Source organism: Delphinapterus leucas, chromosome 12 (genome assembly GCF_059928025.1).
Source record: "Delphinapterus leucas isolate spDelLeu-1000000601 "Yukka" chromosome 12, BTC_Dleu_Yukka2, whole genome shotgun sequence".
Classification (NCBI taxonomy): Eukaryota; Metazoa; Chordata; class Mammalia; order Artiodactyla; family Monodontidae; genus Delphinapterus; species Delphinapterus leucas.
This window is the reverse complement of record NC_143140.1, coordinates 61,669,343-61,813,521: the sequence shown is the minus strand read 5'-3', so window position 1 is coordinate 61,813,521 and position 144,179 is coordinate 61,669,343.

The window sequence follows — 144,179 nt, the reverse complement described above, 5'->3', positions numbered from 1 at the left end:
TCTTAAGCATCTTTATATATTTTTTTAATAAGTGTTGTAAGGAAGGTATGTTTCTGAACCTTTGCCTATCTTCAGTTACCTTCACAGGTGAATACTAACTTGGCTGAATATTAAATTATTGGGACAAAAAGTTTTCCCTCAACTCTTTTTGCCAGTTATTATTACAGAAAAGATCTATGTCAGCTATTCTTTTTCTTTGTAGTCATCACGTAAATTTCTTGTCTAGGTTATGTTTATCTTTATGGATAATAAATCCATAATGTAACTTTTTAAATCCCTTATCAGTTAAATTCTCTTTTTTATGTGACTGTTTTTTTCCCTGGATATTATAGCATAGCAATGAATAAACAGCAGACTTTGATGCCAGATGTCCTTAGTTGTAAGTCTCTCCTTACTAGCTTTGTGACCATGGGCTAGTCATTTCCTCTCAATTTCGAAATCTGTAAATATGGGGATGGATTGTTGAGAGAACTGAGTGGATGGAATGCATGTAAAGTGCTTTGAAAGCTGCTCTGTAAGTGTTAACTTTCGTTGGTTGTTTAGATGTTTGTTACCTTGCTTACATACCCACCATTTAGGTTTTTTCTTTTTTCATAGTATTTTGGAAGACTGCTTCAAGGATGTCCACTACATTACTGGTTTTATTTCTCACAGTGTTAATATCATAATTTGTGTCTTCCAATGCAAATTTTAATTCTGTTTTTGCATTTTAGTTTAAGAAAGCAATCCTCTCTTATCTTACCTATATCTTTGTTTTTGTGATTCTTACTCTGCTGGTTTTCATCTCACCCTTATGGCTTTCTCCTCTATTTCATAAATGTTCTAATTTCTTGTATCTTAATTTAAAATTCCAAATATACACATTTTAAATTTATTCTTTCAAAATTCTCTTTCTTTCATTGGGCGTTAAATTTGATGTAACTTCTCTCAGGTTACCATTACTTTTTATTGTTTTTTCCTGAAGTCCAGCTTTCTTTATTTTTGTTTTAGTTTTCTGTCTATTTACTCTTGGTGTTTGCTAACACACTGGGTATGTGCATTCCCCTTGTACTTCAGAGTCTGTTTACTTTAGTGATGGTTAAGTCTACTTCTTAGACTTCTGGCCATAATGTCTGGTTGGTACAGAGAGTTCTTGCCTAGTTTTCACTATGCAACTGTTTATCTAGTGTCATTATCTAAGATCTAATCTACCTTTACATTCCACTGTCTGCTATATGTCATTTTGAGCACATAAGCACATTAAAAACTACAATCTTCAATATACTCTGCTTCCACAAATCTTGTCTCTGCCTATGTCTATAATGATTCACTTGTAAGAAGTATCCGTTCTAGAAATAAATGTGCTGTCAACACCGTGCTCACACTCTATTTCCTACCCAGTTTCCTAGATTTTCAGGATTAGACCAGATGTAGAAAGGGAGGTCCCAATGGTTGATTGGGCAGTAGAAGTGGAAAGAAGCCCCCTGCCTGCTTCGAAAACATGCACCTACCACCAGGGATATATAGGTGTTCCCTCTGGAGAGTACACATTGGATCCAGTGAGTTGCGATGAATTGGATTCCTGTCTAAAGCCCCCACTAGATGACTTGACCCATGGTAGGTACTCAACAAATGTATATTCTTTCCTCCTCCTTATGGTGGGCAGTGCCACTGACTTTCCTTTTAGTGAGGATTCTTCTCAAATGCTTCCTAAATTCTGGTGTTAGTTCGCTGTTGGTCTTAAGTTCCAGTGTATGTCATCTTTTCATTTCTTTTAGATGGTGAAGGGTGGGAAGATTTGTCAGAGACTTCCAGCCTTTTCATGCTGAATTACCCATGTATGTTTTAGAAATATTGCTCTGGCATCACCATGGCAGGTGCATTGATGGGGAGTGGGGTTGAGGAAGCAAGAGTTGTTAGTTGGATACTTTCATGATTCTGACCCAAAATGACAAAACTTGAACATTAGTAAGAGGATTACAGAGAAGAGAATAGATTCAAAAAGTATTTGAGAGGTTTAGTAACAATGCTTAGCAGTAAATTATATGTGATGTCTGGGGGAGACTAGTAAATGAGAGGAAGGGGCCTACAATGAGTAACAGATTCTAACTTGCACTAGTGTTTCAATACCTTAGTGCAGGGGAGAGTAGGTTACAGGGTGGGAATTTAAAAGTTTGTTTTTGACATGTTAAGCATGTGAAATCTGCTGAATGTCCCCTTGGAGATATTCAGAAGGTAGTTGTAACTATGGATCTGCAGTTTAGAAGATCATTCAGGACAGGATATATGGGTTTGGGAGTTACCAGCATATGGAAAAAGGATTCGAGTGAAAATATGTTGTATATAAGGGGGCAGATGCTAGGGAAAGGCAAGACTGCGGGCAGGGAGAGCAGTTAGAAAGTTGCATTAGTCCAGGAAAGAAATGATCACTGATTTCTTCAGAATAGCAACAAAGTAAATGGAAGGAAAGGAAGCTCACCGTGAATGTGCAGTTAAGAATAAGGTGGGGCGGTAGTTAGGAAGAAACCATGTGCTGGGGCTGGGGCGAGTGGGATGAAGCATAAAGGCTAAGGAAAGATGTGAAAATTTGGATGCCTAACACGAGCAACCAGGAGGGAGAGGCAAAGGACAGGGTCAAGTGAAACGTCGCAGGCCCAGATGAGGCCAGAAACCAGAAATAGGTAGAGGCCACAGTTTTCACAGTAAGTGACTTTCTTCTTATTTCCTGGGTGTTAAGAAATAAGAAGGTGTATTTGTTGCCAAGAAATAAGAAGGGGGATTTGTTGCCTTGATACAAGTTTGGAGGTTTTCCAGCTAGGAACCACAGGAGGACCAGGGACCATGAATGGGCGAAAACAAAAGGGTGAGGCCATGGGTGCATAGGCTGTGTTCAGAAGCAACTGAAATAATGCTCACGCTGGAGGTAGGGAGAGGGAGTTAATATTGTAGGAGAGAAAAGATGGGTAAAGGGAACAGAGACCGAATTTGAAGATGAGACCGGTTGAAGACCGGTTGAAGATGAGGTATCTTCGCTTTTGTAAAATAAGTGTAGAGGAGGTAAGAGTCACAATGACTGGTGAGAATTAGAGGCTTGTATTTAGATTTCATGTACTGATTCTCTTCTCCTCTAGGGCTGCTCCAGATATTAAGTGCAGACCATATATGAATGAACGTAAGGTGGCTTTACTGTCTGAAGCAGAGGGTGATGGGATAGAGGTACATTCGAGGATATGATCTTTGAATTTTTGTCCGTGTCTCCTAACAGATCTGATACAGATTTCTCAATTGCAGTTTGTCTACAGCCTGCAATGTCACTGTAATAATTATCCCGTGGGCAACAACAGAGGGTGGCTGTCGAAAGGATAAACCCCAACAATAAATTTATTAGATGGCTGTGTAATGCTGTTTGATGGCTGTAGGATGGGTCTTCAGCACCTATATTATCTCTATCCTGACCAAGCTGTCTGAAACCTTCCTTGGATTATTTTCCTTGGATTCACTTTTTTAAAAATGCAAACCTCATGATGGCAGTAAATTCACAATAAGATAAGAATGACTTAGCTGCTCCTTTATACAGGCAGAAAAGAGTGACCAAGTGCTGGATGCATGACTGGAGAATGGGGTTTATAGTGGTTATAGAAAAACCACAAGCTATTATTGTTATTATTTGTTTAATCCAAGCTAGTTTTTGTATTTATAGTACCTTTATATTTCTAGTTTAATAAAAATGAATGACAAGAATGAGCCTAGCCACTTGTGATTCTATATCACTTTCAACTTTGCAAAAGCATAGTAACAATTTTTTATATATGTATATGTATGTAATATTTATAAAATGTCTTTCATTCTGGTAGGTGAAATCACTTAATAAATGTGGCAAGTTAAACCAACTAACAACCTAAATATTTTTGTTGGCGTGGCAATATGTGTTTGTTTCTATGATGGTCTGTTTCCAAAGATAACTGCCCCCTTTAAGTTCCTTTAAGGCAAAGGTTTTGTTTTATTCATCATTTGGTACTCTGTGCTGTGTAAAATGCTTTAAATATAGTAGGTGATCAATGACTTTTATTGCATAAATAGCAGAAAGTGAAAAATTAGAAACTAAAAGAAAAATTATAGTTTAAAATGTATATTCTAGGGGAAAACTTCCATTGATAGAAATAAGAGCCCTGCTTACTCAGGGCCCTGTCATGCATTCCTAGAAAAAACCAAAACCATGAATTCCAATGTGCAGTTATTGAAATAAACAGTTCCTCTTTTTTGTGACACCAAGTCGAGGAAGCACAAAAATCTGGTTTTGGACAATTTGGTGTGGCCAGAAAGATGACTTGATTCATAACACGGATTAGTTGGGTGGGTGTGATATTTCCCATCATCTAGGAAACGTCTCAGTCCTTCTGTCCCCTCGTCAACAGCCTTTTCAGCGATAATGCCTTTGCTTTTGAGTGGGAGGGCTTGTTAGACCACAAACTTCCAGACTCAATTTTTGTATATCCTGATGAAAATTCTCAAATTTCTCTGCTGAATGGAAACATCTGTGTGATGTGTTTAAACTAAAACTTACTGAGTGTTGGCAAGATTTGCTGAAGTGAATAGGGTAGTGCATTTGTATTGATGGAGTTGTTTGGGACAGTAAAATGATAAAATAGAATAACCTAAGTTTGGGGTGTACTAGCATGTCTGCCTCAGGCCACCACCTGCCCTGTCACCTCTGCTCCTTCTATTTCCTCCCATCATGGACTCCTCTTGAATTTACTGACCTCTTTGCTTAAAATTAAATGTAAGACCCTACATTTTGTTTCTACTTTCATGTCTGTATTTTATGATCCTTCTTCCTCCCCTTCTGCATCTTTCTCAAACTGTATTCCAGGATGACATCCCCAATCCAGCTATAATGCCAATAACATTAAAAAAATGAATTTAACAAATTACAAGGGACCTCTGTAAAGAGTACCATGTAGATGTGGCTCATGTTTCCTCCAGTTTTTAATGAAAGGCTTACAGTACTGACTCGGACAAATAAGTGCTGTAGATGTGATAACTGAAAAACAATAGGTTGGTATGCTTCAATTATAAATGGTTACCATTTGAGACTTGCAAATGTACTGAATATCTTAAGGACATAAATAAAAATTCATTGCAAATTGGAGTAGAGATCAAGGATAACTGAGGTGAAACTCAAAGCCAAAGGGGAAAGTTTATGAGATTTCTAAATCCAAGTTTTATCAGTTAAGAGGAAATCTCATTTAGGGTAGAGATAATGTATTCAATGTATCTATAGGTATGAATGGGTTTCTTTTCAGTAGGTATGCCTATGCTTCTGAAGTAAGGTTATATAAAGCCAATATTTTTGGGGTATAAAATATAATAGATAAACATCACATGAAATTCAAGCTTTTAAATTCTTCAGAGCCTATGGTAAAGTATCACTTTTCACATGGAAGCAGTTAACAGAGATGAGTCTCTCTTAAGATACTTCTTTTACAAGCAAGTTATTTTAAATTAATCTTTATTCTGTTTGAGATTTTATACTCCTTGCAAGCTAAGTTAACCTGCCACAGTTTCATAGATGCTGGCAGAAGATACAGGACTCCTGCTTCAGAGACAAAGGACCTTATTGGCAGTAACAGCAACAGCCAGAGTATCAAGCATTTACTTGCAGTGGTTCCCCATACCCCATTCTCATAAGACAGTGCAAATATTAGGTAATACCTGTCCATGCAGTGGGCTGTATTAAAGGAGAGAGGTCCTGAAATGAGGAGACCCAAATCTTTTATAATGGACAGTAACCATTCCTGCCTTTTACTCTGAAAATGGACACAATTTTTGTTACAGGAGACAATAGGCAAACCTGACCTTTGCTCTGGTGTGTAACCTGTCTTTATCTTCCAAAGCCTCTTTGTTTTACAAATATCCTTGAAAAGACAGTCTGGAACAATAATAGAAAGTGCCTCAGCTCATAAGATGTGGAAAAATGGAAGAGGCTCATGGAGAATTGTCTCCTAAAACAAAATTTGACAAAAACATGCTTCTCCTCTCAATATTCTACACTTAAATTATTGAGTGATCTGAGAGGCCTATTGTGATTACTTTGCCAAAGCAATGGGGCTAAGGTGGCCTCAGAGGATACAGAACATCTAAAGAGGGTTTGACACTTTTGTCTTTTCTACTGGATAGCTGTGGTGGTATATATCCAACCTAATGCTCCTTTAAGCTCACTAATCTATGTACCATTCAACATCCCCTCCCCACCCCTGAAAAAAAGGTCCTGGCAGCGTTGCCTCACTCATTCATGGACCAGATAGCAATATCATAAACATTTCACTACATGCCACCATCCACACTGATTTCTGACCTGCTCATGATCTCTGTAGCTCCTGAGTTTTTGCCTTATTTCCTGTCTACGTCTTTACATTTTTCTCTTGGATCTTCTGTTTAATAATACTCTTCAGATAGTGACTGGTAATCCCTGTGATAAAACTAGTGCTTGCTCCTTGGTTTATATCTGCTGTCTAGTGCTCTGCAAAACAAATTTGATCTAACCAGGCCTCTGGGATTCTGTCTCATTCCTGAGAACCGGTCCATAGGGTTGAAGTCCACACCCAGTTTTCACCAGCTTTTATGAAAAAAAAGCCAGACTCTGCCCAAAACATGAACACCCTCTGTAAGATCCCCACAAGATGGCCATCAAGCTTTTACTCGATTTGTGTTTTCTGGGTTGACAGTGGGGTCAAAAGAATCAAAAAGTAGTATATAACTGGGAGATATATCTTAAAAACCATTTCAATAAAGATCCAGACCTTGGATTTAAAACCTATTTAAGTATGGATCAGATATATATGCATTAAAAAGCATAGAGAATACATTATTTTCATAAGACATGTAGAATTGCCCAATCCTGAGTGCTTCAGATATGATCTGGGACTTAGGAAATCTGGTGTGAGACAGGGCTTTTCCTGAATAAGGTAGATATTTTGTAAGAAAAGACCACAAATATTTAAAAATATTTGACTTTGAAAATAATAAACATAACTTCACTGCCCCATACAAAAGTTTGTGATATTTAAGCATGGGGAAAACATAATGTGAGGACTGACATGAAGATCAACGTTAATAACAGTAAAGAACCTTGTCAATCTAAACAAGTCTTTGTTCTGTCTACCTTTATGGTCTTGGTCTTCTATTTGACTCGCAATTTCCTTATTTTAATTTTTGATATATTAATTTTTCCATATTATTTTATATATATTTTAAATTGCACATTAAAGCAAGATATGAACAAATACATAACATCTTAACTGCTTTTGTATCTGCTCATTTAACTCACCTGGACGGAAATACTTTGGAATAAAATGTGACCTTAGCTATATGTGCTGTAGCCTATAGATTCTTTTACTCTCCTACCAGAGTGCGAGGAGAGTGTATTTTACTTAGAAATACTACCTCAGTGTTTGGCAACATAGGAATTCCTGTGGATTGTTTGGAAGTCATAAATTTGTAGAACTATAGAAGATATTAAAGCCTTAGAAATTAGAAATAAACATTTTTTTTTCTGAATGAAGGAGAAAACTGAGCTCCTCAGGGGTAAAAATGGCTTGATACAATTAAGCTTGATACAGTCATACAATTAATGACGAAGCCAGGACCTCAATTCAAGTCTCCCTATATTAAATTCAACATTTTTTTCACTATAACTTGCTGTGATTATTTTAGCTTGATATTGAAAAATGAATTGGAATTGAAGAATGAAAAATGAAAACCAATGCTAGTTAACAAAAGACAAGATAATACCCTCAGGGAATGTGGAGGTGATGCATACTGAATTACTTGGGAAAAATGGAACTAATAACCAGTATGTAGAGACAGGTCACCAGGTTAAAAAATGAGTCAGAGATCTTAAAAATGCAGGGTATTTGGTGACCAATAGCGTTTGAAGTTATAAAAATCAGATAAAGATATTTTATATCTTTATAAAGATAAAGATAATTTATGTGCTCATATCACAGCACATAAATTGATTGCTCCAGGGATCCAGCACCTCCTTCTCTATCTCCTTCCCTCTCCCTTATGAAGTAATTTCTTGGCCCTTAAAACTGTTTTCACGATTTATTCAAAATTTTGCTGCCAGAGTCCCGTCCCATTTGGCAGAAGGAAGGGAACAAAGCCCCCAACAGCTCCACTGCTTTCTACAAAGGACTTGACTCCCACTGTCTCTTTATTTCTTGGCTTTGGGCAATGACAGATTACAGAATCAAATGTTGCACAGAAGTCTTGATAACAATTTAGAAAGATGACCGTTGCTTGCTTGCTTGTTCTGTTAGGTTTCTTTTTTCCACTGGAAAGTTTACTGTGTATGTTTCCAGGCTTTAAAGAAAGATTCTGAGTTTTATCTTCACAGGTATCTAATTCTCTCTGGCAGGAGTACAACTAGTAATGCTCCAGAAAACCAGATTAATATTTCTGTCTGAATAAGACTAACTTATTTTGTAAGATGCTAGTGCCTTGCAGTTACTCTAAGAACTCACTTGGCAACTCCTTTGTACTTGAACCTGGTCTGGAAATAAAAATCTCGTTTTGACAGTCTTGTAAATAATTGCCTGTATACGTAAGAAGTCAAGCTAAGGGGAGAGTGCTTTCTAGCTGGAAGGGCACATTTATACTTGGGGACAGAATTTCTGGGTTTCAGTGCAGACTCAGCTGCTTGCCAACTGGGTCGCCTTAAGCAAGTCACTCCTTAGCTTCACTGTCCTCACCTATAAAATGAGATAATGAGAATCAAACAGGAAGATGTGAGTTGAAAACTTTTCCAAAAACTATAGCTCTATGCAAATGAGAGTTATCATTACTACCATCTGAAGAATGTGGGAGGATTAGAGAACAGTTGCGCCACAAACAGCCAGACTGATGAAAAATGTCAACTTCAATTTGTCTTCGAGTGATTGTGTATTGAATTATCTCCGCTCTGTAATATTGCTATTTGCACTTGTGATGAAGAGTTAGTATTGCTTTTTATCGGGACATTCATCCTAATTGACTGTGGTCTGGGTCGGGTTGTGGAAACTACATATATAGTGACGTTTACTGAAACAGAGTTACCAGTGTTGAGAGAGGTACCCAAGAAGAAGGCGCTTTTTAAAGAATTTTGTGCAGTATTATTAACTTAAAATTCCGTGGAGAACTTTGGAACTAAAGTGAAAGAATACTGAGTAGGACTCATGAGACCTGGGTTCGAGTTTTGCCTCTGACTAATCCTGAATAACAAGGCTGATGTTGCTGATACTGACGATGCTGTTGATGATGAAAATGATAGTAGTGATAACAATAACTGTTTTTTACTGTAAACATTTTAATCAAAATAATACATGCAGAAAACTATATAACTTTAAGTATACAGCTGAATGAATTATCAGAGTGACATACGTGTAATCACCGCACAAGTCTAAAACCAGAATGTTTCCAGTATCTCTCCATCTCTACCTTTTTCCGTCACATCCCATTTTTAATCTCTACTCACTTTTTCCTCTCCAAAGGAAATAGCTTTCCTGACTTATAACCAGGGGTTATTTTTGCTTGCTTTTGAATGAAAATAAATGAGTTATACAGTATGTTTTTAACAATAACTTTTTATTGAGCAGTTATTCTGGGTCAGGCACTATGGTAAGTGCTTTATATAGATTAAATTATTTAATCATCTCAGCTACTCTATTATGTAGATACTATAATTATCCTCATTTTACAGATAATTATCTGAGAATCAGACCAAGAATGATTCCTAGAAACCATTGCTCCTGAGCCAAGATTTAGTCTTGGCAGTCTCATTCCAAAGCCCGTGTGTTTACTGAATACTCTGTTGCCTTCATGTTTCTGTGCCTGGGTTATTTCATCTACGAAGTGAAAGGATTAGGGTAGAGTCTTATCAATTTTATTCAAACTCCATCATTTTGTAGATATTTTTAAAATTTGGTTGCAGAATACAGAATTCTTAAAGCACACTTGGAGTATTCGACACCTCTGGAGTAAATAAAAGAGGAAGTAATATCACCTGAACATATATTCATTACCATCTGGTTCATTTCCCATTTAATGTCTAACTTCTACTAGTACTTTTCAAAGAATAGGCAAAGATTCAGACAGGGATTTTCTTTTTTTCAAAATTAAATATGACATATTTACTAAATTAAGGATGCATTTTTAAATGAAAGAAACGCAACTTGGGGAAGATCAGGCAGTCATAGTACCAGTCCAAGGGCTCATTTTAAAACCCTGCTTTGCCAGCAGTGAAAGAATAAGGTGAGTTGTCCAGTGAAGTGGTTATACCATGGAGATGCAGAGAATGTTAGAATTGGAAGAGAATGTTAGAATTGGAAGAGTTAGAGAGTATCTAGTCTGATAATTTCATTTTACAGATAAGGAAAGAGTCGGATAAAGAAAGATCACAAGTTTTGTAGTCAGACATATCTACATTTAAATCCCTGTGATTGTTACTTGCTAGATATTTGACTTTTGGCAAATTAACTCCTGTGAGGCTATTCAAAGAATGCGAATAGCACACTGTAGCTCGAGGTGCCATTGTGAAAAAATAAGCATTACTTAGTAAGAAAGAGAGAAAGGAAAAGGAAATATTTATATCATAAACAAAATGAAAAAAGAATTGATCTCATCTTTCAGTCCCTCAGGAACTTCTTAAATTTCCTGTTTTCCCTTTGTCTACAAACACACCCAACACCGTTACAATTTGTTGTCCCAATACCTTTAAAGATTCACTCAAGGGCTTCTTTTTAATTAATTATTAATATTTTAATAATTTTAATATTAAAAATTTTTAATTGCTAAAATAACTAAAAGAGTAGTAATCTTTACTTGTTGTCCCTTGTTTCTCATCCTTCATTTATTTCTTAAGCATTCTCATTTTTACCAACTCCCTTATTTATGGGCATATCCTACACCCTTCTCCCTCATACATATAAATCAAATTTCTTAGCATTTCCATTATCAACTCTATACTCATGACTTCAGTATTTTACCCAAATTTTCCATTCATTTTTTTCAAAGTATCTCAACGTGATTAAAACAAACTTTGTTATTTTGGCAGTTCCCTGCCTCTCTGGTTCTCTACTCCCATAAACATTTAAACTGATTTTATTTTCCTGTATTCCATTTCTATTCATGGCCCAACAACAATATAAATCTTGGGTATCCTTTTGGAATATCTCACATTAGCAACAAGTCAGCTACTCTGACAAGTTGTTTCTGTCATTACACAGCCCTTCCTTTCCATTATCATAGACAATATTCTAGCACAGATTGCTAGGAAGTCATTTCTAAAATGCTACAGTTTTTCACTATTTGATATGTTCTCCCTCTTTTGAGCCATCTACATAGCTTTGGCAGAAAATAAGTCAGCTTTGACTTGCCCCCTTTCCCCTCAACTGCAAGAGCTTAGAGTGCTTTTATATTGATTACTAAAATGACTCCAAACAGCTTCTCAAGATTGCAAACAAAATCGTTTGACCCTAATTATGTCTATTTAACTTGACTTTACATTACTCCCAGTAAGTCTTCCACTTCAGCTAAGTTGGCTTTCTTACTGTCGACATTCCTTCTTCTACACACCAGGCTCACTGGGCCTCTGGATCTTCCAGTCACATCATTTCCCCAGCTCAAAGCATCCGAAGCATATTCAGGGCTCTTTGCATCTTCCAGAGCACTTCTGCAGGTACTATTTTATTTGATCCTTCCTATATGATAAGAGGTAGGTAGATATTATTATTTTCCCCATTTCTCAGGTGAGAAACCTGAGTTTCAGAAAGGTTAACTGGCTTTCAAAAATTACATGACTCTCAATGGAACCAAAGTCTTGTGATTGCAAATATGGTGTTTATTACTTCAGAACACTGCTTATAATGCTTTCCGATGCCTGATTATCTTTTCATTTATTATTCAAGCCCAACTAAATTTTCTCTCTTCCTTAAAGTTCCCTATGGTTAGAAAAGCCCATGGAGAACTCATCCCATATTAGATGACTATGCAATAGATGCTTAATAAATATGTTCATTGTTTATCTCTTAATATTTTTGGCTTCTCTGTTAGACCATGAATCCAAAGGGCTGGAGTGGCTGCTTTTTCTTTCTTTTTTTTTTTTTGGCTTCTGAGTGTCTACTACAATCGTTTGATGCTCAAATTATTTTTGTTGAATGAATGACTTCTATCTTTATAGGTCAGAGTTTCCTGTGTCTAGCACAAATGAAGCAAGGTTTTTCTCTTGTCTTTATTATTATTATTAATTGCTATTTATTTGGCCACATCGGGTCTTAGTTGCAGCACACGGGATCTTCATTGCAGCACGTGGGCTCTTCTCTATTTGTGGCGCACGGGCTCAGTAGTTGTGGCAGGCAGGCTGTCTAGTTGTGGTGCATGGGCTCTAGAGTGTGCAGGCTCAGTAGTTGTGGTGCACAGGCTTAGTTGCCCCGCGGCATGTGAGATATTAGTTCCCTGACCAGGGATCGAACCCACGTCCCCTGCATTGGAAGGCGGATTCTGAACCACTGGCCCTCCAGGGAAGTCCCTATTCATTGCTATTTAAATAAAAATATAGTTTCAGTATTTAAAACAGCTCTCCTTTTCCCCACAGCAATTCAGTAGGTAGAATTAGCAGAAGAACTTAGATTAGTTGACTCAACAACGTCCAGTGTTTCTGCTCCTAGTCTAATGCTTTTAATTTTAATATGAGAAATACAACTTGACATTTCAATCTCACTTCAGTTCTCAGTTATTAAATCTTTTCTGAGAACAAGGTGTGGTGCTCAGTTTTCTCTGAAAATAGAGGAGATGTTGATTAGCTAAGTAAAAGTTAGTGTTATCCCACTGTGATTAACGCCACGAATCACAAACAGAAATTACAATTGGCTATCTTAAGTAATCATAAATAATCTTTCCTAGCTGTCATGTTACTGTTACATTGCTAAATTATGTCTACTTGGCTTGGACCTGTCCATATGACACAATTATACATGACAAGCCAAGAACAGACAATATCAAATACATGCTAACAGTGCCTAGTCTTTTTGTATTCAGCAAATCTCCAGAAAAACACTAAATTGGAAATTCTTTTTTCATATGCCAAAATTGGGTTATGAATATTATATAAATCTATTTTAAATGAAGTAGAGCCACATTAAATTTTCCACATTTAAAGTATTTACTTGTAATTATCACTGACCTGCAGATTTATTCAATTATTCTGCCTCAATTTTATTTCCTAAATGCCTATTCAATGCACAGATTACAAACACTCATATTTTAAAAAATATGTTATATATAATTACTTTGGATGGAGTACAGAAGTTATATTTACTGGTAGGAAATGGAACCAGCTCTCAGCCATGTTTCCTACAAGAGGTGTTTCCAAAATTGTCTCATCCCCAGATCGTTAAGTTATTTGGATGGCTGGTTTCACTTGCTGAGATTTTAATTAGTATGTCTGGGATGGGGCTTAGGTATTTACATTTTTTATAATATTCTGCAGATGATTCTTACGACTGGTCAAGTTTTTGAATTACAGTTTTAGAGAATTGTCACCACTTTTACTCAGGATTATTTTTTTCTTGCAAGACTTTTGCAGGTTGTTTGCCTCTTGCAAGGGTCTGTCTTGCTTCAGATGTATTGGGCATAGGAAACCATGACCTAAAAAAACAGAACAATTCATTCATTCAACAAAAATTATTTGAATATAAAAGCACTGTTTTAGGCAATCAGAATCTGAAAAAGATGCTACTTTAGCCCTTTGCCTGACTCCATATTCTTTATGGGAACCAGCAGTCTATTGAGATGAAAAAAAAATTTTAAATTATTAACTATAATTAAGAAGCAATAATTCTCCAATTAAACGAGGATTCTTTAGTATATATTTAGGAAAATGTCTGTATTAGATCCATCAAGTAATGCCACCATTGGTAAGAAGTAGTTCCTGCTATCTAAGGGCTTACCATAAAATAAACACCTGTGTAAGACTAGACAGATAAGGCAAGAATGCAAAAGGGTATAATTAAAAACTAACTTTAATAAAAGTGACACAAGATTTTAAGAAAGGAGAATTCAGAGCCAAATTAAATGATCAAGAGAAGCTGCATGAAGAAAATGTTATTAAGGGTAGGCAATGAATGAGGAGTAGAAATTTGTTAGGTAGAAATGAAAAAGGATGGTGCTCTATAACAGAAAAAAGAGCTTAAGCAAATATTCTGAGGCTGGAAAACACAGTGTATATTTGGGAAACATTACATAGTTTAGCTTGTTTCAAGGTTATGATATAAGAACAGCATAGAATGAGTGGGAGGTCAATGAACCAAGTCACCAAGTGTTGGATAGATATTGAAATCCCCATAATACAGAGCTGGTGGTAAAGAGAAAGGTGATAAAATATTCAGTGAAGGAGCGGGAGCAACCTGGATGATGATAGGCATCAGCAATAAGGAAGGGTTATCACATATCAGAGTCTGATAGCATGTACTTGGAAGTAACCAGAACTTTTTTTGGAAGTTGGAAGTGGCAATAAAAGGCAGAGAGAATATCTGCCTCATCCCTGGGTGTGGAAGAAAAAACCATCAACTGAGGGATATGCAAGGTACAGTGAATCTGATGATGAAGAGATCTGGTGGAGAAGAGGTTGAGAATATTGGGTTTATTGATGATGACAAACCGTGAGTTCCAGGGGGCACAGTGCAAGATGTTGACAAGATGTGGAAGCTTGAGTTAGACTAAAGGATATAAAGATCTAAATTGGGAGATAAGTCTAGTTGATGCACACGGAGTGGTGATATTGAGTTAAACCAGAATGTAGGGCATGGTGATTTTCAACCTAGTCATGTCATAGGGGATGTAGATAATCAGTTGTATTACCTATTTAACACTCACAAGAATTCTATCAGATACATATTTTTAGTATAAATATACAGATGAAGAAAATTAAAAACAAAGTAATAACTGGTATAAGGCCTTGTACCAAGCAATGGAGTCTTATTTGAAAGTGGGTTTTCTGATTCAGATACTTTTTCTTCCCTCTTCCTTCCCCTTCTCCCCCTCTCTCCTCCTTCAAATCATGATCCTTTCAGAGGAGATCAAGAAAGTACCATGATGAAGGAAAGAAGTAGAAATGAGATGATGCATTCTTTTAAAAAACACAGGAGGTTGTGTCAGGAAGAAGTTGATCAACAGAGTAAAATGTTTCAGCCAAATCAAGAATAATGAAGACAAAGGAAAAACCTTTCCATTTAACTATGATGTGTTTCATTAGACTAGATTAGATCAGATATAGCAGGATTGTATAACCCTTACAGACTGCAGAGTGCTCTCTATATGATATCCTCTTATGTTAATAACAGGCTTGTGAAGAAGATATTTCTCTATCTTGCATGAGGAAACTCAGATTCATAGAATAACTACAGCTAGAAAGTGGTAGAGCAAGGCTTCCAAACATGTCTTCTGAATTCAAGTCCTGTTCCCTTTCCAAAATCCCTGAAAATAAAAACAAATAAAGAAAAATCTTTCAAGATTTCAGTTATACTAGCACATCTAATGCCTGCAGAATCCCATGTAATATTGGGTTGGCCAAAAACTTAGTCGGGGTTTTTTCCATAAGATGGCTCTAGTAATGCTTAGTTGTCTTTAACTTCATTCAAAACGATTTTGCTAGATTGTATTGTGACAGCTGTCATATCAGTGTGCATTTTAAAAAAAACATCAAAATTGGTAAATTTTTGTGTAGCCATTTTAATATTGAAGATGCAAGAAAAAAGCAACATTTTTTATTATACTTTTTATTTTACTTATTATTTTAAGTAATATTATATTACTTTATTACTTCAAGAAAAGTAAAAATGCAACTGAAACGCAAAAAAAGATTTGTGCAGTGTATGGAGAAGGTGCTGTGACTGATCAAACATATCAAAAGTGGTTCGTTAAGTTTCATGCTGGAACTTTCTCACTGGCCGATGCTCCAAGGTCAGGTAGACCAGTTGAAGTTGATAGTGATCAAATTGAGACATTAATTGAGAACAATCAATGGTATACCACGTGGAAGGTAGCTGACATACTCAAAATATCCAAATCAAGCACTGAAAATCATTTGCACCAGCTTGGTTATATTCATTGCTTTGATGTTTGGGCTCCTCATAAGTTAAGTGAAAAAAACTTTCTTGACTGTATTTCTGCATGTGATTCTCTACTTAAAAGTAACAAAAACGTTCCGTTTTAAAACAAATTGTGATGGGTGATGAAAAGTGGATACTGTACAATAATGTGGAATGGAAGAGATCATGGGGCAAGTGAAATGAACCACCACTGACCGCACCAAAGGCTGGTCTTCATCCAAAGAAGGTGATGTTGTGTATATGGTGGGACTGGAAAGGAGTCCTCTATTGTGATCTCCTTCTGGAAAACCAAACGATTAATTCCAACAAGTACTGATCCCTATTAGACCAACTGAAACAGCAGTAGATGAAAAGCATCCTGAATTAGTCAACAGAAAACACGATCTTCCATCAGAATAACACAAGACCGCATGTTTCTTTGATGACAAGGCAAAAACTGTTACAGCTTGGCTGGGAAGTTCTGATTCACCAGACATTGCACCTTCAGGTTTCCATATATTTTTCTCTTTACAAATTCTCTTAATTCAAACTCACCTCAAGAAACAAGAAAAATCTCAAATAAACAATCTAACCTTACACCTAAAGCAACTAGAAAAAGAAGAACAAAGTAAACCCAAAATTAGTAGAAGGAAAGAAATCATAAAGATCAGAGCAGAAATAAATGAAATAGAAACAAAGAAAACAGCAAAGATCAATAAAACTAAACGCTGGTTCTTTGAGAAGATAAAATTGATAAACCTTTAGCCAGACTTATCAAGAAAAAAAGGGAGAGGACGCAAATCAATAAAATTAGAAATGAAAAAGGAGAGATTACAACTGACACCGCAGAAATACAAAAGATCATAAGAGACTACTACAAGCAACTATATGCCAATAAAAAGGACAACCTGAAAGAAATGGAAAAATTCTTGGAAAAGTACAACCTTCCAAGACTGAACCAGAAAGAATTAGAAGATATAAACAGATCAATCACAGGTAATGAAATTGAAACTGTAATTAAAAATCTTCCAACAAACAAAAGCCCAGGACCACACTGGCTTCACAGGCGAATTCTATCAAACATTTAGAGAAGAGTTAACACCCATCCTTCTCAAACTCTTCCAAACAATTGCAGAGGGGGGAGCACTCCCAAACTCGTTCTATGAGGCCACCATCACCCTGATACCAAAACCAGACAAAGATATCACAAAAAAAGAAAATAATATACCACTATCACTGATGAACATGGACGCAAAAATCCTCAACAAAATACTAGTAAACAGAATCCAACAACACATTAAAAGGATCATACACCATGATCAAGTGGGATTTATCCCAGGGATGCAAAGATTCTTCAATATATGCAAAACAATCAATGTGATACACCATATTAACACATTGAAGAATAAAAACCATATGATCATCTCAACAGATGCAGAAAAAGCTTTTGACAAAATTCAACACCCATTTATGATAAAAACCCTCCAGAAAGTGGGCAGAGAGGGAACCTACCTCAACATAATAAAAGCCATATACAACAAACCCACAGCAAACATCATTATCAATGGTGAAAAACTGAAAGCATTTCCTCTAAGATCAGGAACAAGACAAGAATGTCCACTCTCACCACTATTATTCAACATAGTATTGGAAGTTTTAGCCACAGCAATCAGAGAAAAAAAGAAATAAAAGGAATACAAATTGGAAAAGAAGAAGTAAAACTGTCACTGTTTGCCAATGACATGGTAATATATATAGAAAATCCTAAAGACGCCACCAGAAAACTGCAAGGACTAATCAGTGAATTTGGTAAGGTTGCAAGATACAAAATTAATGCACAGAAATCTCTTGCATTCCTATACACTAATGATGAAAAACCTGAAAGAGAAATTAAAGAAACACTCCCATTTGCCATTGCAACAAAAAGAATAAAATACCTGGGAATCAGCCTACCTAAGGAGACAATAGATCTGTACTCAGAAAACTATAAAACACTGATGAAAGACATCAAAGATAACATAAACAGATGGAGAGATATACCATGCTCCTGGATTGGAAGAATCAATATTGTGAAAATGACTATACTACCCAAAGCAATCTACAGATTCAATGCAATCCCTGTCAAACTACCAGTGGCATTTTTCACAGAACTAGAACAAGAAATTTTACAATTTGTATGGAAACGCAAAAGACCCCAAAGAGCCAAAGCAATCTTGAGAAAGAAAAACAGAGCTGGAGGAATCAGACTCCCTGACTTCAGACTATACTACAAAGCTACAGTAATCAAGACAGTATGGTACTGGCACAAAAACAGAAATGTAGATCAATGGAACAGGACAGAAAGCCCAGAGACAAACTCACGTACATAATGGTCACCTTATCTTTGATAAAGGAGGCAAGAATATACAATGGAGAAAAGACAGCCTCTTCAATAAGTGGTGCTGGGAAAAATGGACAGCTACATGCAAAAGAATGAAACTAGAACAGACCCCAACACCATACACAAAAATAAACTCAAAATTGATTAAAGACCTCAATGTAAGGCCAGACACTATAAAATTCTTAGAGGAAAACATAGGCAGAACACTCTATGACGTAAATCACAGCAAGACCCTTTTTGACCTACGTCCTAGAGTAAGGGAAATAAAAACAAATGGAGCCTAATGAAACTTCAAAGCTTTTGCACAGCAAAGGAAACCCTAAACAAGACGAAAATACAACCCTCAGAATAGGAGAAAATATTTGCAAACGAAGCAACTGACAAAGGATTAATCTCCAAAATATACAAACAGCTCATGCAGCTCAATATCACAAAAACAAACAATCCAGAAACTAACACAGCATTGTAAAAAATTGTAAAGCAATTATACTCCAATAAAGATGTTAAAAAAGTAAAATAAAGAAGCAGCTGTGGAAATTAAAGCAGAAAACAAAAACAAACAACAAAAAACAAACAACCCAGTCCCAAAATGGGCGGAAGACCTAAATAGACATTTCTCCAAAGAAGACATATAGATGGCCAACAAATGCATGAAAATATGCTCAACATCACTAATCATTAGAGAAATGCCAATCAAAACCACAATGAGGTATCGCCTCACACCAGTCAGAATGGCCATCATCAAAAAATCTACAAACAATAAACACTGGAGAGGGTGTGGAGAAAAGGGAACCCTCCTGCCCTGTTGGTGGGAATGTAAATTGATACAGCTACTATGGAGAACAGTATGGAGGTTCCTTAAAAATAGAACTACCATATGACGCAGCAATCCCACTACTGGGCATATATTCTGAGAAAACCATAATTCAAGAAGAGACATGTACCACAATATTCATTGCAGCACCATTTACAATAGCCAGGACATGGAAGCAACATAAATGTCCATCAACAGATGACTGCATAAAGAAGGTGTGGCACATATATACAATGGAATATTACTCAGCCATAAAAAGGAACGAAATTGAGTTATTTGTAGTGAGGTGGATGGACCTAGAATCTGTCATACAGAAGGAAGTAAGTCAGAAAGAGAAAAACGAATACCATATGCTAACGCATATATATATAGAATTTTAAAAAGCGGTACTGATGAACCTAGTGGCAGGGCTGGAATAAAGATGCAGACATAGAGAACAGACTTGAGGGCACGGAGTGGGGAAGGGGAAGCTGGGATGAAGTGAGAGAGTAGCATTGATGTATGTATATTACCAAATGTAAAATGGATGGCTAGTGGGAAGCTGCTGCATAGCACAGGGAGATCAGCTCTGTGCTTTGTGACCACCTAGAGGGATGGGACAGGGAGGGTGGGAGGGAGACTCAAGAGGGAGGGCATATGGGGATATATGTATACATATAGCTGATTCACTTTGTTGTACAGCAGAAACTAACACAACATTGTAAAGCATTTATACTCCAATAAAGGTGTGAAAAGAAACAAAAAAACCCAAATTCTCTTAATGGAAAAATTCAATTGCCTGCAAGAGTGTAAAAGACACCTGGAACAGTTCTTTGCTCAAAAAAGTAAGAAGTTTTGGGAAGATGGAATTATGAAGTTGCCTGAAAAATGGCAGAAGGTAGTGGAACGAAACGGTGAATACGTTGTTCAATAAAGTTCTTGGTGAAAATGGGCTCCAACTTTTGCTTAGAAAGGTCCCCTCTGTCATGCTGTCCAATAAAGGGGAGTGTCCAGAAGCACAGGAGGAGTTATATACATGTTCTCTTTGATTCCTTAGAAACTTCCCGAACGTATATATCCAAAATGAATCAGTGATTAGCAGCATGGAGACATGTAGCTATTTTATGTGATCTTTTAGATCGACTATATCTAGCAAGTCAGCTCTGTGGAATAGCATAAGCTTTACATTCGAAAGTCTCTTCCAAAGCTTGTATTGCACACTTTGACTATACATAGTTGATTCTTATTATTTGTGGTAGTTATGTTCTAGAAGGTTACTGCAAACACTGATTTAGTGAATACTGAACATTGCTCCTAAAAGAAATGCTCCTAAAAATATTGCTCCTAACACTAGTTAAGTTCCTCTGGTCACAATATTTCTGACAATTTATCGATACGTAATCTTGATTTATGCATGTTTCTGTTTAAAGGCACCTTATTTAATATATATTATTGATGAATAACATTGAATTCACACCCAACAGCACTGTAACTTATGATAACTCATGCCTGGGATGAGGCTATCCAGTGCACATATTTTCTTTATAATGCACATCACAGTCTCTTGCACTTAGGGAGACTATACAGCACGTCAACACTATATTTGGTGGCCTTTTCAATAGCAGAATCACCAACCAAACAAAAATGCAACAAATTTGGTATCAAATAGACTGTGAAAAAGACACTTGTTTACACTCTGAGAGCTGAAACAAGAAGGCAGAGCATCTCCTTATTCCACTGTAGCTGGGAAACATGCCAGACAGGGACTCAAATTTTTCGCTGTTCTGTATATGTATGTGAATGACAGGGAAAGCAATGTAGATATTGATTTTGGGGTTACAAATAAATGTTAGTGAGTAGGCAAATTTACAAATACACTATGAATTATGAGAATGTGCTGTATGAGAAAATTAAAGGTCTGATACTACCCTAATCAGCCTACAGATTCAATGAAATTCCGATCAAAATTCTAATGGCATTTTTCACAGAAACAGAAACAAAAAGTATTTGAAATTCATATGGAACCACAAAAGACTCCAAATATCCACAACGATCTTGAGAAAGAACAACAAAGCTAGAGGCACCAGTTCCTCACTTCAAACTGTATTACAAAGCTATAGTAGCCAAGAGTATGGTACTGGCATAACAATAGGCACAACAGAATAGAACAGAGAATCAGAAATAAATCCACACATATACACAGTCAACTAATCTTGGACAAGCGTGCCAAGAACACACAACGGAGAAAGGATATATAGGTTGGTGTGGTAAGAAGAGAGGGAGTGGGGGGACAGTCCTCAGAGATGAGTAGATATCAGAGGTGAACAGCAACTGGGCAGGTCACATGGGGCTCATTAGGGTATTTTATTCCAAGTGAGATGGTGCCATTGAAGAGTGCTGAGCAAAAAGTATTATTCTGATTGCTCTTTTGAGAAAGGACTGTAGGGGAGCAAGTGTAAAAACAGAAATGCTTTGGGAAGATTTTACAATAATCCAAGAAAGACAATGTTGACTTAGGACAAGGTGTAGGGGTGAGGGTGGTGATAACTCTTCAGATTCTGGATCTACTTAGAAGGCAGAGCCAACAAGATTTTCTGAAAGATTGGATGTGGGATATAAGAAAAGAGAAGTGTTAAGAATGGAGGGTCAAGAACATTTTGTCTTGAGCAACTGGATGGATGGAGTTGTTATTACCACAGATAATGAAGACTATTGGAGGAGCAGGGTTTGAGGGAGAATATCAGGGGTTCATTTTGGATATATATGTTCAGGAAGTTAATTGGACATCTAAGTGGAAATTCCAAGTAGGCAGTTGGATATATAAATCTATAGATGAGTAATTCAGAGAAGAGTCATGCGCAGAAATACAAATCGGTGAGCTGTCTGTATAAATAGTAAAAGACGAGGAAAGATGAGCATTATTTTCCCCTTTTTTGATGCTCTTCCCCAAGAACAATACTTCCAAATATAAAGATGTGGCCTCTACCAAATCCCCTTTATCAAGAACTGATTTTAGACTGAGTGAGATCAGTGGCAAGATAAGAATTAATTTCTCTCCCCCGTTTTGCAATAATGTGATATGTTCAACAAAAAGTAGTTTCAAAGTTCCTTTGAAAGGCAGAGTATACGTTCTAAATGAAGAAGAATCAGGTACTTTGTTGTTAAGACAGATTTAGTGATAACACTTAAAAACTTCTCATCAGTAGGCAGAAGCCCAAAGATTTTCGCTCGTTGGTTTATTGATTCATTCATTTACGAAAAACATTTGTTAAGCACCTTCTATGTGGAGTGGAATTCATAGAATTTGATGAGTGATTATATAAAAAGTGAGGTACAAGGAAGATTCTTGCAAGTCTCTTCTGAAGTATTTAGCTTGGGTGAATGGTGGTGCCATTAACCAAGACAGAAACAGCCTGGAGGAGAAGCAACTGGATTTATGTGGAAATTAGAGAGTTCATTTACATACATCTTAAAATCAAAGAAGTTATATATTCCAATGTTTGTCTATTGGGTAATTTTTGGAGCATGTTCAGAGCTCAGACAGAATCAGGATATGAGGGGTTCCATGCCAGAAACTCAGGAATAGTTTCCTCCTTGATCTTTGCTAGACTGGATATTCTTATTCTATAGATCTCAACTTAATTGTGACTTCCTTATGACTTTCCCTCCTCCTACCTTATTCTCTTACTTTTTGTCCTGTTTTTTTCCTTCCTGGTATTATTGTTATTTGATCACATTTTGGTGGTTATTTACATATTTAATAAATTGCTCTTGTACTTTACTTTAAGTTGCAAGATGGTGATGACTATTTTGTCCCAACTAAATAACACGACTTTCTGGGATATATAAGCAATCAACAAATATATGTACCATAAATGAATAAGATATATATTTGGGAGTTTAGAGCTATTAATGACAATTGAATCCTGAGATAGTATTGAAATTGCTAGGGACAGCAAAGAAGAGGACCAATAAAATAATCTGGGGAAGCTCTAACATCAGAGTTAGAAAAGAGAAGAATCGTTATAGATTTTCGAGAACAGGAAGAGAGCAGGGTCCTGAAACCAAATGTGGAATGTATTTCAAGAACAACACCTTTTGTTTTTGCTGTTCAAAGGAAAGCAAAAGTCACACTCCAATTCTTGCTCTTTGTTTTGTAAAGAAACAAAACAAAACAAAAAATGAAAAAACCCACAAATCAAACAGAAGTAGTCTCTTATAATTTATTATTTTTGCCTTCTTCTCTATGATCAATTTTATTTATGAACTAAAGGTATTGAGTATATTTTCTTGTACATTTCTAATTTTTTCTTTGCATTTGGGACTGTCATTTACTTAGTTCACAGTAGCTGTTTTAATTTTCAAAAACCAATATCGAATATAGTTACACTATAAAGAATATATATTTGTGTAGCTTTGTATATGTGCTTGTATGTGTAAGTATGTATGAAAGAGAGCATATGTATATGCTCATGTGTGTTCTTTTAGGTTAAGTGAGGGTTTGAGTCAAGAATATTTCTTGAGTTCTATGTAGGTCCACATAAGAGAGCTCTGAAAATACAAAGTACGTAGGGCCTAAATCTACTGATTAGATGATCTAAATGTCACCAGGAATGACCCATGGAGTGAATAATTTGTTTCCCTAGGAACATATGGAATCCACTGACTTCAGGAAATATTTTCAGAGTGCACACATACTTCTTCAAGACGTTAACATCCCAGGGGAGGAGGAGGAATAAAAACATGACAGGGAGTAATTTAAAATGGCAGGTACTGCAGTTTTCTTTTCCTGTGCTGGAAACCTGATATTGATATGAATGTAGATGATTTTCTTATGATTGCTATAAAAAGTTGATACTGTTCTTTCTGAAATTCTCTAAGATTTATTTTTTCCTCCTCCTTTGCGGAATTTTGTTGTTTTTGAATGGCTTAGATTGTGGGTACAAAGAAATCAAAACACTGCACATTATTTCTTATAATGTAACCACAAGAAAACGCAAATGCTGAGGCTCTGATTCACAAAAGAATATTACCTATTAGTTATGGTATGGTTCAGTGGGAAAATGGAGTCCAAAATTAAATTATATTTCACTAGACTGTAACACAATCAAACCTTGATTGTGTTATAACTGTGCATCAGTTATATTATTTCCCTTTTTAATTTGAATTTTTCAGCATTTTTATAAGATTATAACACCTCAGGAGACTTAAATGCTGGACTTTGACACAGACAGCCTAGTCCCAGGTCTCATTTTGCCACTAATAAGGTATGTGACTGGGAAAATTACTTAAATGCTCAGAGTTTCACCTTCCCCACTTATAAAAGAGAGACGTAATATTCCCTTGAGAGATTACTGTGATGATTAAATCACATAATTAAAATGAATAAATGTGTTTTTTCTTTCTTTACTTCCAAATGCCCAGTCTTCGATGGATGCTGCAAATGTTAGAATTGCTGGGTACATTGTCTATGAATCTTCGAGAACATAATCATCTACAAAAATCTAAGCTTGGAAAGGCAACATTTTGTAGGAAGTAATTTTCAGGTTGTCTTATATGAACTTGCTTTTCCTTTTCTGATATTAAGTTAATTATAATATAGAAAAATGGTTTGCGAGTTTAAAAACCATAGACTTTATCTGAGGACACAGATTTTTAGGACAGTGGCTTTTTTAATGATGACCCACAGTAAGAAATAATCTTATTTTGCAACCTATACTTTCATTCATATATATATAATATGTATTATACTTACATGTATATATGAAACAGTTTCATAAAATTATACATATATTTGCCGTATGTGCAGCCATCTACTCTTTTCTACTCCTGTCTAGTCTATTTCATTATTTTAAGAAATAGTGGTTATAACCTAGTAATTTGATCTTAAGATCCACTGATGGAGTGCCATCCCATTTTTTACTTCAGATATGAAGCACCTCTGTAACAGAGCCTTTGTCTGATTGTACTCCCACAAATAGCATCTATATAAGTTTAAATTTCATGAGATTTTTGGCAATCACCTTATTAGCTTTCCTCTCCTCAGTCTAAAAGATAACATTATTTTTTAACGCAAACTAATCAACTATCCAAATCTTCAAGTTCCAACTTACAGCAAAACTTCAATCACTTGCCTTCTGATGCTAGTGACATTTATAGGCCAATTCTGATGGTTGAGTTGTTGTCTAAAGGGCAAGAAGGGCCCCAGATAGGGCTGGCCTCATGGGCTTATGACCTGTGCAGGTCACACGAGGCTTTGCCCTCAGAAATGCCCTGTGTTTGGTTTAATGCCCTCTTGTGCGCCTTCAATTCCTACTACTTTTATCTTAGGACTTGTGTTTGTAAGTGGAGTTTGATGGGAAAATAGAGCATGCACATGAGTAGAGAAGATACGAGCAGTATGTATGTCCACCGTTCCTCGCCATACCATTTGCCTGTAGCCTTCGTGATGTCCCATCCATGCAGAATTCCACTGGATTCGCAATGTGTTGGAGTTCAGAAAGATTCAAAGCAAATACAAGACAAGCATGTTATGGAAGCTCTTGTATTATAGAAGGAAAAGGAAAGGTAGGGCAACCCATAGTTCCTTTTCCTTTCAGTCCTCCCTTACTCATCGGTAAGCCACAAATAGTGTGGGTAGAGAATGTATAAGAAGTGAAATGAAACAGTTGAATTAGTTTTGTGCAGAGCATCTTTTGTGCTAACAACATCAAAATACATATGCATGTACAAGCTACAAAATAGGAATTGTGTAATTTCAATGATTCTGCAAGAGTTAGATTTTTTATATTTGCCTTTAATACTGGCATTGAACAATATAAAATTAACAGTAACACTTATGATAATAATTTAATTTCAAATTTTTCTTTACTTAGAATGGCATTAAATAGGAAATAAAAATGCCATGACAATTTAAGAGAGAAACTTCAAAAGAAAGGAAAAAGTTTTATATTTGACTAATTTTATGGAAATTTTTTCCTGCTTTATGAACAAAGGACTCCACATTGACATTTTGTGCTGAGCCCTACAAATTATGTCATTGGCTCAGGCTACATAATGTAATTTTTATATATGTAAATCTATCAGAGTTAATTAAGAGAAACCAGCAGGTAGTTTAAAAAATTATATGAATTCACCTCTTCATTCATACCTTTATTCATAATTTCCCACATTTATTGTGCTCCTATTAAGTTGTCCTAGAAACTAGAGATTCACAACAATGGATGTGACAGATCACATCGCTGCTCCCATGCATCTTAATATATGGGGACGGCAGTCATTAAAAATTGTTTGCATTGGTAATTATTTTATGACAACTGTTTTAAGGGATAAGAAGAAAAAGTTCAAAATGCTACAAAGGAAGATAATAAACTCTATCCAAACAGCTAATATTAGTTTTAAGGAAAACTTTAACTTCTACTTTTCTTTATTAACAGTTTTTTACATCCCTAGTAGATGCCAGGCACTGTGTGAGGCAATAGTGATATAATGAACATTGGTCCCAAGGAGCTCCCCGTCTGTTACAAGTGTTGTTTGTTGTTTGTTAATATGTGATAATGGGTAATAATGTTATGACAGAGATAGATTCAAGGTGGAGCAAAGATGAAATAATTATTCTTTTAGATGTCGGATGATGATGGGGATCAAATGTCCTCAAAGAAGCCTTCTACAAAAAGGGAAGATGGGAATAACAACTTCTGTTGAGAAATCAAGATTTTAAATAGTGGCACTTTAAATCAAATGGATCAAAGCCAGAATTAGGGAACTTTCCTGTGATACGTTGCCTTTCCCTTGTCTCTAATGAGAACGTCTCCTCTGGATGTTTATATCACTTCCTATTGAAACAGAGTTTTTACTAGCTTCTGTTCTGGAAAACTCTTTGATTCCCAAGTAATTTTTCCATCAGCTCTTTAGAAGAAATTTATTGTTAAGTTAGTCAATTAATACTACCCCGCTCACAAAAGTGATGGCAGTGTGCTTCATCCTGGTAGGAGTTCTGTTTGTTTGATTGATTACTGCTCTTTATTGGCCAAAAGCCTCATTTTCTCCCTTAACTTTCACAATGTCTTAACATATTTCTCTCACATTTAGTCTTAATGTCTTAATGTTTAATCTCCAGGATTAAATATTTGTGTCTAAGTTTTTTTAGTATTAGATTTTAACATATTAAAGAACCCTCATAGTGAAGAATCCTACCTAAACCTTTCAGAACATTCAACAGATGAAAACTTCTTTACATTCTATTGTTTAGAGTAACCTACAACATTCCAAGTAATGAAATATTTTCTCTCTTGAATTGTAAAGAAAACATCTCTAGTTACTCTGAGACCAGTGATAATTTTCCTGAAGAACTTGATTCTGAGGGACTCCGTATTAATTAATGGAATTTTACCTTAACTACTCTTTCATCCTTGTCTTGCATGTAACATGGTGGTTTTGTATTTCACTCCCTAGTTGCACTGTCATACAATTCATGACCTCCTTTTCTTAGATTCCCTTTCCCAGAGTCCTTAAAGTCTCACATGGTCCAGTGTTGACCTGGATACCACTTAACTGTCCTTCTATAGTTTGTTTTCTGAAAATGAATACTGTGTTCAGATTACTGCTTTATATTATCTTATTCTTACATCTGTGTTGATTTATAATTGTCTGGTTACATTACATGTTTTTGCATTATTTCCCTTCCTGTGAGTGAGACAGCCTACTTTTAAAACTTGCACAGTTTGACAGACATTTAGAAAAAAGTGCTTTAAATAAATGCATATGTCATGAGTGCATGAATTTGAATATTTCTAAAGCAGGTGTAAATTTAGTGGGAATTTTTTTCCAAGAGTAATGAGAGGTGTCCAGGTAAATGAACTCATTTCCTTTTGTAATTTTAGGAAAGAAGAACAATTTTTTAAAAATCTTCAAATTCTAGGCAGTAAATGAATAGGACCTGGTAAAACCTGGAGAACCTAGTACTAGCACCTCAGAAGAGACCCCTTGCTTTAGATATTAATAGAAGTGTTATTAAAGTGTCAATTTCCTTCTTTCATTTCTACAGTATGGGACCTTGGGTGCAAAATTCTGACACTTAAAAATTATCTAACATCAGAGAAACCTTGTGACTAAACTCATTTCTAATAGCCATGATGTATAACATAAGGATTCTAGTTCCAGCATTGAGGATTTCTTTCCTTTCATGATTTTAATGATTTATCTAGGATCACAGAATAAATAAACCTAAATCACAAAATAAAAATTTTCAAACTCCATATTATATTCAAAAGTAAGAGCCACAAGCCAAGAACACTGCACTGTAGGTAGCTATGTTTTACCTATTGTGATCTGAGCAGACCTCTGGCTGATTGCTCTGTGTCTCCTCTGGGACCACTTGCCAGTGCATTTTGAGAGGACCAAGTGAAGATGCGGAAACCACAACAGAGCAAAATCAGAAGGAAAGGGGACTGGCGTCTATTCTCTCACCTTTTTACATGACTTGTAGGAGAATGTTCAGTTTGAGAATGGAACCAACTGAATAAGGCCTTATATCTGTCCAGCTGCAGTTATCAAAAGAGACAGATTGCCCCTTCATCCAAATGTTTGAGAACAAATTATCTTACCTGAGTGAGGGTAACAAACCAGGAAATACCCAGAGTCTGACCTGTTACTGAGACATATAATATCACCACGAGTGATGTTTCCAGTGCCCAACATACTGTGAACAGCCCAAACAAAAGACTGTCATCACTAAGTAATATATTTAGGATATATTCGATGGAATCTGAGTGAAAAGTATCTGATTGTGCTGTTCTGATTATTCTAAATTTCAAAGCATAGTTGTTTCACCAAGGAAAGGAAAAAAAAACAACTAGTATCAAATTACTCAATAACTTAGATAACAGGAGGGCATGCTAAGCAGAATAATTCAGCTTGGATATCATATTCATTCTTCTTCTATTCAGCTCTTAACTTAGAAATGAATTGTGTACCATAAGTTCATTTGGCCTACATTATACTATGATAACAATATTTATGGTGGTGGTTAGGTTTCCAGGATTGGTACAAATGCCCACTTTATAAAATAAAACATATGCTTGAAGTATAAACATTTACAGAAGATGTTTTCAGTTTTTCACAATAAAATATAAGAAATGTTTAAAAATATTTCTTCATAGATTGGTGCTTGAAGAAAAGTTATTTCAATCATACGAGAAGCTAGAAAATGGCAAGTTTGTGCAGGTTTTTAGGTGGATTTATGGGCATTTTCAAGATATTTAAAGATTAACAGCATTCATATAATTTAGGCCTAATTTTATTTTTAAATTTTAACTTTCCTCTTTCCTTGGTTCCTGTAATATTCCACAGACCCACACCTGTGTTATTAGTTATGACAATACAACAGAAGAAAAGAGTAGGAGAAAGAGGTGATTTCTTTTTTCTGAAGAAACAGAGAGTGCAATGAGAGATATATAAGAAGGGATAAAGTGGTCAAAGTGGTCTATTTATAAATGAGGAAAATTATCTAAGATGGAATTATGTCTATTGCCACAGAAATGAAAATATGGGAATTTCACTGCAGGCAGAAATCTTCTCAGAAAAGAAGTAGATTGTGGGGAGGAGATGATGAGTCAAGCATCGGACTTACAAAGGGACAAGGCCATGGTAGGCCAGAAGCAGGTACCAGTGCAGACAAAGAAGAAAATAGAAACCAGGACCTGAACTGGAGAAAGATTGCCTGAGTATAATGAGTATAATCAAGGGTGGTTTCAAACCCAGCCAGGAAGATGAACTAGCTCAACATAGAAACCATACCCAATTATTGAGTTCTAATTAAGTGCCAGGCACTGTGTTAATTTCTCCACATGAGTTATTGTAGTTATTCCTCACAAGAACCTCAATGTGGATAGTACCATCATGAAGGCCCATATAGTAATATTATTATCCCAATTTTATAGATAAAAAAACGATGACATAAGGAGATTAAATAACTTGTCTAAGATCATTCAGAGGGTAAATGGGAGATACGAGACTTGAACCTGGGAAGTCTGGTATTGGGTCCCTCACTGCTGTATGCAGACATCTTAAAAGAGGATTAAATGATCTAAACCTAGGACAGGGGAGTCTAGGAACAAGACTATCCAGAGCCTTGATCAGATTCTGCTGGGGTTTACTTGCTGCTTCTGATGTCATTGGTAACCTCTATTTCCAACTATTTGGACCTCCCAAATTCCTTAAAGGTGCCAGGTAACATATATCAAATCATATAGTTCCCCATCCTAGCCACTAGGTGGTGGTTAGTGCTGTCAACTTAAAATGAGTATTTGCTAATATGAATAGGGTGAAAAAGGACAAAAGATTTGCAGTTTTCAGTGGTTAGATTAGGCACTCATTTTGCACTGAGGTGGTAAGTTACTAGTGAAGAGATGGTCAATTATTTAAAAAAAAATAATGTAGAAGAGACAGATTCTCTCATTCTCTAAGTATTTACCATCTATTGTGTGTCAGACACTGAGGTAGAAGACACTGGGAACACAAAGATAAGCAGCATAAAGTAGCATGTGGGATGTAAACACCTAATTAGGTTTATGTATCAGTGTAGTGATCGGCTAGGTAGAGTTATATACCAGATATGAAATTGAAGCAAAATATCCCAAAATGAAGTACGTGCATTGTGTGTGTGTGTGTGTGTGTGTGTGTGCGCATAGTCAAGGAAAGTTTATACAAAGTTTAGGTATGAAAATACCAAGATGTAAAGACTTTGCCAACTAGGCTGTAGGATGCGGTAGCATTTATAGAACAGATTAGGGGTCTATCGAAGATACCCGTATTATCAGAGTATGAATTATGGTTTCTTTATTTTGAATGACAATGACTCAAATTTTAATCAGTTGTATCTGATCACACCCTGACTATTGAACTATATGTGTTTGAAGATCTTGTCGACCAAACCTTATTTAAATAATGCGTAGTTCCTCACTTTGTATAAGTTAAAGACATCAAACTTCTAGAAGTTCTGGTCAGATGACATAACCAGCATTATTAGACCCATTTAATAATAAACAGAATGCAGCAAATTATGTGAATATGAAATGATTTTTTTTGTGTGATATATAGCAAAGACATCAACATGGAAAACAATTTAGAATTTCAAGTTTGAATAAGCTTGATTTTCCCATCTGTCATTTTTGTGTTTCAGAAAGCCTACACTTGGGAAGCTGAGATCAGATAGAATTTTTGTTCTTAGAATGCCAGTTAGTGTTAATATTGATGTCACGTTTGTGTCTCAAGAAAACACGAGGGTTGATATTATCATCTCTGTTGGCCAAACTGAGAGAACAGAAGCGTCTGAGCTAGCTGTAGGTTCCGTATCACCAGAATGAACCCATGCCTGTTTAGCCAAACTGCCACAGGCCCATGGGAGTGGTTAGGGTAAAACTTAACCTTTTCTAAAGCTTGGATGCCTAAATTGTGATTTCTATAACATCTGGAAGAGTCAGCTGTGAACATGGCAGTAAAGGTATTTACACTGTAGATGAAGACATAGGCCTTCTTGCTAGACCCTCTAAAAGAATGACACTAAAACCTATTTTGTAAGGTAGACCATCTAATATCACATAAAACATGTAGAATATGGAAAATAGCAATATTCTTAATTATTAATTTAAACTACTACTGAAAATAAGCAAATTAAAATTTTCACTCTACCTCTATCAGTGTGTGTGTGTCTGTAATCTTCTTGACAAAACTTGAGTGTGTGTCTCTTACTAGAAAGCACGCTATAGCAAAAACAGGGCTTCATCAATTTATACTGTAAAGGATAATCATAACCACATAGAATGATTAAGTGCCTACTTAAGTATGAAAATTACCCTGTCACTCTGAGAGTTACTCAGAATTTCTTTAAATATTAGATTTTATTTGATTCTACAATTTGAAGGCTTTTGGAGGATGTGTCATTTGAGCTATTATCTGCAATCTAGATAGATAGATTTTTGGCATAAAATGATGAGAATAAATACTTTCCAGGAAGAGAGAACACAGGACCAAAGTCACCAAGTTGTGAAAATTTCAAGTTCTCAGAAGATGCAGTAAGTCTTCCAATTTGGCTAGAACGATGAGTTATTAATTGAAAAAACTGGGAAAGTAAGATAGGAAACATAGTTTAGTAGCAAATTCTGAGGAGCCTTGGATGTACAATTCATCATTTTGGGCTTTATTCTGCAGGTAATACGGACTTATTGAAAAAAATCTGAGAGCAACAATAATAACCTAAGAGAAACAATTCCAGACAGAATAGACTGGCATCTGTGTGTAAAAAAAAACTCAGTCTGTTGCTACTGAAGAGAACAGATAAGGTATCAGTATTCTACTAAGACTTCATTGGAACTCCCCCAAATATATAACAAAAAAGGCAAACTTAAACATATTCCAAGGTAGACTTAGACATAGAGATTAATAAAAAATGATTACGTATTAGGCTACTAGATTAAAAACTACCTAAATTACACAATATCAACTTCAGTTTTTTACCAGATTATATTTGACGTTTTGAATGGGTGTGTGTGTGTGTGTGTGGAATTAAAGTATATCATTGAATTAATTTTATCTTTTATTGTTTCTATACTAAAGACAACTGCTGTGTGAGATTTTCCATGCTGAAAGACAATTTGTTTAACATTTTCAATATATAATTATTTGACTGTTAAAGACCACATTAGAAAAACTAATTTACTCATGAAGCAGCTTATTATGCCCCCTGATCATTCCTTTTGAAAAACTCTTATACTCAGCATCAAAAACATTTACCCATTTCAGAGAAATCAATCTCAACACACATGATTCTATACCATATTGATGGTATTGATCATATCATATGTAATACTGCTTCAGTTATTTTACCTATTTCAAAAACTTAATTTGAATCTCATCAGTACTGCCTTTGCTCTTATTAAATAATAGTGCTTTAAAGCTTAAGAAAGATGACACTCAAAACAGAACCATCCTTCTTTATCTTTACTGGTCCTGTCCATAGCCTTCCTACCTACCAGTAATACCTTGCCAGTGTCAAACACTTAGAAATGCTTAATGGAGTAAAAAAAGAAAAAACCTTATAAGGATGTCTCTGAACTCTCTGAGGAAGTGGTACAGGGAAAGGAGATCCTAATCTAAATTTACACCACTCTTAGTTTTGAAGACTCTAAAAAGAATATTCTAGTTTGAGGACAGGCCTGAGGTTTTGATTAGTTTGTGCTAAAGTAATTCACTACATTAACAAACAAAAGAGGGAAAGAAATATGATCATGTCAGGGGTACAGAAAAAGTATTTGATAAAGTTCAACATCCATTCCTGATAATGCACTTAAAAATTTGGAATTGAACAGAACTTCAATTTGATAAAGATTATCTGTGAAAAACTTACAGCTAACATTATGCTTAATGGTGAAATACTGAATCTTTTCTGACAAAGATAAAGATAAGGAATAAGCAACAGTTGTCTGTTCTCACTAGCTCTATTCAACACTGTATTGGAGGTTATAGCCAGTGCATTCAGGCAAGAAAAAAAAAGAAGGAATTCAAACTGGAAAGGAAGAAGTAAACTTGTAACTATTCTCAGTTGATATAATTGTCTATGTAGTAAATCTGACAGCATCTACAAAAATGCTCATAGAACTAATTAGTGAGTATGTTAAGGCTGTGGGATATACAATCAATACACAAGATCGATTGTATTTCTATACTCTAGTGATAAACGATTAGAAATTGAAATCAAACATACCACTTGATGGAAGCAACCTGTGTCCATCAATGATGAATGGATAAAGAAAACGTGGTATATATGATGAATATTATTTAGCCGTTAAGAAGGAGATCTTGCAATTTGTGACAACTTAAGTCTCAAAAAATTGTAAGAATTTAAAATGTACAGATATGTTCTTTGACCACAATAAAATTAAAACAGAAATCAACAGCAAAAAGACCACAGGTAAATATCTAAAGAGTTGGAAATTAAGCAATGCTTCCAAATGCTTACTGGGTCAAGAGGAAGTCTCACAGGAGATTTTAAAATGTATGTAGAACTGGATGAAAATGAAATATAATAAAAAATGTAGTATAGAGCTAAAGCTGTACAGAAAGGGAGATGTATAGCATTAAATAGTTACGTTAGAAAAGAGGAAAGTCCTCATCAATAATCTGAATTCTTACCCAAAAAGAGTAGAAGAAGAAGAGCCAAACAAAACCAAAGAAAGCAGAAGGAAGGACATAATAAAGAAAAGAACAGAAATCATTGACATTGAAAATAGGAAAATAAAAAAGTCAATAAAACAGAAAGCTCACTGTGAAAAATAGCAACATAATCGATAAACCTCTAGGAAGACTGACAAAGATAGGAAGAGAGAAGATGGAAATAAACAATATCAGGAATGACATGGGAGTTATTTACTATAGAGCCTGCAGCCATTACAATGATAATAAGGGAATACACTCATAAATTCAAGAACTTAGAGGAAAAGGACCGATTCCTTGAAAACTATAAGCTACCAAAACCTAACCAAGGTAAAGTAGACAATGTATGTAAATAATCGTGTAACCATTAAATATATTGAAGTCATAATTTACAGCTCCCAAAAACGAAATTTCCAGGTCAAGCCAGTCCCACTGGAGAATTCTACCAAACATTTAAGATTTAGAACAAGACAGGGATGTCTGTTTAAGCCACTTTTATTCAACATAGTAGTAGATGTTCTATCCAGTGGAACAGGCAATACAAAGAATAAAAAAAAAGCACAGATAGAAAAAAAATAATTAGAACTTCATTTTGAAGATTTATTCTTGCAGATTTGCAGATGATATAGTTGCTTAAGTACAAAAAGAATCCCCAGAAATCTACAAAAAACATGAAGAGCTAATATGTGAATGCAGCAAAATTGCAGGATACAAAATAATCACAGATAAAATAAGCTCATTTCTATATATTAACAATGAAATGTAGTTACAAAAATTCAACACAATACCATTACAATGGCTCCAAAGAAAATGAAATGCATAGGTATAAACTTATCTAAACATGTATAGGATATGTATGCTAAAAATAATATACTAATGAAGGAAATCAAAGAAAGCCTAAATAAATTGAAAGACAGAGGTGGCATGACAAATCAGTAGTCAAAAGACATTGCTCATTAACTTATGACAGAAAAAATTGGTATTAATAAGAAAAAAATAAAATTAGATCCCTATTACACATCATATACAAAAATTAACTCCAGATGAATTAATCACATACATGTTAAAAACAAAACTGTCAGCCTCATATCAAAACATACAGATGAACGTCTTGTAAATTGGTGGTAGAAAAATATTTAAATAAGAGATAAAAAGTATTGAATATATTTTAAAATTGGTAATTTTGACTATATATAAACAATTAAAAACTTTTGTTCATCAAAAAGACCTTAAAAAGGGAAAATACAAGGTACAAACTGGCATATTTGTAGGTTGCAATGCACATAATTGGGAAATGATTAGTATCGAGAATATATAAAGAACTCTTACAAACCAATAAGAAAAAACAAGTAAAAGGTATGAGAAATATTTCTCAGGAGTGGAAACACATGAGACCATAAATCTAAGAGTTGTCCAACATCATTAACAATTAGTAAAATCAAGACCTCCTCATGATTTATATGCATTTAGTTGGCAAAAATCTAAAAGTCTCAGAATGTCAAACGTTGAAGAGGATGTAGAAAACACAGCCTCTCTTACACATTGTTGGTGCCAATGAGAATAGTTTGGACTACTCTGGAAAACTATTTGCTGTTATATCCTGAAAATGTTTTCACTTACACTGTGATCTAGGTATATACTACTTCTAAGTCTACACCAAAAAGAAACTCTTGCATGTGCACAACTGGACACATGTCTTAGTGGCACTATTCACAATAGCAAAAACTTGGAAACAGTTCACATGTTTATCAACAGGAGAATGGATTAAAAGATGGGGCATAGTCAGACAATGAAATATTTTAAGACAGCAGCAAAATAAAGGAATTAAGCTACACTCAACAATAAGAATGAACCATAGCTTAATAATATCAAATAGGGACTTCCCTGGCAGTCCAGTGGTTAAGACTCCACACTTCCACTGCAGGGGGCATGGGTTCAATCCCTGGTTGGGGAACTAAGATCCCGCATGCTGCGCCGTGTGGTTCAAATAATAATAATAATATTAATATCAAATAAAATATTTAAGTAATTAAGTCTAGAACATTACAGGGTACAATGTTCTATTTACAAAGTGAAAAAGTTAAAAAATATGTTATATAAAGATGTATAGTTTTAAGGAATATATATGTGTATATATATTCCCTATAAATTGTATACACGTATACATATGTATATGCAAATCAAAGGAATAATGAACCCAGATTTTGGATGATGGTTACTTCTAGCTGAGGGAAAAGGAGGATGGACGGAGTACATATGACTAGATGTCAGTTGTCAAGATCTGAGTTTTTGTACTGGGTTGTGGCTTTATAGATGTTTATTACCTTATTAAAAATAACGAGCTAACAGACTGAAAAGAGATTCTGAATGGATCAGTGGCAAGAGTGTGTCATAAACCAAGGATTATGTATAATACAATTCTGTATACCTGAATGCTTTTAAAAAAAGTTTATGTCTTTGTATTATACAAAATTTTGTCTATTTAAGGAAAATGTTAAATTTAATGTAAAGTACTTATTCAGGCTGTGTTTATACATTAACTTAGATGTATATAAAAACATTATATAAAATATTTTTAAAATCCTAAATTAAGTTGTTTTTGTATTTATGAGAACTGTTTGAAAGCATTATCTATTTTACTCCATTTTCACCCCAGCAAGTTTTCAACCGACTTTGCTTTGCCTTCATCCACATATAAACTGTTTCTGCCAAGGTCATAATGACCTAGTCATTTGAAAATCCAGCATCATTTTTCAGTTATTTTACATGATTTCTGATCTCACTTGACACTGTTGAAACTTCTTCCTTTTCAAAGAACTCCCCATTTGTTTTCCTTGATACCATGCTGTCATGGATTTCAGCCCCATTCAGTTTCATTCTTAGTTTCCTTTGTAGGCTATTTATTTTCTTGATCTTCCTATATGTTTCCTTCATAGTTCTATCCTGGTATTCTTACCTCCAAAGGCCTTGGATTACCTCCTGTTTTATGCTAAGGACTTTTAATCAACTCACCTGTTTTGCACAAGCCATCACAGAATCCATGTTTCAGTCAACTGGCTCCAGGTGTCAAATTTGCTCCAGAGTTTCCGCTTAGTACACTACATCAATGTATTCAGCATGATATAAAGATATGTTCTTCCATCTTTGTTTAAGCTCAATTCCCATGATTCTGTTATTTTTTAAAAATATAACTTAAAAGCTCTGCAAGTTTTCTTCTCTAGTCTTGACTTGTTATTGGCTCACTAAATTTTCTTTTAAAAAGATGAGCACCCAAATATCTCTTTAGTGAAAGTAATTTTCTAGGATTAGTATTTATAGGACACAATAAGTGCCTTGTTCTAATAGAAACTTCAATGTTGCCATCATAACATGATGCATGGTACTATTCAGAGATACACATATGTCTAAACCTATTTGGCAATAATTTTATGTTGTAAGTTTATACCAATATCTTAAAGATAGTATGTGTGGCTGTATAGAAATTAGGCATGAATACAGAATGAGGCTAAGCAGAAATGAGAATTGCTGAGAGGTAGAGAGGGAGAAGGGCCAATCTAATCTCCTGGATTGAATTGTTCATTCATACAAAAACTATTTATTGAGCACCTACGTTATTCTAGACACTGTTCTGGGTTCTAAGATTACAACAATGAACACAACAGATTTTTTTAAAAGGAAGAATGATCAAGGAAAGCAATATTGCAAAGGAAAACTTAGAGCAGAAATTTCAGTGAAATGAGGCTGGAGGTCATTTAGATATCTGAGGGAAGAAATCTTGGCAGAGGAAACAGCAACTTCAAAGGTCCTGAGGTGGAGCAAGGTGTTCTTTATGGCTAAAGCTGAATGAGTGTGGGGAGGCAGTGGTGGGTAAGAAAGAGGGGAGCGTTGGCTATGGAGGGCTTGTGGGCTCATTATTTTATTCTGAGTGACATGGAAAACATTTAGAGTATTTGGTCCAATGTGTTAAATAATCTGAATATTTTGAGAAACAAAACCAAAAACAATTTTCTGTACCAGTGTCCAGGCAGACAAGCAAAGAAAGGGATTCAAGCTATAGTGAATGATGGTGACAAATGGTGCTGATTAGTGACATAAAGCCTAAAATTTGTCATTGGTTTGCAATGTGAAGGTCATCTGTGACCTTGATAGAGTGATATATGTAGAGTAATGGACATCCAAGAGAGACTGAAAGAGAAACTTGAAGACAGTCCCATCTCTGAATTTTCTGGTTAAGAAAAGATTCCTTTTTAATGAAGCTATTTTGAATTGGGTTTCTATCTTGTTATAGCAAAAGTGGCTCGATTAATTTTAAAAGCAAGACATTAAGCTGATTTCCAGGGTAACAGTTACAATGATGCTGTGCTCATAGAAAAAAATCTTTACAGGTCTACAACATAGACAAAACTCTGCTCACAGAAAGAATTGCTTTTTCATCAAAATTCCTTGGCCTGATTACTAGTGCCATTATTAAGAGCTATGCAACTGGATATTTGAAAAATTTGCCTCCAATATACAACTTGTTAATGCTGTACTATAAACGTCTCAGACTTGTCACAATCTTTTCTGTACTTAGTTCAGTAATATGTGGTTTAGCTTCTGCTGTTCTGTGTGTATTAAGCTAATCACTGATTGCAAATGTGCATAACTTTGTTTTATGCTATTTTATGTTTCACAACAATATCCCTGTTAACATCTGTCAAGAAAGTTGCCATGGAAACTGAAGCATAACATACCATATTATACATACAGATTTAACATTTTGTTTTATATCCTTTCTAGTGGAAGTTTTGTGCATATGATCAGTTTTATATTACTTTGTATTTCAATGTCTTAGCTTTCTTTTCAATAAAAGCAGAAGTTATTTGATATGCTAATACTACACTGTCATGCATAGGGAATTTCTTTAAGCCTTTAAAACTATTTTGGCAGTAAGGTTTTAGAAAATAGAGTATATGGGAAAAGACAGCTAAAGCAAATCATGCTTTAGAGCATACTTTCACATATCTAGAAATTAGGAAAAAACTTTAAATATTGAAAATTAATAATTATCTAGAAAATATTTGGATTATTAAGAAGATTATGTCATTCAGAAAAGGATTGCGAGGTTGTTTAATAAAGATGATCTTTAACCTTTAGGCTTTTATTAAAAATACTTTATGGTAATATAGGAATCAGGGTAACAACCTTTGATATTTCACTTCAAAATAAGAAGCAGGTAGAACAGAGTAAACGAATTATACTTATGAAACAATCACTTAAAATTATTTAACTGGGTACATTAAGTTATTTAACTCAAAGATATTTACTGAGTTGAGTTGTTAGTGGATTAGTGTTAACATTGCACTTTTCAGCATAGGTTAAAACTGCGGCCTTGCAGGTCAGTTCAACCAGTTTTTAGTCTTTGTGGAGGACAAGAAACTGAAGCTGGGGAGGTGATCTGGATTGGATTACCCATCCTGCGCGTCACAAAGCATTCCACATTGACTGTTTATTGTATAGTTGTGCAGTATATTTAAAATAAATAACATTACAATTTTGCTTCAAAAATATTGAAACACAATTGTTTAAACATTAACTCCTGATTTTAAGAAAAGAAAAATCTATCTTATTACACTGCAGCTAAATTTTAGTTTAAACTTCTTGATGCCTTAGTTTATTTTTCCTGAGTTTTTTCTTACCGATTTTTGTTAAAGACTCAATTCCTGTTCTTCAGATCAGAAACCTTGTCTCCTCTGCATTCATCTGATACACAGAGGGCAACTGGCCGTGCTTTTGATACTATATTAAAAATCTCCCTGTAACCATAGTGTGGTAGGCAGAATCCTAAGATGGCCCCCCAATTTCTTCCTGTTGGTGTACACGACCTGCACGAACTGGAGAGTGGACAAGACCTAAGAATATGAGGGGCTATTACTCCCTTGATTAGGTTGTGCTGTATCGAGGGAGATTCTCCTGCTGGCTTTAAAGAAGCTGCCGTATTGTGATAGGGCCACGTGGCTAGGACCTGAGGGTTGCCTCTAGAAGCTGAGATCAGTCCCTGGGGACCTCAGTCCTACAGCTGCAAGAGACTGAGTTCTGCCAACAACCTGAATAAGCTTGGAAGAGGACCCTGAGCCCCAGATGGGAACGCAGCCTAGGCCAAAATCTTGGTTACATCCGTGTTAGACCCCAGCAGAGACCCCAGCTGCACTGTGCCTGGACTTCTGACCTACAGATACTGTGAGACAATAAGTGAATGTTGTCTTAAAGCACTGTTTGTGGTAATTTGTTATGTAGCAATAGAAAACTAATACAATCTGACTTCCTTTTCTGTATTCCTTTCACTCCTCTTCTGCAATAGATGTAACCAACAGCAGAAACCTTACATGATTAATCTCAAGATGGCCTATTAAGACAGTAATTGTAATGGAAACGTGGCTAACCAATGGTGACTTACCTTGCGTTAAGGCAGCATTCTATAAGTGCTGTTACCTGTGCCACTTCAACATTTATACTTGTGTGTTTTCTTAATTCAGATATAATATTTTTAAAAATTCCTAAAAGAGTTCTTTATTCCAAGAATTTCTAGTGAAAATAAAACAATCCTTATAAATGACTGATTTTATAAAATGAATTATTAGCCATTAATTAAGCAATTCCCAAATGCATTCGCATATTTTCTTGACTATAATATGTTATTTTATCTTTGTTTCTGAAATTGGGATGCAATGCTTCAAATTGATGTCAAAGAACCTTGCTCCCAGAAGGCAGAGGACTGAATTATTTTGTAGCTGTCATTGCCTGCACTTGTGCAGACTTAACCTTGTAGGTATTTTATGTTTATACAATTGTCAATTCATTTGAGTTGTTTGCCTCAGGATCACACAAGCCATTGCTTTATAAATGAAACATATATCCTTAATTGTTGCTTAAAATGTCTTCATAAAGTTAGTATTATGAAACAGCATTGATATGAAAAGTCATTGTCTATGTGGAAGGTTACCTGTCATGGGCCATGATCATGTTTGCTCACTAAGTGTGGCCAGCACTTTGTGTCTTAAGGCAGAATTAGATTTCATGTCATGTCAAAAGGCAAAAGTTACATGTTGATATTACCTTTGAAAACTTACTTAAACCAATCTGTCTTAGATTAGATTGATGTTACTAACACTGAGTAATAGTTGGACTCATTTCAAGTTCCTGCTTTAACTATGCTTTTTACTTTATTCACACATTATTATCTCACCTCAGATAACCAACAAGTTCTTCATTGTAAATGGATTTCTATACATATAAAATCAGTCACTTATAGAGGTTAAAAATTAAAAATGAATAAATTGATATCAAATAGATGCAATAAAAATGATGCTCCAGGTCTCAATATTGGTATTAGATAAGAAAGAATTTAAAGAAAAAGAAAAGCATTAAAGTGAACAAAATGGTTATTTTTTAGTAGGTGAAAAATACCAAATACAATGAAATTCTAAAAAAATGAAATTTTTGTAAAGTAAATAGAACATCAAAACTGATGAAAAAAATTATAAATCAAGGAGAGAATGAAAAAAACACCTCCACAACTGTTGAAGAAGACTTTAATACAATACTCTCTTATCTTTTAAAAGCAAGTAGGTATCAATAAAAGGAAAAAGAATATAGATAATCAAAGTAATATAATTAATCACACTATTTTAGACATATCTATATATCAAATTTTAGAAACTGCAAAGAAGGGCTAAGTCTTAAATATTTATGTCAGTTGGTGGTTCAGTTAGGAAATAGAGATCATTCTGGCTATTTTAAGCAAAAGATATTTGCCCCAGATAACTTAGTTCATACAAAATGCCTGAAAAGGCAAGAGAACTGAACTGTAGGATGATCCCTAGGAATGATTCCCAGAATCACACTGCTCCACAGGCCTGCAGGGTTGCTGCCACCTTTGCCATAATTAGAAAAGTGGGTAATCATGTGAACACCACCTGAACTGTCAAGTTCAAGAGCACACCCCTGGAGCTATGATACAGGCATCAGGAAACTGTTGCCAATGTCTCCACTGCAAGTGCTTGTAAAGTTAGTGACTGGGCACTGGGACAATACCGTCTCTGTCCTTATTTGCCAGCTGCAAAAAGCAAAGCGAGAAGTAGTCCCCTGCCTCAGCCTCACCTGCACTTTCCCAATCTCAAGGTTTGGAGTGGGGCATTTTCAGTGTGATCTGTTTCACATCTACATTTTGAATTGCCAATTAATCTTGGAAATATGAGTTTTAGCTTTCCAGCCTCTGTAGTACTAAAAAACTCTTTAGAAAATAGACAGAATGAATACTCAGTACCAGATTTACCAAGTCTACCACATCCATGAGACTGAAACAAAACTTTTAAAATAATGGGTGTTTATTTGTATGCAAATTATATATTTTAATGCTAATAAATGGAATTATGCAAATTGGTCTCAGACCATGAATTAATAAAACTAGTAATCAATAATACATATGCAAGCAAATATTAAAAAGAAACTCAAAGACTAGAATTAAAAATTATCCTGTGAAATTTTTGGATCAAATATGAACTTGAATCCATAGGGACCTCATAAAATAATGACAATGAAATATCTCATAATAGCATTTTCAGAATGAGACAAAAGATATAGAGAGTCAAGTATATAGCATTAAATGCTTCCATTCTTAAAAGAACTGAATTCCTGGTCTTCTCCCTGAAATCAGCTACTCCTAATAACTGCCTTCAAATTAAAATGAGAATTGAGAGAGCTTTTATATACCAAATTTTCAATTTTAGAAACTGTAATTCTCAGGGCCATCAAAGGTAGAGTGACAATGATATATTACACACTCAGAAAAATTGTAAGTTCATAAAAAATCTTTGAAGGGTAATTTGGCAATGGGTATCAAAAGCCTTTAAAATATGAATAAACTTTGATGCAGAATTTCATTGTGGAAATGTTATCCCAGAAAAGTAATCAGAAATATACACAAAGAACATGGAATAGGTTAGCTAGTATAGCACTATTTAGCAAAATTGTCCAATATTAGTGAAAGGTTAGATAAAATATGGTACAATGTTAATTCAATGGTCTGTAACTATTGAAAATAGTGTTTTGGAAAAAATATTTAATGGCTTGGGAAAATGTTCATTATGTATTATTTAGTAAAGGATAGTTTACAAAATAACATGTACAACATGATCTAAATTTTTATATATCTATAAATAGAAAATAATACTGGAAAGCTAAATACAAATATATTAACAGGTTTTTAACTATGGTTGATATATCAGTCAAGATAGGTTACATTATAATTTGGAAACAAACAATACCAAAATCCCAGTGGCTTAATATACAACAGTTTATTTATTTGCTCTCTCAAGGTCTGCTGAGGGTACAGGCAGCTTTCCAGGGCAGCTGTCTTCCATGTGGGAGCTCAGAACCCCAGGCTAACTTGATCATGTGGCACTTCCATAACAAGTCCTTCCGTGATTGCCATGGCAGTGGAGGAGAAAGTCTGGTCAGTCCTACAGGTACTTTTCTCCCTTGAATTTATATTTCAACCATAAGCGAGTATAAACGATGAAAAGCCTAAGTATCTCAAACTAGAATTCAAAACTTCACTCATCCCAAATGGTTGAGTATCTCAAATCATTCTAGTGCCTGGAAATTAGCTTCCAATTCATTTCATTCCTTGAGAGTAATGCACTGGCTGGTCTGAACACATCATTTATTCCATCAGAGTCTCAATTATACTAGCTAAAATGAGGAAGAAATATTTACATCAAAGCCTTGATGAAAATTCTAGACTATCTCATCAATAAATAACAGTGAACTGAGATGTGATCCACAGCGTTTATTTGTCTCTTAGACTTCTTTGAACACATTCTGCTTTCTCCTTTAGATAATGCTCATAAATGTTAAATGCAATGGACTCTGGGGTGATTTTATAGATAGAAATCATATTGTTTATTCCAAGCAACCTGCCTTTATTTTCCCCAATGCCATTACTTTGTTTTTGTTGTTCTCTTAAGTTTTGCCAGGGATTTTATGGGCTGTAACTTTCAAGCAGTTTGTACTGCTCGACATCAATAGCGGGGCAGGGTAATATTTTAGTCATGTTTCTCATCTTGTGTATAACCTTGTGTTAGCCCTTCTGTGTTCTGGTGTGAACTAAAGTTGATTTTTTTTCTTAAAGAAGGGAACTTACTTCTATAGTGAACTTCAAGAACAGAATCATGCCCTTTTGTTAAAATTGGATTAACAGCAACTGGGCACCAGAGAAGACCACTGTAGTTGGTATATAAACATAATAAATAATAGAAAATAGTCTGACATTGAGCAATATCCCAAATTACTGGATCTGCATGAGGGATAGATTTAGATTTCTTCCATTAGGGTTGTTCCATCTCCAAGGTGAGAATGATGTGGTGCAGCAAGGATTTTTAAAGTGTGTTATACAACTCTAATTAAACTGCTCACGTATAGATACTAGAAATGAGTGACTTATTCGGAACAGGTGAGATGGGATAAATGGTGGAAAAAGAAAGACAAATTCTTTGAAAGGAAAATCATCTATAGTATTAAATATATAAGGTACATGTGATTTCTTGGTTCCTTCTGCATGTGGTTATAATCAAATCCAACTTTTCCTATTTCACATACAAAATGAAGCTAGGAATTGGGCTGGGAAGGGAATTTCAATTGGCTTTGACAGGTTGGAGTAATTTTCAACATGGCTTTGAGATAGTGGTTTTGCTTGGCTAATACATATTTTTCAATTTTGTCAATTGAGACAGAAACCCCAAACATTAGAAAAGTGTTTGAATACTGGCTGTTTTGTGCCAGGAAGGCACATTGACTTTGGTGTACAATGTTAAGATCATGAATTTTGCTAAATACAATTGCAAACACATGTTCTACTGCAAAGCAGGCAATGAAGAGCAAATTGAAAAATAAACAACACAAATGGGTTTCACTAAGAAGCACTGAATAACACCAAGGATGTTTTAAAAAATTATAAAATTGTGCAACTACTAAAACCACTTTTTACATTGCTAATATTTTAATGAACCATATTGGTTGTGCTATTTTTTCCTACTTTTTAAATAACTGAATTAAGGGGATTGAATTATGAAAGCTTGTATCATACAACTTCAGTCTTCTTTTTATTAGTGAAGGCATTTTAAATACATAAGGAACTAATTTGAGGATGATTTAAATTTTAATTTAATTATTAAAAATGGTATTTTCTGAAATTTTGTTCTGGTCAGATCAGAATAGTATGGATTTTGGATGAAGACTATTACAAGACTCAAAGAAAAACACATAATTACAAGGTGATCTCTAAAATAATGTATAAATAGAATAATTCTGAAAGGGGAAATAGGTGGCAATTTTAAAGTTTATTTCATAAATGAAATTATAGTTTATTCTCTATCCATCATTTTCATTTCATTACTTCTTTCTTAGAAATAGTCCAGAGATGTTCCATCATGTGAAAATATGGGACCACGATATATGGAATCCTTATTCAAGAATCCATCTGCGGGCAAAGCAGTGCTTCCTAATTCTAGATTCAGAATGTCCAATGTTCTAGCTTTCGAATCTTTCAGTAAGTTCAGATCATTTTCTACACTGCAACAGTACATCCCCAAAGTCATTCCTGTGAGACCAACTGGTGGTTAAACTCCAAATCCAGGAATGTGTCATTCCCCTTTTTCTCAACTTATAAACAATAGGAAGGATTCAGTTTATTTATTCTTTCATTCACTTAATTTATAGGTTTCTCTGAGGTGCGTATACTTGTCGATACTTCTCTTACATTTGTCTTCGTAATGTAGCCTGTCTTAAATCATAAATTCCTATCAGACAGGGACCATGACTATTTAATTTGCTTTTAACACATCTAAACCAATGCAATAAAAATATGTGAACTTAACACATGAATCTTGATGATGATGATGATGATTATAATTTATGTTGTTTCTCTTTTGCTTCTCAGTGGCATTTACAGTAATTCACTCTTACTGACAGCAAAGGTTTGTGTATTTTTTGTATACATTTTCATATTTCTTTCAGCAAAAACATAACATAAAGACATAATGCATAAAATTTAACTGCAATATTCCTTTAATTTTATCCCACTTCTCTGGCTCTTTTCCATTTATCTGCCAGAATTACAGATGAGGCCAAATCTTTAAATTCTTTGCAATTTTCTCTTTGGATTTACAGCACAAATCTGTTGATTATTTCATATCAGTCACTATTAATATAAGGCAAACATTAAAGAAATGGGAAAGGGATAGTTAAAAGAAAAATTCTACAGAACAATGCGTGGTATTTCTCTTCCCACATTCTAATGTAATCCATCATGGCCAAGACTTTAACAATTTGCTGGGTTCCCAGAGAATTATGAGCACTTTTTTCTTTTCTGAGATTTTTCTTTTTTCTGCACAGTTAAGAAACTCCATGCTCTCTCTCTCTTTTTTTTTTAATCTCAAAGAGAGGATCTACTGTACTTGAAAAACTAACTTACAGAGAGTAACATTTCAATATAAATATGTAACTACTAACAAATGCATTTGCTAACACTAAGCTTTCTCATTGGAAAATCATACCAATACTGTTATTAGCTGGCATTTGTAGGCTCTCCTACATTGCTTCTCATGGCTATCCCTAAAAAGATTTGGATTTTAAAAAGCAGGTTTCATGTTACGTACATCTTTTAAATACTTATATCACCACCTTGTATACTATAGCATACAATGGATTCCAATAATAAATATATTTAGGTACATTTTAAATACAGTTGTTATTATTAGTTAGTATGGTATTCTTTTTTTTTTAATTTAACATTTTTATTGGACTATAATTGCTTTAAAATGTTGTGTTAGTTTCTGCTGTATAACAAAGAGAATCAGCTACACATTTACATATATCCCCATATCTCCTCCTGCTCACCTCTCCCTCCCACCCTCACTATCCCACCCCTCTAGGTGGATACAAAGCACTGAGCTGATCACCCTGTGCTATACAGCTGCTTCCCACTAGCTATTTTACATTTGGTAGTGTATATATGTCCATGCCACTATCTCACGTCGTCCCAGCTTACCCTTCCCCCTCCCCTTGTCCTCAAGTCCATTCTCTATGTCTGCATCTTTATTCCTGTCCTGCCCCTAGGTTCTTCAGTACCATTTATTTATTTATTTAGATTCCATATATATGTGTTAGCATACGGTATTTGTTTTTCTCTTTCTGACTTACCTCACTCTGTATAACAGCCTATAGGTCCATCCACCTCACTACAAATAACTCAGTTTTGTTCCTTTTTATGGCTGAGTAACATTCCATTGTGTATATGTGCCACATCTTCTTTATCCATTCATCTGTCGATGGAAATTTAGGTTGCTTCCATGTCCTGGCTATTGTAAATAGAGCTGCAATGAACATTGTGGTACATGACTTTTTTGAATTACGGTTTTTCAGGATATATGCCCAGCAGTGGGATTGCTGGGCCATATGGTAGTTCTATTTTTAGTTTTTTAAGGAACCTCCATACTGTTCTCCATAGTGGCTGTATCAATTTACATTCCCACAAACAGTGCAAGAGGGTTCCGTTTTCTCCACAGCCTCTCTAACATTTATTGTTTGTAAATTTTTTGATGATGGCCATTCTGACCGGTGTGAGGTGATACGCATTGTGGTTTTGATTTGCATTTCTCTAACGATTAGTGATGTTGAGTATCCTTTCATGTGTTTATTGGCAATCTGTATATCTTCTTTGGAGAAATGTCTATTTAGGTCTTCTGCCCATTTTTGGATTGGGCTGTTTGTTTTTTTGATATTGAGCTGCTTGTATATTTTGGAGATTAATGCTTTGTCAGTTGCTTCGTTTGCAAATATTTTCACCCATTCTGAGGGTTGTCTTTTCGTCTTGTTTATGGTTTCCTTTACTTTGCAGAAGCTTTTAAGTTTCATTAGGTCCCATTTGTTTATTTTCGTTTTTATTTCCATTTCTCTAGGAGTTGGGTCAAAAAGGATCTTGCTGTGATTTATGTCATAGACTGTTCTGCCTATGTTTTTCTCTAAGAGTTTTATAGTGTCTGGCCTTACATTTAGGTCTTTAATCCATTTTGAGTTTATTTTTGTGTAGGGTGTTAGGGAGTGTTCTAATTTCATTCATTTACATGTAGCAGTCCAGTTTTCTAAGCACGACTTATTGAAGAGGCTGTATTTTCTCCATTGTATATTCTTGTCTCTTTTATCAAAGATAAGGTGACCATATGTGCGTGGGTTTAACCCTGGGTTTCATATCCTTTTGCATTGATCTGTATTTCTATTTTTGTGCCAATACCATGCAGTCTTGATTACTGTAGCTTTGTAGTATAGTCTGAAGGTAGGGAGCCTGATTCCTCCAGCTCAGTTTTTCTTTTGCAAGATTGCTTTGGCTATTCAGGGTCTTTTGTGTTTCCAAACAAATTGTTAAATTTTTTGTTCTAGTTCTGTGAAAAATGCCAGTGGTAGTTTGATAGAGATTGCATTTTGTCTGTAGATTGCCTAGGATAGTATAGTCATTTTCTCAATGTTGATTCTTCCAATACAAGAACATGGTATATCTCTCCATCTGTTCGTGTCATCTTTAATTTCTTTCATCAGTGTCTTACAGTTTTCTGCATACAGGTCTTTTGCCTCCTTAGGTAGGTTTATTCCTAGGTATTTTATCCTTTTTGTTGCAATGGTAAATGGGAGTGCTTCCTTAATTTCTCTTTCAGAGTTTTTATCATTAGTGTATAGGAATGCAAGAGATTTCTGTGCATTAATTTTATATCCTGCTACTTTACCAAATTCATTGTTTAGCTCTAGTAGTTTTCTGGTGGCATCTTTAGGATTCTCTACGTATAGTATCATGTCATCTGCAAACAGTGACAGCTTTACTTCTTCTCTTCCGATTTGCATTCCCTTTCTTTCTTTTTCTTCTCTGATTACTGTGGCTAAAACTTCCAAAACTATGTTGAACAATAGTGGTGAGAGTGGGCAACCTTGTCTTGTTCCTGATCTTAGTGGAAATGCTTTCATTTTTTCACCATTGAGAACGATGTTGGCTGTGGGTTTATCACATATGGCCTTTATTATGTTGAGGTAAGTTCCCTCTATGCCTACTTTCTGGAAGATTTTTATCATAAATTGGTGTTGAATTTTGTCAAAAGCTTTTTCTGCATCTATTGAGATAATCATATGGTTTTTCTCCTTCAATTTGTTAAAATGGTTTATCACATTGATTGATTTGCGTATATTGAAAAATCCTTGCATTCCTGGGATAAACCTCCTTGATCATATTGTATGATCCTTTTAATGTGCTGTTGGATTCTGTTTGCTAGTATTTTGTTGAGGATTTTTGCATCTCTGTTCATCAGTGATATTAGCCTGTACTTTTCTTTCTTTGTGACAGCTTTTTCTGGTTTTGGTATCAGGGTGATGGTGGCCTCATAGAATGAGTTCAGGAGTGTTCCACCCTCTGCTATATTTTGGGAGAGTTTGAGAAGGATGGGTGTTAGCTCTTCTCTAAATGTTTGATAGAATTTGCCTGTGAAGCCATCTGGTCCTGGGCTTTTGTTTGTTGGAAAGTTCTTAATCACAGTTTCAATTTCACTGCTTGTGATTGGCCTGTTTATATTTTCTATTTCTTCCTGGTTCAGTCTCGGAAGGTTGTGCTTTTCTAAGACTTTGTCCATTTCTTCTAGGTTGTCCATTTTATTGGCATATAGTTGCTTGTAGTAATTGCTCATGATCCTTTGCATTTCTGCAGTTTCAGTTGTTACTTCTTTTTCATTTCTAATTCTATTGATTTGAGTCTTCTCCCTTTTTTTCTTGATGAGTCTGGCTAATGGTTTATCAATTTTGTTTATCTTCTCAAAGAACCAGCTTTTAGTTTTATTGACCTTTGCTATTGTTTCCTTCAATTCTTTTTCATTTATTTATGATCTGAGCTTTATGATTTCTTTCCTTCTGCTAACTTTGGGTTTTTTGTTCTTCTTTCTCTAATTGGTTTAGGTATAAGGTTAGCTTGTTTATTTGAGATGTTTCTTGTTTCTTGAGGTAGGATTGTACTGCTATAAACTTCTCTCTTAGAACTGCTTTTGCTGCATCCTATAGGTTTTGGGTCTGTGTGTTTTCATTGTCATTTGTTTCTAGGTATTTTTTGATTTCTTCAGTGATCTCTTGGATATTTAGTAGTATATTGTTTAGCCTCCATGTGTTTGTATTTTTTACATATTTTTTTCCTGTAATTGATATCTAGTCTCATAGCACTGTGGTTGGAAAAGTTACTTGATATGATTTCAATTTCCTTAATTTACCAAGGCTTGATTTGTGACCCAAGATATGATCTATCCTGGAGAATGTTCCATGAGCACCTGAGAAGAAAGTGTATTCAGTTGTTTTTGGATGGAATGTCCTATAAATATCAATTAAGTCTATCTTGTTTAATGTATAATTTAAAGCTTGTGTTTCCTTATTTATTTTCATTTTGGTTGATCTGTCGATTGGTGAAAGTGGGGTGTGAAAGTCCCCTACTATGATTATGTTACTGTCTATTTCCCCTTTTATGGCTGTTAGCATTTGCCTTATGTATTGAGGTGCTCCTATATTGGGTGCATAAATATTTACAATTGTTATATCTTCTTCTTGGATTGATCCCTTGATCATTATGTAGTGTCTTTCTTTGTCTCCTGTAATAGTCTTTATTTTAAAGTTTATTTTGTCTGATATGAGAATTGCTACTCCAGCTTTCTTTTGATTTCCATTTACATGGTATATCTTTTTCCATCCCCTCACTTTCAGTCTGTATGTGTCCCTAGGTCTGAAGTGGGTCTCTTGTAGACAGCATATATATGGGTCTTGTTTTTGTATCCATTCAGCCAGTCTATGTCTTTTGGTTGGAGCATTTAATCCATTTATATTTAAGATAGTTATTAATACGTATATTCCTTTTACCATTTTCTTAATTGTTTTGTGTTTGTTATTGTAGGTCTTTTCCTTCTCTTGTGTTTCCTGCCTAGAGAAGTTCCTCTAGCATTTGTTGTAAAGCTGATTTGGTGGTGCTGAACTCTTTCAGCTTTTGCTAGTCTGTAAAGGTTTTAATTTCTCCGTTGAATCTGAATGAGATCCTTGCTGGCTAGACTAATCTTGGTGTAGGTTTTTCCCTTTCATCACTTTAAATATGTCCTGCCACTCCCTTCTGGCTTGCAGAGTTTCTGCTGAAAGATCAGTTGTTAACCTTATGGGGATTCCCTTGTATATTATTTGTTGCTTTTCCCTTGCTGCTTTTATTATTTTTTCTTTATATTTAATTTTTGATAGTTTGATTAATATTCATCTTGGTGTGTTTCTTCTTGGACTATCATATATGGGACTCTCTGCACTTCCCGGACCTGATTGACTATTTTCTTTCCTATATTAGGGAAGTTTTTAACTATAATCTCTTCAAGTATTTTATCAGTCCCTTTTTTTTAACTCTTCTTCTTCTGGGACCCCTATAATTAGAATGTTGGTGCGTTTAATGTTGTCCCCGAGGTCTCTGAGACTGTCCTCAATTCTTTTCATTCTTTTTTCTTTATTCTGCTCTGCGGTAGTTATTTCCACTATTTTATCTTCCAGGTCACTTATCCGTTCTTCTGCCTCTGTTATTCTGCTATTGCTTCCTTCTGGAGAATTTTTCATTTCATTCATTGTGTTTTTCATCATTGTTTGTTTGCTCTTTAGTTCTTCTAGGTCCTTGTTAAAGGTTTCTTGCATTTTCTCTATTCTGTTTCCAAGATTTTGGATCATCTTTACTATCATTACTCTGAATTCTTTTTCAGGTAGACTGCCTATTTCCTCTTCATTTGTTTGGTCTGGTGGGTTTTTACCTAGCTCCTTCATCTGCTGTGTATTTCTCTCTCTTCTCATTTTGCTTAATTTACTGTGTTTGAGGTCTCCTTTTCACAGGCTGCAGGTTTGTAGTTCCCGTTATTTTTGGTGTCTGCCCCCAGTGGGTAAGGTTGGTTAAGTGTGTTGTGTAGGCTTCCTGGTGGAGGGGACTGGTGCCTGTGTTCTGGTGGTTGAGGCTGGATCTTGTCTTTCTGGTGGGTAGGGCCATGTCCAGTGGTGTGTTTTGGGGTGTCTGTGAATTTAATATGATTTTAGGTAGCCTCTCTGCTAATGGGTGGGGTTGTATTCCTTTCTTGCTAGTTGTGTGGCATAGGGTGTCCAGCACTGTAGCTTGCTGGTCGTTGAGTGGAGCTGGGTCTTAGCATTGAGATGGAGATCTCTGGGAGAGCTTTTAACATTTGATATTACATGGGGCCAGGAGGTCTCTGGTGGACCAATATCTGGAACTCGGCTCTCCCACCTCAGAGGCTCAGGCCTGACACCCGGCTGGAGCACCTAGACCCTGTTAGCCACACAGCTCAGAAGAAAAGGGAGAAAAAAAAGGAAATAACATAAAATAACATAAAATAATTAAAATAAAAAATAAAAATTATTTAAATAAAGTAGTAAAAAAAAGAAAGAAGAGAGCATCCAAACCAAACGAACAAATCTGCCAATGATAACAAGTGCTAATAACTATACCAAAAAAAAAAAAAAATCGATAGCCTTTAGGACAAATGTTAAAAGCAAAGCTATACAGACAAAATTACACAAAGAAGCATGCACATACACAGTCACAAAAAGAGAAAAAGGAAAAATATATATATATTTATAAGAAAACGAAAGGAAGAGAGCAACCATATCAATACACAAATCTACTAGTGATAATAAGCTCTAAATACTAAACTATGATATGCATAAAACCAGAATCAAAGTAGATGCAGAAAGCAAATCCCAAGTCTACAGTTGCTCCCGAAGTCCACCTCCTCAATTTTGGGTTGATTTGTTGCCTATTCAGGTATTCCAGAGACGCAGGGTACATCAATTTGATTGTGGAGATTTAATCTGCTGCTCCTGAGGCTGCTGGGAGAAATTTCCCTTTCTCTACTTTGTTTGCACAGCTCCTGGGTTTTAGCTTTGGATTTGACCCTGCCTCTGAGTGTAGGTCACCTGAAGGCGTCTGTTCCCTGCCCGCACAAGACAGGGTTAAAGTAGCAGCTGATCAGGGGGCTCTGGCTCACTCAGGCCAGCAGGGAGGGAGGGGTATGGAATGCAGGGCAAGCTTGCAGTGGCAGAGGCTGGCATGACGTTGCAACAGCCTGAAGTGTGGTGTGTGTTCTGGGGAAGTTGTCCCTGCATCATGGGACCCTCGCAGTGGCTGGCTGCACAGGCTCCTGGGAGGGGAGGTGTGGATAGTGACCTCTGCTTGCACACAGGCTTCTTGGTGGCTGCAGCTGCAGGCTTAGCATTTCATGCACATCTCTGGTGTCCGTTCTGATAGCTGCATCTCAAGCCCATCTCTGAAGCTCATTTAGGCGGTGCTCTGAATCCCCTCTCCTTGTGCACCCCAAAACAACGGTCTCTTGTCTCTTAGGCAGTTCCAGACTTTTTCCCGGACTCCCTCCCAGCTAGCTGTGGTGCACTAGCCCCCTTCAGTCTGTGTTCATGCAGCCAACACCAGTCCTCTCCCTGGGATCTGACCTCCAAAGCCCGAGCCTCAGCTCCCAGCCCCTTCAGGTGAGCAGAGAAGCCTCTTGGGCTGGTGAGTGCTAGTCGGCACTGATCCTCTGTGTGGGAATCACTCCACTTTGCCCTCTGCACCCTGTTGCTGCGCTCTTGTCCATGGCTCTGAAGCTTCCCCCTTGCCACCTCCACCCCCCGTCTCCACCAGTGAAGGGGCTTTCTAGTGTGTGGAAACTTTTCCTCCTCCACAGCTACCTCCCGGAGGTGCAGGTTCTGTCCCTATTCTTTTGTCTCTGTTTTTTATTTTGCCCTACCCAGGTACATGGGGAGTTTCTTGCCTTTTGGGAAGTCTGAGGTCTTCTGCCAGCGTTCACTAGGTGTTCCGTAGGAGTTGTTCCACATGTAGATGTATTTCTGATGTATTTGTGGGGAGGAAGGTGATCTCCACGTCTTACTCCTCCACCATCTTGAAGGTCCCCCTCCTAGTATGGTATTCTTATACATTAGCTTATGGAGTTAACCACAAGTCTTAAACAAAAGTTAAATTATAAATTCCTAAAGAGAAAACCCCTTAGATCATGGATCTTTATTTACTTGCATGTTTTATACATCAATAATGAGTCTGAGGGAATTCACTGTCTTATCTTTTCTTATCTCAATGTCATTTTCTCTATTCTCCCACTGTTGAAATTTAATAGTAGCTCAACTTTGAGTAGATCTGAAGTCTAATACTCTGGCCTGTGTGAAACAAAGGAGGCAAGTATGTTAAAGAGCTATTACTGGCTGAAATAGTTGTGGTAAAATCCATACATTTCATTCATAAAAGAGCACTATGTTTACTCAGATCTTATTTAGTCATTGTTTATACAATATGAAAAAATTGTATCTGCAGCAAATTCAAACTAGAGGAAGTATACATACTCTAAAACCAAAAGTGAGGCCTGTCAGCTTTGTATCAAAAGATTAAAAATGAATCTATATAAAACAGACAAAACTCAAAAAAGCAGCATGATTTTTGTTTATTTTGTATAGGTAAAACAACCTGTACCTTTCAGTAGTTCCCAAGATAACCCTGTGGTACATCATAGTTAAATAATTAAAATTTGCAATAATGGCTTTGAGTCTTCTAGAATAAGTTAAATAATTATAATTTATATTTCTTTAGTGATATTTTGGGATACTTTTCCAGACAATCATTACCATCTGTGTGGTCAAAGAATTCATGAAATTTGACACAAAAGTATTTAAAACAAATATAAGTGATACCAAAACAACTGAAGAAATCTGTGTTCCACAATAAACGTTTACTGAAAGATGGTCCATCCACCCAATAGAATATTACATAGTCATTTAAACGATAATTATGAGAACTATATAAAAATATGGAATAACGTTAACAGTGTTAAGTGAAAAAAGTGATCATAGAATTACATAGACATCTGACAGATCACTGCTATTTAAAAGAAGGTTATTTGTCGATAAAGACTGGAATGAAATAACACAAATGGAAAGGCAATGGCAGAATATAGAGGCCATGTGCATAAACTTGGAACCAGGCTTCCTGCATTTGGTTTCCAGATTTGCCACTTTTTAGTTGCCTTACTTTGAGCAAATTGTGAAACCTATGTGGCTTAGTTTACTCATCTGATAAACAAGGACAGATTATCTTCTCCATATGCTCTTATAAGGATTAAACTGATATAATGTATATGTTAAATACTAAGAACAATGCCTAGAACATACTATTACTATATAAGTTGATAAATTTTTTAAAAGTAGTTATATTATATTGGTGAGATTAAAGGAGAATTTTATGTTGTTTCTAGGTAAGGTGAATTAAAATAAAAGATTTCATCATGTAAGTTAATTCCACTTAAAAAGTCAAGGAATTACATACATAATTTGGAAAAAACAATGATTTAAGTGAAATATTTTTGGATTTTGAAAGAAATGCACTCAGCTATCTGGAAAGTTCAACTAATAGGTAATTTTCTAAAACATATGGATTAGTCCAGACTTTACTACTCTTAATATTTCACTCTTGTTTACAAATTGCCACCATATTGTTCTCTAAATTTATTGTTAGTTATGTCATGTGTGTTTGGCCTTCATAGCCACATTGTATCTCCATCCTAAGGAAGCTTGGTGGGTTGAGTAGAATAACCTTTCCTTTGCTTGCCTTACCTTGGGTTAAATATCCTATGTTAAGAGATAGAAGTATACCTTGGCAGTAGTAGAAAGGCACAGAGAAAGCTGGAGTCCTGGTTTTAGGCCTATGGTTTGACATGTAGTTCCATGTAGTTCAGCCTAACTCACAAGCTAAGTTAGGGCTCCATGTGGGCATTTGGGGCCAAAGGCAGCAGGTGATAATAAGTCATTCCTTTAACTGGTGTTATTGTGTTTATATGTTTTGGCACTAGATGTGCACCAAAACTTAAGCCAGACTGAAGCTCCAGGACAAGCAAAGAAGCCTCCTTCACAAAAAGATTAGGTAGTGTACCTCAGTCACTGTCTGCACAAGGCCCTGGAGATGGCAGCCTGCCAAGAGTCACCTTTCTGATTGCCACAGTCCCATGGGACTCAACAATGCAAGCTCCCTTCACCACAAGAGCCAGGCAATCAAGGGGGTATCCCTTGGGTTGTAGCTGTAAAACTGGGACACCAGATGTGAAAACCAGGGCACCAGCTACATATAAAGCTCTTTTTTAGTAGACACTGGTGGTCTGGGTGCAGCAGAGGGAGAATGTGAAGATAGTGCCTACCCTCTATGATCTCTGAAAAGGAGTGCAGTCAACTCCCAGATGTGCTTAATTAGAAACCTGACCTTCAGACTGCAGCTCTGATGATTAGCTAGTAGACCTCTTTCATAGAAAGGTGGAGATCCTGGGCCCTTTGCCTCTTGCTGTGCCCTGGGGGTGGAAGCTGTTTAAGAATTCTTTTTCCATTGATTATGGTCTTGTGGGAACCACAAGTGTAAGTCCTACTGGCCACCAGAGCCACAAAAATCAGGGTGCCAGACAGGGGTATGAACTCCTTTGTGGGTGACCCCAGTTATTACAGTCCTATGGGACCAAGAACACAAGCTCCCCTGGCCTCCAGAACCAGGCAGCCAAGAAATGTCCTCTGGGCAACAGCAGCAGAGATCAGAGCACGAGACATATATAAAAGTTTCCTTCTGTGAGATACTTGTGCTCTAAAGCATGGCAAAGGGAGAGAGAAGAGATAGTACATTTCAGTCTCTGTTCCTGGAGAGTGTTCTAACATGCTCCTAGAGTGTGTGTTAAATTAGATGCCTGACCTTAAGGGAAATGCTTTAATATAAGCAAATGAGCCTCCTCTACTTTAAGTGTGGGAGAAATTGGCTGCCTCTGAGCTGGACTCTGGAGTGGGTAAGTCCAAGCATGGGTCCTTTAAGAGCTGTCTCTCAGTTTGCTACAATATTATGGCTCTCAGGACACAAGTCCTGTTGATTTTCAAAGTTAGATGTTTTGGGGGTTTTCTCTCTGGTTCAAGTCCTACAAGTTGAGGTGCCTGATGTGGGGTTCAAACTATTTGCTCCTTAGGGAGAAGCTCAGGCCTTGGAGTTTTCTCCTGGTTGTGGGGGTGGCGTTTATGGTGAGATTGTGTGCCAGCCTCGTCTACCCATTTCAGTGTGGTTATCTTCTTGTTTTCCCAATGTGTAGTCATCTCTCAGCCGGCCTTTAGGTTTTCTTTAAGAAGAACTTGTTCCATATGTAGCTGTAGACTTAGTGTATCCATGGGAAAAGGTGATTTCCAGGTATTCCTATGTTACCATCTTGAACCTGAAGCAAATAGGAGTCACAGAGCTGAAGAATATAGTAACTAAACTGAAAAATGCACTAGTGGGGTTCAACAGCAGACCAAGTAAAGCAGAAGAAAGGAATTGGTCAACTCAAAGAAAAGGCAGTGTAATTCACCCAATCAGAGCAGCAAAAAGAAAAAAGAATGAAAAAAAAAAGTGAAAATAACTTACCGTGCCTATGGGACAACATCAAACTGACTAACATTCACATTACAGGGGTCCCAAAAAGAGAAGAGAGAGAGAAATGGGCAGAAATCTTGTTTGAAGAAATAATGGCTTAAAATTTATTAACCTGGAGAAGGAAAGAGACATCCAGATCTAGTAAGCCCAGAGAATTACAAATAAGATGAATCCAAAGAGACCCTCATCAAGACACATTGTACTTAAAATACCAAAAGTTAAAGACAAGGACAGAGTATTATAAGCAACAAGAGAAAAACAACTTGTTATGTACAAGGGAACCCCCATAAGACTATTAGCAGATTTTTTTCAGCAGAATCTTTGCAGGCCAAAAGGAAGTGGCACAATATATTCAAAATACTGAAAGAAAAAACCTTCCAAACAAGAACACTCTACCCAGTAAAGTTAACATTCAGAGTTGAAGGAGAGATAAAGAGGTTTCCAGGCAAGCAAAAGCTAAAGGAGTTCATTACCACTAAAGCAGCCTTATGAGAAATGATAAAGGGACTTCTTTAATTTGAAAAGAAAGGGTACTAATTAGTAAAAAGAAAACAACAAAAGAGTAAATCTCACTGAAAAGGTAAATATATGGTAAAGTTAGTGGATTAACCACTTATAAAGCTAATAAAAGGTTAAAATACAAAAGTAGTAACAATAACTATGATTACAATAATTATTTAAGGAATACACAAGATAAAAAAATGTAAAATGTGTCACGAAAAACATAAAATATAGGGGAGAGAGTAAAAATGTTGAACTTTAAAATGAGATCAAACTTACATTGTTATCAACTGAAATAAACTGTTATAGATACAAGTTGTTATATGTAAGTCTCATCATAACCACAAAGTTAAAACTTATGGTAAATACACAAAAAATAAAGAGAGAGGAGTATAAGCATACCACTAAAGAAAGTCTTAAAATCACAAAGGAAAAGAGCAAGAGAAGAAAAAAGGAACAGAAAGGAATTACAAAAGCAGCCTTAAAAAAATGAACAAAATGGCAGTAAGTACTTACCTATCAATCATTACTTTAAATGTAAATGGACTAAATTCAATGATCCAAAGACACAGAGTGGCTGAATGAACCCACCAATATGTTGCCTACAAGGGACTGTCTTTAGATGTAAGGACAGGCACAGACTGAAAGTGAAAGGATGGAAAAAGATATTCCATGCAAATGGAAACCAAAAGAAAGCTGAAGTAGCTATAAGTATATCAGACAATATAGACTTTAAGACAAAGACTGTAATAAGAGACAAAGATGGTCATTACATAATGATAAAGGATCCTTTTCAACAATACATGAAAAGGATCACACACCATGAACAAGTGAGATGTATTCCAAGGATGCAAGGATGGCTCAACATCTGCAAATCAGTCCATGTGATACACCACATTAACAAAATGAAGCATAAAAATCACATGATCATCTCAATAGATGCAGATAAAGCATGTGACAAAATTCAACATCCATTTATGATACAAACTCTCAACAAAGTGGGTATAGAGGGAATCTATCTGAACATAATAAAAGCCATATATGACAAGCCCACAGCTAACATCATACTCAACAATGAAAAGCTGAAAGCATTTCCTCTAAGAGCAAGAACAAGACAAAGATGTGTACTCTTGCCACTTTTATTCAACATAGTTTCAGAAGTCCTAGCCAGACCAATTAGGCAAGAGAAAGAAATTAATAGCATCCAAGTTATAAAGGAAGAAGTAGAACTGTCACTATTTGCAGATAACATGATACTGCATATAGAAAAATCCTAAATATTCCATTAAAACACTTAGAACTAATAAACAAATTCAGTAAAGTTGAAAGATGCAAAATCAATATATAAAAATCTGTTGCATTTCTATACACTAATAATGAACTATCAGAAAGAGAAAGGAAACCGTCCTGTTTACAATTGCATCAAGAAAAGGAAATACCTAGGAAAAAATTTAACCAAGGAAAGCCCCGTATATTGAAAAATATGACATTAATGAACAAAATTGAAGGAGACACAAATAAATGGAAAGATAGTGCATGCTCATGGATTGGAAGAATCAATACTGTTAAGATGTCCACATTACCCCAAACAATCTACAGATTCAGTGCAATCTCTATCAAAATTCCAATGGCATTTTTCACAAAACCGGGACAAATAACCACAAATTTCTATGGAACCACAAAAAATCCTGAATAGCCAAAGCAGTCTTGAGAAAGAAGAACAAAACTGGAGGTATCATGTTCCCTGATTTCAAACTGTATTACAAAGCTATAGTAATCAAAATAGTATGATAATGGCATAAAAACAGACACAGATTAATGGAACAGAATAGAGAGCCCAGAAATAAACATATGCATATATGGTGAATTAATTTATAACAAAGCAGCCAAGAATATACAACAGGGAAAGGACAGTCCCTTCAATAAATGGTATTGGGAAAACTGAACAGCTAGATGTAAAAAAATGAAAATCTACCACTATCTTACACCATATACAAAAATAACACAAAATGTATTAAAGACTTGAATATAAGATTTGAAACCATAAAACTCCTAGAAGAAAACATAGTTGATAAGGTTCTTGACATAGGTCTTGGTGGTGGTTTTTTTGAAGCTCACACCAAAAGTAAAAGAAACAAAAGCAAAAATAAATAAATGGGACTGCATTATACCAAAAAGCTTCTGCATAGCAAAGGAAACCATTAACAAAATGAAAAGGTAACTTACTGTATGAGAAAAAATGTTTGCAAATCATCTGATAAGGAGCTAATATCCAAAATATGTAAAGAATTCCTGAAAGTCAATAGTAGACAAACCAATTAAAGGATGGGTTGAAGATCTGAAGAGACATTTTTCCGTAGAAGACATACAGATAGCCAAATGAAAATATGCTCAATATCATTAATCATTAGAGAAATGAAGATCAAAATCACAATGAAATATCACCTCACATCTTTTAAAATGGCTATGAAGAAGAAGAAGAGAGCTAACAAGTGTTAGCTAGGATGTGGAGGAAAGGAAAACCTTGTGCACTGTTTGTGGGAATGTAAGTTGGTTCAGCCACTATGGAAAACAGTATGGAGGCTCCTCAGAAAATTAAAAGTAGAACTACCATAAGATCTAAGATCAAGCAATTCTACTTTTGGGTATTTATGTAAAGAAAATGAAAACACTAACTCAAAAAGATATATGCACACCCATATTAACTGCTGTGTTATTTACAATAGCCAAGATATAGAAACAGTCTAAGTGTGATTGATGAATGAATGGATAAAGAAATTGTGATATATATGTGTATATATATATAATTTATATCATTCAGCCATAAAAAATGAAATCTTGCCATTTGTGACAACATGTATGGACTTTGGGGGCATTATACTAAGTGAAATAAGTCAGAGAATGACAAATACTGTATGATCTATCTTATCTGTGGAATCTAAAAAAAAACCAAAAAACCCAAAACAAAAAACCAAGCTCAGAGATACAGAGAACAAATTGATGATTGCCAGAAGTGGGGGGTGGGATGTAAGAGAAATGGGTGAAGGGGTTCAAAAAATAGAGGGAAAAAAAGGCAAATACTATAGATATCTGTTAAATGTTAGCTCAGCTGCACTGTCTGTGTATGTTTTATAATAAGTGCTAACGAGAAAGATTATCTCATCTACTTTGTACTACATTGAGTGTAGCAAGATATATATAGATAATTTATAAACTTCTAATTGTGATGATGCCTTGAGAAAGGGAAAAAAAATTAAAACATTTTTAGCTCTTACATGAATCATATATTTCTATCTTTCATTAAATTTTTTTTTCCAAAACTTCTTCAATAAGGTTATGTTTTTCTGTTGCTTCTTTCTCTGTTATTGAAATTTCCTGAATCAATAAGTCATAGTACTGTCGTTTTCAGTAATTTTCAAGATTAGGCACCATGGCAATGGGCAATGTACTAATTTAGAAATAGAGAAGATTTTTAGGAATGTAGTAATTCAGCTTTATGGAAAACAGGAAAGTGACTCAATAAAACCATCTGGTCACTAGAAAACAAAACAAAACAAAACCTGTATGCCATACTTATGGGTCCCTGCTGTGTGAGTGGCCTAGCATGGTATGGGGGCCTGCTTAAACTCACCACTAACAGCTGGTTACCATTCAGTTGCTAGTGTTGGTGCCCAGTTATTTTCAGTTTGTCTTGGCACCGGCAGCGGCTAACATCTGCTAAGTGATGGCTCAATTTGTGGGCCCAGGTCTTTAGGATTTAAACACCCCTGAATTCACTGTAAGGCATAATCTAGGCCTCTGTGGGAGCTTCTTCAAAGTCGACCTGAATGCTTGCAAGAGGTTGCAAGGCATCATGGTTTCCTGGCTTTTATGCAGCCTGGACCTTCCTTATGAGATGGTTGCTGCCCACCCAGGCCTCCTAGGACTTGGCTGTCTCCTTCTCTATGTAGCAACAGGAGGATATTGTTAATGAGATAACTGTTTTCCATAGTTTCTAGATTTTTGCCATACGAATCTGTCTTTGGTGAGAATTATGTTTACATACATATATGTGCATCTGGGGCTGTGGAGCACAGACATTTGCTGTGCATTTATTTCACGCGTCTACCAGGAATCAGCTAGACATTGGAAGTTGGCTTTTGGAATTTGTTATATCTACTGCCAGGTCACAAAGTTGTGTTGGAAAGTTCAGGAATTAAAAGACCCAAATAGTAGTGAAAACAAAGAAAATATCATTTATTCAGGTTGAGGAACTGGCCAATCTCAAGTAATTACTGCTTCTTGTTTGTTCATATTGATTTTTTCCCTATTTACAGTTCCTAGAAGTTAGAAAATGCTTGCTTGTATCCTATTGCCTTTTTTTTTCCTTTTAAGACAAAGAACTTATTTATTTTAGAAACCTAGTGGTCTTTAGCATCATTTTAATGTATGTTTGAGTAAATTTTAGAGTTGGAAGAGTAAAAGAAATGCAGTATTTACATTTTGCTAATTTTCTTCTCTTCTTAGAAAGCTGTTATTTTGCAGAAAGAGAAATATGTTTAAAATGTATGTATTTTAACTATAAAAATCAATTGTCATAAATTGTATATATAGCAAATCACATGGGAAGTCTTTATTTCCTAATTTAAAAAAGCTGCCTCAAAGAAATGTTTCAGCACACAGAGGCACATGGGCCACTTGGCAGACAGCCTAATTGAAACCAAGGGCCCGGGAGAAGAGCTGAACTCTGCATCTGCCATCCAGAACTGGCTGCGCTACACTTTGAACCAGTGCTGATGGCTTTGTACACAAAGATCAAAATGAGTTTGTTTTATTCAGCTGGGTTGTGGAGGTGCACATATTTTGGCTTCTGGATGCAATAAAGCATTGAGCTCTCAGATAAACAAACTATAAATCTAATCAAGCCTAGGCACAGTGATAAGTAGATTGCTTGAGAGAAGGGGGAGAGACAGACAAACAGAGACAGACAGACAGAGACTCATGAGATAAAATGGCCCAATTCCATTTTATGCAATGGAGTACAGAACATGAGTCTTGGTATGTTGCCAGTCTTAACAACTATTTCTTCTTCTTCCTTTTCCTCTTCCTCTTCTCATCTTCCTTCTTGTCATATTGCAGTAAGACTGCAGATATATTCTCTATTAAAGAATTGTCTTGGGAGCTACATCAGACTCCTTGAATGGAAGCAGGTGAATTATTGTAAAATGTTTCTTCTTAAGGTTGTGTCTGAGGACTTTGAAATATTTTCCTCTCTGTTTCTCAAAGCAGTATAGGCAAATAATATTTAGGTAGTGTGTTCCTTGTGTGCTATTTGTAGCCATCAGTGTCATTATCATGTAACCTTTATTTGTCCCCAGTTATGTGCTTGGAAGTAAAACAAAAGAACAATGAATGCTCCATCTTAAACATGTTTAGATGTAACCACTCCGAAGCATAGTTGAGTGTTTCAGCTATGACGAAGAAATAGAAAGTTGTCATTGATTTATTCATGTGCTTTGGATGCTTTGACCCACCACACAACTTCAAATATTGTTGGAATCAATCCATCTCCTTACTTTACTAAGTAGCTGCCAGATAAATCTCCAGATATAATAAAATATGTGCCCATTAGGAATGACTGAATTCCACAACTAGATTCCACCTGAAATCTGAATGATGAAGTTTTCATTTAAAGTGAATATATAAGTTGACAGGTTTAAAAACTGCCCAAGAGGGCTTCCCTGGTGGCGCAGTGGTTGAGAGTCCGCCTGCCAATGCAGGGGACATGGGTTCGTGCCCCGGTCCGGGAAGATCCCACATGCCACGGAGCGCCTGGGCCCGTGAGCCATGGCTGCTGAGCCTGTGCGTCCGGAGCCTGTGCTCCACAACGGGAGAGGCCACAACAGTGAAAGGCCTGCGTACGGCAAAAAAAAGAAATAAATAACAGTGATTTAGAAATTTCCTCCAGTAATACAGGAATCCTGGCTGTGCAATAAATAATGAACTTCTAAAAAATAGACACCTATAATCTAAATCACTAATCAGATATTTACAGCATGATTAATTGCTTAAAATTTTTTTATTGAGATATAATTCACTTACCACAAAATTTATGCTTTCAAAGTATACAATTTAAGTAGTTTTTAGTATATTCACAAAGCATGCAACCATCATTTCTATCTAATTCCAGAGCATTTTCATCACCTTAAAAAGAAATGCTGTACCCGTTAGCAGCCTTTTGTGGGATTTGTTGATGGTTTCAGAGTACTGGTACCTTCTTTCTAACTTCCAATTTGAATAAAGGTTCATTTGTAGCTCTGAAAAATCAACTTTGATATTTTTTTCATCTCCAATTTCCACGCTATTAAGATTCTTTTCTGTAGATAACCAAAATATTTCAAGCATGTAGTAAAATGTAGCAGAGTTTAGAGAGTTCAGCACTGGACTGGACAGCTTATTGTATGAACTATCTAAGTTCCTTAGCAACTCAAAAGTTTAGTCTTATTGTGTATGAGCCAACCAGGCTAATGAATTGAGCTGGGTACTACATTGTCCAGAGTGTTATGCTAGGAGTCATATTTCTTGTTCAAAACATATATAGAAAGTTCAATAATAATTATTTTAATAATGTTAATAATAATTAGGAAGAATAGGAAGAAGAAAATGAAGTTGAAGAAAAACATATTAACATAATTTATTGATCACCCCACTATGCTAGGAATTTGTTCAATATACTTTTCATTTAGTAATGCATTTATCCTCAGTACAACTCATGAACATAAGTAGCATGATATAGTATTAAGTGTAACTTGGTTCTAAGCAGCAGAAACCAATCCTGTTTATCTACAGTAAACAGTGAGTTTATTGGAATTATCTAGAGGCTCCAGACTCAATGGAGGACACATGACTAGGATTATTGACTAGAAGAAACCAAGGAAGCTACAGAAGACTGGGCAGCAGAAACAGAGTGTTAGTCATGCCACTACAATCTGATGGCATGCCACTGCTCTTACTGCTGCTGTAATGAATATGACCACCTGCTTTCCTGATACCATTGTGTTAATGGCTTAGATTCAACAACCAAGAAAGAGCATCTGATGTACTGAACTTATATTACGTGCCCACTCTGTGGAGAAGCAAGGGAGGAACAAGTCTGTTTGGCTTACGTGATGGTTAATTTTATGTGTCAACTTGGCTGGGCCACAGTTCCCAGATATTTGGACAAATGTTATTCTGTATGTTTTTATGAAGGTGCTTTTTGGGTGAGATGAACATTTAAATCAGTGAACTCTGAGTATTGCAGACTACCCTCCATAAAATGGAGAGCCTTATGCAATTCAGTGAAGACCTTAATAGAATGAAGTCTGATCTCCTCCCAGCAAGAAGGAATTCTGTCAGCAGACAGCCTTTGGACTTGAACTGAACTTTTTCCTGTGTCTCCAGCCTGCCGGCCTACTCCATTAGATTTTGGACTCACCATACCACACAATAGTGTGAGCCAATTCCTTAAAATAAATCTCTCTCTCTCTCACTCTCACATACACACATTCACACACCCTGTTGGTTCTAATTCTCTGGAGAACCCTGACTAATACAGCTTATTTTGTAGGAAGTGGCTAAAACCTCCATAGAGTTCTACAAAATGAGTCATTACTCAAATGAATTTGGATTACTAATAAGAAGGGAGGGGCTCAGTAATGAACAGCCCCAAAGCAAGAAATGTCTATTACACATAATATATGAAGATGGTGTCTAAGTTCTGAGGGAAAGGAACTCAGAGATATGGAGTTAATCTGGAAAGAAATCACGGGAGAATCTTTTCTAAAGGAAGAGAGAGACATGAATTGGAAGAGCGAAAGAAGGAAGGTATTCTAAGTCAGGGGAATAAAAATGGGCACATGATCTCCCATTGAGGTGGCAATACAATGGTATATGGAGGAAGCAATGCTGTGCCAGACCTTTGAATAGCCTGGAAGCCTGTTGGAAGCCAACTGCCATGTCAGAACTGCAACTACCTGGAAACCATCATGCTATGAGAAGTCAAAACCATCTGCAGAGGCCCTAAGAGAAGGAGAGAGAAAGATAACGCACACACGGCGCACCTAGGTGCAAAATGTAAGCGAAGAAACCTTTGAGGAAGTGTATTCTCCAGTTACCCTAGGTATCAAGCTGATATCAAGAATATCAAAGATGAAACATCAAACTGAGTCCTTCTTGGGCACCTTTGCTCCATATCACTAGTTAAATAAAATGGTTATTTTATGCCATTATGTAGTTTTGGGTAGTTTGACAATGCAGTGGTAGATTCCTGTCACAGATACTATCCACTTGATGTGGTACTCTGAAAGTTTGGAGATGTAGAACCAAATCAGGAGAACAAATGAGGTTCCTGAGCGTGAAGTTTAGAGAGTACGAAAGTCAAGGACTGAGGCTGAGAGATACCAGTATTAATGGTCAAGGGGAAAATACCCCAGATGTTAGTGAAGGAAATAGATGATCAGAACAATCAGAATTAAATTAGGAAACACTGCCACTGAAGACCAAGATGTTGACAGGGGCAGTGAGGAACAATATATGTAGCCAGAGAACATGGGCTCAATGAAGACAATTTATTTTATTAAGGTCCATATTGATCTTGTATAGAGCAATTTTAATAGAGTGAATAATGAAACTAAAATGGATAAAGAATGAGATTTGGTTTTGGTAAATGTTTAATAGTATTATGTTACTTTAGATTATTAACAACTATAAGTAAGTTCTCTTAAAAGGAAAAGAAATAAAAATCTAATGTGCATTTTACTAGTACAAGTGTATTTTATAAATGATAAAATTTGTAAATAAAATGTGTTTAAATTTATTTTATAAGTGCTAAAATATGTCTATAAATTTATTTTATAAATTTAAATTTATAGAACTTACTTATAAAGAAAATGCACGAGAAGAATAAGGCCATTTTAAAGATAGTAAAAATTTGAAATTTGGACTTGTGGTCCAAATTAATGGCTACTGTCTTCTTTCAAGTTGGCAACCCATTTATTGGAATACCATTTTGGTTTTGCACAATATTGAGGTGCTCTGTGATGCTCCCTTCACTCTTTCAATCCTACAGAAGTGGACATGCATAGGGCTGGCACTTAAAAAGACCAGTGAAGGGCTTCCCTGGTGGCGCAGTGGTTGAGAGTCCGCCTGCCGATGCAGGGGACACGGGTTTGTGCCCCGGTCTGGGAAGATCCCACATGCCGCGGAGCGGCTGGGCCCGCGAGCTGTGGCCGCTGAGCCTGTGCGTCCGGAGCCTGTGCTCCACAACGGGAGTAAGCCACAACAGTGAGAGGCCCGCGTACCGCAAAAAAAAAAAAAAAAAAAAAGAAAAAACAGTGAAAAGTTAAAACTTCCTCATGAATTGCTCATTTGTAAGAAGGTCAAATATATATGGAGATGGCAAAAGAAGCTTTATTCCAAAATCTGCATAGAAACAATTTAACTTAGGAGTCAAGATGAGCTCCACAGATTCTTGTGTGTTAAAATATGCTATATATTGTCTTATGCATTTTTCTAGTTTTGAAATTAGTTAAAAATGTTTAGAAATTATATTTCTATGAAACATTCGTGTGACTCTTGAAGCTTCTCCAAAGGCTTCTATGGAAAACTACTAGTTTAGGTTAAACAAAGGGAAATCTTCAAGGCACTTTGCCTTCAACAGAACTACTTTGGATGTAAAGCAATTTCATTTGAGTATAAAAATTATATTCTCCATGCTCTAGTCTGTGCTTATTTTATCTTTAATTACTTGTGGTTTCACCAAATTTCAAATAAATGTGTTCTTTATTTTTTTTTATAAAACTTCTCATGAAAATTGGGTAATTTCTTTCTGTATTATTTACTTTCTAGAACTTTCCCCTGCTTTTTGGAAAAAGACTTTTATGGCCAGCTGTATGGCTCACTAAATTCTGCTCAATACCATGCAAGGACAATGGGATAGTCTTTCAGTTTGCTTATATTATTAGCTATTATGTCAGTATTAAAGATATCAGAAGGCATTTTAGCCTCATAGATGAAGCAGACAGTCACTAAATAAGTACTGTGACACCTGTTAGTCTCAATCAAGACTTTAGGTATCATTAGCAAAGAAGCATGTTGGGGCTTGAGTGGAGGCTCGGTCATCTTTACTTCAAGGTTGGAATTGCCCTAACTCCACTAATAGCTGTGTAATATGGACACCTCTGTTTTGGATACAAGAGGAAGGTAACTGTTCTGATGCTACAGTTTGTGAAATGTAACACCATTGTTTGATTCTGTTATTAAGTGCAGTTGTTCACACCTAACCACATATTTATCATCTTGCATTGTTATCTCAGGATATTTATTCTCTAACGGGACTCTAATAGCTTTGTGTGGAAGGTCTCATCTTTCCTATTTAGCTGTAAGCTTTTCAAAGACAATGGGAAATAACTCAAAATTTTTGTTGCCACTCTGTACAGAATAGTTTCAGGCACAGACTAGGAATGCAATAGAGTTTAGCGAATTAATGTAATATTTATTGAGTTCCTATGTCATGTCTGTGGCTATGCTAAGTGCTATGTGCACAATAGTAATATGGCACAGGTTCTACCTCCTTAATAAATTGAAAAAATTAAAAGTGTGTATAAATACACATATACAAACGCACTCATATATACATATATATATATGCGATGATTCACTTTTTCTATCACTGGTTCAAAATAGTGAGTTTTAGAACTTACTTGAATTTCAAACTTGTAATATTATTGATTTTATTGTAGATAATCCAGTATTTTTTGCTAATTTACCAAAGAACATTCCATATTAATAATGTTATAAAATATGGAGAATTTCTTTTTATTAGGAAAATTTTCAATTATTATTTTTATTCTTACTTTTTTTTTTTTTTTTTGCGGTACGCGGGCCTCTCACTGTTGTGGCCTCTCCCATTGCGGAGCACAGGCTTCCGGACGCGCAGGCTCAGCGGCCATGGCTCACGGGCTCAGCTGCTCCGCAGCATGTGGGATCTTCCCGGACCGGGGCACGAACCCGTGTACCCTGCATCAGCAGGCGGACTCTCAACCACTAGCGCCACCAGGGAAGCTCCCTATTCTTACTTTTTAAGGTAGGAATAATAACTTAGCAAGATACTTGTGAAAACTCTGTGTCTTAGTTCTTAATTATATTCTCTGTGTTGAAGCCTGATGAAGTTTTGTGTTTTCTGAGAAAACAAGTAAGGAAATGTTTCATGTTGGAGATTTCTATTCAGTGTGCTTTTCATGTTGGAGGTTTCTCTTCAAGACCTGCATGATCTTGAATCCTTTGGACTTTGAGCTTTCCCTTAGGCCTCTACAACAGGAGTATCTTTTCTTAGCACAAGCTCTGGCCCAGGATTTCCCATTAGCACAGAACAAAGATCATTACTTAAGGCTGGATGGAAAATTAAAGAAGAGAAAATCTGGGAGGTATGGTAAAATAAACTTGGAATGTATGGTGAACCTTGTTTCACCATTCCCTTTTTCCCTAGAACCTCTCAGTTTCTGGCATGAAACAGACGGTCTTCCAGGGTTTAAGCTCTGAACTTCTAATAAATGGTAAATCCCCCTCAGAATGAAACTAATGAGATAATTCTTAAGGGAGTTCTCAAAATTACTGAAACACAGACAATTTGGAAAGAAGGGCAATTTCTCTTTCTGTGAAAAACTTGAATATACTGTTCAAAGGGATAGATAAATGCCTTACTTTTGGCAAATGCAAGTTCCCAGGCAGGACTTAGGGCTGCCCTGGCTGTACTCTGAGTAGTCAGAGGGTGCTATAGGTTTCAGAGAGCTATGGTAGAGTGTGGAGTGGATTACTGTGAATTCTAGTTGCTGGCATCTGAATTATTGTGGCTGATGGTTCTTTGATCTAGAACCCTGAAATAAATCTGGAAGTGGAAGGATATGCTAGTGTTGAGAGAAAGAAAGAAGGGAAAGGAAAGAATTGTTACATCTATTTTCACTAGTGAATATTGGCTTGCTGAAGAGTATTGATTTTTAATGGAAATTTTCTCTTATAGTGAAATAAATAAGAATTAGCTGTGATTTAGATATATAAGTTGTATGGGCTTTCCAGTGGAATTTAAATTTCGTGATGCAAAAAAGACAGCATTTTGTATAACTGACATGAATAAAATAAGTCTTATAGAGATACTGAAGAGATACTGATAAAGAGAAATTTATTTTAAACAGAGAATCAGAAATAACATGGAATGTTAATTTAATAAACTAATTACTCCTTTCCTCAAAGTCATAAAAAGCAGCATATATAATTTTTTTAACATCTTTATTGGAGTATAATTGCTTTACAATGGTGTGTTAGTTTCTGCTTTATAACAAAGTGAATCAGTTATACATATATATATGTTCCCATATGTCTTCCTTCTTCTGTCTCCTCCCTCCCACCCTCCCTATCCCACCCCTCTAGGTGGTCACAAACCACCTAGCTGATCTCCCTGTGCCATGCGGCTGCTTCCCACTAGCTATCCACCCTACGTTTGGTAGTGTATATATGTCCATGCCACTCTGTCACTTTGTCACAGCTTACTCTTCCCCCTCCTCATATCCTCAAGTCCATTCTCTAGTAGGTCTGTGTCTTTATTCCCATCTTACCCCTAGGTTCTTCATGACCTTTTTTTTTTTTCTCAGATTCCATATATATGTGTTAGCATACGGTATTTGTTTTTCTCTTTCTGACATACTTCACTCTGTATGACAGACTCTAGGTCCAACCACCTCACTACAAATAACTCAATTTTGTTTCTTATATGGCTGAGTAATATTCCATTGTATATATGTGCCACATCTTCTTTATCCATTCATCTGTTGATGGACACTTAGGTTGCTTTCATGTCCTGGCTATTGTAAATAGAGCTGCAATGAACATTTTGGTGCATGACTCTTTTCGAATTATGGTTTTCTCAGGGTATATGCCCAGTAGTGGGATTGCTGGGTCATATGGTAATTGTATCTTTAGTTTTTTAAGGAACCTCCATACTGCTCTCCATAGTGCCTGTATCAATTTACATTCCCACCAACACTGCAAGAGTGCTCCCTTTTTTGGGCTCCCCTGGTGGCGCAGTGGTTGAGAGTCTGCCTGCCAATGCAGGGGACACGGGTTAGTGCCCCAGTCCGGGAAGATCCCACATGCCGCGGAGTGGCTGGGCCCGTGAGCCATGGCCACTGAGTCTGCGCATCCGGAGCCTGTGCTCCACAACGGGAGAGGCCACAACAGTGAGAGGCCCGCGTACCGCAAAAAAAAAAAAAAAAAAAGAGTGCTCCCTTTTCTCCACACCCTCTCCGGCACTTTGTAGATTTTTTCATGATGGCCATTCTGACAGGTATGAGATGATATCTCATTGTAGTTTTGAGTTGCATTTCTCTAATGATTAATGATGTTGAGCATTCTTTCATGTGTTTGTTGGTAATCCGTATATCTTCTTTGGAGAAATGTCTATTTAGGTCTTCTGCCCATTTTTGGATTGGGTTGTTTGTTTTTTTGTTATTGAGCTGCATGAGCTGCTTGTAAATTTTGGAGATTAATCCTTTGTCAGTTGCTTCATTTGCAAATATTTCCTCCCATTCTGAGGGTTGTCTTTTGGTCTTGTTTATGGTTTCCTTTGCTGTGCAAAAGCTTTTAAGTTTCATTAGGTCCCATTTGTTTATTTCTGTTTTTATTACCATTTCTCTAAGAGGTGGGTCAAAAAGGTTCTTGCTGTGATTTATGTCATAGACTGTTCTGCCTATGTTTTCCTCTAAGAGTTTGATAGTGTCTGGCCTTACATTTAGGTCTTTAATCCATTTTGAGTTTATTTTTGTGTATGGTGTTACGGAGTGTTCTAATTTCATACTTTTACATGTACCTGTCCAGTTTTCCCAGCACCACTTATTGAAGAGGCTGTCTTTTCTCCACTGTATATTCTTGCCTACTTTATCAAAGAAAAGGTGACCATATGTGCGTGAGTTTACCTCTGGGCTTTCTATCCTGTCCCATTGATCTATATTTCTGTTTTTGTGCCAGTACTATACTGTCTTGATTACTGTAGCTTTGTAGTATAGTCTGAAGTCAGGGAGCCTGATTCCTCTAGCTCCATTTATCAATCTCAGGATTGCTTTGGCTATTCAGGGTCTTTTGTGTTTCCATACAAATTGTGAAATTTTTTGTTCTACTTCTGTGAAAAATGCCAGTGGTAGTTTCATAGGGATTGCATTGAATCTGTAGATTGCTTTGGGTAGTAGAGTCATTTTCACAATGTTGATTCTTCCAATCCAAGAACATGGTATATCTCTCCATCTATTTGTATCATCTTTAATTTCTTTCATCAGTGTCTTATAGTTTTCTGCATACAGGTCTTTTGTCTCCTTAGGTATGTTTATTCCTAGATATTTTATTCTTTTTGTTGCAATGGTAAATGAGAGTGTTTTCTTGATTTCACTTTCAGATTGTTCATCATTAGTGTATAGGAATGCCAGAGATATCTGTGCATTAATTTTGTATCCTGCTACTTTACCAGATTCATTGATTAGATCTAGTAGTTCTCTGGTAGCATCTTTAGGATTCTCTATGTATAGTATCATGTCATCTGCAAACAGTGACAGCTTTACTTCTTCTTTTCCAATTTGGATTCCTTTTATTTCTTTTTCTTCTCTGATTTTAGCTGTGGCTAAAACTTCCGAAACTATGTTGAATAATAGTGGTGAGAGTGTGCAACCTTGTCTTGTTCCTGATCTTAGTGGAAATGGTTTCAGTTTTTCACCATTGAGGACGATGTTGGCTGTGGGTCTGTCATATATGGCCTTTATTATGTTGAGGAAAGTTCCCTCTATGCCTACTTTCTGCAGGGTTTTTATCATAAATGAGTGTTGAATTTTGTCGAAAGCTTTCTCTGCATCTATGGAGATGATCATATGCTTTTTCTCCTTCAATTTGTTACTATGGTGTATCACGTTGATTGATTTGTGTATATTGAAGAATCCTTGCATTCCTGGAATAAACCCCACTTGATCATGGTGTATGATCCTTTTAATGTGCTGTTGGATTCTGTTTGCTAATATTTTGTTGAGGATTTTTGCATCTATGTTCATCAGTGATATTGGCCTGTAGTTTTCTTTCTTTGAGACATCTTTGTCTGGTTTTGGTATCAGGGTGATGGTGGCCTCGTAGAATGAGTTTGGGAGTGTTCCTCCCTCTGCTATATTTTGGAAGAGTTTGAGAAGGATAGGTGTTAGCTCTTCTCTAAATGTTTGATAGAATTCGCCTGTGAAGCCATCTGTCCTGGGCTTTTGTTTGTTGGAAGATTTTTAATCACGGTTTCAGTTTCAGTACTTGTGATTGGTCTGTTCATGTTTTCTATTTCTTCCTGGTTCAGTCTCGGCAGGTTGTGCATTTCAAAGAATTTGTCCATTTCTTCCAGGTTGTCCATTTTATTGGCATAGAGTTGCTTGTATAATCTCTCAGGATCCTTTGTATTTCTGCAGTGTCAGTTGTTACTTCTCCTTTTTCATTTCTAATTCTATTGATTTGAGTCTTCTCCCTTATTTTCTTGATGAGTCTGGCTAATGGTTTATCAATTGTGTTTATCTTCTCAAAGAACCAGCTTTTAGTTTTATTGATCATTTTATCGTTTCCTTCATTTCTTTTTCATTTATTTCTGACCTGATCTTTATGATTTCTTTCATTCTACTAACTTTGGGTTTTTTTTTGTTCTTCTTTCTCTAATTGCTTAAGGTGCAAGTTTAGGTTGTTTATTTGAGACGTTTCCCGTTTCTTTTTTTTTTTTTTTTTTTGTGGTACTCGGGCCTCTCACTGCTGTGGCCTTTCCCGTTGTGGAGCACAGGCTCCGAACGTGCAGGCTCAGTGGCCATGCCTCACGGGCCCAGCCCCTCCACAGCATGTGGGATCCTCCTGCACCGGGGCATGAACCCCTGTCCCCTGCATTGGCAGGCGGACTCTCAACCACTGCGCCACCAGGGAAGCCCTCCTATTTCTTAAGGTAGGATTGGATTGCTATAAACTTCCCTCTTAGAACTGCTTTTGCTGCATCCCACAGGTTTTGGGTTGTCATGTTTACATTGTCCTTTGTTTCTAGGTATTTTTGATTTCCTCTTTGATTTATTCAGTGATCTCTTGGTTATTAAGTAGTGTATTGTTTAGCCTCCTTGTGTTTGTATTTTTTACAGATCTTTTCCTGTAATTGATATCTAGTCTTATAGTGTTGTGGTTGGAAAAGATACTTGATATGATTTCAATTTTCTTAAATTTACCAAGGCTTGATTTCAGCATATATAATTTTTGACTTGGGTTACATTGTACTATGATATCTCAGTGAAAAGTGATTCAACATTTTTGCATCTGTATTTTTTGTGGACATTATGGACATTACTGGTTGATTATTTTTCTTCTGGATTGTTTGCATTAATATAGATATAGTCTTTGTAATTCAAAAAATGGAAATATAATAGATTGACCTTAACTATTACACATGAATCTGAACTTGCAAGGCAATAGTACAAATTACAAAAATATCCCTTTCTCTATAAGGAAGATCAAGATTAAGTTTACAAACTGAAAAACATTTCATTGTTTTGGAGTTGTCTTTCCCTGGTCAAAATATCTTTTTCATGCTTAGAAATGCTGACTACACTTTTAAAATGAGGATTTTATGCTTTAAACTTCAAGTCAATAAATTCTCATATAGGGTAAGAGTTTTTGTATGGAAATTGAAGAGAAGTTGGTGATTATTACATCATTATTAGCAATATATAGTTAGTCATGAGAAAATGTCACTTATGTTTTCAAAATTTGATACCCAGGTAAAACTTAACAGATGGGGTTACTTTCACACCCTCTCTAAAATGTCTGTTTTTTAAGGAAAATCTCCATCTCCATCAGAGGCCAGCAAAACTTGAACACATGTCTTAGAAGACACATTTTGGTAAAGACAATTTTACATTTCTGGAATGTTTTAATCATTGCTTCTTCCCTCCTCATGCTCTTTACTTTCTTCCTTTTATTCTGAATAGGAAGCTGTTGAGTTTCTCCTTGAGGACAACATGGCACAAATGGTTAGCATCATTTTTCTCTTTTCCTCTGCTTTTACCCTGTTTCTGTACTAACCTACTCCTAAATATGTCACTGATGGTTAATATTAAAAGGCTTATAAAATTTCAGAATTCTACATGTTGGTTCACAAAGATCAATTCAAATACTTAACAGTACATAGGGCTCAGAGAGAAGCTTGGTATCATCTATTCTCAGCGTCAAAGAGGGCATGTCCATCCTATTCTCTATTCTAAGTTTTGGTCTTCGTTGTTATGGAATTGGTTCTGGTCCCTGTCCAGCAAGGACTGATGAGAAAAGTCTCTTCTTAGTATCAAAATCTGCCTTGCCACTTCTCATCCTTAATAAGCTGTGAGTACATAATTAATAAATTGGATGGGCTACTGGGGATGGGTGGATGAGTCACCACTTTCCCACCCAAAGGAAGAGGCGGGCTTAAGTAGCAGTTGATACTCCTTGAACTGCCTTCTGTTTGTGTAGTTTTTGCTTGTTCAGTGGAATATTCAATCCGAGGTGATTCCCTTCCATAGGGGATAAAGGGAGGAAAGAGAAGGGAGATGAAATGCCTGGTTCTGGGGGAAGTGATTTTAGAGAAAGAAGAGCCTGAAGAGGATTTTATGCAATTTTTCAAGGTAAATATTCTTCTGTAGCATGAATTCTTCAATAAAAACTCTCTTTGTGCTAATTCATTATGAGTGAGGTGTGTTTCTGGGGTGAGCAGGGTTGAAGTGAGGGCAGAGGCTGCACCATAGGAGGCCACCATATTTGAGCAAAGGGCTACAGCCCACTTCTCTCTTAGTCTCCTCACTAAGACTCCCATCCTTGCTGAAAATTTGTTGCTTTTAAGATCTTAGCAAATTTGGGGGAAGAATCATTTTGAAAACCTAGCCTCTGTAGGCCTCATTTTTCTCATCTGTGAATGGGGGTAGTAAAAATACCTGTCTCATAAGATCATTGGGTATATTAATGCAAGTAACCTCTTTAGCACAGTACCTTACATGGGGCACTCAGTGTCTGTTAGATATTTTTCTAATATCAACAATTTGTTAAAGACAGCAGTTGCTTCAATAGAAAAGTGGAGTCAGCAGATCTGGATGACTTCCTTGCAGTTTAATAAAACAACTCGCTCAAATCAGCCCAGGCACACCAGTTATTATGAGATCACATAAAAGATCAGAATGTTCCTAAAAAGGGAGAAAACTTAGGCTAAAGTGTCATATATATTCATATATATATGAATGATATTGAAAATTACAGGGAATAAAAGAGAAAGATTAATACTAAAGTCAATTTGAAGACCCCTTGAAAAGAAAATGGTTTTATATTTGTAAAGAATAAATCCTTTATTACTCTCATCCAAGTTACTGAAACACTGAAGACTGATAGATCTGCAGTTGAATTTAAAAAAGAGATCTACATCATGATTCCAGAAAAATCTTAAAAAATTTTCCAGAATAATAGATTCCAAATTCTTTATGCTCTTATTCTAGGCCAGGTATATCTAACACCTTTAACATTTTTATTTCATTAATATTCACAATCTCTCTATGTTAGTAGATATTATTAGCTCCACTCTGCAGATTAGAAAACTATCCAAGTGAAAAATAAATATCATTTTGTTAATGTAAATTTTAAATCTTTTCTTCTCTAATAAGTCCATTTTGAACCTATATACTAACCTTTCTCATTTTCCATCAAAACAAAATAAAATTAAAAGTACTACTTAAATTCTATGGCTCTCTTTAGCTATATCTTACGTCTCACCCTTTTCATTATAAAGACGTAAGGTTGGATTTTGCCTAGACAAAACAATCAGAGAAGATGCTAGATTTTATGTGAAATACATAACCAAAGTTGCATTACTTGATTTTTGAACCCCTCACATATTAAGAATATAAAATTAATCCAGGGTTAGAAATAAAGGAGAATATTATTTTTGAGACAGATATTTGAGGAGAACTTCTGGAGTGCTGTGAGTCTATCTCCCCCTTTCCTTCTGCCCACAGGAATGAGGGGTACAACTTCTTAACTCTACATCTTTTAAGAGGGACTTCAAGGGGGTCACTTAAGGAATCTGATATATATGTAGCTAGATATGTATATATATGTGTGTGTGTGTGTGCATATATATGTATATTATGTATATGATAACATATATATGAATGATTCATAATATGCATGCATATATAATATAAATGTGTATTTGTATGTATATATTTGTGTATTCTCTGCAGTTGGAGGAAATTGTAAGCTTGTGCTTGATTTACACCTGAGAAAGTGTGACCTGCTGGTGGTGGTGTCCAGCAGTAAGAGGCTGTGAGTTGTGTTATTAGAGACCGTAGTGGGAAATTTGCAATAAGCAGCCGAAAAAGAGGCACTGCCTGGGTCAAGGGAGTTGTTTTCAGAGGATCCACCCAAGCGTCTCTACAAGATGCCCAGGGAAAGAAAGAATCAGTGTTAACAGAGTATAGAGCCATATAGAGTGTAACAGTACCAGTCAAGACCTGTTCTCAAGGCATTAGGAAAAAAAAACTGCTGTCAAGTGGAAAGGAGAGAAGGCAACCACGTCTGTCTTGGCCTGGGCTCCCTAAGAAAGAAAGTCCTATTGAAAGCTTATATGTCAAGACTGTATTGGAAGGTGCAATCTCAATATGGCAAGATCAAGGGAAAAGGGAAGTAAGGCAGGCAGGGAAAGAGGAAGTTCCTATACCAGGTGGCACATCACTGAGCATGCTATAGCTTCACCAGGACACAGAGCTAGTTGCTTGTTCCTAGGGCATGTCTTTCAGACAGGCATTGTCAAGCCACTGTTCCTTAGAATATTCTCTCAATAGAAGTAATAGAGAGGCATTCACCTGCTGGTTTTTACCCATATCTGGTCACTCTTTAGTTCAAGTTCAACTCCTGAGGCATTAACTTCCCTACTTTTGACCCTTGACCCGGGTTGTGTTTTTAGGAAAGCCAGACCTTGTGCCTTGCAGTGCATGGCTTCCTCATGAATGTGGAAGTGGGAGGAGAGTCAGAGTCTCCACAGGTCCAGTTAGGTGGGATTAAGTGCAGAACCAGTGGGACTACATCATGGCCGACATGAAGAAGCTGAAAAACCTAACACGGTGTCAGTATATGAGGCAACAATGAAGGTTGCTGAGGCTGCCCTCGACTAAGTGGCTGAGGTTTAGAAGGCAGGTGGGGCAAGATGAGGTGCCTCTCTGAAATCCCCCTCTTCATGGAGGGAGGAAGAACAAATATTTATCTTTGAACAAACCTTGAAAGTTTGTTTATTATGTTGTCTGGACAATTTTACATATTGAACTGAGGCTGAAATAAGAGAATTTATTATGAGAATCTACCTATGAGAATAGATATCTATAAGAATCTATGAGAATTTTTACTAACTGAAAGAAGAGTCATAGAATCTGCCTAGTTTTTATCCAGGGGCATGGAAGGATTATCCTCACTGAAGACATTTAAAGAGATAATAAAATTAACTTCACAAATGTATCTTAAGATTTCTGCATTTTCAAGTCATTGATTATGCTCCAAGCTCTTAAAATGAACTTTATTCCACTATCTCTGCTTCTTCACTTCCCATAGCTTCCTCATGCACCACCATTATTCTTTAGCTCAAATCACTTCACTCGAGCTGCTCAGACTAGTATTACCACTAATGTTATAATTGCGCAAACTGATAGCTCTTTTAAGTCCCAATATCACTTGATTTCTCTGCAGCTTTTGTCTGTGCTCACCACTATTTATTTTTTTAATATTCTCCTGTGTCAGATTCTAAGATACAAAGCTTCCTGGTTCACTTTCCACCTCCTGGATCAGTCCTTTGAATCTCCTTCTTCTTCTTTTATATCCACTCCCTCTTCTATACCCAACTTTAAAAAAAATTAATGACCTTTGGGGTTTACTCCTCAGCTCGTGCTTTCTCGACTCTGTGTCTTTCCCCAGGATGAGTTTTCTTTTTTCTGCCAACCCTCAGCAATTATGAACTCAAATCCCAGAGAGCTCCTTATCTATAGGACATCTCTCTTTCAAATTCAACATGTCCCAAAACTGAACTCTTCATCTTTTACTTCCAAACTGGCTACTTCTTCTGGAATTTACTATCTTGATTTATTGTACCATTAATCACACCACCACCACCACCACCCCCCCCCACTGAAGTCAGTAACCTGGGAATGATCCCAGACTTCTCATGGACCTTCATTTCCACATCAAAGCAATCACCAAGCCCTGGAGATAAAACCTCATGAATCTATCTGTTCCATGTCATCCTCACTGCTACTACCTTAGATTAGGCCTTCAGTGGGTCTGACCTGGACGTTACCTTAGCCTCCGACAGCATATTCCTGAAACCATTTCTATTATTTTAAATTTTGGATCTATGCTATCACAAGAGTTGTCTTTATAACTTTTTTCTAAAAATAAAATTATAAAAACTCTTCCGACTCCATTTGGTCTATAAAAGAAATGACAAATTTCATAGCAGTGCAGTCAAAGCCCCTATGATCTGAGCACTGTTGATCTACTAGCTTTAGAATAAGAGAGTAATATGACAAACACAGAGCATGTACTTTACCATCATCCAGTCCTGGGTTCTCATCCTGGCTCTGCTACTCACTGTCTGTCTGACCATGAGCAAAGTAATAACCCCTCTGAACTTTAGGTTTTTCATGGGCAAAATATGGGTCAGTGTATATAACCATGGTGAAAATTAAATGGAACCATGTATGTGATGCATCCAGCACATAGACAATGATTAATACATTTTCCTTTCCTCCTTCCCTCATTTTATTCCCTTTACCTTGCGTGTCAGCATGCTGGTATGCATGAGATACCTTGAATCTATTTTTTGGTTCCATCCATTTATGTCATATAATATTCTCTCTAAGAGTAACTCCCTCTTTCCTGCTGGAAAGTTACTTCTCATTCTAGAAGACAAGGCTGCAGGGTCACTTCTGCAAAGCACCCCCTAACACCCAAGACAAAGGTAAACACTCCATTCTCTTTTTAAAACCTCTTTCCATATCTTGTCCAGTTGCCAAGTCAGCTCTTATATCACTGTTTCGTAATAATGAGGCACTTGGGCGTGGAGGGTACATAGCCAGTCATGTAATGCTATTCTTAAAAGCTGCCATGATACCAATACAAATAAAGAAAAATGCATAAAAGCACCTCTGAAATGATCTCCTCATTATTGTGAAATCATGCATTGGCCAACTGTTTGCATGGTGGTCTTTACCATTAAAAATGAGTGTGGGAAATTTGTATGGGATTGACTGAAAATTATGATGTTTTATAAAACAAGACTTAGGAGGAAAGGCTAATTGTACTGATATTACTCAGTCCAAAGAGGAGGTAGAAATCATTGAAAAACAACTCTCAATCATGTTGTATTTTAACATAGAGGAGACAACTGGGCATTTTCTGGCATCAGTGAGTACCAGATGATTGTGCATAGTGTGAATTGCCACAGGAAATGTAGATACAGTAACAGAAAAATTTCTTGAGGGTGAAGGGTACTAAATAATGAAGTATTTCTTCCAAGTGGCTGTGACAATTCCTCAATACCATCTTTCCAAGTTTGTTTAACAGTGATTCCTCTTGAATGCTGGAGAATGGACCAGTTTGCTCATCAAGGTCTTCTCCACCCACAGGATCCCATGGATGCCATCAAATAAAGAAGACTTCACTCTTGTGCAAATGTAAGCATAATCAGTTTTTCTTAAAGCTATGAAACCCTTTGTATTGTAAGCAGTACTTGCACCAGGGGAGACTAAGGTTCACAGATGGATAGCATAAACCCATATAATTATACTACATATCTGCAAATAATTAATTTGGCTTTGTGCATATAATTTGTGTGTCATTGCCCAAACATTCCCTTACAAAAATACAACTCAAAATGTGCTGAACGGGATGACAAGCTTTTTAGTCGTCATAGTGACATATTTCCAGAATAAGTGACAACAGACCTAAAAGTAGACAGTTGGCCTGTCTTCCATGAGGCCTAAGAGTAGTTAATAGGTGATTGAGGAGTGATTGTAAAGGCGAAGGGGTTCCAGACAGAGAATTGTCACGTCATGAGCCAACAGTGTGTGGGAAGTTGGCAGCCAGTCAGATGGAGACTAAACTGGGCTTTACTACTGCTCTTTACTTCCAGTGAACTGGAGACACGCATCTCCTAATGTGTTTTCTCTTTCTTTTCCTTCCTACTGATGATTATGACTCAGTATGGCGACTGACCAACTTTTCACTTCCACACATTCTGATCTGACTTCCAACCCCCCTCCCTTGCTCTAATACAGTTTTGCCCCAGAGCAGTGGCTGAGTCCAAATCTGCCAATGGCAGCATGTTATCTGCTCCTAACATTCTTGGACTAGGATCAAAATGATGTAACCCTGCAGGGAAAGTTCAGGACTGCTTTTTGCAGCTATATAGCAGCTGCCTGCTGACTATAGAACGTTGTAAGAATGGGCTCAGTGGTTCTTAACTCGGGGCAGTATCACCCCGATGGGGTTTGTATTTGTATGGGGGCCTTTTGGCACCACTGATACTTGATAGCCAGAGATGCAAATGTCTTGTAACATTTGGGACAATTCAGCAACACAAAGATTTGTTTCACCCCAAAAGCCAATAGTGACTCTGCTGAGAAGCAGGTTAGATTTAGAACTGCCCCAATGTTGGCCTGAATAGCCAGGAAGCAACCTAAAGGCACTTTGCTTCTCTGCCCAAGGAGATTCTGTGTGAAAGAAAATATGGTTCTATATTATTTGCCTGAGAACCAGACCCTTATTATAAAAGGGGACAATTAATTTCATCTAGGAACTTGAGATCATAATAGGAGATCTAGACCCAGAGTCTGCTGAGGGCTTTGAGCATTTCTACTATTCCAGTCCAATAGGAAAAAAAACAAGTGCATTTGAAAGGTAAGTGTCATTTAGTGGAAATCCCCTGTCTCATAAAAGCTTTAGAAAACTCTATCTTTGAATACCGCTTCAGCACTTATTAGCTGTGTAACCTTAGCCTATGTGCTTACTCCTGAACCTCTATTTTCCTATCCGTAGAAGTGTTATTGTACCACATGGGTTGTTGAGAAAATTAGTTTAATGCTTAAGTCCCACCACAGTATCTTGGTGCTTGAAAAATGGTAGCTAGCTAATAATAATAAATAATTATTAATATTAATAATAGTGTAATTATTCAGAGTAAGAAAAAATGAACCCTATTATCTGAGTCCAACTGATATTCCATTCAATGTCTTCTGTAAAACAAATGTAATACTTAAGCCTTGATGAGATAGTAAACAAGTAACACTCTTTGGTAATAAATGTACAAAATATGTGTGGGGGAGGAAATGTGGTAAAGAGGAAATTACTTTGGTTTCTGGTACTATTTTTTCTTTATATCAATTGTATGGCTCCTTCCCATCCCAGGTCTGGTTGCCTTTAACTTTAGAAGCTGAGAACCTCTTCGGGGGCTAAAGATTCAATTATTCACTGTTATAATACTATCCATTAAAATCCTCTACTGTGAGTTTTGTTGCTGTGAGCTTTCATTTAGAAGAGCTATTGTGTAATTAGCAGCATCTTGGTATAATTCAGTTTTGGAGGGTGAGAACATTGAAACCATGGGCCCTTGCTCTATTCATCCATCACGTCCATCTGTGTACAAGAAAGAGCTATACTACGTTGAAGTACAGATATTCTTAGGGAAAAAAAATACAGTGCTCAACAAGGTGACTTTTTGAATTCATATAAGACAAATAATTGTCCTGTGTCACTTCTTCCTATCAATTCCAGATGCATGCAAAGATTTACCAGACTTTTCAGTAGTTGCTTTGCTGCTCTTGTCTCCAGTGAATCTATAAGAAGATCTATTGTTCTCCTGAAACATTACTCTGTTGCCCGTTCTCCCCTACGTGGCCGAAATGTTCAGGTACAGTGGTTGTTGATGTGGTGCAAGGGCGCTGTCCTAGCTGCATAAATGGTAATACAATTTTAAGTTCTCTAACAGAGACTTAGCAGATGCCAATCTAGTTTTCAGTTGTACCTAAAGGGATTTGCTAGAAACTGCTTTAAATAAAATAGGACAATGCTTAAGAAAAGGCAGCTTTCAAGTTATATGCATGTCCCAGAGCCTTTTCTCACAGGGGCCTTAGACTTAAGAGTTTGGCCCCTTCCACGGCTGCCTCATTCATAGCCTGTGTTCTTGATTCATAAGAATAGAATATATGTTCTTTCTCCATAAGTATCAAGTGCAGCATCCCAGTTGGTTTAATAAGCCATTTATAAAGCATTGAAAAGCTGAAAAATTGGAAAAATATCTTTAGGGGAATATTGGTTGATTAAGTCAATTATCCAAAAAGAATAGCATAGAAAAATATACAGTTCAATTATATGTAACATAAATTGTTAGTGTTTTATAGTAATTATGCATAACATTCAACTTTATTATTATATCACTATAATAATGTGTTATATTATAATTTCATATTTAGATTTAATGAATAATTGACCATGGTTAATCATTTTAATCATTTTAAATAAAGGAAAAGAGTTATCGGTCAATGAATTAAGGTGATCAGAATATAAAACTTTATTGTCTACCTGAACATGATTCCTGTGGAGGTAGAGACAATAGTCTCAGTACACTGACTGCACTTCTGTCCCCAGAGTTGTATTTGCATTCTAAAACATTGGAGCAGGTGGAGCTAAGGCATTGGGAGGGAGGGGTCAGAAATCTGGTCCTTACTGTTGTCTGTCTATTTATGCAACCCTGAACCAACTGTCCCATCTGGTCCTTAGAGCTTGCAGACATCTCTGAACTATCTTCATTTCTGTCTGCAGGGTCCCTTCAGATTCTGGCACAACTGAGGTTTGAACAGGACTGGTTAAAGTGCTGGAACTCTTAACCAATTCGTTTTAAGTGACTTTGTGATCATCATGGTGTAGCTGCCACTTTTGACATTAAAGGTGACTAAAGAAATTGTGACTGTGAGCAAGAATGAAAGGGCCTGATTGTATCAGGTGCCAAAGCATAAGATACCACCTAAGAAAACTCAGAACCGTTTGGGAGGAATTTTTTGAAGGCTAGATCAGGCAGAAATAGAACCAGATCATATTGATGATTATTGTTGTTATTACCTTATCTTACTCAGAGGTTAGTATAGTCTGTGAAATATGAGTTTAACTCATCTTTCTAAAAATTCATAAGATAAAAATGATACATATACAATGGATAAGAGGGAATTTTCATCAAACTTCCAGATCTCAACTCAATTCCTTTAAAAAAATTGTCGTGTAATTCCAAGATCCTTATGTTTTCAATCCCCATGGACAGCTCTTCAGAAATTCATAAAGATGTAAAATGCTTCAAAAGAGATGGAGAATGTTCAGAACAAGAGCAGGGAAATTATCACTTGATAGGTGATGAGCACTGTGAGAAACAAGTTTGCCTTTTTTCATTCCTTTCCTGGTTATCTTTCCCATCACATAAGGAAGAAATGAAACACCAGAAAGAATCAGGTTATCATCATCTACACTGGTTCCTGTCATTGGTTAAGTATTAATTTAATAGCGCATCCTTCATAGAAGAAGCTGCTTCCTGACCCACCGTTCCTGGTGCGTACGTTTTGAGCTGTTTCCCAGGCATGCCACAAAGCAGGAGGAGTTTCTTGGTCACTGTGGGGCCTGCTCCTCTTAAGCAGGAGTTTTCAATCTTCATTGTTCTGGTTGCAGAACCCTTTGTTTAAAAGCCCAAGATGTAAACCAGATGAACACAGAGCTGCTCTGTTTGAAGCAGGCACTTGAGGGGGCTCATTGTTTTGCTCTTTCACTTCTCCGAGGGCTCTGAAGACCCTTGCTCTATAGCAATTCTAACTTCCTTATTAAAATAAAATTCAGGAACACCATGGGCTTTCCCTGGAAGGAGAATGTCTACGTGGAGAAGCACAGCTTACTGAGTGTCTCTCTCTGCTTCCTTTAGTTTTACATTTGATTTAGTCCCATTCCCACCTTTGTGATGTGATCCTATTAAGCCGTTGGCCCTGGGCTTTTCTTCACAGACATGATAAGGAAGTGATTTTCTACTACTGAGAACCAAGGAGCCACACTCTTAAACTGTAAGCCCAAGAAGGATAGAGACTGTGTCTGTTTTGTTGAGGGTTGCATTGCTGGGGCATAATGCTGCGCCTGGCACATATTGGGCATTCAGTCAATATTTGTGGACTGAGTAAATGAGGGGGTAAAGGAATAACCAGTGGGAGAAAAGCACAGAGAGTTCAGGAGATAAAAAGAGTGCAATCAAAGAAGTATGTATTTTTCTAGAGCTGTTATGGCAGCCTTGACACTAGGCTTGTGAACTTGTCTCATCTCATTCTCCATTTTGAGTCAGATGGGCCCAAGGGGCCCTCACAGCTTTACTTGGGCTGTTATGACTTATTGCTTAGCCAGTTTCACTTAGTACCATCTTAAAACTACCCTACGGGGATGGCTTATATACTCTTCTCTATGGCGTACCTTAGTACACCCACGATTGAGACAAAGGGAGCCTGATGCTTTCCCTCAGTTAGTGGAAGGCACTGCTTTACTTTATGGGGTTTTTTTCTTTTTTTTTTTGCTTGTTTGTTTTGTCTAAGAAGTACTAGAAATTACCTCATCTATCAGATTAACCCATTCCCCATACATAGTAGATGAGCTTGGCTCTTGCAGTCCTGAATATATAACTGTATTTAAATACAATTCATTATAACAAGAGTGGTATTTATAGATTAATAGTAGCAAAATGATCCCCTGATATCTACAGAAAGCACTCAGAATAGGGGAAGGATCATTGGAGGGTGGAGTAAGCTGAATAATCCTCCCCCAAAGGTATCAGTTTCTAATCTCTGAAACTTGTAAATGTTACCTTATAAGGGAGGAAAAAGAAGGCCTATGTAGATGTGATTAAGCTGAGAATTTTGAGATAGGGAGATTATCCTGGACAATCAGGGTGGACCTTAAATGTAATGTCTTATAAGAGAGAGGCAGAGGGAGGTTTGATACAGACAATAGAGAAGAAGATACACATGCAGAAGAGAAGGTGATGTGAAGACAGAGACAGAGACTGGAATGATGAGGCCACAAGCCAAGGAATGCTGGCAGCCACCAGAAACCGGAAGAGGCAAAGAATCGATTCTCCCCTAGAGCCTTCAGAGGGAGTGCATACCTAGTCAGTCTTTGATCTTGGCCCAATGACACTGATGTTGGAGTTCTGGTTCCCACAGTGGTGACAGAATAAATTTTTATTGTTTGGAGCCACCAAGTTTGTCATAATTTGTTTCAGTAGCCACAGGAAACAAAAAGAGAAATGTACCCTTTTAAGATTTGCTATTATATACTCTTAAAGCTGCTCATTGCCAAGTGTTTCTGGGTTTAGGAACATATGAATGTATATACACTATTGGGATTACCAGCCATTTCTTGTGGTTAAAATATGCAGGGGGTTTCCAAACCTTAAAAGATGAGAGAAGCTTTTGAAAGGCCAGTCACCATAAAGAACAATTCTCGTCTGTACAAGTTGAGAGAAGAAAGGATGAGACTCAATTTGAGGAGAGCATTCTGAGAGCAAACAATGGGATTGAGGGCAAATAATTGGGATTATTCAGGGGACAGACTTCTTAGTTGGATTAGGCAACTAGATGCTACTGGGGTGATGGGGAAGTGGACTAGGGGACTTACCTGTTAAATGAAATATGATATTTATAAATTAATGCTAGGGTTGGGGGACTTCCCTGGTGGCGCAGTGGTTAAGAATCCTCCTGCAAATGCAGGGGACATGGGTTCGAACCCTGGTCTGGGAAGATCCAACATGCCACAGAGCAACTAAGCCCATGGGCCACAACTACTGAGCCCGTGTGCCACAACTACTGAAGCCTGCGTGCCTAGAGCCTGTGCTGTCAATAAGAGAAGCCACTGCAATGAGAAGCCCGCACACCACAACAAAGACCCAAATGCAGCCAAAAATAAATAATTAATTAAAAAAAATTTTTTAATGCTAGCGTTGGTGTTACCTTGATATGCAAGCCCTCTAGTCTTTGCATGCAATGAGCCCTGCTTGTCCTCCCATAGGTAAATAACTGGTGAATACCTGTGAGAGCCAACACTCAGTGCAGGAGGCACTTGTTAACAGTAAAAGGCACCAAACATTGACACCCCTGGTTGGATAGCCCCTCTGTTGTTTAACCTTGAAGCATCAGCCCTTAAAGACCTCAGTTCGACTCAGGCCAGCCTTTCTCCTCTAATGGAAGAATGAGCAATTTCTGCTGCTTGCTAAATGTGCCCAGTTAGCCTGTGGGCAGGAACAGATGACCCCTTCCCACCAAATGCATCCTTTGACTCGCCCACAGGCCTTTATGGTCTCTTTAACTTGAGCTATTCCAGTGGTGTGTTCATGGATACATCTCATGAGTTTTTTCATGACTCAGAACCTTCTTTCTAGGATGCCAGGCTGGAGTAAAGCATCAGTAAAGCATCTTTAGTCTTAAAGCAGAACAAAGACGTTGGGCTTTCTTTAGAATCCTATTCTAGCCAGGCTTTCTGTATAAATTATAGATGTGAAAGCTCCTCTAAACAAGTACATAATAGTTATCTTGACATTTTAAAGCCATCTGTGCATAAGCTTTAAATTCTCATTATGTCATATAAAAAGGAGAGTGTTCACACATAGGCACTTATGATTTCTAATTACTCCATAGTTCTGGAATTCTGAGAAAAGTTTTTGAGTTGGAAACTAATCATGTGAGAGACTTCGCAAAATCTTTACATTTGCTTATAACTGCTATAGGGCTGCTCCGCGTTTGTAGTAAGGTAGGACCCTCCAACTTGCCATGTAACTTTCTAAGTTTCTCAGTTGATCATAAGTTTTTATACTTCTATATTCCAGAAAAGTAATTGTGTTGTCATCACTGTGGCACTGATGAGTAAAGCTCAGTCTTACTATGATCCTGTAAGATGTTTGATTTCCTCTAGCTTTTGAAGTTCATAAAATTACAGTTTCCAGCAATGTTTTAATATTTCTCTAAAGAAACAGCAAAGACATAAAGCTCATGTTTGTTTGATTCTTCTCTGTACGACAGGCTTTCAAAGTTCAGCATCTCTGGAACTCCAACATTCCCCACTCTAGAAGATGAATGGCTAATTGGATCCTAGTATGTAAGAAAATACTAGCAAAATAGCAGTACATACCAAATATTTCTTTTCATGATTCTAAAAGCAGTCAAAACATATTTGTGCTTCTAAAACAACAGTGAAGAGTATGCATTAGATTAACAGTCTTTCATTTGTTAGTAATTTTGTTACATGCTGCTTGGAAGAGATTAGTTAAAGCTGTTATTTCTGGAAAAGAGAGTCAGAGACAGCATAACACCCTAGTAAGATATACTAAATTTTTTAATTTCCTCATTCATTCATTAATGAAATATTTTTCTTAGTGGCTACTTTGTGTTTGATAATATGGTACATTTTTGCAGAAGAATGCAGTGAAACAGTGTGTCTATGTCAACCTCTGCTGTTAAGGAATTTATAGGATTAAGGTGCAGTGTAGATATTAGTATAAGTACCACAAAGACAATAATTATTAACAGGTATTGAGCTCTATGTGTCAGGCAGAAGATATTAACAATAAAGTATCTTTTCCTTACAATAATATCTAAGAGAGAGAAAAATTTTCTGGTTTTATGAGTGAGATATCTCAAGCCTAAGACTCCATGGTTTAGTAAATTGTGGAACTGGCATTAAAACTAGGTACTTCTTCTCTAGAGCCCGGCTAATACATCACTCTGCTAGAATGCTCCTCATTACAGTTTATAATTAAGTACAGTGAGAAGCGTCGAGTTAATTAAGCTTCATTTTAAGAGGGAGATTCATTTAAGATGGAATCAGTCACCAAAAGTTTTGTTAAAGAGGTTAGCCTATGACATGGATAAGCTTGGGTTTGAGTATGAAAGAAGGTGAAGGAGGTGTTTGTAGGTTAAAGGTACAGAGGTGAGAAAGAGTGAGGATGGTCAAGTAGATCAGAGTGTATACATATACATGGGGAAGTAATGGGAAGCTAGGTCCCTCCCCGCCAACATTTTATTATAAATCTTTCCAAATGCACAGAAATTAACAGAATTGTGCAGTGAACATTCATATACCACCACCTAAATTCTACACTTATTTTTAGTATATTTACTTTATCACACATCTGTTCATCTATATATCCATCTTTCTATAAGTCAATCCATCTTACTTATTAATTCATTTCAAATTAAGTTGCAAACATCAGTACACTTCACCGCTAAATACTTCATCATGTATATGAGTAAGTGGGTTCAGTATTTTTTTACAGTTATTTTTTAAAGTAGAATGTGTATACAATGAATACACATAACTTAAATGTACCATTCAATGAGTTTGACTACTCACATACATTTATAAAACAAACCTCTATCAAAATACAGAATTTTATCGTCACTCCAAAAAATTATCTTGTTTCTGTTGTTGGTTAGTTTTTGTAACTGCTGCCTCACAGGCAACCAATATTCTGAGAATTGTTGACCTTAAATTTGTTTTGCCTTTTTTTTTTCACTTAGCATACTGTTTTTGAGATCCATTCATTTTATTGTATCAGTAGTTAATTCATTTTTACTGCTGAGTAACTTTCCTTGTATGAATAATTTGTCCTTTTGTCTACTGATGAACACCTGGGCTGTTTTAATTTTGAGGCTATTATGAATAAAAGATGCTATTAATATTCCTGTGTACAGTTTTCTTTCCTTGGAAAAATACCTAATAGTAGAACTGCTGTGTCATAAGGGAGTTGTGTGTTTAGTTTTATGAGAAATTTCCATATCTCTTCCCAATTTCCATTAAAAATGTATGAGAGTCCTGCTTACTCCATATTCTTGGTAACATTTAGCATGGCAGGCAGAAGCTAAGTGGCAAAAACTAAGTACTGACTAGGTTGTGAAAGAACCAAGTTTTGTGGCTAAGGGCTCCATCTTAATTAAGTATCTGGGAGTCACTGAGGAGTTTGATCTAGAAGATAGCCTAGGGAATGTGGTGTTTGGTAAGATAAGCTGGCAGTGGGGTACAGGGTGGTTTTGAAAAGTAAGGAATTATAGATAGAGGCTAGGAAGGTTGTTGTAAGCATTTAGGCATGATCTAATGATGATTTAGACTAAAACCAAGTCAGTAGACATAGAAAATTTTAAAAATGAAAAATCCTATGAAGAAGTAATTTAAAGTATTTGGTGCCAACTGAGGGGTATGTGAAGAGACAAAAAAATGCTACATCCTGTAATGAATTTCCTGTATCAACTTACATTCCCACCAACAGTGCAAGAGGGTTCCCTTTTCTCCACACCCTCTCCAAAATTTACTGTTAGTAGATTTTTTGATGATGGCCATTCTGACTGGTGTGAGGTTATACCTCATTGAAGTTTAGATTTGCATTTCTCTAATGATTAGTGATGTTGAGCATCCTTTCATGTGTTGGCAATCTGTATATCTTCTTTGGAGAAATGTCTGTTTAGTTCTTCTGCCCATTTTTGGATTTAGTTTTGTTTTGTTTTTTTTTTTTGATATTGAGCTGCATGAGCTGCTTGTATATTTTGGAGATTAATCCTTTGTCAGTTGCTTCATTTGCAAATATTTTCTCCCACTCTGAGGGTTGTCTTTTCGTCTTGTTTAAGGTTACCTTTGTTGTGCAAAACCTTTTAAGTTTCATTAGGCCCCATTTGTTTATTTTAGTTTTTATTTCCCTTACTCTAGGAGGTGGGTCCAAAAGGATCTTGCTATGATTTATGTCATAGAGTGTTCTGCCTAAGTTTTCCTGGTCTTACATTTAGACCTTTAATCCATTTTGAGTTTATTTTTGTGTATGGTGTTAGGAAGTGTTCTAATTTCATTCTTTTACTAGTAGCTGTCCATTTATCTCAGCACCACTTATTGAAGATGCTGTCTTTTCTCCCTTCCATGTTCTTGCCCCCTTTATCAAAAATAAGGTGACCATATGTGCATGGGTTTATCTCTGGGCTTTCTATCCTGTTCCATTGATCTATATTTCTGTTTTTGTGCCAGTACCATACTATCTTGATTACTGTAGATTTGTATTATAGTCTGAAATCTGGGAGCCTGATTCCGCCAGTTCCTTTTTTCTTTCTCAAGGTTGCTTTGCCTATTCGGGGCCTTTTGTATTTCCATACAAATTGTGTAATTTTTTGTTCTAGTTCTGTGAAAAATGCCACTGGTAGTTTGATAGGGATTGCATTGAACCTGTAGATTGCTTTGGGTAGTAGAGTCATTTTCACAATGTTGATTCTTCCAATCCAAGAACATGGTATATCTCTCCTCTATTTGTATCATCTTTAATTTCTTTCATCAGTGTCTTATAGCTTTCTGCATACAGGTTTTTTGTCTCCTTGGGTAGGTTTATTCCTAGATCTTTTATTCTTTTTGTTGCAGTGGTAAATGGGAGTGTTTCCTTAAATTCTTGTTCAGATTTTTCATCATTAGTATATAGGAATGCAAGAGATTTCTGTGCATTAATTTTGTATCCTGCTACTTTACCAAATTCATTGATTAGCTCTAGTAGTTTTCTGGAAGTATCTATAGGATTCTCTATGCATAGTATCATGTCATCTGCAAACAGTGACAGTTTTACTTCTTCTTTTCTGATTTGGATTCCTTTTATTTCTTTTTCTTCTCTGATTGCTGTGGCTAAAACTTCCAAAACTATGTTGAATAATAATGGCGAGAGTGGGCATCCTTGTCTTTTTCCTGATCTTAGAGGATATGGTTTCCGTTTTTCACCATTGAGAATGATGTGGGCTGTAGGTTTGTCATATACGGCCTTTATTCTGTTGAGGTAAGTTCCCTCTATGCCTACTTTCTGGAGGATTTTTATCATAAATGGGTGTTGAATTTTGTCAAAAGCTTTTTCTGCATGTATTGAGATGATCATATGGCTTTTCTCCTTCAATGTGTTAATATGGTGTATCACATTGATTGATTTGCATATATTAAAGAATCTTATTCCTGGGATAAACCTCCTTGATCATATTGTGTGATCCTTTTAATTTGCTGTTGGATTCTGTTTGCTAGCATTTTGTTGAGGATTTTTGCATCTATGTTCATCAGTGATATTGGCCTGTAGTTTTGTTTCTTTGTTACATCTTTCTCTGGTTTTGGTATTAAGGTGATATTGGCCTCATAGAATGAATTTGGGAGTGTTCCTCCCTCTGCTATATTTTGGAAGAGTTTGAGGATGATAGGTGTTAGCTTTTCTCTAAATGTTTGATAGAATTCACCTGTAAAGAGATCTGATACTGGGCTTTTGTTTGTTGAAAGATTTTTAATCAAAGTCTCAATTTCACTGCTTGTGATTGGTCTGTTTATATTTTCTATTTCTTCCTGGTTCAGGCTTGGAAGGTTGTGCTTTTGTAAGAAATTGTCCTTTTCTTCCAGGTTGACCATTTTATTGTCATATAGTTGCTTGTAGTAATCTCTCATGATCCTTTGTATTTCTGCCGTGTCAGTTGTTATTGCTCCTTTTTCATTTCTTATTCTATTTATTTGAGTCTTCTACCTTGTTTTTCTGATGAATCTAGCTAATGGTTTATCAATTGTGTTTATCTTCTCAAAGAAGCAGCTCTTAGTTTTATTGATCTTTGCTATTGTTTCCTTCATTTCTTTTTCATTTATTTCTGATCTGATCTTTATTTCTTTCCTTCTGCTAACTTTGAGGTTTTTTGTTCTTCTTTCTCTAATTCCTTTAGGTGTAAGGTTAGGTTGTATATTTCAGATGTTTCTTGTTTCTTGAGGTAGGACCCTATTGCTATAAACTTCCCTCTTAGAACTGCTTTTGCTGCATCCCATAGATTTTGGGTCATCATGTTTTCATTGTCATTTGTTTCTAGGTATTGTTTTATTTCCTCCTTGATTTCTTCAGTGATCTCTTGGTTATTTAGTAGTGTATTGTTTAGCCTCCATGTGTTTGTATTTTTTATCAATTTTTTCCTGTAATTGATATCTAGTCTCATAGTATTGTTGTTGGAAAAGATACTTAATACGATTTCAGTTTTCATAAATTTATCAAGGGTTGATTTGTGCCCCAAGATATAATCTATCCTGGGGAATGTTCCATGAGCACTTGGGAAGAAAGTGTATTCTGTTGTTTTTGGATGGAATGTCCTATAAATATCAATTAAGTCCATCTTGTTTAAAGTATCATTTAAAGCTTGTGTTTCCTTATTTATTTTCATTTTGGTTGATCTGTCCATTCGTGAAAGTGGGGTGTAAAGTCCCCTACTATGATTATGTTACCGTCGATTTCCCCTTTTATGGCTGTTAGCATTTGCCTTATGTACTGAGGTGCTCCTATGTTGGTGCATAAATATATACAATTGTTATATCTTCTTCTTGGATTTATCCCTTGATCATTATGTAGTGTCCTTCTTTGTCTCTTGTAAGAGTCTTTATTTTAACGTCTATTTTGTCTGATATGAGAATTGCTACTCCAGCTTTCTTTTGATTTCCATTTGCATGGAATACCTTTTTGCATCCCCTCACTTTCAGTCTGTATGTGTCCCTAGGTCTGAAGTGGTTCTCTTGTACACAGCATATATATGGGTCTTGTTTTTGTATCCATTTAGCCAGTCTATGACTTTTGGTTGGAGCATTTAATCCATTTACATTTAAGGTAATTATCAATATGTATGTTCCTATTACCATATTCTAATTGTTTTCAGTTTGTTATTGTAGGCCTTTTCCTTCTCTTTTGTTTCCTGCGTAGAAGATTGCCTTTAGCATTTGTTGTAAAGCTGGTGTGGTGGTGCTGAATTCTCTTAGCTTTTGCTTGTCTGTAAAGGTTTTAATCTCTCTGTTGAGTCTGAATGAGATCCTTGCTGCGTAGAGTAATCTTGGTTGTAGTTTTTTCCCTTTCATCACTTTAAATATGTCCTGACACTCCCTTCTGGCTTGCAGAGTTTCTGCTGAAAGATCAGCTGTTAACCGTATGGGGATTCCCTTGTATGTTATTTCTTGGTTTTCCCGTGCTGCTTTTAATACTTTTTCTTTGTATTTAATTTTTGATAGTTTGATTAATATGTGTATTGGCATGTTTCTTCTTGTGTTTATCCTGTATGGGACCCTCTGCGCTTCCTTGACTTGATTATTTCCTTTCCCACTTTAGGGAAATTTTCAACTATAATCTCTTCAAATATTTTCTCAGTCCCTTTCTTTTTCTCTTCTTCTTCTGGGACACCTATAATTCAAATTTTGGTGCGTTTAATGTTGTCCCAGAAGTCTCTGAGACTGCCCTCAATTCTTTTCATTCATTTTTCTTTATTCTTCTCTGTGGTAGTTATTTCTACTATTTTATCTTCCAGGTCACTTATCCATTCTTCTGCCTCAGTTATTCTGCTATTGATTCCTTCTAGAGAATTTTAAATTTCATTCATTGTGTTGTTCATCATTGTTTGCTCTTTAGTTCTTCTAGGTCCTTGTTAAACATTTCTTGTATTTTCGCCGTTCTGTTTCCAAGATTTTGAATCATCCTTACTATCATTACTCTGAATTATTTTTCAGGTAGACTGCCTATTTCCTCTTCATTTGTTTGGTCTGCTGGGTTTTCACCTTGCTCCTTCATCTGCTGTGTGTTTCTCTGTCTTCTCATTTTGCTTAACTTACTGTGTTTAAAGTCTTGTTTTCTCAGGCTGCAGGTTCATAGTTCCCATTGTTTTTGGTGTCTGCCCCCAGTGGCTAAGATTGGTTCAGTGGGTTGTGTAGGCTTCCTAGTGGAGGGGACTGGTGCCTGTGTTCTAGTGGATGAGGCTGGATCTTGTCTTTCTGGTGGGCAGTACTGTGTCTGGTGGTGTGTTTTGGGGTGCCTGTGATCTTATTATTATTTTAGGCAGTCTCTCTGCTAATGGGTGGGGATGTGTTCCCTTCTTGCTAGCTGTTTGGCATAGGTTGTCCAGCACTGTAGCTTGCTGGTTGTGGAATGGAGCTGGGTCTTAGCATTTAGATGGAGATCTCTGGGAGATCTTTTGCTATATGATATTACGTGGAGTCAGGAGGTCTCTGGTTGGCCAGTGTCCTGAACTTGGCTCTCCTGCCTCAGAGGCACAGGCCTGACACCTTCCTGGAGCACCACAACCCTGTCAGCCACACAGCTCAGAAGAAAAGAGAGAAAAAAAGAATAAATAAAATAAAATAAATTTATTAAAATAATAATTATTCAAAATAAAAAAATTAAAAGTAATGAAAAATAGAAAATAAAAGAAAGAAAGAAAGAAGAGAGCAACCAAACCAAAAAACAAATCCACCAATGATAACAAGCACTAAAAACTATACTAAAATAAAAAACAAAAGAACGAATAGACAGAACCCTCGGACAAATGGTGAAAGTGAAGCTATACAGACAAAATCACACAAAGAAGAATATACATACACACTCAGAAAAAGAGAAAAGGAAAAAATATATATATCTATACATATAAAAAATAAAAGGAAGAGAGCAACCAAATCAATAGACAAATCTACCAATGATAATGAACTCTAAATACTAAACTAAGATAAACATAAGACCAGAGACAAATTAGATGCAGAAATCAAACCCCAAGTCTACAGTTGCTCCCAAAGACCACCGCCTCAATTTGGGGATGATTCATTGCCTATTCAGGTGTTCCAGAGATGCAGTGTACATCAAGTTGATCATGGAGACTTAATCCACTGCTCCTGAGGCTGCTGGGAGAGATTTCCCTCTCTTCTTTGTTCGCACCAGCTCCCAGGGTTCAGCTTTGGATTGGCCCTGCCTCTGAGTGTAGGTCACCTGAGGGCATCTGTTCCCACCCAGGCAGGATGGGGTTAAAGTAGCAGCTGATTAGGGGGCTCTGGGTCACTCAGGCCAGGGGGAGAGAGAGGTACGGAATGCGGGGAGAGCCTGCGGTGACAGAGGCCAGCGTGACGTTGCAACAGCCTGAGGCGCACCGTGTGTTGTCCCGAGGAAGCTGTCCCTGCATCACGGGACCCTGGCAGTGGCGGGCTGCACAGGCTCCTGGGAGGGGAGGTGTGGAGAGTGACCTATGCTTGCACACAGGCTTCTTAGTGGCTGCAGCAGCAGCCTTAGCATTTCATGCCTGTCTCTGGGGTCTGCGCTGATAGCTGCAGAGCTTGTTTAGGTGGTGCTCTGAATACCCTCACCCCAAAACAGTTGTCTCTTGCCTCTTTGACAGTTCCAGACTTTTTCCCGGACTCCCTCCCGGCTACCTGTGGCACACTAGGCCCTTCAGGCTCTGTTCACACAGCCAACCCCAGTCCTCTCCCTGGGATCTGACCTCCGAAGCCCAAGCCTTAGCTCCCAGGCCCCGCTCATCCTGGCGGGTGAGCAGACAAACCTCTCAGGCTGGTGAGTGCTGGTCGGCACCCATCCTCTGTGCGGGAATCTCTCTGCTTTGCCCTCCGCACCTCTGTGACTGCACTCTCCTCTGTGGCTCTGAAGCTTTCCCGCTCCGCCACCCACAGTCTCCGCCCACGAAGGGCCTTCCTAGTGTACGGAAACCTTTCCTCCTTCACAGCTCCCTCCCACTGGTGCAGGTCCCATCCCTATTCTTTTGTCTCTGTTTTTTCATTTGCCCTACCCAGGTACGTGGGGAGTTTCTTACCTTTTGGGAAGTCTGAGGTCTTCTGCCAGCATTCAGTAGGTGCTCTGTAGGAGTTGTTCCACATGTAGATGTATTTCTGATGTATTTGGCAGGAGGGGGGTGCTGTCCATGTCTTAGTCCTCTGCCGTCTTGAAGGTCTCTAAGAAAATTATTGAATTTGTGTTAGTTTTGATGAAAAATAACATTTTCAAAATACCTTTAAGAACTCATGCACATAAGTTGTGTAAGAAACTGTGTTGAAGGTATTTTGGGTTTAAAATTTATGCCTATGAGCTGCTTCAATACTTTATTCTAAAATAATGCATTAGTGTTTAGAACTTCACAGTGAACACTTAACTCACAGATTCTGCTCTTTATTGACATTTGACAATGTCTTTGAGAAATTACCTTAACATATTGCATTCTGCCTTTGCCCTGCTACGTTTGGAGCAGGTGCTGCTAATCTAAATTCTTTAGAAGGGAAAACTGTTCTTATTGATTACATGTGGCTAAAAATGAAATCTGGAAAGCTTTGTCATTCAAGGGGTGCCTGTCTCCACCCCAATCTTTGTCTTGATTATGTGGTTCTCTTCCCAGCAGCTCCCTTCCTCTGCTGGGCTGCTGCACACTGCACAGATGTTTCTCCTATTGCTGCTACATGGTGATTTTTCAAGCAGTTTCATAGACAGATATTTCCAGATGTGTTCCCCCATTTCTCTGCATAGAACTTTTCTCCTTACAAAGAGCAGATCGCACTGCCTCTCAGGCTTTTGATCTACTGACTATAGAAAAAACAAACAGCACTCATTGATGTTGTGTTTTGAGGGTCTTTGGCAATAGCACACACAATAAGTGTCTTCCTCACTCTTTGAAACACTCCTGCAGATGTTTTCCATGGACTTCTCCACCCAACAGTTTTTATTCTCACCCCAGCTCCTCCTTCCTGAAGGGAGGATGGATTAATGTGATTCAGCCTCTGTTTTCCATTTATATTACTTTAAGACTCTCTTTACCTGAACTTTGAGGTTAACGGCAAAATTTAACTCTTACCAAATCAAGACCTAGTTAATGTCGTGTGTCAGTAATAAGGTAAATAATTTTAGGAAATGTGTATTTACTGTCAAAAGAGAAATTTTAATTTCAGTTACTTACTTAAGAAATTTATTTACCCAAATTTAGAGGGAAAATTATGCACCCAGATTGTCTTAGCACTTAAATACTTGTTTCTCCACACATCCACCCTTCTATCCATCCACTCATCCATTCATGCATGACTATTCACTACCTGATAATTGAAGGCCTACCAGGTAACAGACATTGGGGATACAAAGATGGAAGAGTTAGAATCCTTGACCTCAGGAAGCTCATGACCCAGTCGCAGAAACCAATGTAAGAAATGAAATATAAGCTCTTTGATAGCAGTCTGTATAGAGTTCTGAAAGGATGAAAGGAAAGAGCAGTTGGATAGTTAAACTATGAGGAGGTATATCTCCTCCTAAATCTGATACCTGTTTGTCCCTCTGAATAGCCAAAGATTTGGGTAGTCTCCCCATCTTTCCAATCTGCTGTGGCAGAACAAGCTGAGTAATGCTGTAATAACAACCACAGTTTCAGTGGGTTAAAACACCAAAGGTTTATTTCTTTTTTTTTGGCGGTACGCGGGCCTCTCACTGCAGCGGCCCCTCCCGCTGCGGAGCACAGGCTCCGGACGCGCAGGCTCAGCGGCCATAGCTCACGGGCCCAGCCGCTCCGCGGCATGTGGGATCCTCCCGAACTGGGGCACGAACCCCTGTCCCCTGCATTGGCAGGCGTACTCTCAACCACTGCGCCACCAGGGAAGCCCTAAGGTTTATTTCTTGTTCATGTTACATGTCCATTGCAACTTGCATTGTCATTGTCCTCAGTCTAGAACCCAGGCTGAAAAAGTAGCTCCTGGCTAGAGGACTCCCCATCACAGTGGTAGAGGGAAAAGAGTACAGTACAGAAAGAATGGTTTCTTAAGGCTGCAGCCTGGAAGTCACAGAGAACATTATAACCCATTTTTTATTAGCCAAAACAAATCACTTTTGAATTGAAGTAAAGCCTAACTTCGATTACGCAGGGAAATATAATCTTTCCCCAATGAGGAAAAAAAATATTGAGGAACAATAACACAGTCTAACACATATTTTATACAAGGAATTTTTGTTGAATATCCTAGTACATCTCAATTCTTATAATTTTCACTTACTTGTATTGCCTAAATATAAAAATATTAAGACCAAGAAGAATACTTAATATATATTTTATTATACTATAATATAATACTATTTGTATAGTATGCATATAGTATATATAGCATTGATGGTATTGTATATTGAGATTTCTGTGGTTTGCATTTTATTATATTATAGTATAATATATATATTATCTGTATGTAGCATATATAGCATCTAACTATATATAAATACATGTGTGTGTGTATATATATAAAATAATGCTATATATTTTATTGAGATTTCTGAGGTTGTTTGTCGTCAACAACTTAGCCAAGAACTAGCCTCCCCTGATTGATAGACCTAGTATTCTCAATTACATTAATCTCTACAAGAATTTGTATAATGTTGACATTAATTCTTCTTTGTTTGATGGAATTTTACCTGTATGGGCTGAGAGTTCTCCTTGTGGGAATGTTTTAATTTAAATATTCAATTACTTGACTAGAATTGTACTAAAGATTTACTAATAAATCCTAAAGATTGCTTTAAGCCTTTTCAATTTTTCTATTTCTTCTTCTATCAGTTTTGATAGGTTGTATTATTTAGGAATTTTTCCATTTCTTCTAAATTTTCAAAATTGTTGGCCTAAAGTTGTTTATAATGTTTGGAGAATCTGATGTTAGGTATTTGCACCTTTTCTTTGTAAAAAAATTTAATCTCAGTAGAAATTTATCAATTTTATGTTTGTTTTCAAGTAACCAATTTTGGCTTTGCTGATTCTTTTGATTAATCTCTTCTTTATTATTTACTTCTACTATTTTTGCATTTATTTTGCTAATCCCTTGAGAGAAATAATTGACTTATTAATTTTCAGTATTTCTTCTTCTTTAAAGGACACATTTGGGCCTGTGTATTTCTCCCGAAGCAGTGCTTTAGCTGCATCTCATAAGTTGTATGAGACTTTTATTGAATGATAACAAAAATAAATCATAACACAACACTGGCCCTGATAAGGTTGAGTTACTGAGCTAACACCAGCAACTACACCCTTCCCCCCAAATTGCTTTTTTTATAAAGCTAAAATTGTATAAAGTAAAACTGACCCTTTTTAGATGTATAGTTCTATGATTTTTCCAGATGTGTATAGTCACGTAAGCATCACTACAATAAAGATTTAGAACATTTCCATCATCCCCCAAAAAGTCTTCTGGGCCATCTGCTTTAGGCTGAATCCCTGCACTGAACCATTATTTTGTCCTGATAATCAGATTCCCTTCACAATCTTGCTCTTCTTATTATGTCACAGTTTGAATAGAAATCAATTAGATATAAGTCCTTCTGGTATTTCTTGTATTGTTGATTTAAAAATGGTAGATCTTGCTATAAATCAATGAATTATTTTACTCATGAGTTTTTGCAAGATTTTTCTATTAAGATGCTGACACCAAAAAAATTGAGACCTTTTTGTCAATGTTAAGAACAGAACTAATAACGTTGTCTTTTCCAAATAACAAGAAACATTCTTTCCTAAAATTAATATATGGTAAATTACATTACTGGGCTCCAATCTCCTCCAAGCTAACAATGACTCTCTTAATATTTCAAAGAACACTGGGAAATCATAATGTAGGCTACAGACTTTTATTTACCTTTCAAATAATTTGGAAAAAAACAGTATAGTAGTTGTGGGAAGAAATAAAACATTTACATATTAAGTACATTTTACTTTAGTCAATATTTACCTTGGACAATTTGATTTAAGGAGAAATATAGCCCTTCAGGATTTTCATTGTTCTTCTTAAAAGTTGTCAATAGAAGGTTTTATAAGCTGCTAGTGCCAGAATTGATTATAATAACCTCTAATTAAGTCAATATTGGTAAGTAGCTGTTATTCTTCAGCTACTCCTCCTCAATAACAGTGCACTATTAATTTTAAAATCCTGTATTTAAGCTTTTATCTTAAATTAATGAGATTTTAACTGAGACATGAGCAGCCCTTGAAATGTTCCAAATCAATTTATACTAGAAACCGTGTCTCCAGAGTCATATTTCATTGATCTTCTCAAGAAGCAGGCAAACAAATACAAACCACATCTTTATATTTATTGCTATTTACATTTATTTGACAGGAGACAGGGATGTTTGATGTCCTGCAATGAGTGGGGCGATCCCACACAAAAGGGAATTGGCTCCCATCCTGTGTGGCTTTTGAACACTCTATCAGACAAACGCATAAGTGGAAAACCAATTTGTAAACATCTGAGCCTTAATACAATCATTTAATACATAAACACAAGAATTTTGGAACATTTTTACATGCACTGAATTTTTCAGAAATCATAAGATTTAAATTGAAATATGATTTTTTAAAATTTATCATTTTGGAAAATCAAATCACCAGTGGCAGTGTCATTTTAGTATTTGAGTTGCCAATACAACATATCCCTTACTAGTTCCTCTCATAATCATGGTAATTCTAATACACACATGTGCATGTATCCACACACACACACACACACACATTTACTTTGATACTTTGAGGTTTTCTTTAATGATGAACACAGAAATGCTGAGAATATTCAGCTGAACATTTGCAACTGAGTTTTATAATTCTGCTCACAGTTGAAAAGTTATCAATGTTCTGTGATAACATTCTTTTTTAAATAATGAAGCAAGTTGAGAAACCAAGAAACCAAATGAACATTTTACAGATAGACAGTAGCAAGTTAACAAAGGTATGTTGTACTTACTTTTTCTCTCCATTTTGACAAGATGTAATTTGGTCTTACCTATTTAGTAATTCCTCCTTTTTCTTATCATAAGTACAAAAGTCGGGTTTGTCAATACTTTTCGTAACTCTAATTTTTATTGTAATGTCACCAATACCATCAACATTTCCTTTTCCTTTACTTCTTTTATAGACTGACTTCTGATCTCCCTTGTTCTTTTAAATAAGGACTTATTCATTACAAGTAGGTGAGCATCTGATGAACTCATTGTGTCTTGTGGTATAGTCACACCTGAGCATTTGTATACTGAACCCTATATTCATTTGCTAAAATTTCTTTTATTTCTCCATTATGTTAAAAATAAGATTTCATATTATATTTTCCTGAACATATTTGTTTAAATGTTATATTACCTCAGATTTACTGTTCAGGATAGAAAGGAGGATACTGTTAAACATTTACTTCTTAAAGGGGTCATAAGGTCTCATAGGTTTGAGGACGACTGCCCTAAGCTCTCCAGAGAGTAGAGACCTCAATATACTACTCAGTCTATAAGCCAACTAAGCTTCCTTTCCTTTTTTCCGTCTTTCTTCCCTTCCTTTCCCTCCTCTCCCCTTCTGCCTCTTCCTTCCCACCTCTCCCTTCCTTCCTCCTTCCTTTCTTCTTCTTATATTTAATGTGTACTATAAAACTGCTGTGTATTAAATTTTACCACAAGTTACTGAAATGCAACAGAAATGAATAATACATATTGCTGGCAACAGAGAACCTTAAATCTAATGGACACGATGTATATGTCATAGTTCAAGGACTTAAACACATTTCAAGAGGAGAAAGGTGAGGATATAAGATGCGTCCAATATTTAATTAGTATTGTATGTATCTAATACTTAATAACTATGGGTATAGCTATCCTTAATTTTCCAAAATAGGGACACTTAGAGTTCCTTACCCTGATCAGTGACTTTAGCAGACTAGATTGAGGAGGAAATTTTAAAACTATACAGAATGCTGTGCCTGTAGCATTTTCTTAATAAATACACAGTAGTTCATTTTATTAATTAAGCAAATGGTCCCTTGATATTCCCAAGATATCACTTTGTTACTTATAAAGAGAAAAATTGTAAGCATAATCAGAAGGTAAAAATTCAGTGAGTGGATTGTATTTCTAGGATTACCTGGGTTTCAAAAATACAGGAAATGCTAGTCAATACTCTGTAATGGCCTATATGAGAAAAGAATCTAAAAAAGAGTGGATATACGTATATGATTCACTTTGCTGTACACCTGAAACTAACATTGTAAATCAACTATACTCCAAAAAACTTTTAAAAAAAATATATGGGAATGGTGGTGGTGTGTGGAGTTCAGAGGAGGGGCTCTAGAGCCAGACCTACCTGGGTTCAGCCTCACTCCATCACTTACTAGGTGTGTGACATCAACATTAACCTTTTGATGCCTCAGTTTCTCTACCTATAAAAAGTGAAAGTCACCCAAAAAAAAAAAAAAAAAAGATGGCAATTCATGCCTCATGTTTTGCTAATACTCAGACACACACAAATGGATACCCTAGCAGGTCTATTCTTTCAGTGGACAAAATGCACTGAAAATACAATGGATTTTTTTTTTTCCCTGTTGACTTGATTGTGTTACCTCATTATTATCTGTGATATCTTTTCTTTAGGAAAATGTATTATTTTATGCATTTTATTTTCCTGTTTTTCTGTTATTTCCAAACATTTTTCCACATTTTACCTTCTCATTTCAATAAGCCATGTACTTCTAACGTGTTTGCCAATCTCTTGTAGTCTCAATTTTTAATAAGTTAGATTTAATTCATTACAACAAAATTCACCACTTTAAAGTATACAATGCTTTGGTTTTTAGAATATTTACAAAGTTGTGCAACCATCACCACTATTTAGTAACCTCCTAATTTGTGGGTTGTATTTTTACTTTCCTTGTAGTATCCTTTAACACAAAGAGTTTTTTTAATTTTGATGAAGTCTAACTTATCTATTTTATGTTTGGAAAGTTTTATTGATGTCATATCTAAGAATTCATTCCCTAATCCAAGATTGCAAAGATTTATACCTGTGCCTTCTTCTAAGAGTTTTATAGCTTTAACTCTTACATTTAGGTCTTTGATTGATTTTGAGTTAATTTTTGCATATGATATGAATTAAGGGTCTAAATTTATCCTTTTGCATGGAGACATGCAGTTTTCACAGTACCATTTGTTAAAAAGACGATTCCCACCCGCCCCCCCCCTACACTGAATAGTCTTGGCATCCTCACTGAAAATTAGTTGGCCACAGACACTAGGTTTATTTCTGTTCTCTCAGTTCTATAACACTCACCTATTGTCTAGCCTTCAGCCAGTATCACACTTTCTTGATTACTGTAGCTTTATAATAGTTTGAAATTAGGAATTGTGAGTTCTTCAGTTTTGTTTGTTTCCAAGATTATTTTGACTATCCCGGTCCCTTGCACTTCTGTATGAATTCTAGGATCAGCTTGTCCATTTCTTTAAGAAAAACATTTGAAAGGGATCTCTGTGAATCTAAAGACCAGTTTGAGGAGTATTGTGGTCTTAACAATATTGTCTTCCAATTTAAGAGCACAGAATGTTGTTCTATTTATTTAGACCTTCTTTAATTTCTTTCAATAATGTTTTATAGTTTTTATATGAATAAGTTTAACAAAAGGAATTCAAAATTTATACACCATTTGTAGGTTGTTGAGCAATTTTGTAAATCATTATAGAGTATTGGGTTTTGTCAAACTATCTATTGAGATGATTATGCGTTTTCTACTTTTAATTCTATTAACATGGCATATTACATTGATTAATTTTCATTATATGAACTAGCCTTGCATCCCTAGGCTAAATCCAACTTGGTCATATTGCATAATCCTTTTTAGTTGTTGCCGGGTTCTGTAGTTAACTTTACTTGTGTTCTTTATTTCTTCATGTGAATTTGAGTTGTGGTCCAGTGTCCTTTCACAACTTGAAGTGGAATTAAAAACAAAAATCATTTGGTCATTACGTATGACTTCATAATACTCAAAGCTCAAATTTAATCATATGGGAAATATTCATAATATATTAATAACTGAAATATCAGTTATAAATCAACATACATATCTATGTATCTTATTTACATAAAAAGTGGATATATTTTATACACACAAAGAAAAATTAAAAACAAGAAATTTGTATGCCAAATTGTTAACAATGTTTATCTTCCTGTAGTGGAATTAATGGTGATTTTAAAATTTTAAATGGTGACTTCTTCTTTTTCTCCAAAATTTTTCTATGAATATATATGACGTATAAAAAGTAAAACACGAGTGTTGACTATTCCTTAATAATTTCTTATTCCTCAATTAGACATTCACAGGGAGATTAGGAGAATATAGCGTTGAAAAGAGTTTGTTCTGGCTATTCAGAATAGGATCTTAAACAATTAATTTCCTAACCAGAACTCAACTAAAGTGTAAGCTCTTTAATACTTCTTTATATAACCTGAAATCTACACAGTTTTAGACACATATGAACATGACATAAATATATGTTCAGTATATGGATCAATGACTCAGTAACTCAGTGAATGAATGCATGAGTAAACAAATGAAAATGATTATAGTCTATATTCTTCTGGAGCTACCTAGGAAAATTTACTTACTAGAACTGCACTTGAGGCTCTTTAGTTTCAATTCTGGAATGAATGATTTATTGCTTATAAAACCATATAAGATACTAGGTGAAAAGCCCTACATAAATGTGAAATATTATTTTATTCATTGTGACTTTTAGAATGATCTGAAAGACTCATAACATACCATGATTGCCAAAAGCAGCTGACAAACCTGGTTAGCTTGGTATGTTTGCTTTTAAAAAATAAAAGTGAAATTGAAAGAAAAAAAATCATATTCAAAGTTATTCCATATAAGCTGAGACTTACCAGACTTACCAAGTCAAATGAATAATATTTACTTTCATTTAAAAATTATATAATCCAACCATAGAATGTTTACATAGGAGAATTAAATATAGTTATTATTAATTTATACCATGGGGCCGTGATTAATGTTTTTTCTGCCCTAAGACTTTATTTTTTTTCTTCCTTTTCTCAAACATGTTTGGCATTTAGAAGTTTTAAAGTAATTTCCCCCTTTGGCTTCACCTGGGGTCTCTGCTGTCCCAGCACCTCCTCCTGACCTCAGTGTTGTGTTTTCATTTAAAATAGGGCATGTCTATAAATGTCAGCAATACAGGGCAATTAGAAGTTTGAAAAGAGCTGTAACATAAACCAGCATTATAGTGAAATGGATATTGCCTTAAGCTGCCTGCAATTCACTTGCTGTTGGAAAGACAATATCCTGCCATTCTCCCATGGTGGCCTTCAATTGAACACATTTGGCTGAGGATTGACCCATTATTAAGATAAGTCTCCCCCAGCTTGAAACAATGAAAAAACACAGAGAGAGTGAAGCCAGCAAATTGGGCTGGTAGTTAGTCAGCATTGGGCAGAAAGGTGACACTGGATTAGGCCTTAATAGCTGTCTGTGGTGCTATCTGTGAAATCCAATGCTGTCCTGATTCCCTCGAATTGGACGATAGGTGTGTGCTGTTTGGGCTTGCCCCAAATTATCAGGCTTTTGAAAGAATTGCTGTCTATATATTTAGGCATGTATTGGTGTTATTTTTATTTTTTACACCACTACCACCAATAGCAACAAGAAGTCCAGCACTTCTGACATTAACTTACCTTTATTCATTTTCATTTCCTTTGCTTCCAAGAACCTAGGCCACAAACTGCTTTTGCAATGTTAGAGAATGGGATATGTTTTTAGACATGGCATATCATATTGTTCCAATTTACCCACTTCCAAAGATGTTCGACCTTTGTGCACTCACGATGCTTTCTTTTGCGAGCTCGAGTCCTTTTGACACAGTGTCAGCTGGGTTCTGGCTCGCCCCATGTGACCTCAGAGCAAACTTTCAAACAAGATAAGGTTGCTGTTGAAAGTCTCTCCTGGGTTTTCAAACTTGGTCCTGACTGTTCTGATGTTTGGTGGGATAATGAACTGCAAAAGCGTACCAAGCAAACATGTATTCCCTTCCAGATTCTATCTACTATGGACCTTTTTTTAAGACTTTTTTTTAAAGACCACATGAGTTTTGATGGTAAGGCAAGGAGAAAATTTGGGGGACAATTTACAAAATTACCTGCTCTTTTGCTATGTTACGGTGAGTCATTTTAATTAAATATATTTCTGGTGGGGTGTTGCCATGAACTTGCTTTTTAGTTCCTAACAACATTTCATCTCATCACACTCAGCTTTGTAAAACTCATATGCAAAGCGGAACTGAAATGAGGGAATATATAATAATTGAGTGTAGGGGGGAAAACCTATATAACTGGTCTGCTTGTAAAAATCAAGGTTTCTATGCAGGCCATGAACTACAGTTTTGGCTGTCTTAGGAAAGACTTTTAAACATCCTTGCTGTCAACAGGCTTTTGAGGTTTTCCAGATTTCAGGGAAAGTTAAATAGACCATGAAATATATAAGAAAGTACGTCTGGGCCATGAGAATTGGGAGAAACTAGAATGGTCTACAAAAGAAGTTGGCTGAATCTCTTGCTGAGGTTTAGTGACATTTGAGGGCCTACACCATTTTGCTTGAAATGGCTTCAGGGACACAGATGCTAGAGTGCCTAAGATACTTTCAATGCTGACTGTCTCTAGCCAAGAAGGTGGATTAAATGGCTTTCCATGGTCAAGCTCACCACTGTATTCTAGATTCAATGTAAGTGCTTTGTCTTCACTTCCTTTGCACATTTTTGTATATGACTAAGTATAATTGTTTCTGAACAGATATATAATGCCCTTTTACAGTGAGTATTGTGTAGAGACACTTCTTAGTAAATGAATGAATTGGGCCTCAGAGACAACTGGAATAAGACCTATGACATACTTCATAAATCAAAATGTTTACTGTACCACTAAGACCAGAGAAATCACTAAAACAGTACCATAGGACTCGCCTAAATTGCACCCTTTTCATTAACAGTATTCTCAGCCACCCTTCTATACATGCCTAGTCAGGTCTCACTTCCATTCTTCACAACAGCTATTCCAAAATTTTCTTCAACATTTGGAAATTCAACTCTCCAGCCCTGCTTTCCTCCCCTTCATCAGGGGCCTCACTCTCATGGACAAAAAACATAGAGCACACTCAGAACTTCCTCAGATAAAGCTTCCTCAAAATTTTAGCCTCAAACAAATCTATCCATTCCTCATTCCGTCCTCTCAAAGAAAAGTAGGTTTCATCTCTGTAAAGGTAAACTTCCAGTTGTATACTTGCTTCTTTCCCATTCCTAGGTCTTGTTCATCATTGGCTTCCTATTTTTCCTACATGGCTAGATGTGCATGTGAATTCCTCTGACTTCATATCCTTGCCAAACTTGGCAACTTTTGTCTTTTAAAATTTTAGTTGTTTTTGTATGTGGTGGTATCTCAATGTGTTTTCAAATTGCATTTTGCATTTCCCTGAATACTAATGAAGTTAAACACATCTTTTTTAACATCTTTATTGGAGTATAATAGCTTTACAACGGTGTGTTAGTTTCTGCTTTATAACAAAGTAAACACATTTTTACAATGTCTATTGGCCACTTGGATATTATCTTTTTCAAGTACCTGTTCAAGTATCTTTCTCTGTTTTCTCTGTCTGATATTACAAAACTTTATAGGTAGTCCTTTTCACTGTGTCGTCTGTACTCTTTTGTATTTTACACACTTTATGTTCTTATTCTGGCTACGTTTTTTTCCTGATTTTTCTTTCAGGTTACTAATTGTCTCTTTAATTGTGTTAACCTGTTTTTAAACCCACTGATTGAATTTTTAATTTTGTTTATTGTACTTTTGAGTTTCAGAATTTCCATCTGGATGTTTTTAGTATTTTCCAGTTCTTTTGTCAATTTCTATTTTGTCTTTTATTTCCTTGCACAGCATTTGCAGTTATTTAAAAATGTCGATCAGTGAATGACAATATCTGAAGCCCCTACTGGTCTTTTTTCTATCGTCTAATTTTTATTGTTGTTGCTGGTTTGCTTTTGCTCATGTTGCCTTGTCTTCTAGTATGCTGATTATGTGTAGGATCTCATATTTAAATATTTTATAGAAATAATTTGAATCTTAGTATGATGTTATATCACAAATGGATTTAAATTTACATGTGTTTCTGCCAGGAGCTTGTGCACTGTTTTTATCATCTGAAAGTTCCTTGGAAGGCTCCTCTTCCTCTGCATTGCCTCTATACTTCTTTAGATTTTGACCTTGGCCTTCTTTAAGCTCTTTCTGGGTCTCTTCACCCTGTCTCATGTTTTCAATTACCAAACCAACTATGTGAACCTGAAATCTGTATTTCTATCCAGATCTCTTTCTTTTGAGTGAAACACTCCACGTCCAGCAGCCCAATAAACATATCCACTTGAATAACCTGAGGGTAGCTCAGTCTTGAATGTTTTATACTTCTATATTACTTAATTCATGGTTAATGTAATCAATAAATGCTGACTCCTCTTAATAGTGTCACTTTTCCAAATTTGAACCTCTTATTCCTTCCTGACTGTTCCCAAATCTAATCACTCATTAAATTATATTGATTTTTCTTGCTAATACTTTCCTAACCATCTTCCATTCATTAAAAATGTAGAGACATATAAGAAAATTCCTTTGACAACAGACACTGAAGCTATACTGTTTGGGGAATAACTTAAGGTTAACAAATCTGTGTTTCTGTTTCCCCATCTGCAAAAGAGGCATGGTAATAATACCTACCAAAGGTAGACATCAACCATCACCACAATCTTTTCCTCCTCTCTCTACTCTTCCCCTGGCAATGTGATTTTGAAGCTCCTATGATCAAGAGTTGAAGTTGATGGCACCAGCCCTGGGCCCCCTGGATTCCACAGCCAGCTACCCTAGTACCCAACCCCACCTGCCAGTGGGCCAGTGCCAGCCAACACTTCCCCACCTCAAGCTTTGCAGCCAGTTGCACTGGGACTATGCCCTGCCTACCACCAGGCTGGCAGCCACTGTGGGCTTGGGGCCAGCCCACCTACCAGCATACCTATAGTGTTGGCCCCACCATAAGAAGGGTCCTCACAGCTCATGTAGGGGCACCCCTAGAGTATATAGCTCTGGTGACCAGAGGAGAGTGTGCTGCTAGGTCCTATAGGATGTGTCCTACATAAGGCCACTTTTTCAAAATCTGGAAATTTAACTGACCTACCTAATACATAGAAATAAACAGAAATTTAGGCAAAATGATTAGATGGAGAAATATATTCTGAATGAAGGAACAAGACAAAACTTCAGAAAAAGAACTAAACAAAGTAGAGATGAACAGTGATGATTATAAAGATGCTCAACAAACTTGGGAGAAGAATAGATGAACACAGTGAGAATTTTAAGTTAGAAAATATAAAGAACTGAATTGAGCTGAAGAATACAATAACTGGATTGAAAATACACTAGAAGGAATCAACAGTAGATTAGATGATACAGAGGGATAGATCTAGAAAGTGGAAGAGAGAGTAGTCAAAATCATCCAAGCTGAACAGAAAAAAAGAATTAAAACAATGAGGACAGTTTAAGAGAACTTTGGGACAACATCAAGCACACTAACACTCACATTATAGGAGTTTCAGAAGGAGAAAAGGGAGAGAAAGGGGAGAAAGCATTTGTTTGAAGAAATAATAGCTGGAAACTTTCCTAACCTGGGCAAGGAAACAGATATTCAGCTTCAGAAAGGACAGAGAGCCCCAAACAAGATGGACCCAAAGATGTCCTCACCAAGACACATTTTAATTAAAATGGCAAAAATTAAAGGTAAAGAGACAATATTAAAAGAGAAGAGAAAAGCAAGAGAAAAGCAACTAGTTACATACCTGGGAACTTCATGAGAACATCAGCTGACTTTTCAGCAGAAATATTTCAGGCCAGAAGGAAGTGGCATGATATATTCCAAGTGATGAAAGGGAAAAAACCTACAACCAAGAATACTCTACCCACCATGACTATCATTCAGATTTGAAGGAAAGAGAAAGAATTTTACAAACACACAAAAGCTAAAAGAGTTCGTCAGTACTAAACCAGCTTTACAAGAAATGTTAAAGGCACTTCTCTAAGCAGAAAAGAAAAGACCGCAGGGCTTCCCTGGTGGGGCAGTGGTTGAGAGTCCACCTGCCAATGCAGGGGACATGGGTTCGTGCCCCGGTCCGGGAAGATCCCACATGCTGCGGAGCAGCTAGACCTGTGAGCCGGGAAGATCCCACATGCTGCGGAGCGGCTAGACCTGTGAGCCATGGCCACTGAGCCTGTGCATCCAGAGCCTGTGCTCCGCAATGGGAGAGGCCACAACAGTGAGAGGCCCACATACCGCAAAAAAAAAAAAAAAAAGAAAGAAAAGACCACAACCAGAAATATGAAAGTTACAGAAGGAAAAATTCTCATTGCTAAAGGAAAACATACAGTAAAGGTAAGAGATCAACCACATAAAAAGCTGGTAGGAGCGTTAAAAGGCAAAAGTAAAGAAAATCATCTATACCCACAATAAGAAGTTAAGGGATACAGAAAACAAAAAGATGTAAAATATGGTGTGAAAAGAACATTAAACATGGGTAGGGGGAGTAAACTGCAGTGTTGCTATAATGCATTCAAAATTAATAGATTATCAACTTTATATACAAACTTTACAAACCAAAAACCTATAATAGATACACACAGAAAAGACAGAAATTAAAACATCACTAAAGATAGGCATCAATTCAAAAGAAGAAAAAAGGTGAAAAAAAGAAATACAAAAGCAACCTGAAAATAGTTAACAAGATGGCAATAAGTATACACCAATCCATTATTACTTTAAATGTAAATAGACCAAATTCTCCAATTGAAAGACATAGAGTGGCTGAATGGATTAAAAAACATGACCCGTATGTATGCTGCCTATAAGAGACTCACTTCAGATCTAAATACACAAATAGATTGAAAGTGAGGAGATGGAAAAAATATCCATGTAAATGGAAATAAAAGAAAGCTGGGGTAGCAATACTTACATCAGACAAAATAGATTTTAAAACGAAGAATGTAACAAGATACAAAATTGTACATTACATAATGATAAAGGGATCAATTCAACAAGAAGATATAACAATTGTAAATATATAAGCACCTGACATAGGAGCACTTACACATAAAGCAAGTCTTGACAAACATAAAGGGAGAAATTGAGAATAACACAATAATAGTGGAGGACATTAACACCCCACTTGCCTCAATGGACAGCTCATTCAGACAGAAAATAAGGCAACAAAAGCCATAAATGACACATTAGACCAGATGTACTTAACATATATATATATGGAACATTCCTTACAAAAGCCCAGAATACATATTCTTTTCAAGTGAACAAGGAATATTCTCCAGAATAGATCACATGCTAGGCCACAAAAGAAGTCTCAATAAATTTAAGAAGACTGAAATCATATCAAGCATCTTTTCCAATTACAAATGTATGAGACTAGAAATCAACTACACGAAAAAAATTGTAAAAATACTAACACATGGCAGCTAAGCAATATGCTACTAAACAACCAATGGCTCACTGAAGAAATCAAAGAGGAAATAAAAAATACCTGGACGAATGAAAATGGAAACACAACAGCCCCAAATCCATGAGACAGAGCAAAAGTATTCTAGGAGGGAAGTTTATAGTGATACAAGCCTACCTTAGGAAACAAGAAAAATGTCAAGTAAACAATCTAATATTACACCTAAAGGAACTAGAAAAAGAAGAGCAGTATTAGTAAGAGGAAAGAAATAATAAAGATCAAAGCAGAAGTAAATGAAATAGAGACTAAAAAATAATAGAAAAGATCAGTGAAACTAAGAGCTGGTTCATTGAAAAGATAAACAAAATTGATAAACCTTTAGCCAGACTCATCAAAAAAAAAAAAAGAGGGCCCAAATAAATAAAGTTACAAATAAAAGAGGAGAAATTACAACTGACACCACAGAAATACAAAGGATCATAAGAGATTGCTACAAATGATTATATGGCAATAAAACGGACAACCTAGAAAAATGCATAATTTCTTAGCAATGTACAGTTTTCTATGATTGAATCAGTAAGAAATAGAAAATATGAACAGACTGATAATCAGCAATGAATTTGAATCAGTAATAATAATAAAAAACTCCCAACAAATAAAGTTCAGGACCAGAGGTTTCACAGGTGAATTCTACAAAACATTTAAAGAAAAATTCATCTCAAACTATTCCCCCCATCCAAAAAAAATGAAGAGGGGGGAATGCTTCCAAACTCATTCTACAAAGCCAGCCTTACCCTGATAACAAAACCAGATAAGGATGCCACAGGAAAAAAGATTACAAGCCAATATCACTGTATCACTGATGAACACAGATGCAAAAATCCTCAACAATATGTTAGCAAACCAAATTCAACAATGCATTAAAAAGGTCATACACCATAATCAAGAGTAATTTATCCCAGAGATGCAATGATGGTTCAGTATTCACAGATCAACCAATGCTATATATTACATTAACAAATTGAAGAATAAAAATAATGAATGTCTCAATAAGTGCAAAAAAAGCTTTTGACAAAATTCAACATTCGTTTATGACTAAAATTCTCAACAAAGTGGTATAGAGGGAACATACCTCAACATAATAAAGGCCATAAATGATAAACCTACAGTCAGCATCATACTCAATGGTGAAGAGCTGAAAAAATTTCCTCTAAGATCAGGAATAAGACAAGGATGCCCACTCTCACCACTTTTATTTAACATAGTATTGGAAGTCTTAGCAACAACAATCAGACAAGAAAAAGAAAATGAAAGGAATCCAAATTGGAAAAGAAGAAGTAAAACTGTCATTTTTGCATATGACATGACACTGTATATAGAAAATCCAAAAGACACCACCAAAAAACTATTAGAACTAATAAATGAATTCAGTAAAGTTGCAGGATACAAAGTTAGTATGCAGATATTTGTTGCATTTCTATACGCTAACATACTATCAGAAAGAGAAATTAAGAAACAATCATATATATACCTGCATCAAATAGAATAAAATACCTCAGAATAAACCTAACCAATGAGGTAAAAACTTGTACTTGTAAAATTACAAGACAATGATGAAAGAAATTGAAGACAACACAAACAAATGAAAAGATATACAATGCTCATAGATTGGAAGAATTTATATTGTTAAAATGACCATACTACCCAAGGCAATCTACAGATTCAATGCAATCCCTATCAAAATACCAATGGAATTTTTCACAGACCTAGAACAAATAATTCTAAAATTTATATACAATAGAATATTACTCAGCCATAAAAAAGAATCAAATAATGCTATTTGCAGTGACATGGATGGACCTAGAGATTGTCATACTGAGTGAAGGGTCAGACAAAGACAGATATCATATGATAATCACTTATATGTGGAATCTAAAAAAATGGTACAAAAGAACCTATTTACAAGACAGAAATAGAGTCACAGATGTAGAAAACAAACTTATGTTTACCAAGGGGGGGGGAGGGATAAATTGGGAGATTGGGATTGACATATACACATTACTATATATAAAATAGATAACTAATAAGAATCTACTGTATAACACAGGGAACTCTACTCAATACTCTGTAATATCCTACATGGGAAAAGAATCTACAAAAGAGTGGATATATGTATATGTATAACTGATTCACTTTGCTGTACAGCAGAAAATAACACAGCATTGTAAATCAACTACACTTCTATAAAAATTAATTAAAAAATAAGTAAAATTTGTGAAACACAAAAGATCCCAAATAGTCAAAATAAGCTTGAGAAAGAAGAACAGAGGTATATATATCACACAGCCTGGTTTCAGACTATATTACAAAGCCACAGTGTTTGAAACAGTATAGTACTGTGTGCCAGTACTATACACATAGTATACACATAGATCCATGAAACAGAATAGAGAACCCAGAAAGAAACCCACATTTATATGGTCAATTAATCTATGACAAAAGTGGCAGGAATATGCAATGGAGAAAAGACAGTCTCTTCAATAAATGGTGTTGGGAAAACTGGACAGCTACATGCAAAAGTATCAGACAGGACTACTTTCTCACATTGTATACAAAAATTGAGTCAAAATAGATTAAAGACTTAAATGTAAGACTTACAACCATAAAACTCCTAGGAGAAAACATAGGCAGTATGCTCTTTGACATCAGTCTTAGCAATTGTTTTTGGATATGTCTCCTCAGACAAGGGAAACAAAAGCAAAAATGAACAAATGGGATACATCAAACTACACAGTTTTTGCACAGCAAAGGAAACTTATTATTTGAGGCAGATGGTTACTAGACTTATTGTAGTAATCATTTCATAATGTATACAAATGTCAAATCATTGAGTAGTAAACCTGAAACTAACATAATGTTGTATGCCAACTACATTTAATATAAAAAAATTTAAAAGATAGTTAATTTTTCCACCTTTGAATCAGGGCTGTACTGTGAACTGCTTTGATCAATAGAATGAAGAAAGTATGATAGTGTGTAAATTCTAAACCTAGGTCTTAAAAGTCTTTGAATACTTATGTTCTCTCAAAACTTGACCCAACTTTCTGGGGAAGGAGTGACCATGTGGCTCAGAGAGAAACCTTCCCAACTGAAGCCATCTTAGACCAGCCAGACCTCAGCCAACCTAGACATTGACCACAGAGAATGTGTGATGCTGGCCAAAATCAGAAGAACTGCCAGCCTATGGACTCTTGTGCTAAACAAATGGTTGTTATTTTAAGGCACTATGTTTTGGGTTATTACCCCCAAAAGGCCAATTGATAGCACTATTTCAAAGGGTTGTAGTGAAGATTAAATGAGGTAATATGTGTAAATTGCTTAGAATGTGGTCTGGCACAGAGTAAGCATTATTTAAATGTTAGTTATTATTATTCTTGGCTTCTCTATGTTCTCTTAACTGTTCCTATTGCTGCTAATCTCTTCCTCCTCAAGTCCATCCTCCACAATTGCTTCTTGAGTGCTTTTCTAAAATGCAAGTTCAATCATATTAGTTCCCTGTTTAAAATATTGCAATGACTGGTTAGTACTTGGATGGGAGACTGCCTGGGAATACTGGGTGCTATAGGCTTAAAAATATATATTGCATTGAATCTTTACTAGTTACATTTAAGTCTAAACATCTTGGTTTAGTTATTTAAGGCCTGTCTAATTTTCTCTCTTTATATATTACTTGATTCATTTATGTTTTTATCTGTGCCTGTTATGCTATATTAATTATTAGTAAAATAGCTAAAAGTGAGGCAAAAAATATTTTTTACAGTATAGACACAATTACATTGTAGTTGAATTAATGTGGTGTTTGTGGTCAATTCTGTTAATACTGAGCGGAAGATCAGGAATATAATAATAATCCCAAAATTTACCATATTAAGATTAGATCTGATTTATGCCACTTTTTCCATAAACTAACCCACCATAAAATGCTATCTCTAAACTGTTCATATTAAATTTATTTTCACTATAAATTTCACTATAAATAAATTTTCACTATAAATATAACACCTGGTGCATCAGTATGGTCAGGTAATGAAATGTTCTATCCCAGGAGTTTCCAGATGCAGATCCCGTCATTGATGCTGGATTATTAAATAAGAGAAAATTTTAAAAAATCTGAATACTCCAGGGCCACCCCAAAACTACTGAATAAGAATTTCTACTAGTACAACTAAGGATCTGTGTGGTTTCAAAGAACTTTTGGCTCATAGACCTCTCTTATAACTAAGGAATATTTTTAGTTATTTTGAAGCTAATTGAAAACTCTCTAGGGCACAGAAAGCTATGGTTTAGAATATATGGAATCTGGGACTGGAATTCTCTTTCAGGTGTACGTTGATTGCTTTCTTATTTTACCAGCTGTAAATCTGATAATCATTAATTAAACATAGTAATATTTGTTAGAAGTATAGGAAAATAGCACAATGTTTTCCATAGTTAATTTCATTTTAATTGAACTGAGAAGAATTTTAAATATGGTTCCTGACGTTTTAAAAACATTTGGATTGATACTAGAAATTCACAGCTGATAGAATTAGAAAGTATTCTCCAACAGTCATAAAATTGTTTAATACCTAGAGGCTTATTTTGTTTTATCTTACTAGATGCCATTCTAGCTTTGCTTCACCTAACTTAGAGATTGAATATACCTGTGAACTCTATGCATAACTGAAATCTTTTCTTCTAAAACTTTTCCAATATTTTATATTAACATGATTTCTTTTATTCTGAGGTTGAATGTAAAGTGATTATAGGCTAACTTCCGAAGTGTGGTAAGCCATCAAATTATTCAGCATAATTATGATGTTGTGGGTTCAAATTCAATCTAATGTACAGCTGCTAAAGAAAAAATTTTGCTATGAAGAGCCTTTTCCTATTAATATAAACCAACATGCCAAGATTGTGCATAGGTGACCATGGAGGAAACCTCTGGACCCTGCATAGGCCAGGGTTAGAATTTTGACTCTTACTCGGTTTTTCCATATGCTAAATGGGAATAATAAAAGTGTCCCAAACAGAAAATTACTATAAGGATTTAATGAGGTAGTATATGTAAATATTCTTAGCTCTAACTTAGTACCCTGTAAATGTTAATTATTACAATTCAGAAATTATATGGTCAGTCCTTAGTTATCATCAAGCTTAAAATGTCATTGAGTCATATAAATATTGTTTTCCTTATGACAATTCTATAGTGGAAATGACATTTAACTAGTAATCAAAAGATAAAAATTGAATCAAAACCACCATGAACTAATGTAAATTTGAGCAGTCTCTTCATTTTCTCCCAACCTTAGCTTTCATCAAATAAGGATACTTGATGCTTTATAAGGAGGGATAAGATGCAATAAAGTAGGTAAAAAATATTTTGTAAACTCCATTTTTTTAGTGATAGTATTGTTACTATCAACAACACTTCTATTGATTCAAGTTCTCGTTACATATATAAATATTTGTTGAGTCATTATAGAATTGTTTAGGACATTTTTTCACATCAACTGCATCAATCAAATAGTTTGAACAGTTCTGTGCAAGTTGTAGAATCAGCAGTATTTCACAGAGAAACTGTGTAAACCACTGTGGTTTACAATGATCTACCATTTCAGTAATTACTGTCTGAATTTCTGTTGTGGTTTCGCTACATTGTTGGCTGCTACATCTAAGATGTATTGCTATTTAACTCATCAAGTGCTTATACCTGTCTCCCACCTAGATAGAAAGCAACTTGAGGGTGGGGATCATAATTTAGACTTCTTGATTATCTTGACCTCTCACTAAAAGAAAACATGATCTTAAATAAAATAAAAATAAGATAAATGAGGGTAGGGGGCCTTTTCTCTTCTTAGCCTATTGTTTTGATGTTTGTATTAGCCATCTGAAATAAAGGTTGAAGGGAGAATAGTTTATTGAAGTTTGCCTGAATCACCCCTACTAGAAGCAAAAATTGAGTTGTTTTACCTTGGTTTTCTCTATTACTATAATGATTGTGATGGAACTCTCTTAGTAAGCACCTACTTAGATATTATTTCTTTTTTAATTGAATGATTTTGGAAAACACAGAGAACAGTTTTTCCATACAGCAACTTCAATATAAAGAATTGGTCTTCAGAATCCAAATAATGAGACAATTACACATATTTGCTTTCCTATACTAAAACATCAAGGTGTAAAGTAAAAATGAGAGGAGAGCGATTTATAATTATAAAACCTTTCTCTTTAGAGATAGCATTTTAAAGTTTACAAAGCCTTTCTCCTTAAATTATCATGATGAACCAAAAATGTACAAAAATCATACCATGTCAAACTGTGAGTATGGCGCTTAATTCTACATTAAATGCAAGAGAAGTGAATGGTGCTGGATATTGCTTTGTTAAAGCTCATGATTTCTTGGAGACTTCTGGTCCTCATCGCAGAAAACAAGGATAATAAAAAAAGTCTTAGGTACAGTTGCCTGATGGAGTAGTAATCTGAGAACTGGGGCTTTGAATACTTTTCTTTCTTTGGATACATAAAGTAGCAGAGCATGACTCTGTGCGGGTTCGTTCCACTTTGTGTTTTGGCTTTTGTAATCCAAAATGAATTAGTTTTCCTTGGCAGATTGAGCAGTAGAAAAAGTCTAGAGTGGGTGGAATGCGTGTATTTTATTTTTTTACAGGAGGGTGGGGATTTGCACAGTGACCCAGATGTGGGCTCTCTGAACTCCAACTGTCTGTGTTCAAATATGCAACGTGAAGTGAACAGGGTTTAAAGAGACCCCTTTGGATACCTTGGGGGTATTTCTTGCATGGTGTTTTGGCAGTGTGCTCTTCTAGCTGAATTAGATTTATTGCTGAAGCACTAAATCTTCATTATACATGACAACCTTACTCCCTTGCTGTCCTGGTCCCTTTCCATTCACAGTCCTTTTTTTTTTTTACTCCAACATTTTGTTTCTTCCCCTTCCCTAGCCCCAAGATCCCAAAATATTCTACATTCCAGTCTATCTCAGAGTTGAAATTGCATTAAATTTGTGAATGTGTCATTAACAGATGTCAGAAAGTAGAAAGCAGAGTAAAGGTTAAAGATGTCTCATTCAATCCATCAGTATTTAGCAAGGAGTGCACTGGAGCTTTTAAAAGTGATCTATATGGCTGGATGCCTGACATAACTCTATCAATGAGAAGCAGTCACACACATTCTGGCTAGGTGTAGTTACAGGTGAGTATTGAGAAAGAATACTATCTCAGGTGTGTGGTCCTAAAGCTGTCACTTTTCTATCCAGCTCTTCAGGCCAGGGTAAGGAATCAGCATGAATGCTCAGTGGACTTTATCTCCTGTTGAACTTCTCTGGAATGTTTAATAACTTAAGAAAGACTAGACCAGACGGACTCTAGAATAATTAGATAAATCCAGAAATATCAAGAAAGCTGATTTTTAAAATTCTGGATGTATAGGAAATTCCACCTGTGCCCATTGCTTAGATCTATTATCTAGCTTATTGAAAAGTTGTAATACTGTTATATTTTCTTTCTCTGATCTTTTACTACAATAACATTAGATTTGATCAATAATACCAATTATGTATAAAGTCAGCAAGTATTACTCTAGTGTTCCTCGTACAGGTATGAAAGTCATTCATTCATTCATTCACTCATTTATTCATTTAGTAGATATTTACCGAATGCCTACCATGTGCCAGACACTGTGAGATATATAATTGTGAACAAGACCAACAAAGTATGTCCTTCTCAGTGAGCTTTCAATAAGGGATGAGATTCAGACCAGTAAGCAGGCATTTGCAATGTAAGTGCTCAGTAAGGATAGGAAATGAGCTATAATGATATAAAGGTCTTCTAACTGAGCCTTGTTAGTCATTTACAATAGATGGTATCTGAGTAAATGCACATAAAAAGGATTAAAAGTGAGAATGGATGTGATAGATGGGAAGTGAGGGCAGTTCTGTCTGTTTGGAGCATCAAGGATGGGGAGAGAAGAACAAGAGTGAAGATTGCTAAAGGAAGCAGGATGATTGTAGATGTGAACTTGGCCAGGAACTTACGATGCACACCCACTGCTCCTAGACTCTCATAGTGGAGCTTCCTGATTCCTACAGAGATGGACATCACCTTTCCAGTGTGCTTTGAAACATTAAATGTCACTTTCAGCTACCACTGTGTTTAGCTTCCAGCATATGTGAAAGTGATTGAAATAGAGAAACAAAGAAACAAGCAGTAAGTAAATGTTCTCCTATCCCATTGAAAAACTGGCTATCTTCTTTTGCAGTTGAGAAAGAGGACATGTCACTGTTACATCAATGAAAAAGAGATTTATAAAAACATGTAACACATGAGGAACATAAATTACAAACGGAACAAAAAACAAAGCTACTCTGAGAAAAAGTGAAAATATAGTTTAGCCTAAACCTAAAGCAGGTAAGAAATTTTGATTTTAAAAAAAGTTAAAAAAAAGAAATCATTCTCCAGCAAGCAGAAGTATCCCACCTTGTTATGGACTTCCTTGGAGAGTGCTATGGTCATTGTCATGAGAAAAAATCAAGCAGATGACTCCATTTATGCATGTTTTTGTTGGGGGATTTCTATAGATGCAAAAAAATATTATTCATTCATGATGCTGAAACACAACTTTTGCCTTCTTACATGGGCTCAGTTAGCTTTAAATGAATTAAATAGTAGATTTGAAGACAAGTGCTACTCCAAATCACTCAAGGTCATCTTTCACTGAAGTCTGATCCCTTTCCCTGATGTCAGTAGCAGTTGTATGTAAGAATTTGGCCCACTGTCCTAAAGATCACCAGGTTTGTTGAGGTCTTTTGAGTCCAATTTTAACCCCAGAACCTTGACACAGCTGAATTTCAGACTGCCGGAGACATTTCCCAACAGCACATGTCAACAAGTTATCCAGGTGTTAAATATATACATGTTGTAATATATACCTCAGAGCTTTAATTGGCATACCTTGATGCTAAATTCTTCTTTGTGGACGGTGGTTTGTTGAAACTTTTGGAGTGTTCATTTATAAACAAGAACAGATTCATTACTTTAAATTTGGCTAAGGTACAAATATGATAATCTAGATTTTTAGAAAAATGCCTGCAGATTTTTTCCAGGCACATTTTCAGTGTAGATTTAGTAAATCTTACCTTCAAGAATCTCTTATCTGCCAAAGGCTTAACTTCTTCCACAAACACACCAGGTAAAATGGAAATTGTTTGCCAAGTGTCTACAAAAAGCAAGTAAACAGCGCATCCAATTTCACAGTTTATAAGGTATGTTTAATAATATAGATTCTCCTTACAAAATTCTTCCAGTTCTTTAAAAACTGTTTGAAATGCCATTTTTAATGAAATCTTTTGTGAATTTTGTAAATCAATTTTATTTAAATCCCTTACTACTATCTTAAACCTCTCCTCATACTTTTGTCTTGTACTTATTCATGAACTCTAATCAGTTAACTTTTAAAATAATTAGTGTTACAGACTCTGCATTATCTGTTTTAAATATCCTGTGTTGCATAGATGGGTACCTCTTATTTAATAGGCCCTAGAGGAAACAGTGTGGTGTACTGGAAAGAAAGAGGACTTAGGAATCAGACACACCAGGGTTTGATACCTGTATTTACTATTCCCTAAGCTGAATGGATTTAGAAAACACACTTAACCTCTCTGTACCTCAGTTTTCTCACCTGTGAAATAAGAACATTAACATACACCGTACAGATTTTCTGTAAGGATCCCCAAAGAGAGCATATCTAAGTGCACTTAGAAGGCAGTAAATAGTTGCAACTTTCTTTCTACTCTTTAGTAGAATTTCAATTTTTAATTCTATAGAAGTATCTTGTGACTTTTAAGGTATATGTTTGTCTTGTACACATACTAATTTACAAGATATAACCGCTTTTCCGGTTATAATAGCCAATTAGTTTAATTTACCTCTAAAAGCCATAGTGTGCTATTCTTTTCTAAAAGAACAGCCTTACATGTAACGTACAGTGATGTGTGCTGCGAAAGATCCTTAGAGTCTTTTTCTTTATGCCTGTAGAGATCCCCTGTGTCATGAAATGAAGTGTTGTTAGAAACAGTGAGACGTTAATGAATCAACAACAGCCCAATGAGCCGTTATTTACAGTAACATTACAGCCATGATTTATGTCCGTGAGGTTCCTAGGTGACACGGGAACTGAGATTGTAAATTAATGTAGATTTAGATTTAGATTGTCACACAGGAGGTGCCAGTGGCCTTTGTTTTCTATTTTGAGGCACAACATTTGAGGCGCAACAAAGGACAGAGGGATGATGTAGTAGCCCAGACACCAGCTAAGCTCACATTACATTTCACACTCTGGCTCATCTTCTGATTTCTTTTTTGTGTGAGGAGTTTTGTTATTTCATTTTCATGCTGTGAATATGTAGCTGCCTCATGACTAATTCTAAATGACTGAGGGACTCCCACCCTATTACTTTCCAGGTCCAAAGCTACCTGCTGCCATTGATAACAGACACAGGGACGTGGTCTAACTGTGGTCATCATCAGGTGCCTTCTGTCCCTCGTACTTAAAAGTCACCAGAAGTGTTTATGCCGATTATATGCCCTGTCAGGGTGACCTCTGAATGGACAGATGTCAAAATCATTGCAGAGGGTTACTGACCTGATCAAATTCAATGGGGTTACAAACTATTTTTGTTTCTGAATTTGTGTACATGAGGATTTCCAAGTCAGATTCGTTCATAATGTTAAGGTTAAAGTTTTGACTTTTAATTTTATTGTTTGGGTGATTATATGAGAAATTTAAAAAATAGACCGAGAGCTGGTATTTCTAGAAGAACACTTTAAAATACTTTACCTTTTAAAGAACTTTTACCATAAAAGAAATATTATCAATATTATAGAGAAGATTAATTATATCCCCAGAGTATTCTGGCTAGTACAATTTGGAACCAGAACAAGAATCCAGGTCTTTTGAGTCTTATTCCAGTGTTCTTTCTCTTGTAGAATTGCCTCTCTGGCCATATGTGATATGAACAATGTAAAATTTTTTGATCGACCTAGAAATTTATAAATGAACACATGTACATAAATAAGTATATATTCTACATGCACACATTTATCCACATAAGTATCTATTTTCCTCCATCTTGTAGAACAATACATTTTTTGTGTGTGTGTGGTACGCGGGCCTCTCACTGTTGTGGCCTCTCCAGTTGCGGAGCACAGGCTCCGGACGCACAGGCTCAGCAGCCATGGCTCACGGGCCCAGCTGCTCCGTGGCATGTGGGATCTTCCCGGCTCACAGGTCTAGCTGCTCCGCAGCATGTGGGATCTTCCCGGACCAGGGCATGAACCCGTGTCCCCTGCATCGGCAGGCGGACTCTCAACCACTGCGCCACCAGGGAAGCCCAACAATACATTTTTAAGCATTGTTTAACAATGCATCTAATAAAGTAGAAATAAATAAAATACCAGAGCCAAAGAAAATACAGTTTGATCAGAACGATAAAACATTGGGAAGGTTAAAATATACTATAAAACAGAAAACATAATATAAAGTGTGGTGACATGACTGAGAATAAACATACAAGCCATATTAATAAATACAAATGAACTGGACTCATCTATTAGTAGAATAGAATTCTCAAATTGGATCACAAAGCAAAACCAGCAAAAAAAAGAGATTTATTTAACTCAAAGTGACTCAGGAATATTGAAAATTAAATGATAGATAACAACATACCAGACGAAAGAAAATAAAATAAAGGGACACATATCATTATATCAAAAATGGTTGAAAACCAGGCACAAACACTAAAAGACCTAGAAGAGTCCTCAGTGATGATAAAGAGTGTACTCTGCAATGAAAATATGACATACGTGAATAACTATTTGCCAGAAATGTAGCATTGCCATTCTTAGAGCAAAAACAAACTCAAACGCACACAAAAATAGAGAGACAACATTGGTACCTGATTTTTATTCACTCTCTTAGCCCTTGATAGATTTAGTGGATAAAGATTTTTAAGGGTACTGAAGACATAGACAAAACAAAACAAAAGATATGATAGTGCTAACTGATATGACAGACGTTGTCTGTAGCTTGGAAACAAAATATGTGGCTTTTTTACAAGTTCAATGACCATTCACAAAATTTAATTACATACAAGACATTAAAAATATCTAAATACATGTAAAATGGGAGAAATAATACAAACAACATTCTCTGATCACAATGTAATACCAGCAGAAATGACAAAATAAGAAAGTAACAGATGCTTCCATTTAGAAATTAAAACCAAACCAAACTTCTTCCTTAAACAACAAAAGAAAATCAAAATAAAAAAATACTTAGAAAATGAAATTAAAACACCCATATCAGAATCTAGGAAAATTCTCAGCCTAAATATTTATATTCATAAAGAAGAAATAATAAAAAGAAGTGGATTGAGCATTTCCAGGAAGGTAGAAAGGAACAACAAATAGTCTTAAGGAAAGGAGAAAGAACATAGTAGCAAAAGAAAAGCAGAAATTAATAAATTAGAAAATGGAAAAAAAATTAGAGCTACTGAATAAATCCAAGACCAAGTTCCTTAAAAATTAGGTAAGCAAATAACCTACTCAAGGAAAAACAAGAGGAGAAAGCACAAAAACACAGATAAGAATTGAGAAGGGGGAAGTAACTATAGATTGGGAGGAATCTAAAAGGTCCACATAATGTCTTTTAACCTCATTCAAAAACTTAGCACATCTTGACAAAATGGGAGATTTTCTAGGAAAGATAAATTTCCAAAACAACCCACACCCCCAAGTAAATAGTTCAAATGTCATAAAAACAAGGAAAGAATTTGTATTGTGTTAATGTCTTCCCCCTCCACGCTAAAGCATTAGGCCAAGAGTATGTTTTAGTGTATGGAGTGGAAAACTCATTTATTTAAGTGCTCTATGGCATAGAAAAAGAAAATAAATTTCTGAATTGTTTTACTCAGCTTAGCATAACTTTTATAACCAAACCTGACAACAAATAGCACTAAAAATAAATTTAAATTCATTGAATATAAATTAAATAAATTCTACCATACAAGAGAAAAAAAATCTTATTTTAAGGGGAAAATGCTAAAAGGGGAACTTTAGGAACACTCCCAGTAATGTTAGGACAAGACAAATATGCTATCATAGCTATTATTTAAGATTGTTCTAGAAGTATTAGCTAAATAAGATAAATAAATAATAGGAATAACATTGTTGAGGTTGGAGTAACATTGTAATTATTATAGAAGATTTGATGGTACAGTATACTTGTAAAATCTAAAAGAAGCAGCTAAAAAACTAGTAGCATTCACATATTACATAATAAACAATTGGAATATGTTATAAAGGAAAGGCCCCATGACCCTATTTACAGCAGCAATAAAAAGATAAAATAATTAGGGCTTCTCTGGTGGCACAGTGGTTGAGAGTCCGCCTGCCGATGCAGGGGACATGGGTTCGTGCCCTGGTCCGGGAACATCCCACATGCCGCGGAGCGGCTGGGCCCGTGAGCCATGGCCGCTGAGCCTGTGCGTCCGGAGCCTGTGCTCCACAACGGGAGAGGCCACAACAGTGAGAGGCCCGCGTACCGCAAAAAAAAAAGGTAAAATTATTAGATGTATAAAGTTAAAAACAAACATGTAAGAAATATGTATATAGACAGAGAAAACCACATTTTAGGAAAATGAAAAAATGCATATGCTTGTATATGCATGGAATAGCTCTGGAAGTGTACTGAAGACTCTTATAAAAGTTGTTGAATCTGGAAAGAGGAGTCAAAATGTTGACATCATTTTGTCCTTTTGAATGCTTTATCTTGTTCATATACAATAAATATATAATTTTTATTTTATACAAGTCTTAAGATCCTGCCCAGTTTTTAAATTTCATTCACAATTTGATTTAAGATTCCCTTTGGTCAAAGCAAAAGAGAAAAATTAAGAAAATAGTAATTGAACAACCAACCAACCAAGTCATGTACATTTACATGATTTACATTATTCAAAACGAAAGGTATATCAATTTCTTAAGAAAAGAAAAGCTTACTCTGGCTTATATTTGAAAGAAATTTTACACCTTTATCTTTTCCAAGTCATAATCAATGTCCTCTACACGTAGCAAGTACAGTGTGGCAGAGAGTGTGCCCCTGTCCACAGAATTCTGTTCTGCTTTCCACTGTAGAATCATCAATGGGAAGATGCTGCCTAGTTAGGGGCCACATATACCCCAATACTCCTTTCAGTGAGATGTGACCATTCATGTGTGAATGGAATTCCTGTGAATGGAAAGTGAGCATAAGATGTGAATGCTATTTTCTGGCTAAGCCTTTTAAGAAGGGGTGTGCCCCTCCAGGATCTCCATTATCTTCCACCATTAGACACACATGATGATGAAGGCCTAGGGCTTCATCAAAATATTCCCAAATCATCACATGGGTAAGAATTGTGCACCTACAGGGAGCACCCATATTAGACTGTTATAAGAATGAGAAACGAACTTCTATTATGTTTGAGGTACATATAGATGTTTGGGTCTATTTGTTAAAGCAGTTTAGCCTACCTAACTGAAGAGTTTATTTTTATTTTGTTTATCTTATTGCAGCTCTCAGTACAAGTCTAGGATCCAATACCAAAGTACAATTCAGTAAAAATAGGTCTCTAGAGAGCTATGATAATAGTGTACCCTGGTGTTTAAGGCTTTCTGATGGTGCAGATTGAACTAAGGTAACATAGATGTTCTTTTCTCCTGCTCTTTAATTTCTTGCCATTGCTTCTCATTGACCCAACCTTGCCAAAGCCAGCTGTCAAGGGGGCCTGGGAAATGAGGCTACCTGCAATATAGACAGAAGACAGCAGGGAATGGATTTGAGTGCAAACAGACAAATGTCAGCCATGCCTCCCCCTGCCATTCTGCCCTGTACACACACACACACACACACACACACAGTCCACGGTGGTTTCTCTTCCACTTCAGGTCCACAGAGAGCTCTGTCTCAATTTTCTTTAATTTGGCTCTATCATTTAATTGTTTTCTCTGAAATCTTTTTTTTTATAACTGCTGGGTTTTCAGTGGGATGGGGATGGGGGAGTATGACCTCAAAGCATGAAAGCACATAGGCTTGACGTGAGATATCATATTCTCTCCTTAGCCCTGGTGTTTCACTTTATTATTAGTTTTTAGGCAAGGTTGCTGAGTGAAAAGAGAATAGACTTTTAGTACAGTCAGATCTGGATTTGAGTTTCAGTTTCACATTAACCACCTATGTGATTATTTTAGGATGGGCTAGTTAAGTTGCCTTATCTATAAAATAGGAATGATAATACTGACCTTACGATCTGTTTAATGATTAAATAAAAGAGAATATCCAAACTGCCATATTGTGAACCAGGTACTATGTGTGTTCTCAATATAAAGTTGTTATTATCATTATTATTATCATAATTATGTTCCACTCCATTCCTAGTTAGGTGAAAGCACTATTAGCCTTGACTTGTATTTTCCAATATATGACTTTCATCTTGTTTTATCAGGAGACATTGATTAGTAGAACTCAACAGTAGAACGAGCTATACCCTGTTGGGTATCAAGCATAATGTGTTTTTGTTTCTTTTGAGTATGAAGGATATGCTTAGGAATTAGCAGGGTACCTATACACATCTTTGTAATATCAACTGAATTTATACATCTTGCAACATGTTAGCAACTATAACCCAGAGAAAGTTTTAAGAGAAAAATAAAATTCACTCGAAATATATTTTAACACAGACAAATTCCCAAAACCAAAGATTGGAATCTCAGTGCATAACACTTCACAACTACAGGGATCCTCATTGTTGAAATAAAATGTTAAGATTTTAATATTTCAAAGGTCTTTTGCAAATGCTTAGCTAATAACCTTCATGTTTTACAGCCTTTGAGCACCAAAATTTTGTGAGGAAAATTTTTCTTACTCTGCAAATGCTAAATAATGCTGGCATATACAACCTAAAGAGAAGCATAGTTTTCATACACTTCTCCCTTCCATCTCATTTTGAAAACTCATCAAAAAAGTTCAGCCTCTTGTTCCTTCTAAGGAAGAATGGCTCAGTTCACACTTGACCTCTACTGCTCAACTGTTCTCCTTCAGAGGGTGTCTTCTTTAATGGGTTGGATTTACATAAAAAGGATTTGACTATATTCAATATGAAAACAAACATCTATTAACATATTCGTTGGGTTTTTACGCTGCCAAATCAATGGTTAGACTTACTGTTTCCCTGTCCAAGCTTGTTTTGGCATTGTCACAACTATGTCTGAGCCACCCAGAGTCCTTCCTAACTTCAGAACCCAAGTGCTTGGTTCCATTATTGGGGGCAATGAATCATTAGTATCTATCAGACTTCACAGGGCCATGTAAGCTGTGTAGAAGTTTGAAAGCTGTTCCATTGCCTAATATCTATCCTGTCCCATTTGATTCACATTTTCACCTTGATTACAATCAACTTATACTATTTTCTACATTGCTAATGGAAATAATCAATACAAAGGCTGAAATTAGATTACGTGGTAACTGCCCTTCTACTGTTTCCAACATGAGTGGTTCTCTATTACTAAATGTTCTGGAGGAATGAAATGTTTACCAATGCAAGTATGAATAATTGTAATCATTGCAAGTGTATTCCTGGGCAATGAGAAATTCAATTTGTCCTTGTCAAAATAAAAACAAAAGAACAAAACATCGGTTGGAACATTTGAGGTAGTGGAAAGCACTCATCAGAGATTAATTGGAGAGGGAACTAATTTGAAAATGGTTTAACTGCATCAGTTTTGCATTGATCTGACTGTAATAAATGTCTTTTTGTGTAGCTATAGGAATGGTGGCAGTTGTCTTGAGGTCAAAATATCCACAGGGAGTTTGTTGAGAGTAGTATGAAGGGATGTCACAGGGAAGTGAAACAAAGGAAAATGATTGATGATGTGTTGAGAGCTTCATTCTGTGAGAATAATCTAAAAGTTTTAGTATTGTTTTCAGCACTGTGTTAAAGTGGTTTTCATATAAAGTAGAACTATGGTACAACGCTGTTTAAATTTGTGTGGATCCAGATGTGTGGACCCCATACTACTTGGTTGACTGTTTGAAATGAAACGAGAGCCATAGTTGTTATGTCAAGAGCCACATAAATACTTATTCTCAAGATATATTCTTGAAAATACTGAGAAATTGATCCACATGAGAAATGGCGTTAAGGCTTATCAACTTCAGAAAAGCCACATTATCTCAAAACACAAATTTTACCTTAGACTATCAATCACAAAGAATAAGTGAAAATGTAGTGTGAATATAGTAATAGCATTAGATAACTATAGAATATATTTCACATTTATTATAGAATAACAAATTAAAATCATATGAGTATAAAAAATCAGAGGCTCTGCTTTTTCTTAATCTTTAGAAGTATCTTACTTTATTTTTTTGTAATTTAAAAAAATTTTTAAACATCTTTATTGGAGTATAATTGCTTTACAATGGTGTGTTAGTTTCTGCTTTATAACAAAGTGAATCAGTTATACATATACATATGTTCCCATATCTCTTCCCTCTTGCATCTCCCTCCCTCTCACCCTCCCTATCCCACCCCTCTAGGTGGTCACAAAGCACCGAGCTGATCTCCCTGTGCTATGTGGCTGAGAAGTATCTTACTTTAGATGGCCTATTAATAACCACAAGGTACTGAGCATATCTTATGTGCCACACACTGTGTTTTCCAAGGTACATTATGCTGTTATCTGATGTGACCAAATTAAGAAGAAATTAGTGGGAAAAAATACAAAGGAAAGAATGCTTGTGGACAAGTTGCATGCTTATAAATGATGATTTATATATTAGGGAATCAACTAAGTGATAAACATAATTTTTAGGTGGGCCTAGAAAGGTAGTGAGAATGATTCTGTAAGATAAATACATAAACTAGACTCATTACTTTTTGATCATTTCTCAAATTAAGAAATCAATCACCTTACCCTTTTAAATTCAATAGCAGGCAAAAATATACAATTAGGAAAGAAGGAAAGAGAAAAGGAAGTCACGCTCTACATTGGTGTTTGCCACACAAGGCTATTGTGGAAATATGAGCGAAGTGTCTTTTATTATTGTTTTTATTTTTCTGGGCCTGAATTTTTGCTCACTCAAAAGATCCAATTGTGAGAACTTGCTCTGAAGTCCCAGCTTGCTGATGGATAGGCATCCTCTCCCAATGTAATAGGGAAGCTGTTTTAGCAACTCATATTTTTGGAAAAGTCACTGTTTGTTGTAATTTGATCCTGATTGCAACCCATATCTCACCTGCATTTATCAACACCAAGCCACAGAAATGCCTGGAAGGACCAGAATGCTCCTTGCTCGTGCTATGCATTTGTGGTATTTTGGCTGCTTCACTATAAAAATATTATGCCACAGAAAATACATTCTGATTTCATGTAGCAAGTCAACCCACAAACATGAAGCTGAGTGTCGGTTTTATTATCCTTAACTAATTTGTGTTTCCTTGAGAGTAGAAAGCAATAGTAAATTCATGGATTCGTGTAACTGTGCTTGGGGGAAAAAAGCAACTTCTATATCAAACCTCAACAATATTTTTTCCTTTTTCTCCAACACCAATGCTTTCTTTCTAGCACATTTTATTTGTCTAAAATAAGTTTAAGCGGTTACATTTTATGAATTATGTATGATATTTCCATTTATAAATGAGGATAGCAACTCTTCTATATACAATAAAAGAATAAGAAATTCTGAAAACTATTAAGAAATGTTTAACCATTTTTACCAGAGAAAGAAGAAAAAAACTTCTTAGACTTACAAATGCAGGTATTCCTTCATTTACTCATTTAGTACATTTTTTGTGATTACAAATTTGAAGGCAAACAATTTGTTGGAATTGGGGGGTCATAGATAAACAAGCCATGATCCAAGCCATGAACAATGCCCACAGGGAGAAAGACACATTGACACAAAGGCAATTGCAATAAAGGAAGATGAGTACGTAAAAACTGTATGTATGTTAAGGTTATGTCTGTCCCTTTAAAGTCAGATATTCTTATGTTAAACCATCTTTTTGGAGTTCTTGGCTTGTCTTTCCACTATAATATCTAGGTCCATTGGTATTCTCCCATAGCATTTTCAAGATTGATATCTGTGTAATGTCAATGATTAGAGAATATTTAATGTGGTGTAAAGCAAGCATTTTTGAGTAAGGAATCATATTTCTCCCAGTGGTGCCTTTATATTTTGGCAACAAGCAAAATGATTGACTCTCACCACCTCTTCTCTTCCCTGTGTTATGAACTGACTCTATTTTCATGATAGGAGGAGGAGTGAGTTAAATAAAACACTTAGCAACAAAAGGAGGAGGCTCAATTTTGTGTACTCTTTTTTAAAAATTATCAATGAGAAATGTCACTTATGGGGCCTGTTTCTCCTTCATAATTCAATAGAATTATCAGGTTCTCAAAATGCTTTGGATCTTTGCCCTCCTTTAGGGCATGTTTTAATGTGATATTTAATGTTTTAATGTGAAGTTTTAGAATGGATATAGATAGATACAGACATAGATATATGTTTATTCATTCAAATTACTTTTTATGAAATAATTACAATAATTTGCCCTATATTATGGAACTTAGTTATGTATTCGACACCTTTATTTGCATCCCCTGAATGAGTATGTTGATAAATATGGTAGTTGGGGGATTGCCAGTGTTGGTTGTGTTTATGAATCTAGAAATATATGAGTAATATGCCTGAGATGCAAGAAAATTAACTTTACCTCCATGCTCCCTAACTCATCTTGTACCTATCAATAGGAGATAAATTCTGTGGGGAAACAATCAAAAAAGGAATATTTCTAAGCCCATTTTCATGGAGGAGCCAAAAATATTGATAAATTTAGATTTTCAGACTTATTATAGTGTACACCAGGTGATCAGAGGGTGACCTTGGATGGTTACTAAATTTTCCTATGCCCAGGGTTTCTCATCCATATTATAGGGATAACAAATAGCCTGTGTTTATGATCAATAAATCTCTCACTTAAACCAGGGACAAATGCTACGCAAATATTAGTTGGAATATTTTGTAAGTCCACTGCTTATATATATTATTATAGAATTTAAACCTCTAGAAGATCTTCTCTGTGCCCAATATTTCTACAGCTGGAGTTAAGCATCAACTCAGTGCAATTCTTTAAATGCTTTTATTTATTTTTAATGATTAATAACATTTTCTACCCCAACACTTTCCCCCATTTTATAAGTTGAACAAAGAACATAAAAGAAATTCTGATTTGGAAAAAGCGCCCCCCACACACCCAACGAAGGGGAACTTCCAGTTTCCAGTCCAGCATGTAAAGTAGTGTAAAAGAGTCCATTTATCTTAAACAAGTAGAATTTGAACAAACTGCAAAATCAGCAACTCTTCTTAGATCTGTCAGATAATTGAGATCACAGGGCAAACTGCTGCCCCCTAAGTTGGAGAGACAGACAGAAAGATACAAAGAATCTCAACTTACCAGTGTAGAAACCTACGGGCAGAAACCTCCATGGAAACCAGTGTCAGGTTGGAAAACCTGAACTATTGGGTGGGCCAAAACTGAAGTGCTTTTGGTTTTTTAACTAAAAATAAAAGACACATTTTTCATTTTCACCAAGAACTTTATTGAACAACGTATTCACCCTTTTGTTTCACTACCTTCTTCCATTTTCCAGGCAACTTCATAATTCCATCTTCCGAAAACTTTTTATCTTTTTGAGCAAAGAACTCTTCCAGGTGCCTCTTACAGTCTTCCAGGGAACTGAAATTTTTTCCATTAAGAGAATTTTGTAAAGACTGAAATAAATGGAAATCCAAAGGTGCAATGCCTGGTGAATACAGTGGATGAATCAGAACTCCCCCCAAGCTGTAACAGTTTTTGCCTGGTCATCAAAGAAACATGCAGTCTTGCATTATCCTGATGGAAGATTATGTGTTTTCTGTTGACTAATTCCGGATGCTTTTCATCGAGTGCTGCTTTCAGTTGGTCTAATTGGGAGCAGTTCTTGTTGGAATTAAGCGTTTGGTTTTCCAGAAGGAGTTCATAATAGAGGAGTCCCTTCCAACCCCACCATATACACAGCATCACCTTCTTTGGATGAAGACTGGCCTTTGGTGTGGTTGGTGGTGGTTCATTTCGCTTGCCCCACAATCTCTTCTGTTCCACATTATTGTACAGTATCCACTTTTCATTGCCCATCACAATTTGTTTTAAAAACGGAATTTGTTTTCATTACGTTTCAGTAGAGAATCGCATGCTGAAATATGGTCAAGAAGGTTTTTTTTGCTTAACTTATGTGGAACCCAAACATCAAAGCGATTCACATAACCAAGCTGGTGCAAATGATTTTCAATGCTTGGTTTGGATATTCTGAACATGTCGGCTATCTCCCGTCTGCTATAACGTTGATTGTGGTCAGTTATTGTTTCGATTTGATCGCTATCAACTTAAACTACCCGACTGTGGAGCATTGTCCAGTGAGAAATCTCCAGCACAAAACTTCGCAAACCACTTTTGACACGTTCGATCATTCGCAGCACATTCTCCATACACTGCACAAATCTTTTTGTGCGTTTCAGTTCTGTTTTTACCTTTCTTGAAATAATAAAGCACAATAAGCCGAAAATGCTGCTTTTTTTCCTTCCATCTTCAATATTAAAATGGCTACACAAAAATTCACCAATTTTAGTAAGTCTTTTTAAATTTTATTTTATTATTATTATTTTTTTGCAGTACGCAGGCCTCTCACCGTTGTGGCCTCTCCCATTGCGGAGCCCAGGCTCCGGACGCACAGGCTCAGTGGCCATGGTTCACGGGCCCAGCCACTCCGCGGCATGTGGTATCTTCTCGGACCGGGGCATGAACCCGTGTCCCCTGCATCGGCAGGCAGACTCTCAACCACTGCGCCACCAGGGAAGCCCATAAGTCTTTTTTTTAAATGCACGCTGATGTGACAGCTGTCACAAATAATCTAACAAAATTGCTCGAATGAAGCTAAAGACAACTAAGTGCTACTAGGGCCATCTTATGGAAAAAAGCGAAAGAACATTTTGGCCCACCCAAAATAACTGACAAATTGCCGGAGGCTCAATGTGGACAAGCTTGAGGGTTGAGAACTCCAGGGGGACCCAGTCATCTGAGGGGTCCCACACTTATTGTTACTTTTACCTCCAGGTGCTCCACCAGGTCCTCACAGTGAGTATCAAGAAAAATCTCCTCATGCTTCCAGCAGAAAAAGAGAAAAAGAAACCATTCTGAAATGTGCCAGAGCACTCTGCTCTTCTTAACAAGACATTCCCTCGGGAGAAACTATTTTGCCAAAGCCTAAAACATGCTGGGGTTTTACTGGAGCCTAACTTACTTGGGGGAAGAGAAATATCTAACTCTAGTCAGCAATAGCCTTCCACATGGGAGAAGGGAAATACCGAACACCAGCTCCCTCTAGCCTTCCATGTGGGAAACGGGAAACACACAACCCCAGGCCCCTCTAGCCATCCTGTCTCACTTAAGGGGAGAAAAGAAAACCTGAGAAGCATGAGTAAAGTTCACTTGGAAGTACCACTTCCAAGATAGGAAGCAGCTTGTTGTGTTTGAAGATACCCACTGGCTGGAAGATTCTACGCATGGAGCAAGCATGATCTGATAGGGGATGAGGTCAGAGAGACAAGGGGCCAGTGTATGCAGGTCTTTTAGGTCAGGATAAAGTGTTTGGATTTTATTCTAAGTGTTATAGGAGGACCCGAGCAATTTTTAGCTGGGAGATAATTGGATCTAATTTGTCTTTTAAGGAGGAGATGCTGGCTGCTGTGTAGAGAAGAGAATCAAGTGGAATGGGAGGGGAGGCAGGGAGATCATTTAAGAGGCCATGGCAGTAGTCACGTGACAGTGTTATAGACTTGGACAGCAGTGATGGAAGTAGTGAAAAGTTGTCCAATTGAGAAGATAAGACTGATGAATTAGATGTGAGAGATGAGAGAGATAGAGGAACCAGTGATAGGTAGTAGTTTTTTGGACTAAGTAAATTGGTGAAAGTATGGTACATTTTATTTAGAAGGAGATTATAGAAGAAAGGGGCAGATTTGGGGATCAGGGGTAGATCAAAATTTTGTTTTGGACCTCTTAAGCTTGAGGTGTTTATTAAACAACCAATAGATAAAGAAATCGCTAACATTTTCTACACCCTAGGCATTTTTAAGTGTTCTCTATATAGTAACTCAATCTTCACATCGACTTTGCAATAGAAGTATTATTATTATCATCATCCTCATTTTAAAGTTTAATACTAATGTAAAGTTTAATACTTACCTAAGGAGTCAATAATAAGTGGCGAGAGGTCTGGTTTCAGGAGTCTGCACTTTTAAACACTGTGACTTATTTCCTTTCAGATGAATATGCCAACCAGGCATTGGGGAAAGGGAAATGCTATTCTTTTTATTGGAAAATAGGCTAATAAATGTGACAATTTTATAGACAGAAGCAATCCTCTAGCAAAAATGTAAAATTACCAAAGTGATTCATTATTTAAAAAATTGAATTATTCCTAAAATTATTATCTGAACCTGATTCCCTAAAGCCTTTTCTCCAAAAACTGTTACGGAATCAATGCTTTTATGTTATATGGACTTGAAAAATATAGAAAAGTAAAATATGTTACTATTCCATTCACATTATGAAACATACAGATCTTCCTTGACTTATGATGGGGTTACATCCTGATAAACCCACTGTAATTTGAAAATATTGTTAAGTCAAAATTCTTTTAATTCACCTAAACTATCGAGTATCATAATTTAACCTAGCCTACCTTAAACATGCTCAGAACACTTACATTAGCCTACAGTTGGGCAAACTCATCTAACACAAACCTATTTTATAATAAAGTATTGAATATCTCATGTAATTTGAAAACTGTACTGAAAGTGAAGAACAGAATGGTTGCATGGGTACAGAATAATTATAAGTGTATCAGTTGTTCACCCTTGTGATCCTGCAGCTGACTGGGAGCTGCAACTCGCTGCGGGTGCCCAGATCATAAGAGAGTATGGGTGCCCAGATCATAAGAGAGTGTCCTGCTGCATGTTGCAAGCCCAGGAAAAGATCAAAATTCAAAGTATTGCTTCTACTGAATGCATTTCTCTTTCTCACCATCGTAAAGCCAAAAAATTGTAAGTTGAAACATCACAGTTTGTATTTAGTTTTAGCACCAAAACTCAAAATGGCCAAAAATTATATAATTTAAGTTTACTTACAGACATTTTAATGAATAAGATTTTTTTTTTTTTTTTTTTTTTTTTTTTGTGGTACGTGGGCCCCTCACTGTTGTGGCCTCTCCCGTTGCGGAGCACAGACTCCGGATGCACAGGCTCAGCGGCCATGGCTCACGGGCCCAGCTGCTCCGCGGCATGTGGGATCTTTCCGGACCGGGGCATGAACCCATGTCCCCTGCACCGGCAGGCGGACTCTCAACCACTGCGCCACCAGGGAAGCCCTATATAAGATTTTAAAACAGAATATATCACATTGAAATAATTATCCATTGTGACCATAGGTGTTTTTCTTTTCTAACAGGCAAGCACGTATAACATGAGAAAAAACAGCAGAATCCAATGCATTAGCAGGAAAAATAATAAACATGTTATTAGACAACAATTATTGATTAAAAAGCTAAGATGATCACATATTTGTATGTGATATTATATAAATAGAGAATTTCCTCAACTTTTAAAGCCAGGGAGACAGAAGTCTGCATGGGTGGGAAACGTAGATGGTTCAATCTAATAAAAATGGAGAATTCAGGGCTTCCCTGGTGGCGCAGTGGTTGAGAGTCCGCCTGCCAATGCAGGGGACATGGGTTCATGCCCCAATCCCACGTGCTGTGGAGCAACTAGGCCCGTGAGCCATGGCTGCTGAGCCTGTGCGTCCGGAGCCTGTGCTCCGCAACGGGAGAGGCCACAGCAGTGAGGGGCCCGCGTACCGCAAAAAAAAAAAAAAAAAAAATGGAGAATTCATGCTATGGAAGTTCTCAAATGCTATGCTAAAGACTTTGGATTTTTCTCTCGGAGATAAAGGGGGGCTCTATTATAAGCAGGGAGGGAGGCCTAAAGGAAGAAGGAATAGTTCTCAGTGAGCATTCAAACTGAACAGTCATGGGACAGGAGCAGACCTGCTTAGCTGGGAAGGGGGAAGGATTTTTTAAATTAATTAATTAATTAATTAATTTTTGGCTACTTTGGGGCTTCTTTGCTACGTGTGGGCTTTCTCTAGTTGTGGCGAGTGGGGGCTACTCTTCATTGCAGTGTATGGGCTTCTCACTGCGGTGGCTTCTCTTGTTGTGGAGCGCAGGCTCTAGGTGCGCGGGCTTCAGTAGTTGTGGCTTGTGGGCTCTAGAGCACAGGCTCAGTAGTTGTGGCGCACAGGCTTAGCTGTTCCACAGCATGTGGGATCTGCCAGGACCAGGGATCAAACCCGTGTCCCCAGCATTGGCAGGCGGATTCTTAACCACTGTGCCACCAGGGAAGTCCCAGGGGGAGGGTTTTTATCACACAGAATGGTATAGTAGCTTAGGCTAAAGTCAACAACCTTCTAGAGATTAAGATCTAGGCAGTTAGCAGAAATACAAAGGATCATGAGAAATTACTACAAGCAACTATATGCCAATAAAATGGACAACCTGGAAGAAATGGACAAATTCTTAGAAATGCACAACGTTCTGAGACTGAACTAGGAAGAAATAGAAAATATGAACAGACCAATCACAAGCACTGAAGTTGAAACTGTGATTAAAAATCTTCCAACAAACAAAAGCCCAGGACCAGATGGCTTCACAGGTGAATTCTATCAAACAATTAGAGAAGAGCTAACACCTATCCTTCTCAAACTCTTCCAAAATATAGCAGAGGGAGGAACACTCCCAAACTCATTCTATGAGGCCACCATCACTCTGATACCAAAACCAGACAAAGATGTCACAAAGAAAGAAAACTATAGGCCGATATCACTGATGAACATAGATGCAAAAATCCTCAACAAAATACTAGCAAACAGAGTCCAACAGCACATTAAAAGGATCATGCACTATGATCAAGTGGGGTTTATCCCAGGAATGCAAGGATTCTTCAATATACGCAAATCAATCAATGTGATACGCCATACCAAAAAACTGAAGGAGAAAAACCATATGATCATCTCAATATATGCAGAGAAAGCTTTTGACAAAATTCAACACTGATTTATGATAAAAACCCTCCAGAAAGTAGGCATAGAGGGAACTTTCCCCAACATAATAAAGGCCATATATGACAAACCCACAGCCAAAATTGTCCTCAATGGTGAAAAATTGAAACCATTTCCACTAAGGTCAGGAACAAGACAAGGTTGCCCACTCTTACCACTATTATTCAACATAGTTTTGGAAGTTTTAGCCACAGCAGTTAGAGAAGAAAAAGAAATAAAAGGAATTCAAATTGGAAAAGAAGAAGTAAAACTGTCACTGCTTGCAGATGACATGATACTATACATAGAGAATCCTAAAGATGCTACCAGAAAACTACTAGAGCTAATCAATGAATTTGGTAAAGTAGCAGGATACAAAATTAATGCACAGAAATCTCTTGCATTCCTATACACTAATAATGAACAATCTGAAAGTGAAATTAAGAAAACACTCCCACTTACCATTGCAACAAAAAGAACAAAATATCTAGGAATAAACCTACCTAAGGAGACAAAAGACCTGTATGCAGAAAACTATAAGACACTGATGAAAGAAATTAAAGATGATATAAATAGATGGAGAGATATACCATGTTCTTGGTTGGGAAGAATCAACATTGTGAAAATGACTCTACTACCCAAAGCAATCTACAGATTCAATGCAATCCCTATCAAACTACCAATGGCATTTTTCACAAAACTAGAACAAAAAAGTTCACAATTTGTATGGATACACAAAAGACCCCGAATAGCCAAAGCAATCTTAAGAAAGAAAAACTGAGCTGGAGGAATCAGGCTCCCAGACTTCAGACTCTACTACAAAGCTACAGTAATCAAGACAGTATGGTACTGGCACAAAAACAGAAATATCGATCAGTGGAACAGGATAGAAAGTCCACAGATAAACCCATGCACATATGGCCACATTATCTTTGATAAAGGAGGCAAGAATATACAGTGAAGAAAAGACAGCCTCTTCAGTAAATGGTGCTGGGAAAACTGGACAGCTACATGTAAAAGAATGAAATTAAAACAATCCTTCACACCATACACAAAAATAAACTCAAAATGGATTAAAGATCTAAATGTAAGGCCAGACACCATCAAACTCTTAGAGGAAAACATTGGCAGAACACTGTATGACATAAATCACAGCAAGATCCTTTTTGACCCACCTCCTAGAGAAATGGAAATAAAACAAAAATAAACAAATGGGACCTAATGAAACTTAAAAGCTTTTGCACAGCAAAGGAAACCATAAACAAAATGAAAAGACAACCCTCAGAATGGGAGAAAATATTTGCAAATGAAGCAACTGACAAAGGTTTAATCTCCAAAATTTACAAGCAGCTCATGCAGCTCAATATCAAAAAAACAAACAATCCAGTCCAAAAATGGGCAGAAGACCTAAATAGACAATTCTCCAAAGAAGATATACATATTGCCAACAAACACATGAAAGAATGCTCAACATCATTAATCATTAGAGAAATGCAAATCAAAACTACAATGAGGTATCACCTCATAGCAGTCAGAATGGCCATCATCAAAAAATCTACAAACAATTAATGCTGGAGAGGGTGTGGAGAAAAGGGAACCCACTTGCACTGTTGGTGGGAATGTAAATTGATACAGCCACTGTGGAGAACAGTATGGAGGTTCCTGAAAAAACTAAAAATAGAACTACTGTACGACCCGGCAATCCCACTACTGGCTATATACCCTGAGAAAACCATAATTCAAAAAGAGTCATGTACCAAAATGTTCATTGCAGCTCTATTTACAATAGCCAGTACATGGAAGCAACCTAAGTGTCCATCTACAGATGAATGGATAAAGAAGATGTGGCACATATATACAATGGAATGTTACTCAGCTATAAAGAGGAACGAAACTGAGTTATTTGTAGTGAGGTAAATGGACCTAGAGACTGTCATTCAGAGTGAAGTAAGTCAGAAAGAGAAAAACACATAACATATGCTAACACATATATATGGAATCTAAAAAAAAATTGGTCATGAAGAAACTAGGGGCAAGACGGGAATAAAGACACAGACCTACTAGAGAATGGACTTGAGGATACGGGGAGGGGGAAGGGTAAGCTGGGACAAAGTGAGAGAGTGGCATGGGCATATATACACTACAAAACGTAAAATAGCTAGCTAGTGGGAAGCAGCCGCATATCACAGGGAGATCAGCTCGGTGCTTTGTGACTACTTAGAGGGGTGGGATAGGGAGGGTTGGAGGGAGGGAGATGCAAGAGGGAAGAGATATGGGAACATTTGTACATGTATAACTGATTCAATTTGTATAAAGCAGAAACTAACACACCATTGTAAAGCAATTATACTCCAATAAAGATGTTTAAAAAAAAAGATCTAGGCAGTTAAAAAATGTCAAAATAAGTAAATAACTTTGTATTCTACTGCTAACAAATTCAATGTCTTGTATTCGCTTTAGACTGGCTGAAAGAATTGCTGAAATGGGGTGTCAGAGAGCAGAAGGGATATTTAAGAAGACACAAAATTTATTGTTCCTGATACCTCAAAACTTTGATATACTTAAGAAAAACTAAATATATATGCTGAATCAGAATATGCACTGGACTTAGAGCTAACTAACTATTGATTAGGCAAGCAAATTTTCATATTGATACCAGGATGCTGGAGGGGGGGTGGTGTACTTAATTGTCACTGACCATGAAATAAACTCCATGCCATTTGGTATCATATAAATGTGAAAAACAGACTGGAGTCTTTTTGAATGGGAATAATTCCTTTAAAAAAATTTAAAAAACACTCTGATACTCAAACTAGGATTCCATCTCTTATTCAACAACCTCATTCATTTTTGCCAGGATAAATGGAAAGATAATAGAATGGTCTTGTCTCTCCTCTGCCTTCACACACACAACACAGTACATCAGGAACAAGTTAATAGAAGTATGGGTATCTAAACTCTGGTTTACTGAAATATTTAGCCTTTGGATGAATATTCTCTACATAAAGTAAAGACATTTAGAACTCTTTGTTCTTCAAGTTGAGCATAATTAATTAAGTCATGCCTTGAACCCAGTGATAAAGACTTCCCAACAAATGCATGCCATTTGTTCTAGGGGAGTATAGCGATCCCTCGACTTTTCTTCCTTTCATTGCCCTATTCCTATCTGATATAAACTACTCTCTTCTCATAAATGAAAATGCATATATGCATGTTGAGAAAGACCATAAATGAATTTGGAAAAACGTAAATAGATTTTGTGTTCTTTATAAACATTGACTAAAGTTGCCTGAATTCAAATGTTACTAGAAGAACCAGCCTCTGCCCTGCCTCTCCTTCATTCCTTTAATTCAGGAATTTGAACAGGGAAATAAATTCTATACTGTTATAATCTGTTTATAGAGATATAATGAGGTGGGGGAATGCATGCCTAAAATTTGACCTTGAATTTTAAACATGTTAGTTTCAATTCCAGCTAATTGTTTGCATAACTAAAGAAATACGTAGTTCTGTTATTTATCATGAAAATCTGATGGAGTTCATTTCTTTTGCATCACTAAGATTTAAGATTATTGTCTAGAAACAATAGATGGAAACGAAAACATCTTACATAATAATATAAAGCACTATAGTCATTGTTCAGACAGCTATCTGTGCAGATTATATTATATTCACAAAAAAGTGCTTCTCTCTCTCAATATGGATTTAGACGGCAATGTTTTTGAGATTATCGTTTATCCCGGGGAAGAGTGTATAGGTGTGTGTATGTTTTGCTGGAATCCATGAAACATCTGGTGCCATAGGATAAGTTCAAGAATATATTATTCAAGGAACTTCAGATGGTGACAGGAAATCAAACCAAAATGGCTTAAGTTAAAAAAAAAAAAAAATCGGGCTTCCCTGATGGCGCAGTGGTTGAGAGTCCGCCTGCCGATGCAGGGGACGCGGGTTCATGCCACGGTCCGGGAGGATCCCACGTGCCGCGGAGCAGCTAGGCCCGTGAGCCATGGCCGCTGAGCCTGCGTGTCCGGAGCCTGTGATCCACAACGGGAGAGGCCACAACAGTGAGAGGCCCGCGTACCACAAAAAAAAAAAAAAATCTTAGTTTCCATACTGAAAATTCCAGCCGTACCAGCTTTTATCATGGCTGGATCTAAGAGTCTCAAGTGTCTTCATCAGAGCCAATTTCTCTTTACATGTCAGCCCTGTTTTCCTCTTGGTTGGCCTTATTTTTATGCTTTTATGGTGCCTGATGGAAAGTCAGATTTACTTCATCCTCTCTGCTAGAAGCCTTAGGAAAAAAAACAAAAACAAAAAACTTGTCTTTCCTAGTTGCCCCAGAAAAATTCCTGGGATTACTTTGATTAGAGCAAAGAGTGATTAACCAATCACCATGGCCATACCACAATACTGATTGTCCAGATCTGGATCATGATCTCACCTCTGATTCCAGAGGTTGGGCTAGCCCCACCTAAACCACATGGAATGAAAGTGGGTGGAGTTGATCCCCAAGGAAAGTAAAGATGCTATTAAAGGAATAAGGGGAAGGATACTGGCTATGAAACAACACATGTCCACCCAGCAACATAGGCTGGCTTCACTTCACACTGACTGGCAAACCTGAGTGGTAACCAATCTTTAAACTGCAGAACCCATTATAGACTACTTTCTGGAGGCTCTCCTCCCACATCCAAGTCTCACCCACTGTTGTCATGAATTTATTTTGGACTTGCTACCTTAGTCTTAGGGAAATGCCCCAGGTGATGATTACTGCATCCCAGGAGTGTCCAGATTGAGAAAAGGCCGTGGGTAAAACCAATCCACATAAAGTATCAGGCAATTTTTTTCTGGGAGGAAACTAGAGGGTTTTACTTGGAATGATCCCCAAGCTACGTCAAAAGCTGCAACACCCATAAACTTTGTGGTTGGGTATTAATGGGAGCAAAGTGACAGGTTAGTGATGGAAAGTGTGAAC